The following is a 144179-nucleotide window of genomic DNA, read 5'->3' as shown; positions in this document are numbered from 1 at the left end:
GGAAAAAATAAAATCAGAAATAATTTCTCAGATAGCAACAGAGGTTATGTCCTAGTGAAAGACATGATTAATAACTCTAGAGCAGACACATAAAAAATAGAGGGGCTGAGGAATATGATGAAATTCCAGCACAGGAAACAAATGGAATCCATAAAACAGATGTAAACAGATATACAGGAGATTAAAAACTCCATTGAAAGTTTACACAGCATAATGAGCCAATATGAAGACAAAATTTCAGACATAGAAGTCAGAGTTGCAATTAGTCACCAGGAAAAGAAAGATTTCTTAAAAATAGTAAGGGACCATGAGAAGTAAATCCACCAGCTGCTAGATGATGAAAAGAAAAATAATATGACTGATCAGAGTCAAAGAAGAAACAGGAGAGAGTGTAAATCACACACACACACACACACACACACACAAATCTGTTCACAGAAGTGATGGCAGGAAACTTCTGAAGGAGGGGAAAAGAATTTGACTTAAAGATAAGTGAGGCATATAGACCTCCAACTAGCCATGATCAAAAAAAATCTACACCTAGGCATATAATAGTCAAGATTCCAGAAACCCAACAGAAGAACAAAATTCTGCAAGTAGTTAGAGAAAAGAAACAAATCACATACAAAGGAAAGCCGATAAGAATCACAGCAGATTTCTCAACACAAACCCTCAAGGCAAGAAGAGCCTGGAGTGACATACCTCAAGCCCTAAAAGCAAACAACCTCCACCTTGATTGATGTACCCTGCAAAACTGTCTTTCAAAACTGATGGAAAAGAGATAATTTCATGACAAATAGTACCTGAGGAACTTCATGAACACCAAACCAGCACTCCAAAAAATTTTAAACAACATCCTAGGAAAAGACAGTGAGGATCACAACCCCAGGAAGGTCAGCAGAATGAATCCATCAGGCATGACAAGAAATTAAATGCAAAGGGGGAGAATCCAACAAAAAGAAAAAGTCATGAAAAGGATAAGTCAATATATATCAGTTATAGCCATCAATATTAATGGCCTTGATTCACCAATCAAAAGAAATAGACTGGCAGAATGGGTCAAGAAGCAAGATCCAGCAATATGCTGCATACAAGAAACACACTTAATTCAAAATGAAACTCACAGACTGAAAGTTAAAGGGTGGAAAACAATGCTCCACACAACAGGCCTCCCCCACTCCAAAAAAAAAAGCAGGAGTAGCTATCCTATTTGCAGATATAGTGGAGTTCAAGCTAACACTAATTAAGAAGGACAAAGAAGGGCGATACATCCTTGTAAAGGGAATAATCTAAGAGGAAGAGATGACAATCATAAATATATATGCACCAAATAACAGTGCACCAACTATATTAAACAAATATTAATGGAAATGAAAAATCAAATAAGCACTGATACAATAGTAGTGGGCGATCTCAAAACTCCATAGTCACAAATAGATCAACTGGACAAAAAATAAACAACAAAATACTAGAACTGAAACAAACTCTTAAAGAAATGAACTTAACATGTTTACAGAGTGTTGTACCCCACAAAATCAGAATACACATTCTTTTCAGCTACACACTGGTTATTTTCTAAAATAGACTACATACTTGCTCATAGAACATGTTTAAGTAAATGTAAAGGAATTAAAGTTATCCCCTATGTATTATCAGACCATAGTGCAATGAAATTAGTGATCAATAGCAAAAGAAACCACCAGAATTTCATAAACACATGGAAATTGAACAACACACTCCTGAAAAACCAATTGTTCACAGAGGAAATTAAAGAAGAGATTTGATAGTTTCTACAAATAATGACAATGCCAATACAACATATCAGAATTTATGGGACACTATGAAAGCAGTCTTGAGAGGAAAATTCATAGCAGTGAATATTCATATTAGGAAAACAGAGTGAGCACAAATAAACAACCTAATGCTGAACTTCAAGGATTTAGAAAAAGAAGAACAAGATAAACCTAAAACTTGTACAAGGGAGGAAATTATAAAGATCAGAGCAGATATCAATGCATTGGAGACTAAGAGAATGATACCAAAAAATCAATAAAGCAAAAAGTTGGTTCTTTGAAGAATAAACAAAATTGACAAACCTTTAACCAACCTTATAAAAAAAAGAAAAGAAAAGGCCCAAACCCATGCAATTAGGAATTAAAAGGGTGAAATTACAACAGACCCAGCAGAAATCCAGAGCATCATTGATAGATACTTTGAGAACCTATATGCCAATAAGATGGAAAAAACAGAAGAAATGGACAGATTCCTAGATATATATGAATTACCAAAGTTGAACAAAGATGATCTAAAAATTCTAAACAACCCAATATCAATCAATGAAAATTAAAACATAAATAAAAACTTGCCAACTAAGAAAAACCTAGGTCCCAGTGGGTTCACTGCTGAATTCTACAAGACATTTAGAGAAGAATTATTCCCATTACTGTTTAAACTCTTCAGTAAAATTGGAAAGGAAGCAATACTTCCAAATTCATTCCTGGAAGGTAACATTGCCTTGATCCCAGGCAGAGAAAGACCCAATCAAAAAAGAGAACTATAGGCAAACCTCACTACCTAACACAGATGCAAAAATCGTCAAAAAGATACTGGCTAACATAATGCATAAGATCATCTAGAAGATCATATGCCCTCACCAAGTGGGATTCATGCCAGGGATGCAGAGATGGTTCAACATATGCAAGTCAATAAATTTAATACACTATATTAATAGAGCCAAGGATGAAAATCATATGATCATTTCAATAGATACAGAAAAAGCATTTGATAAAATCCAACAGTCATTCATGATGAAAACCCTACAGAAAATTGGAATAGATGGTCTTTATCTCAACCTGACAAAAGCCATCTATGAAAAATCAACAGCCAACATCACAGTAAATGGGAAGAAAGTGAAAATCTTCATGCCGAAATCAGGAACAAGATATGTATGTCCAGTATCACCACTCCTGTTGAATATAGTTTTGGAAACATTAGCCACAACAATTAGACAAGAAAAAGAAATAAAAGTATTAAAGATAAGGAAGGAAGATGTTAAATTGTCATTATTTGTAGATGACATGATATTCTATATAGAAGACCTCAAGAACGCCACCAACAGTCTTGTAGATTTAATAATGAAATTCAGTAGAGTAGCTGGATAAAAGGTCAACACACAATAATCAATAGCTTTCTTGTACACAAACAACAGGCTCACTGAGAGAGGAACTGGTGAAATGATTCCTTTCATAGTAGCATCCCCCAAAAATGAAATACCTAGGAATCAATCTAAGGAAAGAAACCAAAGACCTCTACTCTGAAAATTTCAGCACTCTGAGAAAAGAGATTGAAGAGGATATCAGAAAATGGAAAGACATCCCTTGCTTCTGGGTAGGAAGACCTAATATAGTGAAAATAGCCATATTTCCAAACTGACATATTGATTCCATGCAATCCCAATTGAAATCCTAGCAGCATACTTCACAGACCTTGAGAAAACAATCTAAAAATTCATTTAGAACAAGAAGAAACCTAAAATAGCAAAAGCAATTCTAGGCTACAAAGACAAGGTAAGGAGTGTCACAATTCCCAACCTGGAACTGCGCTACAAAGCTACTGTGATAAAAACAGCATGGTACTGGCAAAGAAACAGACCTGAAGATCAGCAGAACAGATTAGAAGATGCAGAAACAACTCCAGACAAACTTAGCCACCCCATCTTTGACAAAGGACCCCTCATTGGAGGGAAGATAGCCTCTTTAATAAATGGTGCTGGAAAAATTGGGTTTCAACTTGTCAAAGATTAAAACTAGACCTATATCTTTCACCATTCATTAAAACTAAAATTGAAATGGATCAAAATGTAAACATTAAGACAGAAACACTAATCCAGCTGCAAGAGGTGTTATGTAGAACTCTTGAAGACATTGGCTTAGGAAAAGATCTCATGAACACAACCTCAGTCACACATGAATGAGCACAAAGAATCAACAACTGGTATCTTATCTTACTGAAAATCTTCTTCAACACAAGAAACCACCAACAGAGCTAAGAGACAACCCACAATGTGGGGAATTATTTTTACCATCTGTTCCTGAGAGAAAGGTCTACTATCTAGAATATATAAAGAACTTAAACGAATCAGACCTCCAAAATTTAAAGACCCAATCCAGAGATGTGCATGTGAAATGAAAAGACATTTCTCAAAGAAGTAGAAACAGCAAATGAACATATGAAAAAATGTTTAACATCACTGGTCGTTCACCTGATGCAAATGAAAAGAACACTGAGATTCCACCTTATCCCAGAAAGAATGGCTAATATCAAGAAATCAACCAATACAAATGCTGGCATGGTTGTGGGGAAAAAATTATCCTTTTCCACTGTTGGTGGGAGTGTAGACTGGTGCAACCACTGTGGAAATCAGTATAGAGATACCTCAAAATACTAGGATTAGAGGTCCCATTTGACCTAGCTATTTCTCTCCTGAGTATCTTTCCCCCAAAATTAAAGGAATCATAACACAGTGATATATGTGCATCCATGTTTATAGCAGCACAGTTTGTAATAAGTATAACTTTGAAACAGCCCAATTGCCCATCAACTGGGGATTGGATAAAAAGATATGTGTTTTTTTTTTATAAAATAGAGTACTACTCAGCCATAAAGAATGAAAAACTAGAGACATAGTTAAATGGATGCACATTGAAGTGATACTCTCAAGTGAAATAAATAGAACACACCTGTGTAAATACCAAATAGTTTCTCTGGTGTGAGAAATTGAAAGGGTAAATAAGGACTAAATGTATAATAGATAATTTGAAATATGATGAAAATTTCATAGGGGAAGGGGCAGTTGGAGGGCTAAGGGAAAGGTAAGAAGAGAAAGGAGTAAATATGAGAAAAAATGGAAACAAATTTTTTTGTAAAGATGAAGGGGTGGAGGGGTTGAAGGGAAGACAGGGGAATGGGAAAAAAAGGAACCAAGGTATATCATATAAAGCTACAAATTCCCAATGATGAATGTCATCATATTGCACACTTAAAATGTACCAAAAAATTAATGAATAAAAAAATAAAGTTACACTGTAGGAGTGTACTTTTAGTGTCCTATGATCTGTCACATTCTGGGCCATCTAACAGTTCAAACAGAAAGATTTATATTTTTGTAAGAGAAAAGCTGGCAGACGCTTCATATAACTTATGATAAAGAAGTAGAAAATTGGAAATTATTGCTGAAGAAAAAAGGTTCAAAGAAGAAACAAATATATTTTTATAGTAAATATATGCTAATTTGTAGTCAGTTAAGAGCAAAGTGGCTGTACCAGCACAGAAAAGAACAAAATCAAGGATATGAAACAGTGCTCAGAACAATAAATGGAATTGGCATATCAAATGACATATAATTCATTCTGGTTAAGTTCAAGAAAAAAACATTTCTGCAAGTGAAACCAATGGATCATGAAAATACTTTTCTAGAGGAAAGGCTACTGTGAAGAAAATTTTAAAGATTTGATAGCTTGATGCATTTTAAGTAGGTCAATTCACTCATGAAAGATGTGTTCTTTTCTGCAACTGTGAAGATGATTTAAAGCCAAAAAGATGTCAAACATAGCACTGTGCTGGAAAGAGGAAGTAGTGGGAACACTTTCCTGCCCCTGTCCATTTTCCCATTCCCACTCATAACCCAGAACTTTCTCAAAGATTGTCTGCTTGTGATCCAATAAAGAATGATCAGATGTAAATGGCCAAACATGGCATAATCAAACTTTAAGTGAGCAGGCAGAACACCTACAAAAAGTTTGTGCATAGAACAAAAACCTGATGAACAACCTTTTGTAGAGCTGGGGAGCTTAATCTTGAAGGCTTAGGTAAAACTTTATTCTCAAGCTAATGACCATCTCAAGAAAACTGTCTGATGTGAAGGCAATTATGGAAACAAGGAAGTTGAAGTTCTCCATTATCCTATCTTTAAAATATTATTCTTTGTTTATGAAAAAGTTTTAAATTTACAGAAAATTTGCAGTGTTTATATTCATGTATATAGTTTTTCTATGTTTGTATACATCTGTCACCCCTTGGTCATTTCACCTATTATTGACATCTAGCATTAGAGTGGCACATAGATTTTATTACTGACTTCCATAATGGTTGTACTAGTTTACATTCTCACCAATAAGTTGATTTATATAGACTTGTTTATTGGATAAATTCCTCCAGAGTTACTAGTCATATGCACACCCTGAATCTGTGAGAGAAGACATTTTTATTGGAATTACTATTGAAGATTCCTTTCAATAAAACAGATTGGAAAATTCTGCAGCAGATTATTCTTTTCAGATAGAGAATGTTAAGATTTACTGATTGCTTTTATTTGGCAGAAAATCTTAGTTGGTGCTTAGCCCTCTACCTTGACTTACCAGCACATCATTATAACAACTTAGAAAGTAAGGTGCTTCCAACCAGGGAAGCTTCTTTTCATGTAGAAGACCTTGTCACCAAGTTTCTCAAATTGAATTCTTCAGAGGTAAAAAATACGCTTAGAAAACATAATTGAAAAGAGAAACAACTCAATTTTATTGAACAATTGTACATTACTTTGGAAACTGAACTGTGGTGAGAACAGATTAGTAAAATAGTGTAAATTATTCATCACTACAATTTTATTGTGATATATTATTATTAAAGGGCTTAGGTATACTGTTTTTAAATAATTTAGAAGGAGGGTTTGGATAATACCACTCCAAATTTCTCTTTTAGGCCTGAAATACCTTTTGTGCACAATAAAAAAATTTACTGTAATCTTATAATAAAAATGTAAGAGAGAAAGCCAAATAATTGAAGTGGAACATTTCAGTGTCATATAGACATTTAGTGTTTCCAAAGATCTTTAATTATGAAAGTGTAATGTAGATAAAATAAAGACATATCATAATAGAATAAGGAATAAGCTAAAGGCCAGTGGCTTGTCTTTTGTAAACTTCAAAGAAAAGATATTTCTATGAGCACGAAGAAGTTGAAAGGTGATATTCAATGTTTTTCCTTATTTTTGTGTTAAAATTCTCATTAGAGGTGGCTTTGACTATAGACAGCTGTCTATTCTGTGACAAGACTCTCTCAAAGAATTATACAATATAGCTAGGTTATTCCCTGTGATATACAAATATCTGTCATTAATTGATGAGCATATCATAATCTTTCAACATTTATTGTGTAATACTCTTTCCAAGACCATGGCATACATACTGAAGGAAGGGAGAAATATAAAGATGATTTAAATAGATCTATATTTCAAGGAATCTTAAATCTAGGAGGAAAACATTAGAAGGAAAAAATATTGAGAAAATTTCTAATTCCTTGTGGAAAATCTTATACAGACTTTTGAGTGCCACTGAAGTTTTGTTGTAGATTGATAATATTAACTTTAATGGAGCAAGGTGGTGAAATTAAATTGTTTTTTAGTTTTAATCTACAGCCAAAAAAAAAAAAAAAGGAATACATGGAGAGTATGATTCAATTCATGTAGATGGGAGATTGGCAAGACCCTGAAAGAAGAGAAAGAATCTAAAGTTCTCAGCTATTGATTGAATATACATCATTTTCCAGAAAGTGTTTGGAAGGAAATAAGTAAGATGCAACCTGTCCTCTATGAATTTGTGGTCTAACTGGAGAAACTTATAAGCAGATGATTATAATATGGAAACTGTGTCTCAGGATAGTTTGAGTATTCCTCACCTTTAATAAAGCCTTTAAATGTAGAAGCTTGAGTAAATATGTAGTCTTCATTTTAGAATGCTTCAAGGAAAAAGATAACACCAGGGGAAGAAAGATATACATGCATTTTTGTTTGCCATGACTTTAGTTTTAGTGTTGGACTTTCTCCCATGCAGACAATTGTCATGCTTTCTCTTCTTTTAAGAAGAGAAGTAAATTTCATTGTAAATTAAGGATCACTACTAAATATATTTTGTATCTAGAGTAGATGATAGTTACTTTGATGTTAGTAGAATATGGTCAGAAAAATGTTATGAATCTTAGTATGGTCATGTGCAATTGAATGATAAATTATGTACTAAGAATTGTGTTAGTGGTAAGTGATTTTGTTGTACAAATATTTTAACAGTATTCTTATATAAACCTGGATGGTAGAACTTCCCACATACCTGGAGAAATATGCTATGGGCTATTGCTCCTAGGCTATAAACATGTACAGAATGTTATTCTATGGAATATTGTAATCATTTATAACATAATGGTAAGAATTGTGTACCTAACATATCAAAGCAGAGAAAAATATAGTAAAATTACTATGCAATACGACTTTTTTTTAGCTCCAATATAATATGATGGGACTACTGTAACATATGGAATTCATCACTGCAAAAAATATTTTTATGTAGCATATGACCATATTACTAAAATAATCCTCTTAAGGCAGATAAAACAAAGGGATTTACGGCAATGAAATAATTTCTTTCAGCACTGAGTCTTCAGAAAGACTTAGTTAATGAGTAATTAAGTACTAAAGAGTTCATTTTACTTTGATGTTCATTAGAGATACACCATAAAACAGTAATCAACCAAAAATGGATTCCATCCCTTTACTATTTCATTTCAACTATATCTATTATAATAGCGTGATTAATACAATTTATATCCCGGAGAGGACATTTCTTTGGAAGTTTTAAGCAAATTTCCTTTGAGTCATTCTGATTAACCCAACTTAGAACAAATGCCTAGCTTTGATTTAACAATGCTAACATTTGTAATGGATTGACCTAATTGACTTGCACTATATGTTCACCTTTCTATTCAAAGTAGACTCCTTACAGGAATCACAAGAATCCAACATTTGGGGCTGATTGGAATAGGAAAATGGCTCCTAGGACTGTACATCAGGGAGCTTAGACAGAACTTGTTATTTATTTAAAATTTTCTAGAGGCAAATTTTTCTTCTGGTTTTGTGAGAGGTAACAACAAGGACAACAACTGTGTTTGCTGTTCTCTTTTAGACAGTAAATTTGCACCTGATTTAAACTAGATAAAGTGTTGTTTGGCATTAAATTTGTTTTTCTTTAATGTAGCCCTTGCTTTATTAAATATCTCTTGTACAGTTACATACAGAATTAAATATTTGGACCATGAGCTTCTCATGTTGCCAAAGAAATTAGATTTGGCAACAGACAGAGCCTTTTATTGGGTACTTTCTTTTCTCATGGCAGGAGATAAATGAGAGGGAGGGAAGACACAAAGGGCCATAGGGGTGGCATAAAATGTTCTCAAAACAAATCCCTGAAAAACAAAAAGAGACTATTTTGTGGTAAGCTTATTTAGCTTTTGTGAGTTCTACAATTGTGTGTTGATTTTCTTCCAGATAAATTTGGCAGTATCAAAGAAGGGTTTTTCCAAAATTCTCCCAGCTTAAGCAAAAAATAAAATGTTTTATGTAATGCACATTACTCATCTGCTCCATTTAGCGGTTAGTCAAATATTGGTAAAGACTTTATTGAACGAGGGGTTGTATAAATTTAAAAAAATATAGGTTAATTTCATAAATTTAAAAACATAGGTTAATTTCAAAACCATGAGACTTGTAAAACATAATTAGCAAATATATTTAGAAGTGTCAAAGAACCATTAAGCCATTTGCATGTTGTTTAGGAAGGAATGATTACAGTTTATGTGGAACCATGGCACCATAAAATTCTGATGTCAACTTTAGAGTTTTCAAATTAAAGAGGCAATATTAGCATATTTATTAAAGGTGAAGTAATTAAGTTTAGAAAAACATTTACCTCATGGATCCCCAAACAGAATATAATAAGGCAAAATATGTACAATATGTTGATAATGCTATTTCATTTCCAATAGTTTTGCAAACCCGATGTACTTTAATTCTGGGAGAACTTATCAAGGGATATGTGCTTTGGGTGTGTTTAGTCAAATAATACAAGATTTTAATTTAATACAATGCTTAGAGAAAGCCACAAGATAAGATCTCACTTCTCTTTTATTTTATTTTATTTCACTTTATTGTAGTACTGGGGATTAAACCTAGGGCCTTGGGCAGATGAGGCAAGCACTCTACCACTGAACTATATCTCCAGCCTCCCTTTTCTTTTTCAAATGTCTTGTTTAATTCTTTCCTGGTTTCACTCCTTGGTGTTCTTTCAATATATGATAGATATTGAGAAAATCTTTCTCCAGTCTTCTTCCATATATTCCAGACTCACAGAGACAATTCTTAAAGAGTCATAAAATATATGTACCAATCTAATTAAGCAACAAGCGTAAACATTACTTACCCTTCTAAGATTTATAAGAAATTGACAATTTGAAAATTATTTGACCTTAAATCAAGAGAAGTTAAAAAAAAATCAAGATTTTATTACTGTACTATAAATAGTATTATGTCTATCTAGGTGATAAGAATATGGGTTATTTTTATTTTCTCCCTTTTAAATGTTTAATCAATATTTTTTAATATTCTTACATTTCATGGTATTCTTTGTAGAACAGCAAACATTAAACAAAATTAATATATAACCTGGAGGTCTGTTTGTTATAAACACAGGATTCTTAGAATTTCCTTAATGGTTTGTTTGGTAAGTCAGGTGAATATTTTTTGCCTCTCACTAGGGGAAGACTGATGAAAATGATTTTGGGGTCACAGAGGAAATAGCTTTCAAGGGCCGGGGATTTAGCTCAGTGGTTTCGCTGCCTGCTGCGCAAGCGCAAGGACCCGAGTTTGATCCCCAGTACCCCCACCCCCCCAAAAGTGTGACTTGGAAATAGCTTTCAGATGCACTGTCATTCCAAATACACTAAAGACAAGCAGGATGGAGACAATAATGGCAAAAGCAGTCAATAGCGTAGATCCTTTAGAAAATCTCTTACCTATTCTAGGGTGGATCTTTTAAATGGTATCAGCATTAGTGATAATCTAACACGTCATCTTTTAAAAATATAGAGTTAATTAAGGTTGTTCTCTAAAATATTACTAGGAAGAAGCAAAATCATTAGGTTTTATTTTTGGTCTCAAATGTTCATGGTGATGAGTCAAAAACAAATTTTTTTTTTAATTTCTTGAACTCAAAGACTTATAATTTTCTTTCACATTTATTCAGCTTTAGACTTGGATTTCAATAGGATAATCACCTGTAGTGTGTGATTAACAATAGCTGTCACCTACATGTTCCTTGGAATTTTGCAGTACAGCATGTAATCAGGAAAACTGTGTTAGAGATCAGAATTAAAAACATTCCCAGAACAGTCCCTACATGGTGGATAAATATCCAAGAGTAGGAATATTGGATCACATGGTAGTTCTAATTATATTTTTTTGAGAAACCTCCCCACTGTTTTCTGTAAAGAGTCCACTAATTTACATTCCCACCAACAGTGTGCACAGGTTTCCTTTTCTCTATATCCTCACCAATACTTATCATTTTTTTGATAATAGTCATTCTCACTGGGTAGATGTGATATTTCATTGTGATTTTTAAAATTTCCTTGATGATGAGTGATATTGAATCTTTTTTCATATACATATTAGCTATTTGTCTTCTTTTGAAAATCACTTTTCAGTTCCTTGGGCTATTTTTAGATAGGGTTGTTCTCTTATATTGAGTTGCTTGAGTTTCTCATCAATTTTTCAAATTAATTCCTTGTTAGATTATAATTTGTAAATACGTTCTCCCATTATGTGTAGGTTATCTCTTCATTCCGTTGACTGTTTCCTTTTCCTTTGTAGAACTGTTTTTTAGTTTGATGTAATCCCATTCATCTGTTTTTGCTTTTTTTTGTAACAACACGGATGAACATGGACATCATAATGTTAAGTGAGATAACCCAAGCACAGGAAAACAAGTACCATATAATCTGGTTCATATGTGGAATACAAAAAGTTGATCTCATAGTTGAGAGCAGAATGATGGTTACCAGGCTAGGTAGAGTAGTGGTTAGGAAGGATAGGGAGAGGTTAATCAGTGGGTACAAAGTTTCAGTTACATAGAAATAAGAACTTCTGGTGTGATATTGACAGTAGAGTGTCTATAGATAACAGTAACGCACTATGTACTTCAAAAAGCTAGAAGAAAATATTTTGAGCATTTTCATTATGAAGAAATGGTAGGTGATTGAAGAGATATGTTTAAGCTGATTTAAACATTACAGAATGTATACATATATTCTGTATAGATACATACAGTATATACTATGTATAATATGTATAATGAAATATCACATGGTACTTTATATATGTAGACCTTAGCACTTAAAATGTGTTAAAAATTTTTGTCTTCACAAGCTGTTGTTTTTGCCATTTTCTGTACCCAACCTCACATTAACCAGGAACAAATTAGACTGCTGATTTTTATCAGGAAGATAACAATATCTAAAATTTGTGGTAGCTGGATTTGATGATAATTTAGTGATAAGAGAATTCTTGCAGATTGCTTCTTTTCTTGGTGAGTTTTTAGCTTTAAAGCATAAACTATTTACAGCAACCCCAAGATGCATTATTTGAAAGGGAGTTGTAGGCTGTGTGGAATTTTGGAGTTGGATTTCAAATCTGTTCCTACTTCATCCACACACTTGTATGACATTATTGTATTCACTGCTAGTGCATATCATTTGATAAAGGCGAAGGAGATTGGTCTGAATTGTTTTTGGTGTTAGGTATTGAGACTCTGATAAAAATTCTTTTATATCAAAATCCTGCCATGTTAACTACAGACATTTTCCCTTTCTTTGCTTCATTATGGTTTCTTATCTTATCCTAGCAGAAATGAGAGACAAAGTGCCTTTAAATGAAGGCCCTTGACTGTGAAATTCATAGTATTTGAAATCTTAGTTTAGAGATATAATGGATTCCAAGTGGTCAAATGTCAGTAAGGCTGCTCTAAGGAGCAGGGTAAGGATGGCTAACATGAAGGGCCAAATTTACAGTGCTATGGTGGGCTTTAATTTTTCTATCATTTTTATTTACTCATGTGTCATTTTTGAACTAAGTATTTCAGTAACCTTTTGCTGTTTGACCAAAAATACACAAACTCACAAATTTGAAGAAAAAAACAAACAAAAACAAACCCTGGGTAAGTTCATTCAAAAGTAATATTAGACTTTAAAACAAAGTAGGCTTTACACTACATTTTTCAAATCAGATCCCAAAATAATTGCAGTAGGAGGAATTTGAGTTAGAAAAGAGTTTTACATTCCCAAAATAAACCACTGAAAAAACTGTAGAAACTATATTTTAAGAGATACTTAAGTTTTTGATTTTATGCTGGGGTTTAAAGATAAACTTACCTCTAAGAATGTGATATCTTATCAGGACTGTTCAATGAGTTAAACTTTTTGTAAATGTTTTCAGTAAATGTTCTTTTCAGTTAGGGTCCAGATGAATCATCTGCTTTTTAACTGATACCGGGGATCGAACTCGGGTCCTTGTGCTTACGCAGCAGGCAGTGAAACCACTGAGCTAAATCTCTAGCCCTGGCTTCATATATTTTGAAAGGATATTTGTTGGAAGATAATTTTCCTCTCTTTTTATTGCTTATTTTGGAGAAGTTGCTTATATAATGGAAAGAATGAAAAGAAGCTAGTAAAATATTAATTTTGGCAAACTAAATCTATAGAAAATTACAATTTTCCAACACACTCAACATTTAAATCCTACTAATTTTTATGAACAAAAATATTTCCAGAATGTGTTGAAGGAAAATTCAAATGCCCTGGCAAGTCACACAAAAAACTAACGTCTAGAACCTTTGATTGATAAGGTGATGGAAATAATTGTATTAAATATGATCAAAGGTGTATTATTTAGTATAGCATTTAAAAATTTTATTTTAACTGATTTTTCACCATGACACTTTCATTTAAAAAAAAAATGTATATATATATATATATTTTTTTTTTTTTGTACCAGGGATTGAACACAGGACCTTGTGCTTGCGAGGGCGGCAAGGTGCCACTGAGCTAAATCCCCAGCCACCACTTAGTTATACTTTGTCTGATTATCATACAAATTTCCAGAGTGCTGAAAAATATGTGAATGTTAACCCAAGAGAGAACATGGAGAATAAACAAATAACATTTCAATTTAATAATGTATTCGTAATGAGCAAGCAAATCTTTTTTTTTGCTTGTTAGTCTCATAAATTTCAATTTTCTAAAATTTTATTTTAGGCTGAAATAAATGTGTGAATTATTATAACACCCATTTGGGCAGGTCTATTAAACAGTGATAGTATAAACTCATTACATCATTCATTTAAACTTTATGGTAGTAAGAAATATTATTGAAGAAATATTTATTTGTTGGATTAAGGATATAATTGAATTTTGATGTTTTTTTATAACTGATCATTTGAATATTTTCACTTCCTGAACCTCTTTTCACACTTTGATCAATTCTTAAAGTATTTTCTGCCTGTTACCCATCTAGATTTAGATAAAACTTTACATTTAAAAATGTTTTGTAGGGCTGGGGATTTAGCTCAGTGGGGCTGCACCTGCCTCCCAAATGCAAGGTCCTGAGTTCAATCCCTGGTACCAAAAAAAAAAAAAAAAGAAAATTAAAAGTTAAGAATGTTTTGTTTTCCTTGAGGAAATTTCATTATCAAATATTTTTCTAGTTGGTCTATATAAAAAAACAATTTTAAGAGATTGAAATGCTAATTCTTAGGTACTTATTTAAAGATTGAACCAGACTAAAATCTCTGTGATGTCTCTCTTTTCCCTTATATCTCCAAAACCTAGGAGAGAAATTTGTGTTGATTGGTTAAATGTTTTTTTGACTGACAAAAGAATAAAATTGTTCATATCATGATTAGGATGTATTCATTCATTCAAGAAATAGATGTTGCTGGGGATTTAGTTCAGTGGTTCTCAAGCAGAAGGACTCAAGTTCGATCCCCGGTACCAAAAAAAAAAAAGAAAGAAAGAAATACATGTTAAGTAAGGCCAATATGCTGATATTGGGCTAGATTTTTTGAGACTTCTTAAATTTGTTTTGATGGAAGTTTCATAAGGAATCTTTGAAAAATCTTCTCAGGGTATGATACAAAGTTAAAAATTCATCATCAGATTTTTATCTCATCACTTATACATGTGGATAAATTATTTCCTACTTGAGGTCCCCAAAGTATCCTAAGTCTTCTGGGCTTGCAAGTAAGTGACCTTTTTTATGTATCTGTAAGCCTGGAAACATGGTGAGCCAGATACAAGACCAGGTTTTCAAAAAGCGGTTTTAAGTACTAGCTCCATAAAGTCATCCCTAGTTCTCTTTTCTGGTTGAATTTGAATCAATGAGCATCATACACCAGTATGATGTTGCAGACCAAGTCTTGGTCAGTGTTTCATATGAGCTGTTAACATGGAGAACAAATGCTTAATGAACCTCTGCTAATAAGTTTATTACAATGAAAATAGAAAATTAATCAGATATTCTGAATTCTGGAGGGATCAAGCAAGGCAAAAAAAGGTAAATATTTTATTTCCATTTACAAAAGCATTAAATGTCTATGCTTATAGCTAGGGGAAGAGATTAGTGATAATAGAGAAAAGATAACAGTGTTAGAAGGTAAAAAAAAAAAAAATCCTTTGTGGTTTTCTTGTATCCTCCTAGGAAGTCTCAATTTTAGGTGCTAAAGATGTCATTTAAAGTTCATTTTGCAAGGCAAAATGTCAGAAGTTGTCAGGAGGGTGCAACACTTGATTATGATAGGATCATGAGTCACTTGGAAACATACTCGGCTAGCTATTTAATTATAGTGACAAAAGATTTAAAATAAAATACTTGGAAGTAATGTAATTATAAAAATCTTAGATATTTCAAAATTGAGAAAATTGATTTTTCTTAAATAATCAAGGACATGAAAAAATCAACATAAAGCAGATAAAATTGTTCTGATAGTACATAAAATCTTTGTTTTCTAGGTAGATTAATGAGAAGATAATGCATTTCTACAATAAAAATATTTTACAAATCAATATTCCAAGAAAAATTTTAAAGAATTTTTTGGGGAATTTTATAGATAAAACCATTAAGACATAGCACATTTTGATCAAAGCAAATAAACTTCCTTTTTACAAAACCTTCCACAATTTATTTCATCCATTCAAGTTTTATCCTACACTTTCTTTCTTCTCATTCTGGAGTAATCATTTTGTTTTAGACCAAAACCACAGCCTTTGTTCACTTAACAGAAGCAGCACATCCTGCATTCCTTGCATACAAAGTAAAACCTTTCTGCCATATTTTCCTCAACATTTAGATTGATTATAACTTTTAACCAAAATGTAGCTGTCACGATGGAGTGTTAATTGGTTGGCTTTGTGATCTGCCCTGGGATTGATGGAGCGCACTTCTGGATGTGTCACAAAAGCATGGCTTTAGGGTTTGTGTCTGATTCCTACCCCTTCCACTCAGGCACTGTTTCCCCTGTTGTGCTTCCCTGCTTTTATGAACTAAGCAGCTTTTCTACACCATGCCCTTCTGCTGTGAGGTTTCTGCCTTAGTGCCAGTCAGCCATGGCCTGAATGCCCTGAATCTGTGAGAGGAATGAAACCTCTCTGCTGTTAACTTGTGGGCGTTGGGTACTTTATCTCAGGGTCGGGAAAGCTAATGCACAAAGTAATTTTTGTTTCATGGTTAAACTTAAGAAATAATTAATTGTAATTTATCTGTCACTCACCAGCATTTTTCCAAAGACCAGCAGAGCTCATGAAAAGGGAACTCACAACTTAATCAGAAATACACATCATTTATAGCACAACAGTGTGGCAAAAGTGAACACATACATTCATGCCAATTAATGGTCTCCCTGTAGCATATAAAAATAAGAGGCATGGGGCCAGGGATTTAGCTCAGTAGTTTTGCTGCCTACTGCACAAGCTCAAGGATCCAAGTTCGATCCCCGGTACCAAAAAAAAAAAAAGGCAAAAAGGAATACACTTAAAATTTTTCTTAGTAATTAATATTTCAGAATTCTCTTAGAAATGATCTCATCATGTAATAGCTCTCTATTAATTAAATTAGTAACAGCCTAATGTTTTAAATTACCTAATAGTCTTGGAAGCAATCGAATTTACTAACCACAAAATATTATTTTTATTGAAATAAAGTTTGTCAAAATGTTGTATTTAGTTAAATTCAAGTTTACATTTTTCATCTTCTTAAACATGTAGTAGAAGCAATAATAACTCATTTGATCAATAAATTTATATAAGTTTAAGGAAAACTTCAATGAAATAAAAATACAAGCTTGTATAATGGTGAATGCTGAAGACAGCTGTTTTTTTTAAATTGACATTTTTGACTTACTCTAGTTCTCAAAGATTTACCTAAATTACCCTAACCTAAATTCTCAAACCATTAGTTTTGAATACAGTCTTTTTTTAGGACATTAAAAGTATTGGAAACTCAAATCTTTAATGTTTGTAAAATTTAGGAAAATTTAACATCTATCAGCACTTGCTGATCTTAAGCAAATCAGATTACAACTCCTTTTTTATTTTATGATCTCATTTGATAATACCATTCGGAGGTCAAAAAAATTCCATACTCACTGACACATACATGCACACACACACACACACACACACACACACACACAGAATTTATAGCTTTAATTATAAAATTTAGTCCTGGATTAAGGGTAAACAGAATTACAAAATTTTCTTGTTCATATTGAAGAGCTATCCTCTTCTTAGTGGCATAATTTTTTATGTCAAATTTATCATGTGAATTATTTAATTAATTAAGTTTATTGTTATATTTTAGATATTCATACTGATCACATTCATCATAGGGACTTTGTACCTGTACATGATATATCTTGACTCTTAGGTAATTTGAGTTCCAAATTTTTCAATAAGCAAATGAAAAAGAGTAACAAACCAGATTCTCTGTCATCTTTCACACCAAGATCTGTGTGTCATTAGTCTATTTACAGAAATCACCATAAAACCAAGGGAATCCACCAGCAGAAATCAGTAGTAGTCAAAGGGAACCCAAATCCTTAAAAGCTCCAGAGATGAGAGTCTGGAACACAAAGCAGGAGCCATGTTCACTGGTGGATAGCAGTCACCAGTCAGTGGATCACAAAGGGTGCCAACGGACCGTACTGCCTGCGAGGTACAGGAGGGTCTAAAGGTGAAGCTGGATGCTATCAGAGTCACAACTCCAAGCTGTCAAAGACACAATACCCTGGAGGATTAAGGAGATAGTTACTGCAGTAGTGAGAGCACTACAGATCCAAAGATTAGTGTCTCTCAGCAGGGTGGTTTTGAGACAATAGAAAGGACAAAAATATCGAATTCCATATTTATAGTTATGGTTATTTTGTATAGGGGAAGTCTCGATCAGCTCTCTGAACAGCCAATGGTTTTGTCTGTTGTTATCTACAATATTAGTTTTCTAGCTTTGTTTTAACTAGCTAATCGCAACAAATCAACACAAAAATGCTTAAAACAACACGGATTTGTTATCCCACAGTTCTGGAGACCAGACTTCTGAAATCTCAGGAGACTAAGTTCAGGCCTGTTCTCCTTTCTGAGGCTCTCAGATGTACTTAGTATAATTCACTTTTTCAGCTTCTGTAGTTCTTGTTAGAGGCCTAATTGATGTGAAGCCTGGAACTAAATCAACTAAATCAACTTGATGCGGAGTTTCCATGTATGAGGTCTCAATATCTTTTACCAAAGATAGAGGTTGGTACTAATAATGTATAGTTTTTAAAAATAGTTAAGAACATGACTCTCACACAAATGTAAAATAAATGTAAGTTAAAATTAACCAAGCCATTAATTAATAAGTGAACCATCAAATAAGGCTCTTACACAGATTGATGCTCTCTCCTAGATAAAACTCATTTACATTGCTATAAAAAAACACATTGCATTGCTGTAAGTTTTCTGTAATTTAACTTCTCTTTGTATAGGATAGTAATTTAGCCCGAGTCCATAAGAAATCCCATCAAATGTCCCCTCCCCTCTTTCCTCCCCCACTGGGATCAGATGATCCTCAAAATGTGTCTGCTAAACAATGCAAAATCATCTTTTTTGCTCAATCTTGAGTCTTAGATAATTTTCCTAAAAATTTAGGGTACCAGGTCAGAATTAAGTAATATGGCATAAGGGAAAGACAAAGTCAGACTCTTACCAGTGAATTTGGAGAATCTATCATGTATGATTTAGAAAGCACTGCAGGATTAGAAAATTCCTCAAAGATGATCCTACACATGCTTATTGGAATTTTTTGGTTGTTTGGATTCCAAGGGAAGTCAATTGTTAGAGCTCGTGGTATATCTGAGTTTTGATGTTTTTTTTCCTTTAAGTTATTCCTTTGACATTTGTATAAGCATCACAAACATTTTCCTTATGTTTTGAAAGGTTGTTGGGCCATAAGGTTATCAGCAGCTACCTGAGATTCTTATTAGCACTATTAAAATTTGATTTAGTTCACCTTGTTCTTTCTTATCATATTAGCAGTTTAGCCCACATGATTCCAATTCCTTCCTGTGTCAGACATCTAAACAAAAAAATATGAGCAGATATCTTTAAAAGAATGCATTTAGAAACAGTTGATATGAGGGAAAAGCCAGCCAATGTGGGGCCATCCATATCCCCACTGACTGAAATGTTTAAGCAGCTACTTTTGCTTTTATCAAAACTGAAAACAAATGCTAAGTAAACTGAAAAATACTGAGCTGCCTGTGGATATGCATGATCATTTAAATATAAACACTGTAAGTAACACTGACTTTCTCAGTCTGGTTTCTCTGTTTTAAAGGAAAGAATCCTTGGGCCTATGGACTCCAAAGTGGAGATGAAGAATGACCATCCAATTAAGAATGAGTCTCTCTCCTGGGTGGTCAGTGGTAAAGTCTCTACAGACTATTCAGGCTGTACATCACAAAATTCACTGTTCATATTTAATTATTTCAGTAATGTTTTTCATGGAGAGGCAATATGATACATAACTAATTAGAATATGTAAAATAAAAGAGAAAAAAGAAAAAGCATTACATTATCATTATCAGTCTAGTTTATATTTCTGATTAGAAACTCCTGCTAACTGAATTTTGGTTTACTTTATTCTGGAGTCTAGAAGTACTTACCATATGGTTCTCTTTTTAGTCCAACCATTTTATGTTTTTTGTTTGTTTGTTTGTTTTTTTGGTACGGGGGATCAAACTCAGGAACTTGTACTTGTGAGGCAGGCGGCAGAACCACTGAGCTAAATCCCTGGCCCACTATGTTCATTTAAGATCCTTTTTGACTTAGCCTCACAAATTTTATGATAATTTGTCTTATATTTTGTGCTAATTTCACATCATAAGTCTCTTATAGCTCCCACAATGATTAAGATATGACTGTTATGGGCATGAGATTTGAAAATAGCTTTTTTGTTTAGAAAGGAAGAATGTGATAGTGTCAAACATGGGCAATGGAACAAGGGGTATGTATCTGGTTGAATGTGTATGTATGTAGGAAACAGAGGAATGAAGGTGAAATTTAGTAGAGATTTGAGAAAAGTGTCATTCTGTGCTGAATAATTTCTATAAGCTATCTTTTTTCTGATGAAATGTAAAATAATTTAGAGAAAAGTAGTGGATCAATAGTAAAATGACTTTATAATGTCAATCATTATAGTTAATGCTTCAGCTTGAGATTTCCCGAAAATGTTAAGTATAAAAGACACAGATAAAAAAGGAATCCAATTCATTGGTTACAGATGTTCAGGGGCCCCCATTGTTGGTCTTTAGTTAAGGATTTTCAGGAACTTAACCTACTACAACTATCAGAAATTGAACTCTTGATGGAGACCTTTAAATCATTATCTTATTCTTTACTTAGCAACATTAAATACAGTTGATGTTTCACTAAATGGAAAAGAATAAGGAAAATGAAAATTTCAGTTCCATCTTCATTTTTTAGATTGCATGCCTTCTAATTTCTTCCCACTTACCCAACTTTTCAATTTCACTTTTCTTTACTGGGTCTGTCTCCTTTGCTACGTTTTAACATTGAGTCCTTGCCTTAATCTAGACACATTCTCTACTTTATCTCTTTTGCCAGCAAGCTTTTAAATACCATCTAGATTTGTCTGTTCCCAAGTTTATTTCTATTTCTGATCTCTCTTCTCATTCCTAGATATATAGATTAAACTTGGTATTTCCACTTGAAGGTCTCGAGGACATCTTGCAACCTCTTCTTTCATACTGTTACTTTTTCAGTGTTTCCCATCTCAAGAAACAGCATTTTCATATATTTGTTTTTTTGTGTTATAAAGCCAGCAGTAAGTTCTAATACTTCTTTCTCTTACTTATGACTTCTATTCATACTCTGCCAGTGCTACCTCTAAGAAACATGTCTAAAATCCAGACTGTCTCTTCTTGGTTTGTCTTTCCCAGTTGGAAAAATTAAGAGATGAAGTGATTCTTTGTAGTACATGAAGAGATGGACTCCAGCTATAAGATTAAAGATTTTCATAAGAGGCCTGAATGTACTGCGATCAACACCATGTGTCACTCAGCAGTGTGATGCAGTCTGATCAGTGTATTACTAGGATACAAGGCTGTCTCAGCACACATGCAACTCTTCCAACCCTTAAAGCAATGCCTTCTCTGGGAAAAAGAGATTCAAGTCCCTTCACAAAAGATACACCTGCAACTGACCCACCCTTCTACAAGTATATGAAAAGGACAAGAATCCACAGGCTCTCAGATGGTCTCCAAATGGAGAGCTTCCCAGTCAGGTGGGTATTGAACTGCTTGCCTTGTCTGGCCCATGCCACCAGCCTGCTCCCCGACTGTTTGTTTTGTAGGAGAGCTGCCAGAATGAACTGCTGCTTCGCATCGGACAATGTCTAATACTCATCTTTGATGTGAATCAAACCAAAGGACTTTGGTTACTACTGGGGAAGTTTATTAACTAGGACCAGTCAAGAGCCCTACACATGACAATCTTACCTTTTGCATTGCTTTGTTTTAGTGAATGAAGCTTGTGAAAATGAAGTTTCATTATAGATTTTTAATACAAAAGTAAATCAAAGTCATACCACCTTGTCAATTGCAAATTAAATTAGGAATGCCCTTTAAAGTATGTTTTACAAGTATCAACTCCTATCATTGTGTTTCTCCTTATAAATACTCTCTAAAATGCCAATGTTAAAAATCACGGTGGTTGATTTAACCAGTAACCATTTTGTGTAATAGTGTGGACTGTGCTATTAGGAGGTCACTTACAATTACACTCAGGAAAAATAATTTTACATAATAACATACATACTTAAATACTTAATCACATCCTTATTTAAACATACTTATTAATGTAGTAACTATAGCTTATAATTACATATATAGTAATAAATGTTGAGGAAGAAAATATTGAAATTATTTTCCTCATGAAATCATTCAGCAACATTGTGAGACTTAATAATAATTAAGTGTGCATGAATAGAAGAATGTAAGTTCTGTTAATGAATTTGGATATGTGTTACTCTATTCCTGTTTTACTTTGCAAGAAGTGAATTTTACAGTGTCACTGCAATAATCTATGGTGAGTATGTAATTATATTTTAAATAGACACACATATATATTATGTAGAAAAATGAAAATATAATTATAACAACTTTATAGTGCCAGCATTTATGCCAGCAATTATTCTGCATGGAAGAGAACGGCACATTGCAATACCCACTGATTTTGAGCTCATAAATATTGAGGTGATGTCCTGCGGCTTTATGAACAAGAAAGACATTACTATCTTATGTACCCTGTGATATATAATTTCAGTCTCCCGTTTAGATATTTGAAATGATTACATTACCTAATTCTTTCTACAGAGTCTATATTGTTCTCAATATATTTATTTTATGGACCACATACTTTAAACACACCATAATCTTAATGTGATGCAGTAGGTTCTCACTACAAGTTAACTTAGGAATGACTTACCCCATTCATCTTACCTAACTTACAAACTGTAGGTATTGAGGCAATAGAAATTTAAAATTAAAAGTGAAAGAAGTAAATCCTTCAGGGAAGTAGGACTGTTGCAATTTCCACCTATTCCTTCATTTGTTGGTAGGTCTTTGGCAGAATATAGTTTAAATCCCAGGATTGTGTGTGTTGACTTACCTTTGGTTCCTTCACAATTTTGGATCTCAAAAGTTTATCCACAAAACAACTGTTGACAAGAATGGATTCATGAAATTGTTCATACAGTGTCTGTGCACATTCTGATTGATTATTAAGGACAGCTTTGCTCTATGTGCTGAGTTTAGAGCCCAGCCTTCTATAAGATGGATTCCTGCATACTTCTTGAAAACAGTTTGACCATTTTTCTCTTAGAAAGTGAAGATCAAAGGGCAGTCTATCCTCACCCACACTCTTCTATGACTTGGAGGGTCAGTTTAAAGCAGAATTTCTCGCCATTCATTCTCAAATGTATCCCTTAACCTGGAAGGTAGACTCTGCTATCAGCAGGTGCTTCTTAGCTCCTGACCTTAGGGTGTGGAATGGAGGCACCCTATTCAATTATCCTGCTCTGGATATTCAGTTTCCTGCTCTAGGGCCTCTTTTTTACCTTTTTTCACTATTGACCCAAGTGGCATGTTGCCTGAGGTGTGAGTAGTAATGTTATTTTTATGCCTAGGGTTATAATAAGATACTTTAAAGTTGTAATTAGAACATTAGGCATAAAGTAATTTAAAGCAGGCAGTTAAATGTGAAGTTTTGTTCTATTTTATTCCAGGAATTCTCCCTCTCTCTCTCACCTCAAATAAATGTTAACTTTACTTGAAAGAAAAACAAATTTTTAGCTTCAACTTGTTGAATTTCTCCAGGTCCCTTCCTGAGTATCCATCCCTATTTTCTAGCAAGATTGAGTTTTCTATTATAGCCAAGTGGTGAAAAGACTTGTAGAGGTTCTGAAATCAGAGCAAATGGGTTTAATACTCATCTGCTGATCCACTGTGAGAATTACTCTCCCTGTACCCCCTCTTCTTACGTGCTCAATGGAAACTATTGCAGCAACTTCCTCACAGATGTTTTTAGAAGTCTGTCTTGGTTACTTTCTCCTCATCAATGCACAACACCTGACATTCACAAATTGAAAGATGAAAAGTTTATTTTGGTCACAGTTTGTAGAGGTTTAAGTGCATAGTCTGCTTACTGCAAGGCAGGGTGTAAGGAGGAGGAGAAGCAGTTCATGGCATGGCCATGGGAAGCAGATAGAGGGATCAAGGGATGGGGGGAGATACATCCTTCCAGGCCATGGCCCTAGTGACCCACCTCCTCTAACCAGGTTTCATCTCCCAATCACATTTATATTTATAAACTCATCAGTGGATTTCAATTCACTATCATAATCCCATGATCCAGTCACCTCCCAAATATCCATCTAGGAGCACATAAAGTTTTATGGGGACTCTAGATGTAAACCATAGCAAAGCCTTATAATACAGAATAATTAGCCACACTTACTAAAAGCCATGATTTTATAATTTTTAATACATGTATATGTGCTTACAACTATCTCCACTAGTGTCTTGACTCTGACAGGAATTATATGATACAGTACATAAAGCCCTGAGATGAATCTTGTAAAGTGTCTAAAAGGATTCTTATTGTTATATTCAATTTTTCTTCTCAAGTAGATCTAATATGTTTCTGCAATTCTACTGGAATTATTTCTAAAAATGTTATCAGTGACCACTTTGATTGCCAAATCCAATGGTATCTCTTTGTTTTCATTCCCTTAAAAATTTTGACTATATTTGATATTGTTTTGAAGAATTCACTATGGTTTCATGTTAAAAACAAATACTTGTGGAATAAAGACCATGAACAATCACTGAGATTACTGAAAATGACATAAAATGAGAAGCACATACATTCCTTAATTATTTAACAATGTAACTGTTTAAAATATGTTGGATGGAAGGAATGACAAAACAAGTACACCAGTCCCTGGCCTGCTAGAAATTATGAACAACACATGAGAAATATGCATTTAACAAAACATTAATGCAATGTTGGGCAATATTGGGTAAACAGGTAAAATGATGGAGAAATTCAAAGCATTTCGTGGACATTCAGGAAATACTTCACAACGCTTCATAGAAGAGTTGATACTTAATCCAGTTCATTAAGGATAAAAAAAGTCTATCAAATGGGTAAATTTAGTTAGTAGGAAAATAGCCAAAATAAGTATGTTGGTGCAAAGCCAGGAGGTCAGTTCAATTTAAAGGATGGGACATGTGAAAGAGCTGGAAATGAAAACTGATGGCTGGGTTGCGGCCAGAATTTGATACCCCATAGACCACTCAAAAGATTTTGAAGTTGGCCAGCAGCCTGTGCCCCACGGGAACCCGGTCCCCCAGATGGAGGCAGGCCGTGCCCCACCAGTCCACACTGTGCAGATGCCATGTGACATCTGATTCCGCACAGCAGAGGCGCCAGGGGGAGCATAAAGGCCATGGTTATGAACCCCAGAAGGTAGAGCAGAAGTGAACAACAGAGGGCCTTTTTGATGCTCCTCAATGAAAATTGAAGCCCACTGGGAAAGTGAAGAAAAACTCTTCAATAAAAGCACATTGGACCATCGTGGTTGGTAAGTTGGTGGGATCAGCACCACCCCTAGAAACCCAGACTCGCATGGGGGAAGGAAAGCTGGAACCTGCAGTAGAACCTTGCAGAATTTAATCTAGCAGGAGCTCAGGGACCTCAACGTGGACCTTATAGCCAGAAGTCAGCCTGAATCTCAGTAGACTACAGCTGGCTTGCTGAGACTAATCGACTTAGACCCACACACTGCTGCCCATGTTGCCTACCAGGACAGCAGAGACATATCCTGAGGGAGACCTTTTTTGTTTGTTTTGTCATATATATATATATATATATATATATATATATATATATATATATATACACACATACACACACACACACACACATATATATATATACATACATATATATGTTTTTTTTTCTTTCTTCTTCTTCTTCCTTTTTCTCTCTATCCCTTCTGGCTCTATATTTCTCTCCCTCTTTGTTCCTGTTCCTGTCCCATTTTGAATTTTTTCTCTCTCTCTTTCCTCTCGACTGTCACTTCTATAGGAAGGTGAATACAATTTCTAGCTACCCTATTGTTGTCAGTTTGTTCTGTACTTGTCTCTGTTCTTTCTCTCTGTCTTCTCCTCCTGTTTTCAACAGATCCCCACAATTTGCATGATCTTCCTGTGTCCTCTAGCCTCACTTCTAAACTTTCCCTCTCCTCTCTCTACATGTCCCTCCCCAACCCCTGCTAAATCCTTATCCTGAAGGGTAAATTTGCCATGTTGAAGGGTTTACTTACTACAAACATATTTGGGGCTGCCCTTAGATTTTGAGCTAGCTCAAGCAGTTAAAGGTGACAGATTAACTGCTACCACAAATTGTCATTTTCTAAGCTGTGTTTGACACTGATTGTGTCAACTGGGCTAAGGTGTTGTGATTGATCTAAACAGTTGTCCTCCCTGGTATACTGAAAATGAGATTGCCTAAGAGTCATTAGAGACTCAAAGCCTAAAATGTACAGTTATACCTGGAAGATATCTCTGAGAAGCAATCACTCCATATGGGCTCTAAACACCAGTAATAAAGATACTCAAAATAAGAAATATTGGAGTATCAGCCCAGGAATTAAAGCAAAAAACATCAGCAAGAGCAGAATTAGAAATGAGAAGTCACCTTGGCAGGACACAAACACAGACTTCCAGCTCACCAAAGGCAAATTTTGGGTTAAACATGGTGGAAAAATATGATAATCAACCAACAGGACACCCTGAACTGATAGCACAGAAAGTAACAAAACAGATGAATGAGGCTCTAGAAAAATTCAAAACAGAAATAATTTCTCAGATAACTACAGATATGGTGAGCAGAGTGAAAGACATGATTAGAGGCTCTAGAACAGAAACAGATAAAAAAAATAGATGTGGTTAAAACCATGCTGGAAGCCATGAATGCCTGGCATAAGAAAGAAATGGAAACCATAATGGCCCAACATAGGAAAGAAATGGAATCCATGAAACAGATTTAAACAGATATCCAGGAGATTAAAAACTCCATTGAAAGTATGCACAGCAGATTAAGGGAATGTGAAGATAGAATATCAGATATGGAAGACAAGATTGTGGTTAGTGACCATGAAAACAGAGATTTCTTAAAAATAGTAAGGGACCATGAGAAATCAATCCAGAAGCTGCTAGATGAAGCAAAGAAGAATAACAAAAGATTGATAGGACTCCAAGAAAAAGTAGGAGAAAGTACAAATGACATAAAAAAACTGTTCACAGAAGCAACAGCAGAAAACTTCCCAGACAGAGGTACAGAATTTGATATACAGATAAGTGAGGCATATAGAACTCCAACTAGCCATGAACAAAAAAAATGTACATCTAGACATATAATAGTCAAGATCCCAGAAACCCAACAGAAGAACAAAATCCTTCAAGCAGTTGGAGAATAGAAACAAATCACACATAAAGGAAAGCCCATCACAGCAGACTTCTCAACACAAACCCTCAAGTTAAAGACAGCCTGGAGTGAAGTATTTCAAGGACTAAAAGAAAATAACTTCCAAACTAGACTGGTGTATCCTGCAAAATTATCTTTCAAAATCAAAGGGGAAATTAGATACTTCCATGACAAAGAACACTTGAGAAATTTCATGAACTCCAAACCAGCACTCCAAGCAATTCTAAACAATATCCTAAAAAAAGACAATGAAGGTCACAGCTCCATGAGGCACAACAGAAGCCACCAGGCAAGGCAAGAAACTAAAGGGAAAGGGGAAAAAATAAGAAATAAAAGAGCCAAAAACAGTAAAACATCATGACAAGGTGAGTCAGTATTTAAAAATTACAATCATCAATGTTAATGGCCTCAATTCACAAATCAAAAAAAAAATGGCAGAATGGATTAAGAAGCAAAATCCAACAATATGCTGTATACAAGAAACATACCTAATTCAAAGACATAGATTGAAAGTAAAAGGATGGAAAACAGTTCTCCATGCTACAGGAACCCGGAAAAAAGCAGGTGTAGCAATCTTATTTGTAGACAAAATAGATTTCAAACCAAAGCTAATTAAGAGAGACAAAGATGCTCACTGCATCCTTGTGAAGGGAACAATCCAAGAGGAAGAGATGACAATCATCAATATATATGCACCAAATATGAATGCTTCCAAATACACAAAACAATTAATGGACATGAAAAACCAAATAACCACTAATATAATTGTAATGGGGGACCTGGATACCCCACTGTCACAAATAGACAGATCATCTAGACAAAAAATCAACAATGAAATATTAGAATTGAACCAAGCCTTTAAACAAATGGACTTAATAGATGTCTACAGAGTGTTCCACCCCACAAAATCAGAAAATAAATTCTTTTTGGCTTCACATGGGTCATTCTCCAAAAAAGACCACATGCTAGCTCATAGGACATGTCTAAATATGCAAAAGAATTGAAGTTACCCCCTGTATATTATCAGACCATAGTGCAATAAAATCAATAGCATAAGAAACTGCAAGACCCCCACAAACACATGGAAATTGAATAACACTCTCCTGAGTAACCAATGGGTCACAGAGAAAATTAAGGGAGAAATTAGACAGTTTTTACAAGTAAATGATAATGCCAGTAGAACATACAGGAATCTATGGGACACAATGAAAGCAGTTCTATGAGGGAAATTCATAGCAGGTAAGGCCCATATTAGGAAAACAGAGAGAACTCAAATAAAAAACCTAATGCAGAACCTCAAACTCCTAGAAAAAGAAGAGCATAACAAAACCAAAGCTCATACAAGAAAGGAAATTATAAAGATCAGAGCAGAAATCAATACAATGGAGACTAAGAACGATACAAAAAATCCATGAGACAAAGAGTTGTTTTTTTGAAAGAATAAATAAAATCAATAAACCTTTAGCCAACCTTATCAAAAAAGGAAAGAAAAGGCTCAAATCCATGCAATTAAAAATGAAAAAGGTGAAGTCACAACAGATCCAGCAGAAATCCAGAGTATCATCAATATCTACTTTGAGAAACTGACTTTACTCTAATAAAATAGAAAACTCAGAAGAAATGGACAGGTTCCTAGATAAAAAAGAATTGCCAAAGTTAAATGAAGAATATGTAGAAATTCTAAGCACTCCAATTACAATCAGTGAAATTGAAAACATAATGAAAAATTTACCAACAAAGAAAAGCCCAGGTCCTGATGGCTTCACTGCTGAATTCTACAAGACATTTAAAGAAGAACTATCGCCATTATTCTTTAAACTCTTCAATGAAATTGAAAAGAAAGGAATACTTCCAAATTCATTCCTAGAAGCAAGTGTTACTTTGATTCCAAAACCAGGGAAAGACCCAACCCAAAAAGAGAACTACAGGTCAATCTCCCTAATGAAGATAGATGCAAAAATCCTCAACAAATTACGGGCAAACAGAATACAGAGGGTCATCAAGAAGATCATATGCTCTGACCAAGTCAGATTTATCCCAAGGATACAAGGATGCTTCGACATACATAAATCAAGAAATGTAATATACTATATTAACAGAGCCAAGGACAAAAATCATATGATTATCTTAATAGATGCAGAAAAAGCATTTGACAAAATCCAACACCCATTCATGATAAAAACGCTACAGAAAATTGGAATAGAAAGTCTTTATCTCAACCAGATTAAGGCTAACTATGAAAAACCAACAACCAACATCATACTAAATGGTCAAAAACTGAAAACCATCATGGTAAAATCAGGAACAAGACAAGGATGTTCACTATCACCACTCCAATTCAGTATAGTTCTGGAAACATTAGCCACAGCAATTAGACAAGAGAAAGAAATAAAAGGAGTAAAGATAGGAAAGGAAGGTAAACTGTCATTATTTGCTGAAAATATGATACTCTACATAAAAGACCTAAGAAACTCTGCCAAAAGACTTCTAGACTTAATTGACAGATTCAGTAGAGTACCTGGATACAAGGTCAACACTCCAAAAACAATAGCCTTCTTGTACACAAATAACAGACTCACTCAGAGAGAAATTACAGAAACAATTCCTTTCACAATAGCATCCAAAAAAAATGAAATATCTAGGAATCAATCTAACAAAGGAAGCAAAAGACCTCTACACTAAAAATTACAGCACTCTGAAAAAAGTAATTAAAGAAGATATAAGAAAATGGAAAGACATCCCTTGCTCCTGGGTAGGAGGAACCAATATAGTGAAAATGGCCATACTTCCAAAACTGCTATATAGATTTAATACAATGCTGATTGAAATTCCAACAATTTATTTCACAGAACTAGAGAAAACAATCGAAAAATTCATTTGGACCAGAAGAGACGTAGAATAGCAAAAAAAATTCTAGGCAACAGAGACATAGCAGGGGGTATCACAATTCCCAACTTGAAGCTATATTACAAAGCTACAGTGATAAACACAGCATGGTACTGGCAAAGAAATAGACCTGAGGATCAGTGGAATAGACTAGAAGATGGAGATACATCTCCAGACATACTCAGCCACCTCATCTTTGATAAAGGAGCCAACCACTATGGTTGAAGGAAAGATAGACTATTTAATAAATGGTGTTGGAAAAACTGGATTTCAACCTGCCAAAGTTGAAAACTAGACCCATATCTATCACCATGCACTAAACTAAGATCAAAGTGGATTAAATATCTAAATATTAAAACAGAAACATTAAACTTGCTGGAAGATAAGTTAGGTAGAACTCTTGAAGAGATTGGCATGGGAAAAGACTTTATGAACAAAACCTCAGTACTATGGGAACTAGCACCAAAAATCAACAACTGGGATCTCATCTTATTAAAAAGCTTCTGCATAGCAAGAGAAACCATCAACAGAGCTAAGAGACAACCCACAATGTGGGAAAAAATTTTTAGCAGCTGGACTTCAGACAAAGTACTACTATCTATCTAGAATATACAAAGAACTGAAAAAAATCAGACCCCTCAAATTCAAAGACCCAGTTGAGAAATGGGCATCTGAAATGAACAGACATTTCTCAGACAAAGAAGTAAAAGCAGCAAATATACATATGAAAAAATGTTCAATATCACTTATTATTCGAGAGATGCAGATGAAAACAACACTGAGATTCCACCTCACCCCAGAAAGAATGGTTGCTATCAGAAATCAACCAATAACAAATGTTGACGGGGTTGTGGGGAGAAAGGAACCCTTCTCCATTGTTGGTGGTAGTGCAGACTGGTGCAACCACTGGAAATCAGTATGGAGAAACCTCAAAGAACTAGGACTAGAGGTCCCATTTGACCCAGCTATTCCCCTGCTGAGTATCTTCCCCAAAGAATTAAAAGAATCATACCACAGTGATATATGTGCACCCATGTTTATAGCAGCACAGTTTGTAATAGCAAAAGCTTGGAAACAGCCCAAGTGCCCATTAACTGGAAACTGGATAAAGAAGATATGGGTTTTTTTTTTTTTTTTAATAAAATGGAGTACTACTCAGCCATAAAGAACGAGAAACTAGAGACATTTATAGCTAAATGGATGCATATTCAGGCCATACTCTTAAGTGAAATAAATAAAACACACATGTGTAAATACCAAATAGTTTCTCTGGTGTGAGAAACTGAAAGTGTAAATAAATATTAAAATGAATAATTCAAAATATGAAATAGGAGGAAAAGGTCCAAAGGTGTAGGAGAAGTGGGAGGGATAGGGGAAAGAAAGAAAGGAAAGGAAAAATTATGAGAAAAGGAAAACAAGGAAACAAAGTCTTTGTAAATAGGGAAGAGTGTAGGGGGTGAAGGGAGGACAGGAAATGGGGAAAAATATGAACCAAGATATATCATGTAAAGGAACAAGTAACCAATGATACATGTAAATGTATTGTATACCTAAAATGTACCAATAAAATAATTTAAGGAAAAAAAGATTTTGAAGTTGTTGGTGTTGAATTTCTGCATTAGTAACTTATTGAAGCTTCTGAAGCAGCAGTGTGACATAAGTAGCTTTGTGTTTGAAGATATACTGCTGATGCCAAGTGGAAGATAAACTAGAGGTTAGAGAAAACAGGGTGTGTTAGTTACTTTCTCTTCTTGCTGAGACAAAATACCCAACACTCTAAATTAGCGGGGAAGCGGTTTATTCGGCTTACAATTTGTAGAAGTTTAAATTAATTGATTGGCTGGCTCCAAAGCAGGGATGGTAAACAGTCATGGCAGAGGAGAAACAACATGGTGCACACAAGGTAGTAAAGGCAAAAGGAGAACTTAACAGTCTTTCTGGTCCTTTTATCTTACTCAGACTATTTAGGGCAGGTAGCACTCACAACTTTAATCCTAGTGCCCTTGGGCCTAGCCCCACACCATGAATCAATCACACTCTCTAGATTCAGCTCCAAAATAGCCTATGACCACATGAGGCTTTGGGGGGACATCCAAACACAAACTTTAACGCAGCGTTTAGGCAGAGGGTCGAGTGAGGTCACTGTTGTTGTTAACTGTTCAATCTTTTAATGAAATGAGACTGAATTAAAACAGGGGCAGTAGCCATACAAGTGTAGCAAAATTATATCAGAGGTTGAGTTAGTAAAATTTGAAGAGGGTAAGGAAGTGAAGGTATGGGAGAAGAGGAAGATGGTTTACAATTCTCCCCCAGAGAATTAGAACTGATGGTAGGTAATGTTACTCAGCAACACTGTACTACAGATACAGTGCTACAGGTATCTGATAGAGGTAACAATTAATTTTGTCATGAAATGAATTTATATTATTCATTACCTATACACTATGTATTAGAAAATATCTATGGAGATACAATTTTGCTGTTTGCGTGTCTTCCAAAATTAAGAACATCACTGAAACGGTTTGTTATATAATATACCTTTATGTATTTTTCATAGTGCAAACAATTTGAATAAATTTCACCTTGGTAATATCTTTCTGACTTACTTTTAAGATGAGGCATCATTAATACTAAAGCACTGTCTTAATAGTTTATACTCTGCCCTTATCTTATTGGTGAATTCTATATTACAAAAAATATCGCTAGGCCAACTCTCTCTTGGATTCACCATGTATTATATCTATACCAGACCTCTTTTTTTGTTTTGTTCTTTTACTGTCAAGCTTAAATTCTACTGTCATTTTTTTCGAGGCTATTGCGCTCTGTGACAACAAAGTTCATTGAAGTGTTTCATCTTGATACCATGCCAAGTTTCACCAAAAGTAAAGGCAGGGCCGGGGATGTAGCTCAGTAATTTCGCCGCCTGCTGCGCAGGCGCAAGGACCCGAGTTTGATTCCCGGTATCAAAAAAAAAAAAAAAAAAAAAGTAAAGGCAATGTAGGGACTCAACTTCTCTTTGCTGTTGGTATGCTAGTTTTACAAGATGCCACTTAATTATAGTAATAGCTGAGGGAGTGGTTATGCTAAGAAGTAGTTATGCATATACACTATTCTGCTGCTAGTTTAGCATTTGATTTTTAGGAAACTATTTTAATTGAGCCTCAGTTTCATCATCGGTTTTAAAAAAGACTTCACTCTTCCTAAAATTTTGATTTCCTGAAGATCTGAATGTTTTGATTTCCTATTACTTTGCTTTTCAACTGCTTCTAGATGTGTGAGTTTTAAAATCTCCCAGTTAAAAGGAAACAGTAAAGCCGGGCGTGGTGGTACACACCAGTAATGCTAGCACTGATCCCAGGAGGATCGCCCTGAGTTTGAGGCCAGCCTGGGCTACATAGTGATTTCAAGACCAGCCTGAACTACACAGTGAGACCCTGTCTCAAAAAAAAAAAAAAAAGAAAGAAAGAAAAAAGAAAAGAAAAAAGTAATAGGAAATTTAAGTGAGAACTAATAATTTGATGCCTAAGATAGTTTGAGAAGTATTACTGTCATATAGTACTTTTCAATTTTCTGGTAAAAATAAGATACTCCTATGTGAAGATGAAGATTCACTACAAGCCCAGACTGCTTCATAAAGGGCAACTAGAAGCTAAGCAATAACAGCCATATCATTTTGATAGTGTCCAATTAGGCAAGAGCTGTAGAGCTCATCTGAGGGTAATTTGAAGCAGATGCCAGCATTAAGACACAGATGTGGGATATTTTTCAATAGCAATGCAATGTGTGTGGTGTAGGATAGCTGATGGCTTCATCATCATTTTTTCTTTCTATGGGATTGCAATAGTAAAATGCAGTAGCATTCAGCTGTTTTTAGGCTCTTGTATTACTCCCAGGAGCAAAATGTCCTCCACGTAGACATACCTTCAGACCTGAGGTCATTATGTTTTGATTTATTCAATCCTTGTGCCCTTTTCACAATCTGATAATTTACATCCCAGATGTGGAAGTCAGAATAAATTCTTTGAGCATAACACTGAAGAGTTTTACCACACAGAACCAGAAACAGATGGAGAACTTTGATAACTCAGGATCCTTGACTGGCAGAACAGTGCTGTCTCACTGCTATTGCTGGCAGTTTAAGTGGATCATTTCTAAGCACCAAATAGCTGGGCTTCTTAGATCTAACTCTTCATAAAAGTTTATTTTATAATTTTGTTTCACTCAGTTTTAGTAGCAAGCTTCAACTCCACTTTTTCTTTATGGCACCATTCTCTTTGGGTACCAGTATTTGGAAGTATTTAAAATCTTCCCTGTCTCCCAATCTCTGTCTTTGAGTAGTTAGGCAGAATTTATGAATGCTGTCTCTGTGACCAGAACGTTGTTGAACTTTGAATCAGGTAAAGACGCTGTAGGATAATGTTCATGGTAATACATTGAATGCAAATGTGTACAAAACAAATGAAAATTATTTTTAAAATATATAAATACATTTAAAATAGTCTGCCAAGATTGTGTTTTTATGGAAAGGTTTAGAAGTGATGGCCAAGTGGAGAAAGATTTACAGATTAGTTGCATCATAGTAAAGGTCCCCACATAGGATTTAACAATTTGTTGGAGAGTTCTGACTTCAAGGGAGAGATAAAGAGCTGAATGAGATGAAGACAGAGAGAAGGGACATGGCCTCCTCAGCCAATGCAAGTCCTTGGAAGTTCCTTGCAGGGAGAAAAGAATTTACTCTTTCATCAGTAGCAGAATAGCACATTAAAAATACAGTAGAATGGTGCAAAGCATATCTTTTGATTTAGAGAGGCTAGGGTGCAAATCTTGGTTTTTATTTTATTGCTGCAAGAATACATGCAACTTACCTAATACTTCTAAGCCTCAGTTTCCTTGTCTGTAAAACAGACACATGTCAAATAGCATGTAATGATTCAGATCTGTCATGGGAATTCAGTGTAATAATGCACTTGAAGTACTTGGCAGTACTGGCCCAGAGTAAACACTCAATATATATGCTAGCAATAATCTTTTTTGTTGTTGTCTGGCAGCCAGAGGCTGATTGTACTGAATTGGGCAGAATGACCTTTTTTCTGAGCCTTTTCAAGGTTTTCCAAATTAAATGGGCTCTGATTCATTTCATGATGTTTATTGCCTTTCCTTAAACTTTAACGTGTTCTTTCTCTATTGAGAGGGCTCCAATTACAGACAGTAGAATCAAGGTGATACCTAAAGCTGCCGGAGGCACTTTCTCTCCTGTGTGTGTGTGTGTGTGTGTGTGTGTGTGTGTGTGTGTGTGTCTGGCTGAAATGATCCATTCTGTTCATCCTCCTGGGAAGACAATTGGCTGTTTAGCGACAGAATTACAAAGTGAATTCATATACGAGTTACTATCCACCATAACCAGACTCTGTTTAAACATTATTTATTTCCAGAGGGAGAGTGGGTTTCCATTTCACACCTCAGCTGTTGATGATTTTTCCCTAGGTAAATTATCCCGTGGTATTCCTGTTAAATGTAATCTCGTTATATCTGTCAATCCTCCCAAGCTTGTCATTTGGCAGGTCAGTCATTGCTCCTGTTTACTTTTTTCTTGTTTAGAATTATATGCACATTTCATTAGTACTGGATTTAAATCACCTACTGCTTCACAGAAATGGTAGGTGTTGGCTTGAACCCACTCTAAGGCTATGTCAGTGATTGACGCAGAGAGTTCATCAAAACTTTGTTTTCATGGTTCAGGCTTTTCTATGCATTGTAAATTTTCCATATAAATCTTGTATAACAACTTTTAATATTTTTCTAAAAGCAAAATTTACATCATCCCTGATAAGAGGTAACAACTGTGACAAACACAGAATTAGGGTGCATCTTGGCTTACAGCAATGCCAGTCCCATCACGTGTGTTCCCTTCTACTACCTTCTGGCCATGGCTAGTGGGTACTGAGGCTGAATCACTGAAATAAAATTGACTTTCTTTTGAGCATCTGGAATGTAAACAGAAAGACACAGGGCCCCTTAGGACCATGGGCTGAGTCACAAGCGCAGCACCCTAAAAGTGACGAAGGTCCCAGATCTTATCCTCAGCCCTGTCTCACAAGAGCATGATTGCTTTTTTTTTTAATTGTATGTAACTATCTCTAATAACTACAAAAAAGCAAATTTAGACATTCATTCATTCATTCTTTGTTCCTTGCTCATTATGAGGCAGCATTTTGCTAGGTCCTGAAAAGACCAAATTCCTCTCCTCAAACACAAACATTTTACAGAGGGAGCAAAGCCTAGAGCAAACAATTATAATACAGCATTGTAATTACTGTATGGGATATATGAAGAATTGCTGTATAAACCCAGGGAAGGTGAAAATGATGAGTTAAATTTTGAATTGGGGTTTAAAGGATGAAAAAGAATGAGGGTTTATTTTCATAGTCTATAGTGACATATACCTAACATTACATGTTTATTCCTTGTGATCTAGCTAGTTAGCTATCATCACATATATATCACATGTAAATTCATCTCAAACCTGTATGATTGGGTGAATTTTCTTCTCCTATAATAGCAGGATTTTTACACAAACTTGTCTTGGGATATATAGAAGCTAAATGACAAACTACACAGTCCACAGTACCAATATCCATAGAACTTGTACCTTATTCCTCATTTAAGATCCCGCTGCCTGAGGGCCGGGGATTTAGCTCACTGGTTTCGCCACCTGCTGCGCAAGCGCAAGGACCCGAGTTTGATCCCCGGTACCAAAAAAAAAAAAAAAGATCCCGCTGCCTGTATTTGCAACATTGCACTTATATGGACCCTGTAGGAAAAGGGAACACACTATTTTCTCAATATAACTACCATTAAGACAAGTATAGATAGTTTTTGAACCTTTATCCTGTGCTCTTTGTCTCTTGGTTGCATGTTTAGGGTCTATTCTGCGCTTTCTTCCAGCTCTTCTTTTTGGATAACTTTTTAAGGCCCTTTACAGGAAGCAGAAGCAAAGCTTCTATATCTCTACTTTTTATATGAAAAAGAAGTTTAATTTTTTGTCTTCTGAGGCTCTGCTGAGACCTGGATTGTCCCTGGTCTTCACCTTAGGTTTTGTTCTTAGATTTTGGAATAATACATGCCACATATATGGCGATGTCTAAATTTGTATGATATTAAATTACTAGTTGAAAAATCATTTCACCTTTCAACAAGATTAATATTTTAAAAAATCATATATATATATATATAATGTAATTTAAGAACCATTTGAAGACATTATGAAGATCTGAAGGTGAAGTTGACAACATTTGTGTATGCAGTCAGTGGGAAGTCTGAAGAAATGTCTAAATCAACATCAGCTCTTTGGCTTTTGTCCTGGCCAATTAGGTGTTGCTGATGTTAGCAGAGGTTATAATGGGGGAGAGCAGGCAAGGCTTGTGGTGGAGGAAAAGAATGGACTCAAGGGCTGTGTTTCAAACCATGAGCTTGAAATGATCAGGTTTAGAACAAAGAACAGGCTCTGACATCAGATGGCAGTGGTATTCATGAAAACAGGAGAACGAATTAGAGTTGCATATTGAAAACATTATTTTATAATAAATTTAGCAGCTTTTTCCCAAATAAGCACAGCAACTTAAAAGATTAGGCCTTGTGAGCCCTGAAATAATGTTTTGTTTTTCTTACTGCCTCCCTAGACTGAACAAGTAATAACTTACCAAATAGACTAGTTTGTGGTCCTGAAATAAGTGTTTACTCTGAGGAGAGGAATACTAGAATTATAAGCAAATAAACACACTTTTTATTGGTTCCTATTTTCAATGTCTGTTGCATGACTGCGAACTTAAGACATTATTATCTAAAACTAGAAAACAACCTGTGGTTAATTTTAAGTATTGGAGGATAGCTTGCTGAGAAATAAATGGTATCATAATATGTGACAGAAATAAAAATGTTCTTTTATAAATTTATTTGATTAAAGTTATTATGTAGATAATGTCATTTCGTCTTAGAAAATTAAGAATATTAATTGGTGGGAATTATTTTCACAGCTCTATGATTAAAACATTGTTTCTCAGGCAGAGTAGAGGACAAAAAAAGCAATAAACTATCCTTATTTATAACACCATATGTTCTAAAGGGAGTTGAATTAAATTCTTACTTTTAAAAGTAATTTTGGTACAAGGATTTGTGTTTCGGTCAGTACTGGGAATGTAAGAAAGAGTTTGGGCTTGCAACTACAGTTATGTGAGATGGTCTTCAATGAATGTATAAAATACACAAGGGGCTTTTAACATGGTGATGCCTCAAATATTTAATCTTGTTGGTCATAGCCAACAGTTTTATGAAGAAAAAATCATGTGGATTAGAATTATTGAGTGAGTATGTATAGAAAATGAAAAATTTTAAATCATAAATGTGCTAAATGCTAGAGATTATGGTAGAAAATATGAGAAAAAACCTGTATACAGCATAATAAAAGTCATCTATAATTCTATCACCTAGGAAAGCCCATTATTAACATTTAAATATATTTATTTCAGACAAACTTTTCTTTCACCTATGCAGTATATGCATACAAAGTGTATTTTGTGTAATAGTACATTATACATATAATTTAAAAATTATTTTAAAATAATATATCAATGTTTTTCATACCATTAAATATACCTGGGTTATCTTGAAAAATTGAATAATGTTCTGTCATGTGGATGTCCTATGACTTCTTTAACGACATTCCTATCAACAACTTAAAGTGCTAGGTATAAATGCTAATATGTTGTGTAAGATGTCAATTTTTAGAAATGAGACTAGAGTAGAAAGAGTTGAGGTATCTACATGGAAAAGATGTGGATATGTGAATATTCAGTGCATATTTGAGAAATAATTAGTAGATCTGTTTGGGTGACAAATCTATGTAAGTGTTGTAGGAATCAGTTGGGTTGGGGCAGATCCAAGGAGACTTGAAGGGCAGGCTAAGGTGTTAAGATTTTGGAAAGGTCTTCCAGCCTGTGCATAGCAATGAGGCATAGTCAGAGCAGTGCTTCAGGACATCTCCACTGAAAGGAGAGTGTGGGAGTGGATTGGAAAGGGAAATAGTGAGGGGGAAGAGATAAGACAGCAGGTTATTTTAATAGTGAAATGCAAGATAATGAGGGCTGTAGAACCCAGGTGACGGCTGTAGGAATGGAAAAGAAAAACTTAAGTGAGAGAGAAGTTTCTAAGCACTTGCTGAAGTGTTCTTTGCTTAATGCAAATTAAATACATTTTGGGGATACTTAGTATGGATATTATTAGCTATTTTCTTACTGAGTGCTGCTAAAACTAGTAAATGCAGTGTAATGACATTGCTGAAATAAAACTGTTTTCTCCTTAATAATGCTGCAGTCTCATTATACAAATAAGCCAATGGAGAATACAATTCCAGTAGTTAGTTCGCTATGACCTGCTAAAGTTTTTCTTCCTTTCCTTCATTTTTAAATTTTTGTAACATTGTACAGGTTATTTTGATGGACCTTGGCAAATTCTTTTTGTGTTTTTTATTGTTTTGTTTTTGTTTGAAATGCTATGTCAATAATAAATCAATTGTTTGCAGTCATTTTGTTTAGCTTGATTTCCTGTTTCAGGTGAATTAAATTGCTTATCAAGAAAGCTAAAATTATTGTATGCTTTTCTGCTTGTTTTGATAAGAATATTTATCAAAAATTGTATCTCAAAACACAATTTTTTAAGAGACTTAAAGTAACATATGGGAAGAGAACTACAGCGAGGTTCAAGACTGACTTTGGAAGGATGAGTTTGCTATCAGGCAAGGCCCTTAACCTACAGGCTCTGATTTTGTACTTTTAAATTTATCTTGACCACTAGTTTAGAACCAAAGTTGTTAGTGCTTTCGTGCTCACTGTTACTACTAATGAAGAATCTTCGCCCCCCCCCATCACTACCACTTGAAGGTGGCCAGGCGCACTCTTCTTAAGGACTTTGTGTGGATTACTTTTTGCTGTTATGTTAACCTCTGGGATAGCCAAAATTATTTCTATTTTACTGATGAGGGCACTCTGACAAAGAGAGATCAAAAGCTTTTTCAAGGACAGTGGTGACTCAGGAAGTCACACTCAGATATGTCCTCCTTGCTCTGGTAAGACAATAAAAGAAGGCTGAACTTTGCTATCAAAGAGCTGGGAGGATTTAATACCTTATGGTTTTCAGAGCAGAGAAGCAAAAATTCTATTTCCAATATATTTTCTGAATGGAGAAACCTTCATCTTCTTGATCCCTGGGCTGCACCGATATATTAGTTTTTATAGCAGGATTTTGGATATTTTGATCAAATTTTGCATCTTCCTAATTCTTATTTCCTTCTAGCCATGACTAAAGATGGCTAAAAGAATCTGGGCCTCTACAAATACTAATAATTTTCACAGATTCTGAAATTAACTCTTCTGGTACCACATTAATTTAAGTTCCCTCTTAATTTGTTCCAGTACCAGAATAGACTGCATGTTCCCCAAACAGAGGTATTGTGTTTGTCTTGATTCCTATTTTTTCACTGAATAAATCCATCTGGAATGAGTAAAAGAATGACAGGGTATTAGTTCTTGAACAGGTCATTTTGTTAAAATGTTTCATGAAACCTCAACAATTTTGCTGTCAAATATGCTTCCCAACTTGTAGCTGAAATACATTCAAATTTGTAATTACTTTTTCATAGAAATAGGATTAAAATGGTGTTAGGTAAATTTATATTGCACACAATTGACAAGAAAATTAGCTCTTGATTCTCAGAGCTTTAAATACCTAAATACATCTGTAGATGTAGCTGTGGGGACAACTTTATGAGATAAAAATTTGTGCAGTAAAATTGAACATTCTTATAAAGAAATATTTTCTGTGTACAAGAAAATACTTTTATAAGTCAGGTGATATTTGAATAAGTACTTTTGAATAGTAGAATAAACAACATTTCAAAGATTAAGGAGCAAAATTTGAGTGAGAATGTAAGCAAATCTTCTGAAATCTATTTGCTTGCCCTTTTTTCTTGTCCAGGTTTTCTTGTGTTCCCTTTTTTAAACATATGTGTCATTAAAAATAACTGTTTAGTTATAATTCATCAATAATTTAACTATTTTTCCTATTTAAAGTACAATTAAAAGTCTTTATTCATATAATCCAAGGTACTGTTTTTATAAGTGTGCTCTACTTGCAGCGAATCATGGAGCCCAATTACCAAAGAAATCTTGTGAGCTTAAAGTGATGCAGAAAATTGAGCCAAATAGATCTTTAAGTCTATGAAAATCCTATTGGTTTTGTAGTAGTAGTTTAGTTCTTGAAAAACAAATCTGTCTTTACTAGGATTTCAAGTAGTTCCTCACTTGGGTCATTTCAGGTTAAAATACTGCTATTTTAGGTGTGACAAATAAAATGTTTTCTTGATACAGTTCTGTTCGATTATTGAGGAATTCGAGTCTCAGTCTTATGGGCACCTTTCATTGTCTTAAGGTGCAGCTTCTTTAGCTAAAGAAATTGAAGTTCTTTGTTTTTTTCCTGATCCTGGAGTAGCTGAGGTCAGAAAAGTGATCTTGCTTTTGCAGCACTGCCCCTGTTCCTCTGTGAACAACAGTGGGAGCCCTTGCAGGGAGACAGAGAGCACTAGTGTTCCCCAAGGGAGAAGATTAGCTGACTTGACCTGCCTTCTCTGGAGGAGACTGCTCTGATGTCTTTTGTCATACAATGTTAGCTACTTGACTTTTTGATGGCTAACAGCACCTGTATGAAAGATGACTTCTTTTCTCAGAAAAGCTAGTGTAGTAGGCTCTATCACTTATCTCAGCTGACTCAGTGAGGGACAACAGTGTATTGGATTAGCTTCAAAGTTATTTGAACTTCTAAAACATTCTTTTTCAAGGAGAGTAGATTGATCTTCCTGATTATACAAAAGCACAATCAATCATTCAAGCCTGGCTTGGTTACTCATTTTTGTTCTCCAAACTGCCTACCTATCCTTTGCATTTAATTTCACCAATGCAGAATTTAGCAGCTTAAATGCAGATTGGTTGAAAGACCAGAGATTAACAATTAAAGTAGCACTGGTAATCAACTTTGTGAGTCAGAAGAGGATGGATGTAGGTAGGGTACAACCTCACTTCTGTATGGGTTACAACCTCACTTCATTTTAGGTGAGTAAAATATGAATCGATGGTTTTAATGTACTTTGGTTGACATGCCCAAAAACTTTGAATCCACAATTTATTTTCTTATTTGCTTAATTTAAAATCATAGACACAATTGATGAATATATTTTTCTTTTACCCTTTCTCTTTAAATTTCATACCCCATCTACTTTCATTTCCAACATTATTTTTCCACTGCTTTGGTCATCTTCCCTTTCTACCTTTAGATCCACTATTTGATTTTCTGTATTCTGCCTCGTGACCTGTAGAAACTTGACTTTTATGTACGGCTTCAGTGTGTTCTTTGGATTCTAGATAGATATGGGCAACAGGAAGTACAGGAATGAGAGTAGAAAGAGGGAGGAGAGTAGAGTCAAGATATTTATTACTTCTGTCTCCCTCTCTGGTAGACCAAGGCTTGGAGTTGGTCATGTTCCTCTACTAATGGTTATAGCTTCTGTAAGGCAGATCTGGCTCTATACAGAACTCTCCAGGTACTACGAACTATAAATATTGAATTGATGGAAGCAAAAGATGAGAAAAAAATTCAATATTAGCTATGCCAGGTATACACTTCTCATGGTGTAATAGATTTAGGACAATTATAGGAGATAATTGTATTCTTGGGTGACCTCATTTCTGGGTCCAGTCTAGCCTGACAAAGTGAAGGCCAGTTTACTGTCAATTTATGCAAGAGATTATAACCCAACCTACAGAAGAGAAAGTCAGAGAAGGATGTATGAGGACAATTTCTACTCTTGCTCTTGGTCACAGTGATTGAGTAAAGACGGATTTGTAATAGATTATGCCAATAGGAGATCACCCTGGAACTATTTTCCATTGCTATCGAAAAAGTTCCCTCTTGCCATTAGGGTTGTATATTGATTTCCTAGGTCTATCACCACCACCACAAATTTATTATCTCACAATTCTGGAAGCTAGAAATAAAAAATAAGGTTTTCAGTGGGGCCATGCTTTCTCTGAAAATGCAGGGAGGAATTCTTCCTTAGCTCTTCCTAGCTGCTGGTGGCTTCCAGAAATTCCTAGTGTTCCTTGGATTGAAGCTGCATTATACAGTTTCTGTCTCTTTCTTTATGTGACCTTCTTCTCTAAATATCTCTTTCATATTTAGGGCTTACTTGAATTCAGTTCAACTTCACTTTTAACTTACCTGATTATATTTGCAAAGACACTGCTTGTAAAAGGGGGTACATTCCGGGGTTCTAAGTGGACATAAATTACTTGAGTACACTGTCTAACCTGTTGCTGATTACTATCCTTGTAAAAACCTGACCAAGAAGATGAAGCCATAGCTTTGATGACATCATTTGTGTTCCTCAATTTAGGCCTACATGATTTACGCCATCATATCTGCCAACGCATTGCCTTTTTACTAGGCAAGTGTGAGTTAGGCTTTCATCAAGTATATCTTTATGCTCCCAATGTATATATATATTTCAGCTAATAAAAGTTTTGACAATTTAGAAATTTTATCTACATAAGCATAATCAATTGTGTCAGCGAGATCGTACCTTGGTAGAGCTATTGTAGAAAAAGGCATGGAGATTCCTCAAAAACTACCAATAGAACTAGCATATGATTCAACAATTCCATGTCTGGCTACATATCCAAAGGCTGCCAAATCACGACCTCAAGAGATATCTACACACACACACATACACAAAAGAGATATCTACATTCCCATGTTCATTACACCATCAAAATAGCCAAGATATGAGAACAAGTACTCTGTCAACTGATCATTGTCAAAGAAAATGTGATATACACACAAATATATACAACCACACCCACACTCACACTGTGGAATAGTATCCAGGCCTACAGAAAAAGTAAATCCTACCATTTATGATAGTATAGATTAATTTGGAAGATATTTTGCTAAGTGAAATAAGACAGGAATAGATCTTACTTATATGTGAAATCCAAAGCAGTTGAACTGATTGATAGCCATAATGGTGATTGTTAGGTGATAAGAGGTGAGAAAAGTGCAGAGATCTTGGTCAAAGTGTACAGAATTTCAATTATAAGATGAATAAGTTCTGGGAATGTAATATGCAGCATAGTAAGTGTAGTTAATACTGATAATGCACTATGCACTTGAACACTGCTAAGAGAATAAATCTTTATTCTCATCACATATATATACATATACATGTCATAATGCCACATTTTGTAGTGTAAATATATATAATTTTTATTTGTTAGTGATACCTCAGTAAAGCTGGCAAAAAAAATGTACTTTGATTTATATTTTTGGTTCTGTCAAAGTTGTTACTATCTCAACTCAATGATTAAAATGTACATCTTTTAATTTCATGTCCATATTTGAAATTTATGGTTCTGAATTTATGTGAGATAGACCCATTTCCAAATATAAATTTAACATCCTGGACAATAAATTTGCCAAACTTCACATAAATTCATTTATTTTATGCCTTATTTTTTGTCTTGTTTTGGATAATAGCTAGTGCTTAGTTTGTCATATCACAAGTTGTAACAGAAATTATTAATTGTGAAACAAATTGACCTATAATTCATCTAAGACTTAATGAGGGAAAACTTGCCACAGGAAAAAAACTCATAAAATTAAAGCAAATGAATATAGAAATTTGAAAGTGATTGTACCTCTCTAAGCATTCAACAGATATTTGTTATTTTTACTTTCTTTCAAAATATAAAGCAAGAATAATTGCTTTCCAGAATTATTAGTTTATTATTAAATAGGCAGAATTTGAATCTAACTGAAAGCATTTGATAGCCTTTAATGTTCAACCTTGATGAAATTCAGGCTATACACAGTGATTAAATACATAGTTTGTTGTTATATGCCTTCTTATTATAAGTTACAAATTTTAATTTCCCATGATTTGGTTGGTATATATTAAGAAATAAATGTAATTTATATAGCTACTTGAAAAATAAACATATATTCAAAAGTCTAAATGTATTTTGTCAAAATAAACACTACAGTTACTGTACCTCATCTCTGTACATTGATTTCCTTTGTTTACAATGTGTGAGAAAAGTTAATTTAAATGAAATTTTAGAAAGTCAATTCTGTCCCATAAAATCTTAACTTTTCAAATCTTAACTTTTCAAAAGAGATCCCTGAGCAAGTAATAATTATGTTCCAGTCCTGGTGTTAAGTATATTTTATATACGATCTTATTCACAAAAATAAGATGATTTATTCTTTCTTTCTTTACAGATGAGACTTCTGATGCCCAGAATCAGACGGATTCAGAAAGTCACCTACCTAGAAAGGGACAGAGTTGAGATGGGAACATATGTCTTTCTGACAACAATGCCTTACGTCATAATTATTGTGCTACAGGTTTACTAAGAGATAAAATTGATATTTTAAAAAGGAGAATGTGCTGATGACATGCTGGATGATTTATAAGCAGATGACACCTGGCAGTAAGAATATTGAATTGATGTTTTTCTCACTATGGTTTTGATTTCCAAGCTCTAAGTCAAATCACTGAACTGTTGATTTGATGTGTGGATCAGCATTCAGTTAAGGAAATCAAAAATTCAAGGTATTTCTATAATTGAGTAGCAAAAGAAATAAGTAAATGTCCCAATTACAAAATGGATAAAAGATCTGAATAGAAATTTCTCCAAAGAAAGCACACAAATGACAAGGTCATATGAAAAGTCACTTAATATCGTGAATCATCAGAGAAATCCAAATTGAAACCATAATGAGATAATGAAATGGCTGTTATAAAAAAATAAAAACAAAACGTGGCTGTTGGCAAAGATGTGAAGAAAATGAAATCCTTGTACACAGTTGGTGGGAATGTAATTTTGCACACCTCTATGGGAAATGGTACAGAGAGTTTTCAAAATATTACTAATTAGAATTAATATATGACCCAGAAATTCCACTTTTTGATGTGTAAACTAAAAAATTAAATTCAGATCTTGAAGAAGTTTCTGTATTCTCTGGTTATTTTCAGCATTATTCACAATAGCCAAGCCATGGAAATAGCCCAACTATCTATTGACAGATGAATAAAGAAATACATACACACACAAATATTATCCACTTTTTTTAAAAAAAGAAAGAAATCTTATCATCTGCCAATTGTTACAATGTAGATGATCTTTTTCTATATTTATTGATACATTTTAGGTACACATTATGTTTACATTTATCATTGGGTGCTTGTACCTGAACATGATGTATCTTAGTTCTTATTTTTCCCCCATTACCTGTGCACCCTTCACCCCCTCCACCCTTCCCTATTTACATAGATTTTGTTTCCATTTTTTTTTCTTTTCTCATAATTTTTCCTTTCCCTTCTTCCCTTTCCCCTTCCCCTCCCACCACACCTACACTAAATGATCTTGAAACACAGTGTTCCAAGTTAAAAAAAAAAAGCCTAGGGAGAAGATATACTGTATGATCACATTTATATAAGAAATCTAAAATAGTCAAACTCATAGAAGCTGAGATTTGAAGTATGAATTATTTGAATTAAGTTTTGAATTATGGTTACCATGGCTGAGAGGAGGGAGAATTTGGATGGTATTGATAAAAGAGTACATCTGAGAGATTTAATGTACAACATAATGCATGTAGTTGGCAACACTATATTTTATTCTTAAAAAAGATAAGATCTTGTTAGATGCTCTTTGTTTTTCATTAAGTTTATTGGTATATTTTAGGTATACATTATGATCACATTCATCATTGGGAATCTGTACCTGTACATGATATATCTTTGTTCTTATTTTTTCCCATTCCCCTTCCCTCCCTTCAACTCCTCCTTGCCTCCCTATTTACAACAGTTTTGTTTCATTTTTTCTTTCTTTTCTCATTTTTCCTTTCCCTTCTTTCCTTCCTCCATCCCCTTCCTTAATTTCCCTTCCCCTTTGAACATTTTCTTCATATTTCACAATCTCTATTATACATTTTGTTCCTCATTTACAATATCAGTTTCTCACACCAGAGAAACTATTCAGTATTTATACATGTGTCCTGTTTATTTTACTTAAGGGTATGGCTTCAAGGTACATCCATTTTGCTACAAATGTCTGTAGCTTATCTTTATGGCTGAGTAGTAGTCTATTTTATTAAAACAAACAAACAAACATACATCTTCCTTATCCAGTCTTCAGCTGATGGGCAACTAGGCTGTTTCCAAGTTTTAGCTATTACAAACTGTGTCGCTATAAACATGGGTGTGTATTTATCACTGTGGTATGACGCTTTTAATTCTTTTGGGAATATACCCATTAGGGGAATAGCTGGGTCAAATGGGACCTCTAATCCTAGTTTTTGAGCTATCTCCACACTGATTTCCACAGTGGCTGCACCAGTCTACACTCCCACCAACAGAGGAAAAGCGTTCCTTTTCCCACACAGCCCCTCCAGCATTTGTTACTGGTTTATTTCTTGATAGCATCCATTCTTTCTGGAGTGAGGTGGAATCTCAGCATTATTTTCATTTGAATCTCTAGAATGAGAAGTGATGTTGAACATTTTTTCATATGTTTATTTGCTGCTTCTACTTCATTGTCTGAGAAATGTCTGTTCATTTCAGATGGCCAGTTTTGGATTGGGTCTTTAAATGAGGGGGTCTGATTTTTAAATTTCTTTATATATTCTAGATAGATAGTAGTCCTTTGTCTGGGGAACAGCTGATAAAATTTTTTTCTCACATTGTGGGTTGTCTTTTCACTCTGTTGGTGGTTTCTCTTGCCTTGCAAAAACTTTTTAATAAGATTAGACCCAAATGATCTTAATAGAGAAAACAAGAGGAGGGAACCCTGAGAGATGATGGTTAAATTTAGGGTAATATATATGGTGACAGTTTCAGGTATAGTGTTTTCCCAAATGCATCAAGATGTACACTTTAGAGCTGGGTGTGGTGGTCCATGACTGTAATCCGAACACTGGGGAGGCCGAGGGAGGAGGATCGCTGAGTGTTCGAGGCCAGCCTGTACTAATAGTAAGTTCAAGACCAGTTTGAACTACACAGCGAGACCCTGTCTCAAAAACTAAATAAAACAAAACAAAAAAACAAACCACACACTTTAAGTAACGATTTTTTGTCAACAATATCTCTTTTAAAAGTTTTACAGGCAAAAAGTAAATAATTATATGGTTGAAGAAAAGCAACCGAGATTCAGTATTGTTGAAGGAGGTAGATATATAGCTCCTGTGCTTCCACATTCTGTGATTCATGTGCTCCTCTGCTGTTATCCAGCTCAGCATATTCTGTATAAAATTATTGCATGTCGGTCATTTTTCAATAAAAATCATAGTAAAGAATCAGAAAAAGCAAATTCATTATGCATTTACACACTTAAATAACTCTATTTAAGCAAGGATTCTTTCATATTTATAGTCTTTCATAAATTAAAGTTCATTTGCAGCTTATTTCCTTCTGTCTTTGTTTTTCTGTCCATCACTAATCTATACTTATATATGTTAACACCTTTAATGCATTTTAAAATAATTTATAACTATTTTTTCATGTTGTGTCCAGTGGCTGGATTCATATTTAAATTAGAAACTGACTCAGTGGATGTCTAAAGAGAGGCAACTCTGAAAAAATACATTTGTTTTCTAAGTATACATATCATATATTTGGCTAATAATATTAGTTTTGGTAATAGATTAATTAAATGCTTGATTGCATATTTTACATATTTTAATCAAATATTTTCACTGCTCTATTGAAAATTTGTACAGATATGAAAATTAAATTATATTTACCATTCTCTTGCCAAATGTTTGGTGGTATTAACATGCCCCCAAATTAAAAATAAATAGCAGTATACAAAGATCAAAAAGTCAATATGTAATAGTTAAACACAGAGCGCAAGGTGGCCGGAAAGAAATACCACTTCCTAATTGCTTTTCTTTCTTTCCTTTTCTATAGTCAACCAGTAGTTTCCCTTCTCTGAGACTCCACATAAAGCATTTTTATTAGAGCCAGTGATATTCAGTCAACATAATGATGCCATCATTTTGGCCAAATACCAAAATCGATGCTCCAGCATCTGTGCTGCCTAAGACAGGGCTTTCTGTTGACTCCATAAATTAAAGATCAAGTAGCACACATGGAAGGCTGGAGAAGCTGATTCCCAGAGAAGCAATGAAGTAATGGAAGAGTATTTTTTATTTTTCCTCTCATGCTGTAGTGGAGAAAGATTCCTGAAGAAGCATCATTCATTTCTTTTGTGCCAGGTCTGCAGCTGCTTCAGTGAACACATGTGACAGTCTGCTAATAAATAAATGGTTGATCCATCCTAAGTGTATCTTATATTGTGTTTTGGTGTATTTCAGAGGATCAAGTGCTACATTTAAAATATTTAGCTTTTTCTTTATTAACATTTTTAGTCAATGTGACCCATACTGTACACCACATGATACCACAATTGTGTGAATGTTTGATGGGTCATGTAGCATTTGTGATTGTTGATTTCCTACTGTGTGCCTAGGGGTGCTTACTTTGCATTATTTAATTCAGCCTTCACCATGCCATAGGTATTTTTTAATTTGTTTTTAATTTTGAGTTTGGATAGGTAAAGCTTAAGGAATTAGGTCATTGGAACCAATGGAACAACTCCTGCTAGTAGGTAGAAGAGTGAAAATCACATGCATGTCTTTTTTTTTTTGTACCGGGGATCAAACTGAGGACCTTGTGCTTGTGAGGCAGGTACGGTGCCACTGAGCTAAATCCCCAGCCCTTATGCATGTCTTTATGGCACCGAAACTGTAGTTTTCCCTTTGTACTTCATTGAGACCTGAAGTATTGGTGTTGGTTATTTCTGTATTGATGCAAAATGTGTTTCTACTTTTCAAAGCTTAATTCACTAGGCAAAGGGAACACAAAGAGATAATTACTTGTGTTTGAAAGCTTAATACTCTATTCCTATAATTCTATATTCCTATAATGTTCGCCATAAAGTTGAACAAGATATTTTCCATTTGGAAAATTGCTAGATATCTTATTTACTTTTTCTTTAGTTTGGAAACAAGGGTATATATCTATTAAACTTTGGGTTCTTTGAGGCAGAAATGGAATTTTATTTATTGTTGCATTTTCAGAGCCTAACATAGTGACAGAAAAATGAAGGAGTTTAATAAGGTGTTGTGAGTGAAGAAATGAGTATTTAAACCTTCTCTTTGTTTAATTTAACTGGGAAGAACTGGTTTAGCAGTTGTGAAGATGAAAAGCAAGCTTGTTCTCAAATAAGGCTTACTCTCTGCTCCCTCAGCCATGTTAGATCCTCTGGACCAACTCAGATGCATCAACAGTAGCTTCCTAGAGAGCTTCTTGAGAAGAATTCTAGGTCTGAATTTATGTTTTTAAAGAAACATTGTAATGATTGATTAGTGAGCTCAGCTTCACTGAATCACTATTAAATGCAGATATAAATTTTTCAATTCCACGCACATCTGTGATAATACAAAATAACAGGACTCAGGGTATTTTAGAAATTCTATGAATATGTATTTGGTAATTTTGCAGGATATGAATTATTATTAAACATTTTCCTACTCTGAACAAGGAAATTAGTAATGCCAGAAAAATGTATTCATTATCAACATTTCTACCTGATGGCACGAGAGAGTCCACAGCAGACTGTTCCTCAGACTGACTCCTTTTAGTGTTTTAAATGTGTTCAGTCTGCATCTAGACCTTTTTCATTCCCTGAGTGATTACATCTGTTGTGTAATAATCCATCATTAGTATGCTATGGTTAGCTCACTTAATGTGTTACTTGAAAGATCCAGGGACAAGCAGCCCCATAAGCAGATTGGTTTTAATTATTAGAGAGAAGGGTATTCTAGTGCCAAGGTGTTCCTGTTGGCACCAACATCAATTTTTTTTTGGCAAAATTTTAATTTGCATTCTTAATTTTAGACCTTTATTCAGTTCAACATTTGCCATTGTCCCTGATATTTGCATGTACTCTCCTTGGGGCAAATCTTATATTCCTCATCATCTTACATCTGTTTCTCAACCTTGTCTTCTCTCTCAATATTTTTGTTCTGTTGCTCAATAGACCCAATGACTTCTGTCCATCCTTAGAAGTCATTTGTCCTTCAGAAGCCACATCTTCCCCTGTGCCACAGTACAGTGTAGAAGTGCAAGTGTAACAAAGGAAAACATTTACAACATCCCTTAGAAAGTGTTGGTGGTAATGCTATTTGTTATTTTGACTTCAAAAGAAAAGGTTTTTTCTCATCTACTATTTTCATCAACAGAGATAAAAACAAATATACTCTATGAAAGACATTAAAGAAAAATTAGAATTGCTAAGACTTGAAATGACCAAGAAATTCACATGAAGTTTTCCTGTACTGCATGTCTGTAGGAGTAAATTCAAACACTGAAATTAGTGAAAAATAATATTTTTGTCAATTACTATCATATTTAATTCTTCTATTCCTATATTTTTTCAAGTAGGTTTATTGTGGCAGAGTCTTGACATATATTTCCAAACACGTTTGGTGTAAGGAAACAGCTAGAAAAAGCAAGGCGGGGAAGGGAAAGGGAGGAAATCTGCTTTTGCAGCAAGTCTTTGCAATGGCTACATAGATACTTTCCCCATCAATATCTGAATTTATTGCATGGCATGATGCTGAGGACAGATTGTACCATGGAAGAAAGACTCCATTTGTTACTGTCAGAGTGAGCAGCTAGACATGGCTAAATTATTGGAAGGTAATTTTAACACCTTTTCCTCAAACACTTGAGCCAAGAAGATATTAATCAAAGTACTTTAGAAGGAAAGGCACTATATAAATTGTGGATTTAAGAAAAGGAAGTATTTTCTTTTTAAAACGTGGAGGTGTTATTTTGTTCTTTATGCAAATGTTAATGAGCTGTTTTATATTTTAGGTGATAAACTCACCATGTCTTTGTGGTATTTAAAATGACATCTTCATAGAAATTTTAGAGATCCTTAATTATAGGATGCTGAGTTAGTGCATGCTCTGCCAATAGAACCTTGTTTATCACAGCCATACAAATTATATGTCAGTTAAAAGAATTTCCAAACTGAAAAATAAACCTCAAGTCTCATTCTGGCAGGTGAGCTTATGTTTTAGCACTTTTCCCCCAATATTATCTTTAGCTCTTTTTAAAAATTCAGTAGTGGGAGGTGGGCAAGAAGTCAAAATCCTTTGTGTTTTAAAAGTAAAGATTTTAATTAGAGACATATAAAAAGAATATCAAGAGAAATAAAATAAAGAGGACAGAAGAAAGTGAGTTTGAAGGGGGAATATGGAGAGGGTGGATTACAGAGAGAGAAAAATATCTTTAGATAATTCTTTTCCCATAAAATAAAAACATTTTCAGTGATTGTTTCATGGAAAAAACAGCCATGGGAGAAGGAAAGGCCCCAGTGGTTAACAAGGTTGCCTCTTTCTGAGCATAAGGCTACTTGACCAAGAGGTAACCCCTATTTCCACGTACACATTTTTTTCAAAAGGTCAGTTGGGAACTAGAAGCAAACACCCAAGTTCAGGATGTTGCCTAGTCTGGGGAAAGAGGTTTCTACATTTCTCGAGGAGAATTTAACAAGAGCTACTCTTCCTTTCTCTCAGCCAGAGGAGGTACCTTATCCATCACTGCCACATCGCCTCTCCTGAGAAAATTAGAGCAACCTTCTCGGCCTATAAGAAATTCCAGGACTTTTGCATGCTCCCTAGCCACCTACTTATTGTCTTCATAATCGCAATGTGAATGGGAAACTGACCTCTCAGGCATTCCTTTCATTTTATTAGTATACATTTCCCTTAATGTTGTACCCTCCTCTTCTGCAGCTCAAAGTCTGCAGTGTTATTCTCTATCTCTGTGGTCCCTTTTTATTTCCTTCTCTATGTGGCTAGCTCATCTAAGTCACTCATGTTCTTCATAAAACCCTCTTATTCCTTTTATTATTTTTTCAAGGGTCATGCATTTCTTGTTCTTCTGTCTCCGGTCTATACTTACATCTTAGAGGTTTTATCTGAAATATTCCTCAGGCCTGTGCATTACAGGGCTTGGTCCTCAGACTGTGGTACTGTGGGAAGGTGGTAGAACCTTTTAGGGGCTGGAGGAAGTTAAGGTATTGTGGGCATACCTTTGAGGGTGGTACTGGGACTCCAGACCTTTTCTTTCCCTCTCCATTTTATTTCCTGGCTGCCCTGAAGTTAGCAGCCTCCTCTTGTACATCTCCTGCCATGATGTACAGTGTTGCAACATGCCCAAAGCTACAGGGACAGCTGACCATGGACTGAAACCTCTGAAACTGTGAGCCAGACTAAACTTTTCCTTCTTACAAGTTACTCACCTCAGTATTTTGGTCCAGTGGCAGAAAACTGATTACCAGATGAGATACACTCTAATTTATAGCCACATGTTGGTATGTGGATGTGCTTGGTGATGCCTCATATCTGGATGTCTTAACAACTGCATTCTAAGTATCTTGAGGCTCAAATTTCTGTCCACAATTTCCACTCTGTGCTGTCTGTGTCTAGATTAGGAGTTGGCTTTCAGTGAGGGAGTACAAAAATGTGTCCTGGGTTTCCACACCATAAGGGGCCTTATTCTTACCTAATATTTCCTCTATGTGACCTTGGTTAGTTTTTCTCCTATATTCCCAACTCCAGCTATTTTAAACTTGAACTGTCTCCATTTCTATTACTGCATTTATCTTGTTTTCTACAGTCAACACTTTCATATGTTTCTTAGAGAAAGAGAAGCTACAAATGAGAATTTCTCTTTCTTTCAACTCCATCAAACTTGTCTTGATCCTCACTCTTCTTAAATCTTTTTTTCCCACTTCAGAAAAAAAAAGATACAACCTGAGATCCTTGTCCCATCCTCTTCACTTTCCTTGAGGTGATGTCTCCATCAGTTTTCTCATTATTCTCTTGGATTGTGAACTTTATTACAAAATAACTTTCCTTAGAGTATAGAAATATACTTGTTTCTACATTCTTAAAAAGCAGTCTAATCATATCAGTCCTACATTCTTTGTTGCCATCTTCTAGAAAGGATGTTCACCATCTGCTGTTTGTACTTGCTCATCTCCTATCACTCTCACTTTTGTTGCATTCTGGGGTCTGCCTACACATCCATGGACATCTACATACTGCATTGACTCCACTGAAATCTCCACAGTAGTCCATCGGCAATCCTCTCCTCAAGGTCACCTTTCAGTACCTAAATCCATAAAAGATTTTCCAGGCTTGGAATGCTGATAGCAATTAACTGTTTTAACAATTCTTTTCTTGAGGTTGCTCCTTTGTTGGTCTACCTATTAAAATCCTTTGTTTTTTAAATTTTTACTCCTACCAAGCTGAATATTTTTTTACCTTAGTCTTCTTTGAATGTTCATGTTTTCTATTCTAATCCATGCATGTTGATAGTTCTATATTTGGAGCTTTCTTATACTATATTCTCTGCTTAATTTTGACTAACAGTGTTTGTCACTAACTAGAAGGTCCAAATCTCCAATATGCCTATACCTAAATCTCAGATTCATGTAGTCAATCGGTCCTATTTCACTTTGCTTGCATAGATCACAAGTATCTTACTGAGCATGTGAGCATGTCTCTAACAAAATTCATCCTGTTTCCTATCACAATGTTGTTCTTCAGCTTCAATTAGCCGCATTACCTTTTTGCACAAGCCAGAAAATGATGTTTCTGTCCTCATCACTTCACTCTTTTACACCTTGCTTCCAACTGATTTGTGCATTCTGAAAATTCATCTTCTTAATAGCTCTAGAATTTGTCTTTTGTTTTCCCTTGTCTGGTATTATTTAATGAAAATTCTTTTCATTGGGGATTACCTAATTACTTAAGAAGCTTTCTATGTCAATGGTTCTCAGTGTTGGCTATATACCATAATCAATTAAAGAGCTTTAAAAATTCCTGGTATATAGGCCAGTCCCCAAATCATTACATTAGGATCTGTGGGAATGTGAGTCAGACATTTCAGTGTCCATGGAGTTGGAAATCCTTGGTCTAAATAAGCCCTGTAACTCCCAGTTCATATTCTTTGCTCACCTTTTGAGAAGACCGGTACCTCAAGGACAAGTTGTGGAGACAAGGAAAAGATGTATGTGGAAAGCTAATAGACCAAAGATGATGGGGGCTATTGGCAATGAGGACCATCTTGCTTAGGGGTTGTTGGCATACGGCTTATGTGAAGACTAGTGGGGAGATATGTCAGATAGGCGGGCACCGCAGGTAGTTACAAACTCCAGGGTAGTTACAAATTTGGGGAGGTCTGGTCTTCTGACACAAAGGCTATATGTCACTAGAAATTCTGGTTCTATAAATCTAGAGAAAAGTTACTGATTAGAAAGACTTATGATTTTTTGCCTTTTTAGATCCTTTCCCTAGAAATAGTTAATCTCGCATTTGAGTCTTAGGATATTAGGGTACAAAAGATGTCTTTTTCCTAGAGAACATGAAAAGATTATGAAAGGCTACATTTCTTTGGAGGATAGGGCTAGAGGTGGTAGATGAAAGCAACTTTTCCCTGCAAGATAGAGGGAGATAACATTGACTGGGAAACAATTTTTAACTTATTAGGTGACTTTACTCAGAGGTACCATTTACAGCAAATCTAGAAGGAGACTAATAATGCATTCTCCAGCTGTGCCACTTCTAACATTAGTGATTAAGGCAACTAAGGACAAATGAAGCTTAAGGGTTTACATAGATCTTCTCATTAGTAACACTGCTGTTTGCAGAGTTATGACTAGAATTCTAGTGATATTTTCAAAATGTTCTGTCTTTAAAGTTGATCATATTATTCCCTTTTTAAAGACCACTTAATAGAGCCCCACAATCTTAAAGTCTAAATTTCATAGCATACCCTTAGTTATCTTTACATCTCCTTCTATAATATACTAATTTTAATATATGTTACTTGCATATAATAATTCAAAAAGTGGAAAAGAATATACCTTGGGGGAGACAAGCCTTCCTTTCTATCCACTCCTCAGTACCAGATTCTCATGTCATCTCTACAGGTAGCCAATGGTCCCAGGATCCTTCGCTATATAGTCTATGTATATTTTCTACTCTTTTTAAAAACAAGAATGACAGAGTACTATAACACTGCTTCATTTCATATTACTTTCATTTAACAATGTATTGGGGGCATACATTCTCCTCAATATATAGAGACATTTATCTAGCTCTGCATAGCTTTACATTTTTCCACCACATGCAGATAAAAATAATTTATTTAGTGGAAAACTGATTTTGGTTGTTCCAATCTTTTACTATTGCAAATATAGTTGCAGTGAAAAGCCAGGTACATGTCATTTTGTGCATAGAACAAAAAGGTATGCATATTTATATTTGGATAAGAATTGCCAAATTATCTCTCACTGAGACTATGCCAATGTATGTTTCCACCAGCAATAACTGTTTGTTATTTTTCCCAAGATATTGTATTAATCAACTTTTGATATATTCTATTGCATACTTATCTTCATAGGAACAAGAATGAATATCTTTGAAAATGTTGATGAGCATGTGCATTTTACTCAGTGTGAAGATCTATCCATTGTTTTGTCTGAGGTCTTTTCTATTTTACATTTTCCTCAAACAGTAAGTAAAAAAATTCTAAAAGGAAAATTGTTTACATGATCAAAACTACTGCAGGGCAGGGGTGGGAGGAAAGAGCCAAGTGCAAGTTTGCAAAACTAACAAAGACAGATGGATAGAAGGGAAAAAGCCTCTCTTGCTTGAAAAGCTGCTCTGTCCTGTCAATAAGCACTCAGGAATGAATGCCTCCAAAAAGAATGCACAAATTTTTATCTCAACAACAACAACAACAGAGTTAGTTTTTCATGCTTTCTTTGGCTAACTATATCCTAGCAGAAGCCAATCTGAATATTTTGAACAAGAGAGATTTTTAAAAGGGAGTACTGTTGTTTCCATCTGCATACTTAAAGTCTAGCCTGGAAGAATAATGGCTACATAGATGAATTTATTTTTCAATGAATCTATAATGAAGGGCAATTTTTATGTGTGTTTCACGGAGGTAACTATATAAATAGTTACAAAAATAAAGCATATGATTTTTTTTCAGATCAGGTCTCATTGTATAACATAGGCTGGGCTTGAACTTACTATATAAACGAGGCTGGCTTCCAATTCTTGATCCTCCTGCCTCAGCCTCCAGAGTGTTAGTTTTATATGCTACCATACCTTGCTTAAAGCACTTGTGAGGAAAATATTTTTAAATCTGTCAGTAACTTTATATTCTCAGAGAGAAATGCTTGCTTAGTGATATTTTATGAAATAAAATTAAGCCTAATTAATATTTTATCAAGTTTTAATTGTAACCTGAGATAATGTGACCTCTTCATATGTAAACTAATATGGGATAACAGAAATTCCAAGGTTGGAGTTCTCGGTATTGATTATAAACATCATTTTTTAAAGTAAGGAACCTGAAAATGAGAATAAGAGATCTTAGGGGTTGAGGTGGGCTAGTAGACAAAAGTCAAATCTAATGTATCAGACATCTCTCCTGATAGCAAGATGGTAGAGTTATTATCTGAGTCCTCATCTGAGGCCCTTACTTATTTTCTTTACATTTAACTTATTTTTTATTTAATGTAACACTATTCCTTAAATTATCAGTTTATATTTTTCATGGAAGAAAGTATACACCATTGATATTTTTGCTTATTGAAATGATCAGAAATTTTCAGCATAGTTTTAGTCTCCATAGTATATAGGGCATAACACATAGTTTTTCCTTCTTAAGGTAATTTTTTCTTTTTTGGAAGATAAAAACAACTGTTCACTGTCATCTCTCTATTTGTTATTTTATTCTTCCTGCATGTACTTTTTAAATGTCTGTAGGTTCATAAAATTCACTCATACTATACCTTAGATGTGCAGAGAAATTATATTTCCCCAGACTCCAATCTACTTGTTAGTGGGAAATTATACTTTAGTTATATTTGCTTTAAAAGTTGGTATCATTAATTATCTGAGTTAGTTTTTCATTACTGTGACCACATAAGTAATATAAAGAGGAGAGATTTATTTTGGCTCACAGTTTCAGGGCTTTCAATCCATGATCATCTGATGCTAAGACAGAAGCATCTGGGTAGAAGGGCCTGATGGAGGAAGCCTGTTATTCTCATTGCAACCAGGAAGCAGACACAGGCAAAGAGCCCAAGAGGAAAGGGCCGAGAACAAGATACTGTTCCAGAGGTCACACTCTGATCTATTTTCTTCAATTAAGGCCCATCTTCTCTCTTTCTATCACCTTCCAATGCTGCATCAAATTATAACATCATTGATGAAGTTAGAAACATCATGATAGATCGCCTTTCAAAAACTGCACCTCTAAACACATGAGCCTTTTGGAGGACATTTTCCATCCAAATCATACACTTCACACCTAAGCCCCCAAGGCTCATATCCATCTCATGTTCAAAATGCATTTAGTCCACCTCCAAGAGTCCCCCTAGTCTCAACAGTTTCTGCAGTGCTTAAAAGTTCAAATCCAAAGTCTCCTCTGAGGCTTAAGGCAAACTATTACCCATTAGCCTCCTTAAAAACCAAAAGTAAGTTACATATTTCTCACATACAATGGTAGAACAGGCATCAGTTTTCCCAATCCAAAAGGGAGGAATAGGAAAACAGCAAGGAGGAATCAGTCCCAAATAAGACTTAAATCTAGAAAGACAAACATTAAAAATTTTTGCTCCATGCCTGGCATCAGGTACATGATGCCATGATGTGAGCTCCAAAGGACTTTCCCCCATGGTTTTGCTGATTGCAGCCCACATGGCTTTCTCTTAGTCTAGCTCTGCTTGCTGCTTGTAACTTTCCTCAACAGATGTTTCCTGGTTTTGGTATCTATAACTTCCTGAGATCCTCACTGCAGCCTTGGCTTCACTCTTACTTTTCTGCATCGTCCTCTCAGGAGATCCCTGCAAGGATTCTAATTCTGTCCTCCATTGCCTGGCTTCCCAGGGCTGCCTTTGAAATCTGGGTGGAAGACTCTGTGACTCCAGAACTGTGGCATTCTACTTGCCCACACAACCAGCATTATAGGGATGACATGAAAGGCTGCCTCCAGCTGAAGCAGTGGCTGGTTCACACAGAGTCATGGCTGCAGTGGTCTTTAAGCACTTGGTTTACTGAGCATTGTGAGATGAATCTTGGGAAAGTAGCTTCCTAGGTGACCCTGTGGGAGCAGGATTTGCCGATGTTCTCTTCTCCAAGCAAAGCATTTCAAACAACTTCAAATCTCTAAACCCTTGAGCCTTGATGGGTGGGGTCTGGGCAATTCTTCAGATGCCCTGTAGCATCTAATGTATTGACCCAGTGCAATATACTTGTCTTCTTTTTAAAATTTTCTTTTCAACGTACTTGTCTTCTTTTTAATGGCAGTGATCTCTTTAGCAACACAACATTTTTGTCCCTGACTTTACATACCCTCCTTTTCTGGCCAAACTACAAGTTTTCCAAATTGCTATGCTTTGCTTTTTCCTCTTAGTTCTCACCGTACATCTGGACAAAAGCAGCTAGCAATACCTATACCACTGCCTGTGTGGTCTGCTGCCTTGAAATTTTCTTCACCAGATTGATTAGTCTGTTTGTTTTAAACTTAACCTCACACCAAGTTATAATGAATGGAAAAATGTAGATAATTTATTGTCCAGAATAACATGAGTGTCCTCTACTCCAGTTCCCAAGAGAGTCCTCATTTCCATCTGAAGCCTTATGCACACAGTCTTAGTGTCTATATTCCTATCTGCATTCTGGTCTTCTGGATCCAAATCAAAATCACCCATTAACATCTGCTTACTACGTTGGAAGATTTCTCTAGTCTGCTTCTCCAAATATTTTCACATTCATCCCAAAAACTAGTTGCAAGGGCTTCAGAACCACACTGTCTGGTATAGTCATAGTGATGAGCCCATTTCTCAGTACCAATTCTCTGTTGTATAGTTTCGACACTGTGAAGAAATGCCTATATAAATCAAGTTTAATGAGGAAATATTTATTTTGGTACATGGTTTCAGGAATTATAGTCCATAATCAGTCAATTGACTCCAAGGCAGAAGTCTCATGGTAGAAAAGGGTGTATGGAAAAAAAGTACTAATTTCATAGCAGCCAGGAAGCAGAGAGAGGGAAAGAGCCTGACTGGAAGGGTCTGGGAGCAGGATGTAGTGCTCACAATCACACTACTTGACCCACTAGTTTCACTTAGGCCCCACCTCTGGAGTTTCTATCACCTCTCAATAATGCCAAGTTATGAACCCTTCAATGGACTCCTCCACTGAGGTAGTTACAACACTAATGGTCTAATCACCTTTCAAAAGCCCTAATTCTGAACACATAAGTCTTGTGGGGGATATTTTAGATCTAAATCATAACATTAAGTAATAGACTAAGGATTAAAAAGCAAAATTATGAAATATACAGATTTCTTCACCTTCCATAGCTTATTTTATGAGATAAGGATAGGGATCATGGAATCTAGTGGTACAGGGGATGAGTCTTGGCCATGAAGCATGCTGTGAGCCCCCTTTCTCTGTTTCTTGTTTTCTTGGACAGGCTCACTTGTTTTTTTACACATTCTCACTGGCACTGCAGATTTTTCTAAGGATTGACTCTGACCCTCAGTTGGTTCTCACTGGGTGATGTTCTTTTATCCAAACTTCATTTTTTTTGTTTAGAATATTTCAGAATGTGCCTTTATTTTTTCTTTGATCCACACCAATTGTCATTGAGATGCTCCTTTTCCAGGTCCACATGATTCCTTGAGGTTCAGAAGCTGTGCTGCTTTCACTCTGCTTAGTAGGCATGGAGATATTTTCTAGGGTTGAGTGCTCTTGAAACTAGGGCTCAAATCCCTCAGATATAAAAAGTGTCCATTACTCCACACTCCAACTAGAGTTCACTGCAACAAGATGGTTGAGTCTCTGCTTTTTTGCTACTTGCAGGTCTTACAAAACTCAGTGTCCTCTCTAGGATTTGGATAAATTACTCCTTTTTCCAGAGGATTCCTTCTGTTTCTTCAAATACAACCTTCTTATCTTTTCTCACCCAGGATATCAGGAATAATCTTAGTGTCTTCTATATACAAATTGTTTCTTGATATCTCTGTCCATTAAGTAACTTGCACAAACTCTTCATTAATTCTCATCTACTCCAACTATTTTCTAGATGGTCTAGCTGTCTTCCTCTTCATAATCCAACATCCAGGCTAGAATTCTTCATGCAAAAAAACCCCAAAAAACAAAAGCTCATGATTTTTAAATTCTCATCTTCAACCCTGGCTTGTATGTAGTGTATTGGTAGGTATTGTCAGCTTTAACTCTGAAACATAAAACTATTTAACTCTCTCATCTCCATTGTTAATTACCATTGTACTTAAAGCAACCACATTTTCTTCTCTTGATTACTCTATTTATTTTCTCTTTCCTCTACACAGTATCCTATGACATAAATAAAATCATGATTCTGCCTTCAGAATCCTTCAGGCCTGTCACACAGGAAAAATAACCCGTATTTATTATCCTGATCCATTTAACCTGCTTTGGTCCTATTCATACTTTCTTTTGTGTCTTTATCTTTAGTCACTTCATCTCTTATCCATTATGATTCAAAGTCACCAAGTTTCTTTCTGTTCTTAAAACATATTACCTCATTCTTGGCAAGACCTCTGCACTAGCTACTCCCTCCTCCAGGAAGGCAACCACCTGCATTTGGTAAAAAATAATTAGTACACCCAACGTATAACTTAAGAACTAGCTTGAATGTCATCATCTTCTAGAGAATTTATTTAACCTCATGTAGCCATAGAGTCATTGGCTATGACTTTATTTTTATTCTCTGCGTAGCATTCAACATTATCTTATATGGCTCTTAATATTGATTTAATTTTCCTGTTTCTTATTTCCTTCTCCTCTTATTGAATTTGAAAACTGCCATGACTCATATCAAGTATTCAAGAATATGTTTGTGAAATGAGTAAATCAACAAACAAATGAATGTGGACTTTTATAAAACAGAGTTTTCTTCAAATAGCTTCAGCTTTGGTACATAAGACATATTTGAATTTAAGGCCTGCCTGCCTTTTGGGAGCAATAGAAGGAAAAAATGTGGTACAAGTTTAGTATTTGAATATATTTTCTATCTTTAATTTCATAACTGTATTTAAATAGATAAAAGAAAATGAAACCATGTGAATTTCACATTCCAAAATGCAAGTGGGCATAATCACGGAATACATCTGATTTTCACCTTCTTTATCTTTAAAACTTCACTAGTAAATCCTGCTTCCCAAAGCAGTTTTCAGGAAGCAAATGAAATTATACATGCAAAGGCACTTTATAAAAATGTTTAGAATGGAAGGAGCACTTTATATTCATGCCCTTGCAAGAGTGGATCATAACAGAGAAAAGACATGGATGCAAAGATATTTTATAGTTTCACATTAAAATCAGCTATTGTAGTCAGAGTTCTTCAGAGAAACAACTGATACTATATATATTGAAGCTGGTACATTAAGAAAGCTGATGGTAATTAGCTTAGTCAAGGTCCAAAGGCAGCTGATCCAGGGGCAGTTGACAGTATAAATTCCAGTCTACATCTGAATGCTCAGGTACCAGGACCCTCAATGTCAGAGGACAGAACAAAATGGATAGCTCACCTCAAATAAAAATAAAAATTGCCCTTTCTTTGTATTTTGTTTTATTTGAGTCCTCAAATGATAGAATACGTCCAATTAATGAAGGTGATATTCTTTAGTCAGTCTAATAATTCCAATGTTTTTATCTTCCAGAAATCTTCTCACAGACATGACCAGAACTGGTTTACTATCTATCTGGGTATTCTTACCCCAATCAGGTTTACACATAAAATTAACCGTCAAACTAATCTTCTGGGTTTGCCAATGACTGAAGGGTTTCTGGGAAGGTGGGCTTTTCTGCAAAGCAGGAGGATGCGGTCAGTCTGGCTTCACAGGGCTTTGCGTCAGTTAAACCACCTTAAGAAACCACATTTGATTTTGTGATCCAAAGTACAAGGATTAAAGTGGAGTGATGTGAACATGAGGGGAATGAAATGTATTGGGACATCTGAGGAGTCTGGAAACCTTGCTGAAGGAGGATGAGTGGGAGGCCCAGAGTCTGTTTCATAGGGAAAGGGGAATTACATATCAGAGTATGTCTGTGGAGAAGATTCAGATAACGAGGGCATCAGATCATTATATATGTATAAAATTTTCATATTATTCTGCATTATTCCTGAGGAGTAGAAGCCAATGGTAGTAATTAAAATTGGGAGAAGGATTGCAGCTTGAACTGTGAGAATAATTTCTAACAAGGTGTTTCCATAACGGAATGGGATACTGTCTGCTTCTCCTGCATTATTTAGTGATGACAATGTGCCAGTGCTCTACTAGATCAGAAGAGTACAAAGAATGAGAGGAATGCAGTCTCTACCTGATCACATCTCTTAAATCTCTGTTTCTTCATTAGTTTTTCTATCACTTTATCATAGAGGACAATTGTCTTCCACTCCTCACCAGCCTACCCTTGTACTTAGACCCCAAACATTCAGAGCACCGAGACATCTTTCATACAGTACCTAGTGTAATGTATTTAAAGTGCTAATCAGATGATTTCACTCTCCTGTTCAATCCTTTATCTTATGTTATTCAATTACCAGGGACTGAATATACTGAAGTGGTAAACCAAATTAAATCTCTCTTCCTTTATGCTGTGAGTATTGGGTATTGTGTCCCAGCAACACAGAGTTGATTAATATAGTTGTACAACATGTGCACAACACAATAGCCCCAAACTCAGGTTTCCTGAATCCTAGTTGCTGACACATTTCATTATGACACACTTCCAGTATTTAAAAGGGACCCTACATGTTGCAGAAAATGACTCTGAAGTAACAGAGATAACTCAAAAGGAGGGTTTTATTTGAAGTAAAATGCTCAGTCGAGGCTTTCATGTGTTAGAAATTAGTTTAGGAAATCTCCAAAGCAATGGTCTTCGGCAAACTCCAAGATCAGAAAGAGTCACTGGAAATTCTAATTCAGTGGGGCCCCCTGCATCCTTAAAAAGATCTCAGAGGTGACTCAAGTGCATGGTCAGGCTTTGGTGATCAATGTTCACAATTGCCTCCCAGCCTTAGATGCTGGGATTTTTTTACCTCAAGAGTGGTTGTTCTCCTCCCTGATTGCACATTGTAAGCACTTGGGGACTGTAAAAAAAATACTGCTGTTAAACAGGCCACATACTAAGAGATTCTGATTTAATTTGTCTGGGATGAAACTTACTTAATAGTATTTTGGTAAAGCTTTTAACTGATTTAAATGTGAAGTTAGGGCTTTAGAAGATAGTTCAATTGGTGCAACCACATGTATTAAACTTTGCTTCCAGATTAAGGCAAGGGGTAAATTGAAGCAATGCTGATTGCCTTTCTGCTTCCTAGGTATAAGCAAAATTATGAGGTATTTTACAAATATAATAAAGCACTCCATGGCAACTATATGGTAATAGTCACATACTTGAAAATTAACAAATTATCCACGGCTTCAGAGAAGCCTTAGATATCCTTACTCACCTTCCCCTAATGTCATACAAAATCACCATGTAAAAATCTCAAACAGGATACCAATAATGACACAATATTATTTATAAGTTCATAGGCTTTATTCAAAATACACTAATTATTGTACTAATTTTCTTTATATCTATATGGAATCTAATTCAGAATCTCATGTTGTATTTAGTGGTCAAATTATATTTTAAGATATATATGTTTATGAAATATATTTTATGACATATATCTGTATCATACTTGTGATATATATATGTGTGTGTTTATATCTATGGTAGATTCTTCAAACAAGTACCTTATATAAAAAATGTTTGCCATATATAATTACTAGGTTAGTAATTGTGAAATAAAGAAGCTCTGTAAGCTTTTGAGATTGTTTAATGCTAATCATATTATTTTACCTAATTGATACTGAAATTGTTTGTTTAGTAATTTTTATCAGTGAATGATATTGAAATATATAAATTGAGTACCTCAAGTGGTTTAATAACAAATCAAGCAAAAGGAAAGTACTGTAGATTCCTTTTTAAACATTTCCTAAAAAATGTTGCATGTGATTTGGGAAAAGAATGTATATATAAGAGAAGATAATGGAATGCATCAGAAATACCTTAGGGAGATAATTTTGAATCTCATTTTAAAATGTGTGATTTACATCAGTTAATGGAGAAGAAAAGGAGACTATTTTTGCAGTGCATACTAGTGTATAAAGTCATAGAAATTTACAATAGGATATGTGGATGAAAGATGGCAGGATAGAAAAGAGGATATTTCTTTCTTTTTGAAAATAAACTGGCAGAAAATCTAACTAAACCAAGAGGGCTTATGAGTGATGAATTTATTTCTGACTTTGTATGGATTTTGTATGACAAAAGCTTGCTGCCTTTCTTCTTTCCTTCCTTCCTTCCTTCCTTCCTTCCTTCCTTCCTTCCTTCCTTCCTTCTTTCCTTCTTTGGGTGCATAAGAAGTCTGTAATCATATAAATTAATTTCCTATTGGAATAAAGGGAAGGGAATTTGGAAATAATAATTCAAAGTAAAACACCAATTTTCATGTTAGTCATGTACCAAGTATAGGAAAATAAATGTCATTTTAAAAAATTCCAGCTTAAAGCACAACTTTTCTTGGTTAATTGATTTAAGAGAAATATATTAATGACTTTCTTTAGTTATTAATCACAAAATATATTCAGGGTGCTAATTTTTTGAAGGGTGTCACAGTTCCTGTTTTATTTTACCAAATGCAGAGTACCATTTTCATTTTTATTTTGTAATGCACAATTTTTTCCTTGCTTAATTGAATATTTTTCTGACAATGCTAAAAACTTAGGATTTTGTTTTTATGTCTGGAGAGTGCTGGAGAACTCTGCTTTTTTCTTCAGTGTGATGGCTCTAATGAAGTGGGATTTTAACTTAAACTTTGTGTTTCTTGGGTGAAAAAGATTAGCATACAGTTCAGGAAGGAGCTAAGAATTCTCTTCCTGAGACTTTAAATTTTTCAAATAATTAGTTGAGAAAGTATCTTTCAAGGACTAACAGGCATAATATTCAGGATCTTTGTTTTGTTTTACTTGCTTTTGAAAGCCAATAGCACAGCCAGTGCAAATGGTCAAATAATGTCAGAACGTTTTGCATTCAAAATATTAGATCAATATTTCTTCAGTTTTTAATAATAGAAAAAAATGGTACTAGAAGACACTTTGAAAAATATTTTTTTTAAATTGGTACTATTCATTAGGAGAATTTAGATGCATACAAGGTATGTTACAGTCATCTTTTTTTACACTAAAATATTACTATCTTTGATTTGGGAAGAAATATTCTCAGTTGCAAGTATTTGTTATGTGGCACTTATGGCAAAATTTCCAAGTCTGGTTTACAAGGATGTTAAAATATATAAAAACCAAACTCCTCAGTAAATCTTCTAAAACTTGTCACCTTTTAATAGACTTCTTGTCTCTTGTAGTGGCAGAACACTGCGTGGTTGTTGAGATCAAATCCACAGTATTGGTTATCTCCATGTGGGGTCGCCCTGGATGACATGTATATTGTACTTGTTTGCAGTATGATGATTACTCCATACTGTGAGTGTGTTTCCTGTAGATGTTACTGTGGCTGTCTCTTGGTGAAAGATGTTTGATTATATCTGGTATTAAACAGACAATAAATGTTTGATGAATGATTATAGGACTCCATGAACGAATGATTCCATCCTGTCTCTCATATCTAACTGACCTCTGAGGTCTTTTGATTTCATTTTGGAAATGTTTCTCTTAATCATCACAATTTCTTCATTGCCATGGCTGCAAAGCTATCCTATGTCTCCATAAGCCATATTCTAAATACTCCTATGAGGCTTATATCATTTTTTTCTCTCTCATCTATTTCCTATTAAATATTTACAATTATTATCACTTCTCGACCTTTTGGCTAAGATCAAATATATTTACAGTCATTTTTAAAGTATTCTTCCCAACAAACTGTATTTGCCATTCTTTTGCCCAAATACCTTCCCTAACCCTAGTTCTATACAGGATGAGATACACAACTTTGATATCTTTAACATTTTATCCAGGGTCATCCATAGTATGGTCACATATTTCAACTCATCCACATGATATCACACTCAAATAGAAATTATTATTAATTTCTTCCTTCCTTGTTGTGCTTTTGCTCTTAAGATGATGTGGGATATTGTCTCTACTTTCTTCTCTATGTGTCACAGATAATTTGGCCCAGATCTGTTTTCACTTTCTTGTATGATGAAGAATTTTAAAAAATTATTTCAGAAAATAGTAATTTCTCCCAATTTTGTTCTCTCACAGGATCTTGTGCATAATGTTCTTACTTCATTTGCCTTGTACTTGTCATTTGTGTTTATGTACTATTGTCATTTGTGTTTATGCATTATTTTCATTTGTGTTTCTGTATTATCTCATTATAAGAGCATAAGCTTTTTAGGCAGAGATCATGATTTACAGTTCTATGACTCTCCTACAGCTCTGAACATGCTTTCTAAGAGACCCAATATCCAGTAGATGTTTGCTGATTGGACCTAGAACATTTCTACAATATTATAGTGCTTTAATATTGTAAGCTTAATGTAGTGAGATACACCAAAAGAAAATATATGTAGTGCCTTATTTGAGAAAACCCAATTTTCAATTTATTCAACTATAAAGGGAATTATAAGTTTGAAATTTAGGTAGAATAAATGAAGAGTAAATGATATGGAAGTAGTGAGAAAAGAGGATGACTTCATGGGAAGATGAATTTTGATTGTGCTTTTGAAGAATGTACCACATAAAATTTAGCAAGCAGGGACCTATAGGAGAAACAGCCTCTACTTCAAGCCATAGATGTTTAAATTACTCATCTGGAGGTTCTGTTTCCTAATCTGTAAAATGAATATAGCTTTTACCTTATCTTCTTTACTTCTGCTTCTTTCCATAAGTAAAATTTTATTAGAACATAGACAAATCCATGTATTTATGTTTCATCTATGCCTGCTTTCACAATAACAAGAAAGGTGGGTAGTTGCAAGTGAGGCCTCTATTCTAGGAAGCATACAATATTTACTACATGGTCTTTTAAAGTTTGCAGAGATAGAGTATAAAAAGAGATAACTAGGAGTGAAATCTAACTATTAAGGAGCAAGTTTTTATGATTAATATGAAATCTGTTTAACTGATATAATGTAATCAATGTGAATATAAATATAAACCTTGAGTACATCAAATGGTGATTGATACCTTTCTATCACAATAATAAAAGATAAAGATAATTAATTTAAGAGGAAAGTTAATTTGGCTCACTATTTTATAGTTTTCAGTCCGTGATTGGGCAGACTTATTGCTTTTAATCCCCTGCTGGGGCGCTGGACAGCAATAGGAGGTAGCATGTAGGGGAGCAAACTGATTCCATCATGTCTAGGGGGCAGTAAGAAGAAGGAAAGAGTTAGAGACCATAATCCCCTTTGCGGACACACCCGGGATGACTTAAGGACCTCCAGCTAGTTCTCATCCGCTGGAGGTTCCAGCACCACCTGAGGACCAAGACTACCACACATGGCCTTTGTTGTACATTCAAGATCCAAACTGTAACACAGAATAACACATGCAAGATTTGTTTCTTTTAAAGACTCTTCTTTATGTAATATTCATGCAATTCTCATACTTTTAAGGTAAAAAGAATTATTTTGGTTGTAAACATGAAATATTGCATATAATTTATGAAAGTCCTACAAAAACCGCCCTTCTCCAAAAAAGAAAAAAAAAAACTTTTACCAAGAATTTTACATTGAGACGTTCTGCTTTATAAACTTAGTGAATGAAGAGGTGAAATACCATTCCAAATGTACTGTTCACTGATTATTGTGGCCTTTTCTCACAGTGACATAAGCAGAGACATTCAGTGTTTCATTTCTCTCTCTTTTTCTGCTGTAGATAGACTCTACTGGTCAATTGAACTGAAAGTGATGATGTGATAGTGTTCAAAATAATGTTTCTTCTCTGTTAACATGGAAAATCTCTGCGTGTCTGATACTTTATCAGAATTTCCTGTTAAATGCTTTTCAGGACTTGCTCTATTGTTTGTTTCAGAATTTTCTTTAACAGAAAAATAAATTAAAATTATATACATACCAAAATCCTTTTTACTGTCCTGTCTAGCCCTTCCTATATCCCTTAAAGTTGATCCATATTGCTTCTGCATATTTATGACACCATATACTATTATTTTATGATTTTTAAATTTTACATTAATGGGATTATACTAAGCTCACATGTTTGCAGCTGGATTTTAAAATGAACACTATTTTCAATATCTGCCTTTATTAATATGTTCAAATATGATTGATTCATCTTCACCAGCATCAGAATAGCAAATGAAATTCTAGGAATTATTTTGATCTCTAGAAATATTAAATATTTTATTTTGATTAACTTTACATAGGTAAACCATTCTTTCACTAATCTACTGCATTTATTCATTCTTCTACTAAAAAGGAGTTAGATTGCTTCATTTATTTGCTCCTATGCAAATTGGCACAAAGGGTATCTTTTTATATCACTTCTTTGTGCATCACTAAGAGTTTCCTTAAAGAAGAATTTTGTGAGGAGTATGTGCTCTCTAAAATGAGTAGATGTTCCTGAATTACTCTTTGAAGTTGTTTTTCAGCCAGTATTGCATAAAAGTTTCTTTCCCTACAGTCTTGTTAAAAATTTTGTATTTCCCTCATTGTCAATAAAATAGCTTTTAAAGTATTGACTATTTCTTCTTATGTGAATTACCATTTTATAACTTTTTGTTCATTTTATTTGTTGTATTTTTCCAAGAAATAAAAGGAAATTTTCAAAAAGTCTGTATACTAATTTATTGTCAGTTATTTATTTTTATGGATATTTGTGGAAATGGATACATTTGACCATGTTAGAACCACATAAACACCACAGTTATCCAACATGAGAACAATACATTCTTCCTAGTCTATTGATTATGCAATAAATTTTTATAGACAATTAGTATTCTCAAGCATGAGATGAGAAGCACTCGGTTGCAATCTCTGAGTGAAGGGAAATCATGTATAAGTCCTATATTCATATCAGCTCTCTGTCTGGGAGATTTCTTAATTCTAGTACAGAAAGGAAAAATTCAAAGAAGGCTGAATTTTCCTTTTGAAGGCAGGGATCAGAAACCTGACAACTAAAGTAGGTGTAATCTGCTATGCCAGTTATTGAAATGTGGTTACCATCTTGAATTTTCTACAAAGTGACTGTGGCACAACATAAAACTAAGTCTCTACATGTTTAAGGGGTCACTAACTAGTTGCCTAGGGGGAAAATAAACATTCTGCAGGGAAAGAAAACAGAATTAAGTCTATATAATGTTTCAATTATTTCCAAAATATAATTTAAATAATACTAGTATTCAAAGAAATAAGAAATTTTGACTTATTGCCAAGGAAAAATAATAACAGGGAATAGAAACAAACTCAAAGGTGATTTTAGACATAGCAGATAAATTTTTAAACAATATTATAAACACAAAGACAGTGAAATTAATTTTAATAAAAGAAAACCAGATGTAAGTATGGATTCTTACCTTATGAAGAATAATAAATACATACAATTTTATCTTCCAGTTATGTTTACAAGAATGAGGTTCTTTTGGAGAATTTGTGCATTGCAGTTATAAATGTAAAATGCTACTTACTACTTTGGAAAAGTTTTCCAATTTCCAATAAAGTTAAACATGTGCCTACCTACTCTAGGACCCAGTAATTCAATTCCTGCACACTGGAAAATGAGTACAATTGCTTTATTTCTAAAAGTTACAAACTGGAAAAAAATTTAATGTTATCCATTGGCAAATGGAGAAACACATTATAGTCTGTCTATTCATGTAATGAAAAAATTAGTTATGTGCTTTAATAGTATGTAACATGGAAAATAATTTTCTAAGGGGATGAAGGAACTTTCTGGGATGATGGGAATTTTTTATACCGTGATTGAAGTGGTAATTACAAGAATATATGTTTGTTAGCATTTATTAAATATAGAGTGCAAACTTAAGGTATATGTACTTTGTAAATTATAATACATTAAAATGATTAAAATAAGGGACGGGGATTTAGGTCAGTGGTTCCGTCACCTGCCTCACAAGTGTGCAAGGACCCGAGTTTGATCCCTGGTATATATATAAAAAAGAAAATTGTACTTTCTCCACTAAAATGATTAAAATAAAGAAAACTATAAACTTATTTTCATAAACTAAAAGTATCGCATCTATGAAAAATAAGCCAATGTAAGGGAACATATATTTGAAAATTAATTAGAAAGTTATTTGTGAAAGTTTGTCCATATCATAGAGGTGGAGAGAGATAGAAAGAGAATGAATAGGCTGTTTGAAAAATAAAATTACAAAATCTCCTTGTTTCAAAACTGTTGACTCTCTGTTACATTTAATGAATTGAAATAATTTTTTATATTTTAAAAGACTGAGATAAATAGTAATAAAACTTGAAAGTCAACTCAATGTATAAATCGACTTCTTAGTATTGGTCATAGAGAAAGAACAGAGGAGAGAGGGAAATATTTAAAGAGATAACTCAAAATGATTCCTGCTATTATCATGACCAACAAGTACCTTTTATCAACCCTCCCTTGTGGATAAGTACAAAGCCTGGATAAAATGCTTTTTTTAAAAAAAGAAGTAAAATAATAAAACCTGCTTGAAAGCAGCAGAGAACTAACAAGATAGGGAAAATTTCTCTGTCAGCTAAATATAGGAAGGAACTCATATTCATTAGATTCATCTTGGCAAAAACAAGCAATATATCATTCTACTCAAATATATATTCTTAATACTGAGCCACATGTTTCATGAATAAAATGATGATTTGTTAGTAAGCCTCTGACTTGAGACAGAATATTATTGAGATGAATTTAGAGACATGATTTATACAAGTTTATATCTGGGATTTATTTTTGTAAGAAACAGAAAAATGTGGTATATGAACATATAAACTCATAAGAAAGCTCTCTGCTCTACTTCAAAGCTTTGTGGTGACACATGGTAGAACCAAATATTTCTGAATACCACATATATGTACATATATTTGTAGTAGCGTGTTTAAAAAACATTGTTAAGGTACAATGGTGGGGTCAACTTTGTATTAAGGATACATTTCCTAAGTCTGAGAAATAAATTTCGATCAGTACTAGAAAAAGAATATTTCTTTTTAAAGTAAATAGCATTTTTACTGAAAGTGACTATCTCTGTCTCCAAGCCAAAGCAATTTGAAACAGTCTGTTTGATAAGTGTCTTCAGTGGAAGAACCTAATTTCCTGGTTATGTTGGCTTTCAATGAATCAAAAAAAAGTTTCAAGGAAAGGATGATACATTTCTAAAATGCAATAAAAGTAACAAAGAAAAGTTGGATCAATTACTGTAGGGAATCTTAGCAAATGTTCCAAAGGGAATGTCTTTATAATTAAAATTTCAACACAGATGTAATATACATGTTTTCTAATTTATCCTTCTCCTTTCAAGGACATATATTCTAGTATTCAAATTATTATGAATTTATACAATGAGGGTAATCCATTGTATTAACATGTGGTAAATATTCAAAGTTTTCTTTCAAGGTGTAATTTTTTTCATATGCACAAGAAGTCAGTTCTGTCTTCTTTTTTGTATCTATGCCAAGGTAGAAATTCAGAAATGTAAAACAATCAAACAACTTCACTCAGTCTTTCCATCTGTCTGTTTACCTAGCTCTCTACTATTTATTTTGATATGAATGGCACTTAATAAATAGTATTGTCCATTAAAGAAAAAGGATGATATTTATCACAGTGAAAATAGGCTGCAGCTAGGTCTTTTATGTGGGAAACCATAGTTTAAACAGGTGTGCTGATTAATATACCCTTATAATGAATACAATTTATTTGCTAATCTTGTCTTTTTAAAATATTTCCCAGAAAAAAGAAGATTAAGTTTCATTGATATGTTGCTGATTTATTTATATTCTCCAGTTCATCCCTGCACCCACTCAAAATCATGGCTATTTATTGTGTACTATTTATTGACAACTTAGTTTTTAATGACACTTGGAAATTAAACTATTGAAATTGTACAATATGTACCATAAAATCTATTCACTTAATAAGGATTGGTAATAATCCCAGTTATTAGTATGAACACTCTATTGGAAATGTAAAGGTGTGTTTCATGTTCTAATAATGCATTATCTTTCTTCATTTTAAAACTTGTCTTTTGTTTTCTATTTCACAGACTTTCATCTCTATTTTAATAAGCATGTAGCAATATACAGCATCTTCTGCATGCTAGATTATTTTTGAAATTATAAATTCATTTGTTGTGAGGTTCAATTGTATGGTCAACTTGACTGTGTCGTGGGGTTCCCAGATTAAACACAATTTCTGGGTTTGTCTGTAAGTGTGTCTGTCTGAAATTAGCAATTGAATGGATGGATTCAGCAGAGTAGATTGTCCTCCCCAACTTCAGTGGACATTGTGCAAACCACTGAGTAAAGCAAAAAAAAAAAAAAGAAGGAATCTACTCCTTTTGTTTTCTGCCTCTCTTCCTGAACTGGAACATGGCTTTTCTCTAGCTCTTCGATTAGGATGCTCATCTGTCCCTCCTGTTTCTCGTGCTTTTAGCCTTAGCCCTATACTACAAGATTTCCTGGGTCTGCAGTTTGTAGAAGTCAGGTCATGGGACTTCTCAGTCTCCATTGGTCCTATGAGCCAATCTTTATAATAATTATATCTTTCTCCCTCTCTTTCTGTAGGGGTGTGTATACACACATTTTATACAGAATGTATATGTATATACTGGTAAAATAAATAGTTCCTGAAATAGTTAATAACCTAAAGAGCAAAGTGGAAATGCTCAAGTTACTGCAGCTATTAGCTCAGTTCAAATTTGGAAAAATGAGGAAATATTAAAACTTTCTCTTCCACGAAGGTCATTAGTGTGTAGTCCATAAGAACAGTACTTTACTGTAAGACTTTATAACTGACATTCATTTCTTTAATAATAGAAATTTTTAAAAGTACCAGCTCTACAAAGTGAATTTATTTAGATGAATAAATTTTGCAATTTAGGCATTGAGATGTAATGAGGCATGATTATAAAATGGAGAATATTTTAAAATTTCTACTTAAAATTCATTTAGCTGCTTGAAATGATAAGATTCCTGCTTTGATAGATATTAAATTACTGTCTTTAGGCTGGAAACACACCTTCTATATGCTTTAATATTCTAAGGCTGGGACTCTTCAAATTATATTCCTCCTTTGCCAGAGACAGTTTAATGTCAATGGTGTATACTGGAGGGAAGATAGCATTTGACAGAGTGGAAAAAAATGGTACCAATTTGTTTTTTTCTCTTGTATCATCCTAGGAAATGGCCTTCCTATGAACAATGGCAATTGGTTCTAGTTTTTATTTTTTTCCTCTTCTTTGCAGTTTCGATCTATCATACTTTTCATAGGTGCTATTAGTAGCTAGTACTGAGTTGGTGAGAAACTTGAGTCCCAGGTCTAGGCATTTATTCCTACACTTCTTGGTTCTGATTACTCCAGACTCCTGTATTACTCCTGTCCTCCAGACGGAACCTGCTTCTTGAAATTCTTATTTATGTGCTGACTCAAGGTTTACTTTCTCTTTTTTAGCTTTTTACAATCTGCTTAAAAATTATTATTTTCACTTTATATCATATAGTATATATATTTTAAATTATCTGTCATCTATAATGATACCCCTGTTCAAATTACTACCATGGTTTATGTTACTCTGATTGTATACTGGTCAACAGAGCTGCCATTCTAGCTGAGTAAAAAAGTGGACTGGAATAGTAATATTTATTGTGTTTATGTTTTGACTTCAAGCTTTAAATTAAGTTGTAGAAAGCTGGAAAGAATTGCTTTCACCATTGCATCATCATCATCAACAACAACGATGATGACGACGACTCTCTGTGGGATGGTAGAATAGAATTTTTTAGTTCATCTTCATACTCTTCATGAAAATGTATTTTGTACAGAGAAAAATATATTTATGAGTGTTCCAGAATCCAAATGAGGGTTACATCACCCGGATGGAGCACAGAAATGAGAAAAATACATTAAAATGGTTCAGAAGAAAAGTTTTATTGTACTCATGTCATCCCACAGGACAGTGCTAAGAGGACTTTCATCAGTGACTAAGTTCTCTCATGAAGGAATGAGAAAATGAAGTTTTGTGTAACTTCTCCAGAATTTTGGGGAACTATTTGAGAGCCCCACACTCAGAACATTGAGAGAATTATTGGCGCTAGACTGCCTTAGGCTAGCTGAGGAAAAGGAAAGAATTGGGACACAAATTCTCCATCATCAGTGTGCGGGTGTTAACAACAAATGTGGTCTGCCTACCAACAGATTATGGGACAAGTCTGCTGCCTTAAGAATTTCCAAAATGGATTCTCCTCCTTAAGGGCTCCACTGCTGAGGTTACCCCCTATGGAGTCCACACACTTGACTTCCTAGAATCTGTGGCTAAGATGATTATTCTTCCAGAGCCTGTCAGTAAAGTCTGGAGGAGGTGACTGCTTCTTCAGATGTGCTACAAGAACTATGAAGAATCAGGAAAACATGATACCACCATAGGAATGAAATGAAGTTCCAGTAATGACCACTTAAGAAATGAAGATTAATGAACTACCTCAAAAAAATGTTCAAACTAAACATATTAAAAAGATTAGAGAGATGTAAGAGCACACAAGGAGTTAAATAAACAAAATCAAAAGAACTCTCAACAGTCTTAGAATTCACAAATGCTTGAACTCATCTGAGAGTTGAGGTCACAAGACAATAAATTTGTAATCTAAAATAGATAAGTGCCTCAAGGGGGCAAGGGGGCATGGCATGACTGCCCTTGCTTACTTGAGGTATATCTTATGAACTGGTAAGGAAGATTCAGCCGATATGTTTAACACATACCAAAGGATATCTGTAGAGTAAAAAGACAATACAGACACTCTGGAGGCCAGAGATACAGAAGGAATTTGCACAGTCTCCCAATACATTACGCACAGAAACTGTCAGTCATCAGAAAAGGTTGAGAGTGGTGTGAAAGGCTATGACTCTCAAGGACCAGGGCTTTGGAAGGGATGGCAGCCACTCCTAGAAAAACTCAAAGCTCATGTTTATTATTCCTTCCTAGAAACAAAAGTCTTAAGCCATTGGGAGAAAAAGAATAGATACTTTGCCGTTGGTGAAAATTCACTGCAGCAAAGCCGTTGCAGCTAGTGAAAATAATATACATTAAAAAGTCCTTTGCAAAACAGAAACAGAGAGGGAGAGAGAGTGGGAGAGAGAGAGGGAGAGGGAGAGGGAGGGAGGGAGAGAAAGAGAGAGAGGGAGAACAAAATGAAATAGAAAATCAAGAAAGAAGGGAAGGAAAGGAAACAAGAAAGGGCAGAAGCACCTGACTCTTTTGTTGACTGCTGTTGTATCACCTCCACTTTCTTCACTTTGTACTTCTGATCCTCCTCCCCCCGGTGGATGGGGACACCTTGCTCTGGCGACCTCTCTAACTACTGGCCACTCTCTTCCACTGCATTTTAACCTGATATAAACAATAAAAATGAAACATCTAGTAACAAAGATGAAGATAGCCTGCAATGGCCTCATCAATAAATTTAACACGGGGCTAAAACAATCAATGAACTTGAAGTTAGGCTAAAGTAAGTTAATCAAACTGAAATAACTCCCCCCTCTTGAAAACAGCATCAAAAAGCTGTGGAGTAATATTAAACATAAAAGACATTTTAATTCCAGAAAGAAAATAGGGCAAAAGTGTTTACTAAAGAATTAAAAGTGAAGAATTATCCAAAATTAATGAAACACACTGAACCACAAATCCAAGAAGCTCAGGCAATTCAAAGAGAATAAACAATAAAATAACAAAATCACAATCATGAAGATATTTTCTATTCAAATTGCTGCTAAGCAAATAAAAAATGAAATTGTTGAAGACTACCAGAAATAAAAAATACAAAAGAAACAGAGATAAGCACTGCAGCAGGCTGTAGCACAATGGAATAAGCTATAATGCTGAAAGAAAAAAACATCAACCTAGAATGCTATTCCCTGCAAACAAGATCTTTCAGAAATGAAGAATACATGGATTTTTTTCAGATAAACACAAAGAGAAAATGCTTTGCTAGCGGGCATGCATTACAAAATAAAATGTTAAAGGAGTTTTTGCTGGCAGGAGAAATATGATAGAAACTTGTTTCTACACAAATGAGTGAAGAGTGGTGAAACAGAATACATAAATTTAGATGCAAAATTCATGCTTTTTAAATTTTTCCAGTTTTATTGAAGTATAACTGACAAAATTATATACTTGAGGTGTGTAGTGTGATTTTTTTATACACATATACATTGTGAAATGATTACTATAATCAAGCTAAAGCACACATCCATTATCTCACATAGTTACTCCTTATTGTGGAGGTAACACTTGAGATATACTTTCATGGCCAATTTCAAGTATTTAATGCAATATATATTAACTATAGTCATCATAATGTACACTAAACCTTCAGAATTTATTCATCTTTATAACTAATACTTTGGGGTGGGAATTAAAAATGGTACATACACTTTGGAAAACAGTTGGAAAGTTCCCTATAAAGATAAATAGACACCTACTTATTAACCAAGCAAACTCACTCCTAAGTATTTAGTCATTAAGTAAAATTTAATTTTGATTCTAAAACATGTACGTAACAGTTTCTGTAATAAAATAACTAATTTTATTAGTTATAGCCAAAGAAAGATGACCCAAAATTCCTTAATAATAGAAAATATAAACAAACAGTGGAATATTTATGTAATGGAACACTACTACTCAGAATCAAAAAGGAATGGGTATGTAATAATGTGAATGAAACCAAAAGCCATCATACTTAGTGAAAGAAAAGTGAGTAAAGAGGCTGCCTTGCCTGTAATTCTGTTTTCATTATATTCTCACAAAAGCAAAATGAAGGAAGATAAAACAGATAACTGTTTGTTGGATGCTTGGGTTGGGGAAGAGTTGACTACAATGGGGCACAAAAGAAATGGAGGATAATGCAATGCTTGTTTTGATTTTGAAGGTGGCTACAGGACTGTTTATATTTATCAAAATTAATGTTATGTAAATTTTACCTTAAATGGATAAAATAATTTGCATGCTTTTTATAAAACAGATTTATTGACTTACATGTTCATAAATGTACTTGATTTTAGACACATGCATCCACCCATGAAAGCATCATCATGATCAAGGTAACAGACATGTCTCTACTGTTGAAAATTACCTGTGTCCCCTTATTTTGTTTTGTTTTGTGGTAAGAATATTTAAAACAAATATTCTTGACAGATATTTAAATATGTAATGCAGTATATCACTGAACCCCATTTTCTTTTCTCTATAAGCCCTGGTAACTGGCACTCTATCCTCTGCTTCTTTAAGTTTGCCTATTTTAGATATATAATATATGTGGAATCAAGCAGTATTTGTCTTTCTGTGACTGGTTTCTTTCATTAGCAAAGTACCCTCAAGGCTCATCTGTATTACATATTAAATTGGCTGAATTATTTTTATTTTTTCAGGTTGAATAATATTCCTATATATCATAATCTATTTATTCATCTATTGATTAGCATTTGAGTTTTCTCTATAATTTGAATATACACTACAGGTGGATAGGTATCTAGCTAAAATCTTGACTTCAATTCTCTTGAGTACATACCCCTCTGCATCTCCAGGCTTTACTTCACAGACTCACTCCGCCTCAGATTGAAAATATTTTAAAAGTTGTGTCTGTACATTTATTTTTTAATTGTTATTCCCTAACTAATGCACTACACAACTATTTACATAGTGTCCTAGTGCATGACAAATTGTGAGTAGTGAGAGATTACCAGATGTATACTGAAGAATGTGTGTAGGTTATTTGATAATAAATACTATGCTATTTTATATAAAGGAATTGAGCATCCATGGATTTGGGTATCCAAAGAGGGTCCTGGGACCAATCCACTTTGCATACCAAGGGATGAAAGTAAGCCTAGAAGTGGAGTTGCTGGGTCTTGCTGCATCATCCATTCCACTTTTAATTTTTTGAGGAAATGCCACACTATTTTCTAGTGACCACACCATTTTACATTCCCATCAACAGTGTAAATGGGCTCCCATTTCTTCATGTTTTTACCAGCACTTGTTATCTTTTGTCCTTTGATAATAGCCATTCTTACAGGTAGCAAGTGGTATCTCATTGTGATTTTGATTTCATTTCCCTGATAAGTAGTGTCTTTTCCTATATCCTTTGGTTACATATTTCTTCTTTGGAGAAATGTCTAGTCAGGTCCTTTGTCCGAGTTTTAATTGGGCTATTTTCTCCTGAGTTATGACAATGCCTTTAGACCTTTTCAATGTTAACCCCATATCAGATATATAGCTTGAAAATATTTTCTCCATCCCACGTTTTTCCTTTGGATTCTGTTGATTATTTCTTTTGCTGTGCAGAAACTTTAATTTGATGTAATCCCCACTAATCTAATTTTGTTATTGGTCCCTGTACTTTTGGGTGTCCTATCCAAGAAATCATTGCCAAGATCAAGGCCACAGTATGTTTTCTTCTAGCAGTTTTACAGTTTATTGTCATATGCTTATTTCTTTAATTCAGTTTGAGCTCATTTTTGAAGCATATCCAGGATGAATGAACTTAAAAATGTTCCAAAATTCTTAGGCTTTCAGTAGGCTTCAAAGTGGCTTCTGTCATACCTCACAGAGAGAGCTGAAAGATATAGCTTAGTTAAAATGACTGAAGCAGCCAAGGGGAAGGGAAAGTTCCTAGGACATTTCTGCTATGAGAGTTTTGAACAGGGTACAGAATTCATACTCTTTGTATAATACTCTCATTTCAACGTGCCTCCTTAAGAGTTTAATTGATACCAAATTTAAATGAAAATTTCATAATCACAGTACCTAACTTTAAGATCTTTAAAGCTCTTGGAAGATATTTTACCCTTAATTTATTCCATACATAACTATACCCACTAGAGAATTATCAATGTCAAATACTTCTAGAATTTTTCACGCAAGTTTTGCAGTTTTGATTACATAGGAAAATGAAAATCATATTATGGATTTTATTTGACCAAAAAGGTCAGAATTCAAAACAAATATTTAAAAAAAATTCAGTTGGACTAAGACTTTAACTTTATCATGTTGCTATTTCTTACAATCTTACCAGAAAAAATAGATCAAATTGATATTTAAAGACAAATCTATTTTCTAGAGAATATTTTCACTCACTCTGAAATTACTGTTTGGCATTTATATCTGACAGATCTATTTATCAATTATATTGTGATATCTAGTAAAAATGACTAAGGTTGTGAAATTCTTTATCACAAGCGACAATTGTAAAATATATGTATGTATATATGTTGTCATTAAGCTATATTAATAAGTATTCTTTAAAAAAATAAATGAAATAAAATCATGTGCAATTTGTCAGTTGTGTAGTAAGGAAATGGTTACTGGATTAACACACAAGTGGGCAAGTGTCTTCAATGTCTTTTCCTAGAAGAGAACTTCCTAAGCACATTGGTTAGCCAATTAACTTCTTTTTTAAATAGCTTGTTTAATATCTTTTTGCACAATAATTCTCCAGTGGAGGGACACTGAGTCTTATGTTCAGCATGAGGGGCTGGTAATGATAGGTGATTATTTTTGCTCAACTCTCAGCTTTCAACATGTATGCTCTGCAAGTGGGGATCTCTCTACATACTTTTTCCTCTTCTAGGAGTATCAGACTACTGTCACTTAATATTCTGTGTTAGTCTGGTGACAATGGCAGAATGAGGACTTGTGGTTCTGGTTTGTCCTACGTCTTAGAAGACACTGAGAACCTCGATCTCAGGTTTTGAACTTATCTAAGCTTTTCTCCATCATTCTTATTGTTAATTGTTTTTATTATTACTTTTTTAAATATTACTTCCATGTGAATGTGGCATGGCTAAAAACAGTGATGAAGCAGACAAGGTATAAAACTGATGAAGAAAACAGAGCTCTGCTATTCATGACAAGGAGACTTTGTTTTATATATAAGAATATGAAAATAAGAGACACATTAACAGTAGTAAGATGTTTGGTATAATATACTGAATTTAAGTGGTGACTAGCAATCTCACCTACCTATGAAGCATTAACATTTGGTTTTCTCATAAAATATTTTAACAATAACATAAACAGAACAAGATGTTTGAGGCAGAGACAACTGATTGCCATGTGTATAAGCTTTTTATTTCTACAAGCAAAAAATCCTAAGAAAAATATCTTAGTCGGAAAGGAATTTTGTTCATGAATAAATGTGGTACTCAGAAAATCATAGCATTGAAAATATATATTTATATAGTTTCTTTGAAGAAGAAATGTTGAATATTTGAAAACACAGGTTTTCTGGAGCATGAGAAGATAGGGGAAACTGATAAACTAATATATGTTTCAGAAAGTCATTTGATCACATTAGAGTGAAGACACGTATTCTCTTAACTGAGCATTCCCATTGTTTGTTTTAATATCTGGGCCTTGGCAGTGGGTTTTTTGTTATTCAAATTTCTTGTCTTTACCAAGAATTAAATGCATACTTATCTTACTTCCAGGAGTTGAGCCAAAAATCTTACAATACTCTTATGATAAATATTGGCTTCTTCTTAGCCCTTATGTGTATGTGTCCATTAATTATTGCTTTGTAAAACCATCACCTCCTCTAGAAATTATTGATTTGGAATAAAACCTGTATCAGTTATTTATCAAGATATTATATTCCGGGATGCAGGATGGATCCTCTATGTGACACTGACTAAGATCAGTCAATCACCTGCATCTATCTAGGAACTGTAGTGAAAGCCTAATGAGAACTTATTGATATACTTTGTAGCTTATTTCCTCTCCACATGGCTTTCTTCTTCATCTGGTCTCTCCTCATTCAATAGTATAGCAGTGTTCTTCCTGGTATGTGCAAAGAAAAAAATACAACTTGTGAGTCCCCCTCTTAAACAGTAGGCCTGGAAGTAGCACAATACCACTTCTGCTATGTTCTATTGATCAGGTCAATCTATGAGTCCAATCCAATTCAAGTGGAATAGAAATAGCTTCCATTTTATAACGGTAGAACAATGTGTGTGTCATGGAGGGAAGAAATTAATAGTGACCATCTTTGAAAGACTGTATACTAGAAAGCAAAAATATAATGGTGACGAAAATAAAATCAGCTCCTTCCACTAGTGCAAGGGACTTTAGAAGAACCTCAGTTATTATTGTTGAATTCTGTTCAAGAAACATTCTAGTGTCATCCTAATTGAAAAATGATAAACAAAGGAATCAGTGATTATCAAGATCAGTTATTGAGAGCCCCAACCATGAGTCTTGATCTCCTGTAAAGCAAAATAAAGCAAGCTAACAAGAGCAAGACAAGAGAGAACTTAGAGAGAAAGCTGGGACTTAGTTGGTCCGAGTTGCTCTGGGCAGCAGAGAAGAAAGGCCCCAGAGCATTCAGTATTTATTCATTACAAGCGTGGGAAGCAGGAGAGCAGGGTGTTCTTTGGGACACCATGTGATAGTGGGTATTTCAGGCAGGGCTGTAAAAGGCAGGCACTGCATATCTTGTTAAGGAGAATAAATGGGTAATTCAGAGGGAAAGAATTTGGTTGGACTCAAACTCACCTTGGCTAGAAATTAACTCAATAGGGCCCTGCTATTTCATGGACCATGACTCAAGTCTTAGTAGCAGCCACTAGCCAAGCAGCTATACTCGTCCAACTCTGCTATGTGACATGTCCATTTGAGTCATATAAAGCTTCAGTCAGACCCCAATATAATACGGGTTAATTATGGAGAGGCAAGAAGCTTGTGACATTTATAGACTGGGCAGGGATGTCTGCCTCAAGTGAGATTCAGCTGTGGTAGAAAAACATACCTTGTACTCTTATATATAATTTTTTGGGCCGTTTGGTAGTCTGAAAGTGCTCGGCAGCTTATTTGTAAGCAATTGGTAGCCTACCTACCAGGCAGTTTCTCTTCTTCTGTTAGGACTGATATAAAAGGTTTTATGATTTTTATATGGGTTTTTATATTTAGTTCACAGACTGCAGATTTAATGCTTTAATTTGGTTATTGTCTTCTTAATTTCTATGTATCCTATGCATATTTTACCACTCACAACATATGCAAAAGTGTGAAGAGAAACAATACACTAATGCTGACTTGTGCAATATGTTTAGGCCTGCCTATGTATGTGTCATTGTTGATCATAATCAAGATATATGTACTTTTTTCTTACTTTTTCCAAAACAGATGCTAACCAGTTGCTCTCAGATGGATATAAACCATGGTGATAATGTTGCTACATAATGTGGCAGATGTTTCAGGAAGAATTCTTGAAATTAGAGATTCACTTAAATTGGTGTGTGCAGTGATGATGGGACATGCAATAGGACTAGAAAATTAAAATATATGGAAATATAATCATGACTTTTTGAATTCAAAAATATAAATCTAATTTTTCTCATAAGAAAATTATTCCCTAAATCTGTGTAGTTCCTTTTGGTGACTGCTTAGGCTATGACTCTGTAAATCTCTAGATTATACTAGGAATAATCCTAGAGTTCTTTTGTTTCATTTGATTTCATTAGTTTTTTTCTTAAGGTTTACATCATCAAAATTTGATCATATTGGTCCAAATCATACCTGCACTAGAAAAGATAATTGGCAAAACAATGTGCTAGCTGGTGAGTTTTGACATTTTAATGGGACTTAAAATTGTGCCCACCTAAAAATTGAGTACATGACACACTATATATATATATATATATATATATATATATATATATATATATATTTTTTTTTTTTTTTATGGTACCAGGGATCAAACTCAGGACCTTACACTTGTGAGGCAGATGTGGTGCCACCAAGCTAAATCCAGGTGTTATATTTTTTTCTTTTGTGAAGAACTCATTTTGGTATTTAGCAATGCCTTGCATCTAATATACTCAGTAAAAGCTTATGAAATGAATGTTTAAGAAGGAGAATGCTAGCTTTTTTTAGTATATAGTATTATATTTTAAAGTGAAGCTTTAGCATCTCTAATATCTCTAGGAGAAGAGATACATAAATTCATTAGAAAATAATCATCTCAAGTAAGAAAATTTTTTTCCATTCACCATCAAAGTAAATCTCTTGATTACTATTAGAATAATAATTGAAAAACTATTTTTTATAACTGAGTAACCAAATGTTGTTAATTATTGACTCATCACTTGACAGGAGTTTGAGGGGTGAGGAAAGGGAAGGATAGTGAAGAAAAGGATGTTAGAAATTGTTGCGAAGTTATCTCAAACCTGTAAATCTGTAAATTCTACGAACATTTGAAACAAATGAACTATTAATTGCTATGACAATAGAGTATTATCACTACTAGTTTGCACATCAAATGATACATGCTAACTTAACTTTCAAACTATTGGTGTATGTTTTTACAGTTATTATACTGTTTTTTGAAGCTTTGACATTGGATATAAATTCAAGGTCATGATGGTTAAGCCTTGTTGTCAATTTGTCTGGATTGAGAGTTGCCTAGAAGACTGGTAAAGCACACTGCTCTATGTGTCTGTGAGGGCTTCCAAAGAGGAGAGGCATGCTGGTCAGCAAACTGAGGAAGGAGACCAACCCTGAATGTAGGTGGCATATGTAATAGGTTTAATGTACTGAAAGGAGCAAAGAATGGAAGGGGTATGTGCACATGCACAAGCTGAACTCTGCCATTTTCCCTCAATACCAGACTCCATATTCTTCAGCCTTTCAATGTGACCTTGGAGCAGTCAGTCCCCAAGGGACTCCTAGATCTTTATTTTAAAGTGGAGCTGCATCACTGGGTTCTGAATAGAGACTCAGCAGCTACTGGTTTCCCCAACTATCCAGCTGAGGGTCATTGTAACAGCTGCTGGCCAGCTGCTGATCATGTGAGGTGATATAATGAATTCTTTCTTCTAATTATACATACAGTTTATTAGGTCTTTTTATCCACAGAACTTGGAATAATACAGAATAATGTATATGCTACTGCTTGTTACTTCTAAAATTTGACATGGAAAAGAGATAATTTCATTTTCTAGCTAACATCTAGTTGATTACATGTATTTTTCAAAACACTGTTTTCCCTCTAAAATTGGAGGAGGTGGGATAATAAGGTTTATCGCATTTTATCTACACATGGTAAAAGAAAGAAATTGATTAATCTATGAAAATATATTTGTTGCTGGATTGTTTTATTGAAATGACATTTCAGAGTTCAGATTTTTTATCTTACTCCTATCTTTACCCACAAATATGCAAATGAAAAGAATATAAAACTATTTTTCTTACTGTTTTCCAGCATCTAAATTCAAATGGTTACTTTAAGTCCATCCACATTTCTTTACAGATGGCTTAATCTTTCACGAAATATACGTGGAAATGCTTCATCTTATATAGTAGAGTTTGACTTATTCAAAATTAATTTATATTTCAAAAACTATACACAAGCTAGTGTTTGGATTTGTTATAGAAAATTGCTTTTTAAAAAGTAAACAGTGGACATAATTTAAACCATCAGATCAGGTTTGAAAACAATTTTACATTCAGGAGGTATACAGTTAAAAGGACTCCTATTATACTGTCTCATTCCTGAAAATAATAGTTTGCTCTATCAGTCAGATGGCACTGAATTTATAACCAACATTGGGGAAGATGCAAATGATAGGGGAAGACATTGCTGTGGATAGGCCCCTGCAATCTGGGTACAAAAAGGGCATTAAAACAACAATCACAAATCAGAACATTTCTGCTCCTCACTTCATTGTCCTTTAAAGTGCCCCCAGCCCCAGCATATCTCCAGTATAAAGCTGGTCTTCTCTGGATCAATACAATGTCCAAAATTTTCCTACCCTATTGACCTTGGAAGATACCTATGCAGCCTGAAAGTTCCCTCTGCTGGTTGGTAGGAGCCATTGCTTTCTGTATATGGTTACTGATGCTCAGTGTAGCATATGTTAATTTATAGACCATATTTCTCTAACTGATCCTCCTATTTTTTAAGTCAATAATAATGCCTAGTGGGGAGACTTTTCTGTCTCACTGCTAAGCCACTGGCACTGCCACTGCTGCCACTTTGTCTTATAGCCCTCTTGCCTGGGACATTAAACTTACGTCCATATGGGTTCTTGGGTCAGGGAATACATAGTTATGTGTTCAACATCTTTGGTCTGTTTTTACACAAAGCTGTTTTACTTTATACCTACTATCGCATTTCAACTTTGTTTTCTGGTTGGTTTAAGTGGGCTTCTTGATCACTTATGAAGATTGAACACTGAAAAATCCAATGTTCAGTCACATGAAAAAAATAAAGAGTATTTAATTATAATCAGAAATATAAGACACACATTTTAACTAATGCAGTACTGATAATATTTTATGTTGGGGAGAGAGTGATTTACTATATCAAGTAATTAATCTTTTGGCTCCAAACCATTTTATACCCTGGAGAGGGTAAAAAGTCAGAAGGCTTTCTCTGGAGACATAAATATGAATAAATATTTTGCTAATATATATATATATATTCAGATCTATTCTATAGTACATTTGCTAAGAAATGCAAAAGAGCATTAGTCAGGATTCTCCAGAGAAACAAAACACACACACACATATATACATACACACACACACATATATGATAATCTCATATGCACATATATGCATATATACATATAAATTTGTATGATATGTGTGTGCAACAGTGACAGAGAGAGACAGAGCAAGAAAGAGAAAATAGAGATAGAGACAGAGACAGAGAGAGAGAGAGAAATTTAATGATTTAATGTAAGGCACTGGTTTGCATGATTATGGAGGCTAGGTCCCAGTAGTTGGCAAGCATGGGACCAAGGAGAGCCAGTGGTTAGCTCTACTCCAAGTCAGCCAAACTAAGAACCAGGAAAGCCAATGACATGAATCCAGTGTGAAGGCAGGAGAGGACCCATGTCTCCCATCAATTGGCCTGACAGGTGATGTTCCATCTTACTCTGCCTTTCTGTCCTATTTAAATCTTAAATTAATTAGATAGAGCTGATCCACATTCAGGAAGGTGGTTTGCTTTACTAAGTATATCAATTCAAATGTTAATATTGTCTGGAAATACCTTATAGACATACAGTACTCAGAATCAAATTTGACCAAACTTCTGGACATCCCATGTCTATTCAGGCTGATATTTAAAAGTAACCATCATGGCAGAAATCTCTGTCCATCTGTCTTAAGATCAGACACAATTTGCTAAACATAAGCAAGTGCCCTAGGCAGGTATGCCTATAATTCTATCTTTTTAGGAGACTGGGGCAGTAGGATTGCAAGTTTCAGCCCAACCAGGGCAACTTATCAAATTAATGGTATTCTAAAATAAAAAATAATAAAAATTAAAACAAACAAACAAAAAAGAAGGTCTGAGAATATACCTCAGTGTACAGGCCTTGGGTTCAATTCCTAGTATCAGGGTATAGGGTAGGGGTTGAAAAAAGAAAAGAAAACAGCCTGAAATTGTTTTCACAAAAGGCACTACAGAATTCACTTCTGCAGGAAGATTACTTTTCTACTTGAGACTACAAGCAACTACAAGCAACTACCTTGGTCCTTTTAATTAGACAAGAATAATATCTGGTTCTTACTCTGAAATAAAAAAGTTAAACACTTTTGAAATTTTGCTCCTCATCAGAAAATTGGCCCTTCTGCAAGGATGTTGATTAGGTGAAAACTTCTCTTTGTATGCAAAACAATGAATTGAATCAGTAAGTGGGCCTTGAAAATACTATGCAATGTGAAAGAAACCACACATAAAAACCTATGCACTATGATTCCATTTGTGAAATCAGGTATTAAATACTCATAACAGGCAAATCCATAGCCAAAGCAAAAATATGAATTATAGTTAAGGGGTAAAAGAAATGAGACTGCCTTTTGGTGTTATAAAAATGTCCTGGAACTAGATAATTGTGACAGTGACTCATGTGAATAATATAAATGTCACTGAACCTTATACTTGCAAAGTTCAAATATTAAAAGTAATGTAAGATTGATAGCAAATAACATCTGTGTAAATAGAGTAAAATCGAAACAAATAATTGATTCACAAATCATGGAAACTATGATTTTACTGAACTGAGCATCATAAAAATATTTGGACAAATAATGACAAAATGTGTTATGAATTAAAAGACTTAACCTCCTAAGAATAATTTTTCTCCATATATTAGTATGTAAAGTTGATGCATCTCTTTGGAGATTATTCTTAATTGTTTAGAATCATTTCAACTATTGACTCATGGTTATATTACAAGTCTATTAATAATCATATAAATATATGAGTGATTAAAATATATGGTGAAAATTAAAATTAAACAATTTGTTACAGTAAGAGACCCATTGCCATTAATCTCCCTCAAAATAAGACCCCTTTCTTTAATCACATGTACCCCATATTTATTCCACTTTCTAAAGCAGTTCTGGAAGTTCTCCTTTATGAGTGTCTTTAGGAAGTGAGGTCAGCCATCCAACAGAAAGACAGGCTCATAAAAACATTACAGTGTGTCTTCATCCATTTTGTTCACCAGATATGCACTGTGCACTTCTAGTTTTTCCCCAAAGTTAAAATAGTCACAGAAGATAAACATTTTTAATTTCTTCAGGACATCGAGTTAACCATGGCTTAGCAACTAAAGATACTCCCAAGCAAAGACTTCCAGAACTGTTTCAGAATATAGCAAAAATAATAAGATAAGTGTGTTTTAAGCAAGAGGGCATATTCTTAGGGAGATTAATGGCAATGCATATTTTATTATATGATTTTTTAAAATGTAAATATTCACTATATTGTTTGATTGCATCTCATATATCAGTGTTAAAACGTATGATGAAACCTCTGTTATCCTCAGGAGTATCGAACCAACCAGTGTTTATGGACAAATATATTGGTGAGCTGTAATAGAAAGCATAGAAATAAATTACAATAAATGTGATGATTTAGAATTTAATATAATCATACATTTGTATCAGCATATACATGCATTAACTACATATTTATCACATGAGAAAAGTACTATTTCAATTCTATGGAGGGAATATAATTACATAATACGTAACTTCATCTAAAAGAAAATGCAACTTCCTTCTAGCTGCATATATTAGTTTGCCATAACAGAGTGTTACAGACTGGATAAAGATTAGAAATTTAATCCCACATTTATGAAGACCAAAAGTCAATAATTGAGATGTTTACAAGTTGGTTTCTTCTGAGGGGTTCAAGAAGAAACAATTCCAGAGTTCTCTCCAACCTTGTGGTAATTGGCAGCCATCTTTGGCACACCTTGGTTGATAGATATTTCACCCTGGTCTGTGTCTCCATGCTTACATGGTATTCCTGCCTTGTGCATATTCATTGCTCTGCATGCCATTCTTTTACAAAGACAGAAGTCATATTGGATTTGGAATTAAGCCTACTAAAATGTTAGCTTTTATTAACTTAACCAATTACATTTGCAAGAACATCATTTCAAAATAGGGTCACATCCTGAGGAACTGGGTTAGGTCTCGAACATATGTTTTGGGGACACAATTCAAATATAATTTAAACACTGGATATATAAGATTTTCTGATGTACTAACTTCAAGTGATCGAATAGAAAACAGACAAGTATTTTGTCTGTAAATGAAAACTGTTAGAAGAGCAAATCCACATTAGCAATGAAAAAAGCTTACCTTTCTAAGTTATTAGGAAAAGGATCATTAAAGTAAAAGTTTTGGTATTTAAATTATTTGATTGGTAAAATGAAAAAAAAATACTTGAGAATTTTGATTGGCAGGTACATGAAGAAAGAGATATTTCCAGTATGGTGTAAAAAGATTTATACATTATTTTAAAAGTCATCTAATGGTTTCCCTCATAATTTCAGGTCTACGTTCTTTTAACAATGGCACCCTTGGGAATCTATTCCTAGAAATGAAAACACTGTCACATATCAATGTATAAACCTATACACCTGAATGTTTATGTCTGTGTACTGTTCATAATGGCAAAACAAAAAGCAAATAAAATGGTATTTTGTAGTAAAAGTCTGAATATCTTGTAATCTGCTCATATCATGCTATATTGAGACCATTACAGTGAATGATGTAGATCAGTAATAACTGGTTTGGATACACAGTTCAGAGAAAAAAAAGCAAGATGCAGAGAGCTAAAATATACAAAAATTACATTTTTATAAAATGTATTTTATAAACATTATTTTTAAAAGTATAATATATTTATATGCACATTTATACATTATACATATATATTGAATTAAACATTTATACATTATACATAGATATTATATATTGAATTAAACTTGTAATTCCTTTGAATAATACAGAATAAGTGATAAACTAAAACATACCAAGTTGTGACTATTGAATGCCTAAGGTGGCCAGAAGATACATAAGACAAGGCTGAGAATGGGAGAGAGATAAAAGGATGGAATGAGAAAAGAAATAGAAAACAAAATCAAATTTATTATTATAGATAGAACTTTAAACAAGTGGATAACTGAAAACTATTAATTCAATCACAAATTCTAGCCTTGAACCTAGAATCAGACATGCAAGTAAAATTGTTTCTAAAATTATACAATAACTTTTTTCTTCGTCACAGACCCTAAGAACTTTTTTAACCAAGCCTTTAGGGAAAAAATTTTAAAAACTGAAAATTTCTATGAAGATATCTTGTATATATTTTATTTTAAATTGCTGGGCTGGATCTTGCTGTAGGCCCAACACCACTCACCTTGGTGTCCTAAGGCTAGAGCTACGTTTCCCAGAAACCTTCTGCCAATAAAGAGATTAGAATTTGTGATTGAAGGAACTTGTATGAGAGTTGATGCCATAAAGACTAGAGCCATCATTCTCAGCAGGATGATTGTGCATCAGATCCAGGGTCTTTGCCAGTCATTGTGGGCTTCCATAACGACCACTTCCATTTGGACTACAGATGTCATGGGCACCTGTGTACACAGTCCTTTGAACTGAGCCCCATCACCTATATTTAGTGCTTCTAGCTAAGATCTTCACTATTTATTTTTGCCTTCATGTCAACTCTCTTGGTCTCTAGTGCTTCTTACTCTGATTTTACTGAGTCTCTCTGTAGGTGTATGAGCCTCAAGTCTATCTGATATCCTTTTTTAGCTAAATGAAGAAAAGTGGCTTCTCTGTTCTTGACAGTGTCTTGGCTTATAAAGTTATGTAAGAATAGTGTGATAAAATACACAATTCTCATAAGGAAAGAAGATGAAATTCAAATAAAAATCATAATACAAGCATCAGCCTATAATGATAAAAGCAGCCATCACAGAGTGAGGCAGTAAGGGTTTTATTAAAACCAGATAAATTCCATTCCACTATGCATTATCATGATATTCATAATTCTAAACTATGTTAGTGGTAAAATGCTTCTCCCTGTAAGAAGGCCTCTCCCTGTCTACTCCCTTCTTGGTTCATTACTGGAGTAAAAATAAATAATGGATCAAAGAACATAAATTCAAATGATCCTAAAAGATTTGTTTCATTTATTCTACTCTTTTATCTTAGTTCATTGAAAGGAAAGTTTTGTGTTATCTGTTTGTTTCTTGTTTGTAAGAATCCTTTTGGTTTATGTCTTGTACTGTGAGAAACTACTCTGAAGCTAATAATGTACAGTATATTAACTATCATGAATCTCTTATTATTTTGTTATGAAATTTTTATTTTTTCATAAAATAAAGGAGCTCCTTGGCAAATAGAATTTGATTATATGTTATTTAAATAAGTTATAGCATCGATGTGAAACATAGGTCAATTAGAAGTTGTAACTAAAAATTTTCAGCTACTGGGACTTAAAAGTTCTAGAAATAAAAACTGTCTGCCCGGGGTTCCTAAAAATTGAACATTTTTTTGGTCACTAGTTTGAATTTAATAAGGAGGTAATTTTATAGAACTCACAGGATTTTTAGCAAATGAACTTTCATTTTGAGTGGCATATTGTCCTGATTGTGAGCAGAATGATGAGGTCATTTTAACATAATGTCAATATAATTTTATTTGTCTTACTTTCCTTATTTCATGTGCAATAGAAACCTACTGTTTATATCTATCTGTACAAGTAAATGAAATATAGAGAAAACACTGAGTACTTTCTCATTTTAATGTAAAAAAAGCAGTCTTGTTTTTATTTTGGCTAGCAAAAATTATTCACCTCATGTGAGTAGCCCTCAAAATTTTGAGAGTAAAGATATAGAAATTAAGCAATATAGCTTTATTTTAAGAAATGTTTCTCTGCTAGCTTTTGAAGGGAATACTATATGTTAGAACTTAGATTTAGGTTTGCTAACTACAAATTCTGTACACTATCTATTACAATGAATTGCTAAACATTTTTTCCAACATTTCTGTTGTTTTATTTTATGTGGTGTTAATAATTGAACCCAGGCTCTCCTACCTGGCAGATAAGCTCTCTACCACCAAGCTACATCTCCAGCCCCAAAGTTGTTAAATATTATCCTAACAAGTTCTGAGGGGAAAAGGATAATATTACTAATTTACAACTAAAAAGGTAGCCATTTGCAAACTAATTTGAAAATTTAACCAGGTATATTTTGAGGGGAAAAATATTACAATACTTGATTATATTCATCTCCTATTTTAAATTCTTTTAAGTTAATGGCTCATCTGGTTTATTTGGCAAGAGTGATGAAGTCTTTTGAGCCAAGCAGCGTTTTGCTGCTGGTTCCAATGAAGAAAAAGTATGACTGCAAAGATTAAAATGTTTCTATATCATTGAATACTAAAAATGCTGAGGACTTCCTTAAGGCATAACACATTTCAGGGTCTAAATAGAATCTGATATGCTCCTAAGAAGGTTTCGCAGCAGGGTTCCATTGTCTAGAATTTCAATTACATTGCTTACTTTGATCTTAACATAGTCACTTTCCTTTTTCCTTCCTTCTCACTCATGTTTTCTGAGACATATACTCTACCCTTAATGAGTATTCTGGAAAAAAAAAACAAACCCCAAAAAACAGCTACTCTAGTGTCAATTTCACTTCTGTTTATAAAACTTTCTGTTTATTTAGCTTTTCTTTGCTATTGATTAGCATTCTGTTTGTGGCAAGTGGAAGAAACTTTAAATAGCAAGGTGGATTGGTCATAAAAATACAAGAATTAATAGAAATAACACTTAGATGGGAACTGCAGAGACACTGCAAATGAAAGCAGCCTGATAGTCTCTCCCTCCAGTTTCCTATTTTCTGAGTCTTTACTCTCTAATGACTGTTTTTTTCCTTGTCTTTAGGAAATAACAATGACTCTGAAGATATTGTATGAAATCATATGAAAATGCCATTTTTAAGGTCAAAACCAGTGAGTTGTTGACAATAACACAGAGTTCAACCAAGTATAATATCTAATACAAAAACCATTTCCTGAATAATGATGAAAGACCAGTGCTTCAGATTCCTCAGCAGTAAATGGGCCTAATAATAAGAAATTTTGCTTGGTCAAGACTTAATCTATTTATGGCATTGTGCGGAGGATATGAGAAGTTCTTGGGCCCTCGGACAGCCTTGGGAAGACAGATTGTCCTGATGTCTGTGGCAGGCCCAGATAGAGAAGTTAAAGATAACTTCGGAAGGCTATTTGTCAATACCACAGTGTTCGTTCTGCTGTGGTCCCTTGAGACTCTCAAATATTTGCTTGGCATAAGAATAGATAAGAGTAGCTAACTTTTTAGAAGCTTTAAGTAGCCAGGATGCTTTAGATAAGATGCATTAAGATTAAAGGAGCATAGATGCTTTATGTACTCACAGATATAACCGGTGGTTAGTTGACTAGCATTGTAAATTGTTAATGCTCGATGTATCCTACAGAAAAATGTATAAAAGAAGAATATTACCAATAAACCTCACCTTAACTCCACACAGAGTTCTGGTCCCCTGTGCTTCTTCATTTTATAAGTTTTGTCGGATACTGTCTTCATGTTCCAGTCTCCCACCGAGGAGACCCCCAACAGCATTGTTTTTATTTTCTACAGCTATTTGTTCTGTTTCCCTCCTTCCTTCCTTCCTCCCTCTCTCCTTTCTTTTTCTCTTCCTTCCTTTCTTCCTCTCTTATCTTTCTCCACACTTGTTTCATCTTACTTTTTTACTTTTAGCTTTAGTTAAGATTCTTGAAGGTCTATGGATTTGAAGATTTGTTTTCATCGACTATCACTTGTGCTAGTCATCAGCAGTGGTGGAGAAGCAATCACAGGGGCGAGGTAAGTACCAAGTGCCAAGCATGGTTACATAGATAGTGGATTATGGAAATGAGCAATTCTCATCTTATAAGAAATGTGTTTTATGTAATATATAATTTTAATTATACAGGTTATATGGTGTTAAAAATGTATAGAGCTGCTTCTGCTTCTAGGAAGGCATTTTCTACTACTACTAAACAATGTGTATTTTCTACTAGTACTAAACACAAGTAATTATTTTATATGTTCATATTTTTAAATGTACAAAATTGTACCTACCTATGTATGTGTCTATATGGACATACAATTGTATATTCATATATACATTAAACAAATGCAGGAGACTTTGAAAGGTAGGGAGAAGAAAGAAGTTTGGCTGGAGATAGGAGTACTCAAGGGAGCATGGTGGCAAGATCCCTGGACTTTCTTTTAGCCCACTAATATAACCCAGACTGGACATGCAGGAAGCAGACAAACTGAGAAGGTCAAAAAGTGAACACAGAAACAGCAAAGTTTTTCTTTTTAATGAAAGGTCTAGGAAAGGAGGAAATAAAAAGGCACAACATTTTAGACAAAAAGCACTCTATTATAACCATATACCCTAGAAAAAGCTTCTGCAACACTCCACCTCCAATAGCAAAGTCAAGTATATATCCTCTGCCAGAGTGTAAAAATGGAGCCAAACTGCTCCACTAAATGATGGTGGAGAAATCCGAGTAAAAACTGGAACATGTACTTCCATGAGATGGTAAGGAGCCTCCTTTCCTCCACCGGTGTAGCGACCACATGAAGAGCCTAAAATTCCATGCTCACCTTACACTAATAGGTGACCCTCCTTCTCCTCACTAGGGTATTGTCAGGCAAACCTAATAGAAAGTCATAACTTTTACTGTCATTCAATGGTAATAATGCTAGCACCCTCATGATGTCAATGGAGGGCATGTGGGGAGCAGCAAATGAGGAACTCTCTAGGTAAGAAAGTATGAATAGATTTCTGGTGAGTTGCCTGATCTCCCATTCATGACCAGTATCAGAAGCCACCCCCTTCTCTAGTACCAATGGAGGCTCGTTGCTGAATTTGAACTTGATTCATAATGGATTAAAGAGGAGAATCTCTGCTGCTGTGGTCATATATTGCCTTCTCCTCTTTCCAAGGTCCTTGAGCTCTTCTATCTTAAGGATGCATGTGATGGAATTTAGTAAACTCTCCATCTCAAAATCCATAACTTAACCACTTTCCAAAGCACTTTTCTTACCATATGAGATCACACTATGAGTGTTGGTGGTCTCTCTAGAAGGAGACCTGAGACCCTGGAAAGCACCAACTTTTAAAGAAAGAAAAGGAGACAGCCTGGGGGACGAACAGCAGTTTAATTCCTTTGGCACTATTCGACAATCACAAAGGAAAGAAGCGAGGCTTTTATACATGTAGGAAAGCAGCTTAGTTATTCTGGCTATCATCTTTCTGATTTTAACCTCTGGTGACAAATGACTTAAAGTGACTCATAAAGGCTACAGGCGAATTCACAAGTCCCCTGTTTCCGTTCACCGTTCACCAATCCCATACATCAAAAAGCACACTGCAGCCCTCTTCTTATCAGATAGTATCAAGAGAGCAGGACTATTTCAGCCAAAATCAAGCCCACCGGCCCACCACAAACATCACAGATGTGCACAGTGAGTCCTATCTCTCTTACCACCCATAGAGTCATTGGGTCGCGGTCCTCTGATCCCAGGAAATGATAAATAAGAAAGCTAGGAAAACCTGTTTTTCTCCCGTGAGACTTTTACAAGGTCTCTCAAAGTTTTCTGGCATTCTTTTAACAAACAAACTTGTGAAGTTTCCCAGAAACGACTTAATTGTCTCAGTTAACAAACTTCGTGTGATCAATTTTTACAACTAGATAGCTGAATTCTACAATTTCCCACTTATGAGTATAAATTTAGGGTTAGAATATGTATATCTTTTGGACCCTTTATTAACCTGCCGTAGATGTCAACACAGAAGTAAAATAGGACACAGATGTTAGAATTTTCTGACAAAGATTTTAAAACACTTATGATAAATTTATTTTAGCAACCCTTTAACATGTTTGGAACAAGTGAAAAATGGGAAGTCTCAGAAAAGAATTAAAATATTTCAGCAAAGGAAAAGAAGGCACAGAGCCAAATGGACATTGTAAAACTGAAAAGTATAGTAACTGAAAGAGAAAAAGAAACTCAGATCAAGAGGAAAATAAAGATAGAAGAAAAGATCAGTGAATTTGAAGTTAAAGCAATATCAGTTATCCAATTTAACTAACTGAGGAAAATGGATAAAGAGAATAAATTGTTAGACTCAGGAATATGTGGCATTAAAAAGAAAAGAAAAAAATGAGTGAACAAAAGGAAAAAATTACAATTTTCATTATATTATGTTCCAGAAAGAGAAAAAAAATGAGGCTAAGAAAATAAGAAATTATTTAAATTTGGAAACATTATAAATTTACAGATGAAAGAAGCTGATTATAAACCAAAGAGCATAAACTCACAGAAATTTACACTGATACATCAGGGTCAAGCTTCTGGAAAAAAAGTACAAGAAGAATCTTAAAGCAGACAAGAAGACCACTGTACATAATCATGCAGAAAAAACAATTCAAATAACAGTGGGTTTTTAATAAGAAACAGTGATGGCCAGATGGAAGTCATATCATTTGTTTTTGTTATTGTTTTATTTTGGTTTGTTTTTACTTTTATTTACTGTTATTTCATGATAAAATTATTCCTAGATTATTAACTTTAGTTTACCCAGCCTCTTCTGTAATATATTTCTTCTGTACAATGTCTTCTTTCAATTAGAGAATAATAAACTTTTCTTTTCCAATAAGATGATGCCAAAAAGAGAGCCCATGTATAGTTTAATGTAACTGCGTTCTGCAAGTATCATAATATCTTATATGCTATGTTCAACTGGATATCTCGACTAGCCATAGTTTCTTCATCTAAACCATTAACTCCAGCCTTAATCTGTGGATTTTTAAGCATGTGCAGTAAAAATTCAGCACTCTTTTAAGTTCCTGACTCTGTGTGGAGCCAGTGCTGGGCCTAGTCATACATTAGAACTCCAGGATTGTGATGATGGAATGGTGTGCATTTCTCTTGTAAAGGGGCATTTTTCAAATGCCCAGTTTATTGGATATACAATCTGGATGGCCTAGAAGTTTCATGGATGTTCTTGAAGTGAATGCAAATGTTTGACTCTCTTGATTTGTGTGATCATATGAAATTTTGGGGGGTCAAATGAGTAGTACACCACTTTTAAAGATGACCTTGAGTTGCTTAAAAGAGGTGTGTGCTGTTTTAGGGGGCAGGGAACTATCCATCCACAGTTCTATATTCAGTAAAATTATCTTTAGTAATGGAGAACAAATCAAGGCAATCCCAGATGAACGAGAGCTTAGAAAATTTATCATCAGCGCAGTGCTAACAAAAGTCTGCTGAACAAAAAGCAAATGAAAGTAGTGGGAATCATGAGATCAAAAAAGAAAAAAGAACATGGAAGGAGCAAAAGTAGGGTCCATATTGAAAACTTTTTTTTCTCTTGAGTTTTCTATGTTTGATTGTTTTAGTAAAAATATAACTACACTAGAGAAACTATTCGGTATTTACATATGTGTGTCTTATTTATTTCACTTAAGAGTATGCCTCAATATGGATACATTTAGCTATAAATGTCTCTAGTTTGTCATTCTTTATGGCTTAGTAGTACCCCATTTTATAAAAACAAACCACATCTTTTTTATCCAGTTTCCAGTTGATGGCCACTTGGGCTGTTTCCAAGCTTTAGCTATTACAAACTGTGCTGCTATAAACATAGTTGCAAATATATCACTGTGGTATGATTCTTTTAATTGCTTTGGGAAGAAACTGAAAGTATAAATAAGGATTAAAATGATTAAAATGAATAATTGAAAATTTGAAATAGGAAGAAAAGGTCCGAAAGGGTAGAGAAAGTGGGAGGTGAATGGGAAAGGATGGGACGGAAAGGAAAAATTATGAGAAAAGGAGAAAATGAAAACAAAGTCTTTGTAAATAGGGAAGGGTGGAGGGGGGAAAGGGAGCACAGGGAATGGGGAAAAAATAAGAACCAAGATACATCATGTAGAGGTACAAGCATCCAATGGTAAATGTAAACGTATACTTAAAATGTACCAATAAAAGAATTTAAGCCAAAAAAAAATACCATTGTATAATGTAGTTTTAGGATACTTAGAAGAAATAGTTACTGTAATTAAACTGGAGAGGGTAAAGGGAAATAAAAGGGAGTAAAGGTTTTATAGCAACAGTGAACACATGTAGACTTTGACAAATTTTACACTACAGTAGAAAGAATAATGGTCTCCAAAGATGTTTATGTTCTAATACCCATAATTTGTGAATGTTTTAGGTTATATGACAAAGTAAGCAGATATGGCAGATGGAATTAATATTGATAGTTCACTAACATTAAAACAGAGAAATTATCTTGGGTATATTTCAGGTGGACCAAAATAATAACAAAGCAAATGACAAATCAATAACTAAGGAAAGCATCTCCCCTCAAAAAAACCAACAACAACAACAAAAAAAGAGAGAGGCAGCAAGGAAGATCAGGCTGATATGACACCAAGGGACACATCCATCTGAGATTGCTAGCTTTGAAGATGGAGTAAAGGATTCTCAAGCAAGGAATGCAGGTGGGGTTTAGAAACCAGGGAGAATAGGAAGTGGAATCTCCTGTGCTGGCTACAGAAGAGCATAGAGTCCTACCAACCTCTCAATTTTAGCCCAGTATGGTATATGTCAAACTTCTGACCTTCTAACCTGTAAGATCATAAGTTAGCATTTTTTCAAGCTCATAAACATGTGGTAGTTGGCTACTGCATCAGAAGACTAACACCATTACTTGCCTAGAAGTTCTATATTTAGTAAAAGAGATACTTCAGTCAAACACACTTTCAAAAACAAAGACACATCAGAAATAGTGCAAACCAGAGGACAAAGGACAACTCCTAACAGTGGTAAAAGAAAACTAAAGACCTTTAATTTATTTTTTTTACCCAGTAAAAGTTCACTTCAAAGGAAAAAGCAAAATAAACATACTTACATATAAATAGAAGCTGAGAAAATTTGTGTTTAGGATTTGCATGACAAAAAATGCTGAAAGAGTTTTCAGGCTTAAGGAAAATGTTGCCAGATCTATAGGAAGGAATAAAAAACACCAGAAGTGGTACTCATGGGGATCAATATATACAAAGTTTCTGGGGTTTTTTTGGTACCAGTGATTGAACATGGGATCTTGCGCTTGTGAAGCAGGCCAGGGAACTACTGAGCTAAATCCCTGGCCCTAAAAAACTTTTTAAAACTTCTTTAAAAGGCAACTGACTACTTAAATAAAAATAACATGTTGAATTTATGACATATGCAGATATGAAATATTTTATAACACTAATACAAGGATCTGAGAATAAGAAAGTGAAATTTTACTATTGTAAGCATCTTACATTGTATTTAGGTAAAGAACTAAAAGATTGATTAAACAGACTGTGTACAGATATTATGAAATATGGACAGATATTGTGAACATCAAACCATGTTATTATGCCAAGCCTTTAGGTATTGGGGCTTAGTGAGAGATCTTTAAGGCACTGGAGGCAAAGGGATAATCGAACCCCAGCTCCTTCTTTTCTTCCCTTTCATATTCCTAGCCATGAGGTGAGCAGGGTTGCTCCACCATGTGCTTTTGCTGTGATAGGTTACTTTGCCATAGGTACAAAGCAACTTGGACAATCAATCATGGGCTGAAACCGTTACACCAGTGATCCCAAGTGAATCGTTTCCCTGTATAAGACGATCATCTCACCTATTTGTTGTAGTAATATAAACTAACACAAATAGGAAGATCAACACTTTTAGGTACTCTAACCCTAACCCTTTTGTATACCTGGGATACTGAAATCACTCTGTGGTGATGTCTAAAATTCTGAAAGGTTAAAACATCAAATGTTGGCAAGAATTAGAAACAACTCCAATTCCAGTACGTAGATGGTAAGAGTGTAAGATCGTACTACCACTTTGGAAAAATATCTGGCAGATTCTTATAGAATTAAATGCATGGTAAAATGCATACACACAGCTGTTTCAAACTAGAAACAACCCAAATGTCTGCAATAGGAAACTGACTTGAAAAATTAAAGTATATTTATACAATGGAGAATTACACATCAATTTTTTAAAAAGCAAACTACTGATTTATGGAACAACTTCCATTAATTTCAAAAACATAATTTATGTGGAAGGAACAAGGACAGAAATCATACTATTTTAATTTATGTGATGTTCAGGGCAGGTAAAACTGATCTTAGGTGACAAAAATCAAGTCTATCATTGACTATGAGAAGTGTGAGTGAAAGGGGACAGGAAAGGACATTCTGAGTAATAGAAATGTTTTAGAACCATAGAATATAGGCAATAAGTAGTTCTTGACAGTGACATAATATTATGCTGTATTATAGTTTATACCCGATTTGACTTTAAACAGGACATTTGATCATTGGACTTACATTTTTTCAATTAGAAAGATCTAGAAACCCAGACATTTTTAACTTTTTCAAATCCCATCTTTAGCCATCTCATTAACCTTCAGTAACATAGAAATAATTTCACCCTCAAAAACATCTTAAACTTTTTGGCCTAAAGCCTTTGCACATATTGTGTCTGTTAAAAATATTTTGCCCTGATTTCTGTATGTTGCAATTGACTTCTTTTCATAATTTCTGATTAAAAGAATGATCCCCAATTAGGTCTATGTGATGAACTCACCTATGTAGGTCTCTCTCTCTCTCTCTCTCTCTCTCTCTCTCTCTCTCTCACACACACACATTTCATTAGTAAAATGTTCTTTTTCTCTATCACTAGATTTAGTGAGACATTCATTTTTCTGTTTTTTTTTTTATTGTTGACACAATTATATACTCAATTATTCCTTCTTCCCCTCATAACACTGGTTTTCACAGGATGGGATTTAGGTTTATGTGTGTGTTGATCTACCCACTCATTGCCCCTTACGATTTCTGTCTATGGAGTAATGGCTCCAAGCTGAACCATCACAGCAGTGTGAATGGAGAATTCAGTTTCAGTCAGTTGGATCATACCCTTTGTCTACCATCTAACACTTTTCCCTATTTATTTGTTTAGCTTTTCTCACAATATTTTGGTGATATGAACAATTTTATCTGAACTCATTGAGTTTACTAAGGTTTTTTTTTTTAAATTTGTTTTTCTTTGCTACTAATAAATCCTTGAATCTTTTTTAAAAAAAATCAAACATCTGTATTTTAATAAAATGACTCTGGATTCCAATAGAAACTACTTTTTCTGCCTCTTCCTTGATTGAGTATAGAGTGTTGTTTACATCATGTTCATTCCTTCATTAAGCAAGTATTTATGGCCTTATTCCATGCAGAGCAGAATCTCCTGCTTTGCAAAGTGCTAGTTTGTGACTACGGGACAAGGTTGTTACAGTTCACAAAGTCCTTCTCCGTGCATATCTTATTTGAGCAGCACATTATCCAGATACATGCTTTCAGCTTTGAGACTTTTAACAAGCCATTCAAGCACTTGCTACCCTCTTTCATTAAAACATAAGCTCTTAGTTCTTTACAGTCTCCAGTGCAATATTTTAGTCTTAGGATCAGCACAATCCAAACTTGTAGCCGTCACTACACACACATATTTTGAATGCATTACTAAATGAATGAATATTGGGGTAAAAAAATTCCTTTCCATTTTCCAATTCTAACTTCTAATTCTATTTTTGTTCTCTTTAAATTTCCCAAACATAAGTGAAGAAGAGAAATTAAACATACTTCTTAATAATTTGCTTTTTACCACCCAAACCAGGATAATCCTCTCCTTTACCTATCAGGTTTATCAGTATTCATCAACTCTTTTTTTCCATTTATATTATCAAATATATACTTTTTCAGTATTGAGTTAGTAAGAATTAAACTGAGACTCTGCCCTTCAATAACTAAAACACCTGGAGGGAATAACCTTTCCTCAAAATTCATTTCCATTATTTACAATTAAGGTATTAAACTCTCCATTTCATGACTATTCTGAGGATTAAATAAAAGAGCTAGAGTGAAGAAACCTAACAGTATTTAACATGTGGTGGTGCACTCACTATTTTAGGGTTTTACTTTTTAATTTACCTTCTGTTTGACAAATGATGGTTTTATGGCTCTTTACATGTCTTTCCTGAAGTTTATTTTTCATTCCTATGTAAATAATCTTTAAGTATTACTTTTCTCTATCCCTTCTATATTTTCTTTTATGTTTCTTTCCTTGTAGACACCAGGTTATGTCATTCCTTATATTAGATAGCTTTAAAGTTAATTACATTTCTGGCTTCTTCTTTTTCTGGGTAATTTCATTATCCTGGTGATGCTAAATTGGAAAAATGTTGTTTCCTTCATTATTTTTGGTGTATGTCATACATTTGCATAGATTTTTTGGAGGAAATGGGTATAGTGGAAAAATTAAAGAATGCAAGTGCTAGTCACAGAACTATTTTAAGAGTTCTAATAAATCAGAATGAATTATATATTAAAAATAGAGCCTTCTCCTGTGTTATCTTTAGTGAGCAACTTCCTAACAAGCTTACCGACTCTGTCACAAGCTTCTTATTGTTATTCTATATATTCTACACATTTGATCTGCAAACATTAGTTAGTTAGAAGAGCATCTCTTTATGAATTAAGTTCTTTACTTTCCTAACAATCTATTTGGCTATAAATGGACTCTTCCAATATTTATGAATAACACCAGACTAAATTTTCTAATGTGTGACTCATTAGGCATTTTTACAGTTTTAAACAAAGCATAGTATTATCTTTTATTGATAAAATGGATCATAGAAGAGGTTCTAAAACTTGCTACATTTCTTCATACTTATATAGGTTGTTATTTTTATTATTTAGAAAAAGATGTAGGCTTTAAGAACAGCACAAAATAATACTTCTGTTTTATACATTGGAAAATCAAGGGAGGTTTGGAAATGCAGGAATTGTCTTTTATTCTGACAAGTTGCAGTGATTTATAAGATCATGAATGGTAGATTATTTTACAAACATGTTCTCTAATTGGAAAACAAAAGCTAATTTTCACCACTGTAGGGATGACATGTTTTAACAATGCTTTGTAATTCCTATTAATATTACTAGAAGTTGTAATCAGGGAAACAAAGCTTCATATGTATATATGTACATACATAATATCAAATATGTTCATAATTAAACAGATATTTCAAGGGAAACAGATGAAATGCATTTTTGATCCAAAAATGTAATCTTTATATAAAATGTATTATTTCTTTAGAGTCTGTCTAATGTTGAGATTCTGCAATACTTGATTTACAAACTAAAAATCTCTTTTAAATGATTCTTTAGCTACATACAAGGAATAGTAAGTTATTTTATTCCCTCATGGCGATGGCCATTTGAATATATTTTCTATTAAAACTGTTGACATTTTCAACACATATTTGAATAATGTAAGTTATTTTCATTTTTCTTTTACCAGTTGTGTATGTCTCAGAAACAAGGAATTTATAAAGCTGACTCAAAAAATAGTATAAACTGGTAAGTGATGAGAATGATTTTAGATATAAAAGGGAGTCAATTTGAGTGTATTTTTGCTAAAATTTTAAATTTGTGGATGTTAATCATAATCAGTTAAGAGGAATAAAATCATTTGTTTATAAGTCAATGTATTGTAGTAGAGTGCTGTTAAATTCCCGTAATATTTAATTTTTAAAGCATATTTCAAAAAACTACTGCATTGAACTATTTAGAGTCATGTAAAATCTGTTTTATTATAAGTGATTCATGATAAATAAAACATTCTAAATATAATTGGAAAAGAGCGAGGTGTTACATTTTAATTAGAAAGTAATCTTGACTATTGTAGGCAAAACAATTTTTGGAATGTCATTCAGTTCAGAATATACTGGTGTGCTGAAAGTGAGTCAGTGATTTGGTTGTTAAGATAACTCTCCAGATTGGGCAAAAAAGAACTCAATGATGTAAAATATAGAAAATGATTTCTTTCTATATCTTAGAAATTATTTATTATATGCTAGAAATAAGCTTTGGCAATTAGAAATTGAGCTTACAGATCAAACTCTTATTTCTAGTAATTAGGACTTAGAATAAAATGGCATATCTTGAATTTTAATGCATATCTTTAATGATTTTCATTTTAGAGTAATAGTATCAGATTTTACTATTTAAGTCCAGAAGAGCTTATGTATCCATATAAGCTTTGTTTGTTTTATTTTATGTGAAAGCATAAATGAAAGAATAAAATTTTCTTTAAAGACAAGTTCCTGCCCTCCATCATTCAATTAATTAAAAGAAAAATGTTGAAATTTAGTTTGTGTCTGTGTGTGAATATGTGTGTTTTTAACAATTAGGCCTTTATTTTTAATGCCACAGTAATATAAAATAGATAAAAATATTACAATGTAGTCTTGAGTTTTCTCCACCAGCATTAAGAAATAAATGTTACCACCATCAGCTTGGCTATGTTCTTTTTAGTTCTACTATATATAATGTGCATATTGAACAGTATTGTGTTCTGTTATATTTTAGCTTTGTAAATCATACTATTTTCTGAGACTTGCTTTTTGCTTAATATTCTATTTCTGTGATATATATGTGTTCATTACTGTATAATAGCAGTCAACTTTTTTTAATTTTGAAAATTTTATGCACATTAAAAGAATATATTTTGGTTTTACTTTAATTTCTCCCACTTCTGCTTAATCTGAGTCTGTATTCATTTATGCTTTTTATTGGCCATTTGCTTTCTTCCTCTAAGAAAAGCTTAGCCTTGTTTTAGCCTATTTAGTTAATGGATTATTTGTCTTCTTTTTTGACTTCAATATACTTTATATATTCCAGACCACAACCACTATTTTGTTATATTATTTTTTACACTTTTTCATAAATGAAAGTTTCAATTTAAATGTGATCCTGAGATAATTAGTCAATCATAGCACTAGGTACATGAAAATATGGAAATTGAATTTTACTCTTAGTAGTCTGTGCAGATGTTATGACAAATTCCTAATTAATTTCTGTGGCTGTCTGTATTTATTTGACACATAAAATATATTAGAGATTATAATCATTCAAAATGAAGTCCCTTGGTCAAACTTTACCATTAAGTAAAGTCTATTATATTTGTTACCTATTTTTATAGTTGCTCTTCAGCAGGTTAAGAAAATATTCTTCTATTTTTAACTATCTTAGAACATTTGTGAGTCATGAATATAAGATTTTGTCAAATGCTTTATTTCTTTTTATAGAGATGATCATATCATTTTCTTTTTAGTCTATATACAGAGAATTACACGGATTAATTCTCAAATGTTAAATCAGTCTATTTTCTTGAGTTATATCTGATTTGCTCATGATATATTATTGTTTTTATACATTATATTGGTTTGCTACAATTTTGTGCAGATATTTTAGATTCTTGCTTATGTCAAATATCATGTTATAGTTCTATTTACTTTTAATACTTTTACCTGCTTTGGGTATATGGGTAATAATGCTAACTTAATAGAATTACTTGAGAACTATTTCCTTTTCAATTTTCTGGGAGAAATTGTATCTTTTCTTCCACAACTCATTGGTAGAATTGTCCACTAATTCATCAGGGCTTAGAGCTTTTATTGTAGGACATTGTTAAGCTAAAAATATAGTTTATTTTATAGTTATTCAGCTATATTAGTTATATTTTTATTCTTGAGTGATCTTTGGTAGTTTGTAGCTTTCAAGGAATTTTCTCCTTTCATATAGCTGCCTGATTTGTTAACATAAGATTGTTTATATTCCCATATTATTGTTTTAATATCTATAGAATTTGTAGAGTTGCTGCTTTTCTGATTTTTCTGATATTTATATTCTGTTCTATCTAAATGAGAAGAAATTATCTAATAATTCCTGTTAATTTGTAATGTTTCCAAAATAAGCTGGATAGCTTATAAGGGTCAAGGTTCAAATAGGTTCTGCTAGGATCTTGATAGGGGAGTGTGAAGACAGAACAAGAAATATTACAGTTTAAAGCAAAGATCAAATGAAAAAGAATTTTTGCCCCAGAAATTTTGTTAACCAGTGAAATTTGTTCCCAGGCAAAGCAGAGATACTCATATGAGAAGAGCGGAAGGAAAACAACCACCTAGCCAGTATGTACATTCTTTTTCTAAATATAAATGTTCTTTTCTTAATAATCTTTAATCAAGAAATGCTGATGGAATTTGAGAGGTGTGTGTTTGGTGTAAATAATTTTATGGTATAAAACTATAAAATGAAAATTAATTTTTTGGTTCTAGTCACCATTATTTTTCCTCATTTAGGTTCCATGTTACTAATAGCATGTCTGTTTACTTTTATATATGTAAGGGTAATATTTCTATATGAAACAAATTGCAAATGAACTTTTATCTAAGTTTATGTGAGAATGTGAAGAACAAATTGCAAGATGGTAAAATGGTCGGCATTAGGATCAACACGATCATTTGACTGAATGAAGAGCCTTAGGGAATTTCAAGCCTTCAGTGAACTGCAATGTTTTGCTCCCTTGTCATCAGTTATTTACAGACAAGCCATAGCATAATTGTCATATGTGTATTATTAACATGACCTGTAATTATACTATGAAGATGAATTTAATTAGAATGTTGTTGTTGAATAAATATTTTACTCTTTGGCCCAATCTTATGAGCTACTGCTCAGATTTGTATATGTGCCCTGTAGTATTGTTACAAAAAGGACTTTAAAAAGAGTACTTTGAAAATAAAAAGTGATTATAATAACATAGAGCATGTTTCCTTCCCAATATATTCTTAATTTTAATAGCTGTCATTGCTAAATACATGGAAAGGAAGGGTGACAGGATAAAAAGGGAAGTAGGATTAGGAACTTTTGCCCCATTTGTCACATCAGTACAGTACAAGGTTATATATTTTGATATAAATAATACTGGGTTATATACTTGTAACATCTAGCATTATACTCCATTATATACACAATGAAGACACTTCTGCACTTTATCTATTGCTTCTCAATCATCCGCAATATTTCTTACCTCCACCTATATTTTATCAAATGTTTACACCTAAAGAATCTTTTAGAATAATTTCTTTCTTGATCTTTGTTTCTCAATTACATCCTTTTAAAATATCTCCTAACATCAAAATTTATAGATGTTCCCATATCATTTCCTCTCTTCTATCATCTTAAGTTATTTGTCTTTGAATAGAGCAAATCCAAGGAGGGCTTTAATAATCTCCATAATCCAATGCAACAATGCTTCTTAAATTCATCTCCAAACTCTTTCATCTTTTCAAGCCTTCTCTGATTTTTCTGATATTTGTATTTTGTTCCACTCAAATGAGGAGAAATTGTCTAACAATATCTCTGAATTTGTACCATTCTTTCAGTTGGCCTGTGGTTTTTGTATACTGAAAATCTAATCATTGTGTAGGATTATACTTACATATGTCTTTACTTGAGAACTTTAAATTTAATTTCAAATTCATGTTAACCATTTTAAGTGTAAAATTCAGTGGCATTAATTATATTTTCAATGTTCTACAATGATTACCACTATCGATTTCAAAGATATTTCATTATTTTTAACAGAGATACTGTCATCATATTACTAACCCTGTTTCCTCCTAACCTGAATTTGTCAACTTAAATCTACTTTTCTGTCCCTAGAAATTGGTCTATTCTATATTTTTATAGAAATATAATCATAGAATATGTTTCCTTCCTGTCTAACTGATTTAAAAGCATAATGTTTTCAAAATTAATCTATGTTGTATCAGAATTTCATTCTTTTTTATGGCTGAATAATATACCTATATCATATTTTGCTTATGTAATTATTTATTGATGGACTCTAAGTTGTTTACATGTTTAGATTATTGTGAATGATGCTGTTGTGAAGATAAGTACAAGTATTTACTTGAGACACTACCTTCAGTTCTTTTGTGTGTACACATAGGAGTGGACTTGCAATGTCACAGAGTAATTTTATTAGGTTTCTGAGGAGTGGACAAGCTGTCTTCCACAGCAGTCACACCATTAAACATTCCTCCCAGATTCAAGGCTCTCACTGCGCTGTGTGAGCCGTGGGGAAAGGGCAAATACAAATGAAAGCTTTGTTATTTTCAAGTGTCCTCTTTCTTCATAGCAGTGTTTCTTGGTTTCTGTTACTGATTTATTGTTTTTCAGAGTTCTAAAAAATTTGGTTACGATGGTGCCTGTTCATTTTTTGATATCACTGTGGGTGAATAAAAGCTTGAAGCTGTCTGTTTTTCCAATTTCCTGACATCGTTCTCAAACTCTTTCTTTCATTTGGGACATTTCAAATCTCTTTTCTTCATCCAGGGTGAATTAGTACATTGCCCCATTTCCTTGCTATATGTTTTATACAGCTACACAGTATGCATTGAGATTTTTAGTTGTGCATTGAATTTCCTTGTGACTGTGGAACTCCTTGGGTAGAAGTACTGTATTTTATTCTTTCTCTCTTATAATTAAAGTTTTTTTGGTTTTTTTTTTTTTTTTTAGCTCAAATGGTTCTACTCTTACTGAGGAAAATCTGAACTAACCTGAAATATTTGGAAACTAATTAGAACAGTTCTTTTTAGCTATAAGATACAATCCAAATACACAGTAAATGTTTAAATTTTTTAAAATTTACATTAGAAGACACAAAGAAGTTTTCCCCTCGCAATACTTCCCATCACTGCAAACACACCAGTTGTTCTTGCCACTTTCTGAAGCAATTCTGGAAGTCCTCCTTCATGTTTTTGTGCTGCCATGCCTGCCCTGATGTTCTTAATTGATTCAAAATGTTACCTTTCACAGTCATTTTGACGTTAAGAAAAGGACAGAAAATGCAAGGTGCCAGATCTGGTGAATAAGGTGGATGAGTATACACTGTAATGCTTTTGCTGGATAGAAATTACTATAGACATCTTGAATTGATTCAGGACCTTGAGGCAGGTATAACAGAAAAGAGACAAAAAAGGACTTCCAGAACTGCTTCAGAAAGGGGCAAAAATGATGGGACAAGTGAGTGTGTTTGAGGTGAGGGGGAGTATATTGAGAACTAATGCAATGTGTTTTTTACTACAATAATTTTTAAGTTAATTTAAGCATTCATCATTATCTTTTATCACACTTTGTAGTGTAGAAGTCCAAGGGGGATTAATAAGTTATGAACTTAAGGAAGTCATATTTTGGGTATAGCTGAGATTCTTTACAAATATCTCATAAGGAGAGAGAGCTCCTCTGTCTCTTATAGCAAGAGAGGCGACTTTGCTATTAGGAAAACTGCCTCTACTTTTACCTGAGTTCCTGATATCTGACATTCTGCTTTGTTTTGTTTTTAAATCAAGATTAAGATATCATTGTAGAAATATCTTGGTTACATGTCATTAAAAATATTTGAGAAGAATAAGAACTATATTACATTTTTCTATAAGGTGAAAATACTGTTTTTTGCACATGGTCTTATTTGAGATGTGGAAAAATATGCAACTTATGGAAGACAGTCTATAATTTGTAACTTATTCTTGAAAGCTCCTAGTAGCTGCATCATAAGTACTTATAACTGTGTCCTCCTAATTCTCAAAGATTCTGTCCTTTGGCTAAGGTAGTAGATATTATTTTCACTTGCTGCTCATGTCCACAAATTTGCTTTTATCTTAAAAATGGTCAATAACCATTTCTATGATTTCTTATAAAATTAGCCTGGGGAACAAGTAAAAGTTTCAGGAAATTATAAATCATTGGTTTAATTCTACTAGGTTATGTAGTTTCCCTATAGTGTGTCGAAGACATAGACTTCAAAATTGATTTGACAAACAAGCAAGAACACTTTAAACTATATTGTTAGGAGATTTCTTTTTGCAGCCCTGAAGAGTAACTACAATAACATTTCCTTGCAGAAGAATTTGTTGGTTACCATCATGTCCATATTTCTTACTCAGTGTGTAATATATTCTTTATCATTCTCTTAAGAAAAGATGAGATAATGTAACTATCTTCAGCTAGAGTTTACTCATTCACAAATTGGAGTGGTTGGATATGTTATTTCTTTGATTCTACTTACCTTTCATATACTATAATGGCAATTTTAATTTGTTAGCCTCATTGAGATTATTTGTAATGTCAAATTTCACAGCAGACTTTTAATGAGATAGTTTATACAGATATGTTCTGTTTAGCTATATTAAGAAGGTGGCTGTTTGCTAACTGGGCTGGCATGAATTTGTAAACCCAGGAACCTCCATCCCTCCCTACTTACAAAGACTTTGTTGCAATTTTTTCATTTTCTCATATTAATTCCATTCCCTTCTTTCCTTTCCCCTACCCCTCCCACTTCCCCTTCCCCTTTGCCCCTTTTGTTCCTATTTCACATTATCTATTATACCTTTTAGTCCTTATTTACACTTTCAGTTTCTCACACTGGAGAAACTATTCAGTATTTATACATGTGTGTTCTGTTTATTTCACTTAAGAGTATCACCTCAATGTACATCCATTTAGCAATAAATGTCTCTAATTTCTCATTTTTGATGTCTGAGTAGTACTCGATTTTATAAAAAAAACCCCACATTTCTTGATCCAGTCTCCAGTTGATGGGCATTTAGGCTGTTTCCAAGTTTTAGCTATTACAAACTGTGCTGCTATGAACATGGGTGCACATATATCACTATGGTATGATTCTTTTAATTCTTTGAGGAAGATACCCAGCAGGGGAATAGCTGGGTCAAATGGGACTTCCAGTCCTAGTTCCTTGAGGTATCTACATACTGATTTCCACAGTGGTTGTACCAGTGGACACTCCCACTGGGAGTGGAGCAGGGTTTCTCTTTCCCCACAGCCCTGCCAGCATTTGTTGTTGGTTGATTTGATGATAGCAGCCATTCTTTCTGGAGTGAGGTGGAATCTCAGCATTGTTTTCATTTGCATCTCTCGAATGACCAGTGATGTTGAACATTTTTTCATATGTTTATTTGCCATGTCTACTTTGTGTGAGAAATGTCTGTTCATTTCAGATGCCCAGTTTGGATTGGGTCTTTAAATTTGGGCGGTCTGATTTTTTGTTCTTTATAGATTTGAGATAGTATACCTTTGTCTGAGGGACTGCTGGTGAAAATTTTTTCCCACATTGTGGGTTGTCTCTTCATACTGCTGGTGGTTCCTCTTGTGTGCAGAAGCTTTATAGTAAAAAGAGGTCCCACTTGTTGATTTTTTGTGCTAGTTCATGGGCAACTGAGGTTTTGTTCATAAAGTCTTTTCCTACCCCAATATCTTCAAGAGTTCTACCTAACCTCTGTTCCAGCCAGTTCAGCGTTTCTGTTTTTATATTTAGATCTTTAATGCATTTCGATTTTAGTTTAGTGTATTGTGAGAGATATAGGTCCAGTTTTAGTCTTTGGCAAGTTGAAACCCAATTTCTCCAGCACCGTTTATTAAAGAGGCTATCTCTCCTCCAGTGAGGGTGTTTGGCAACTTTGTCAAAGATGAGGTGGTTGAGTGTGTCTGGAGCTGTGTCTGCATCTTCTAATCTGTTCCACTGGTCTTCCCGTCTGGTTCTTTGCCAGTACCATGCTACTTTTATTACAGTAGCTTTGTAGTATAAGTTTCAAGTTCGGGGTTGTAATACCCCCTGCCTTGTCTCTGTTATGTAGAATTGCTTTTGCTATTCTGGGTCGCTTTTTGTTCCAAATAAATTTTTAGATTGTTTTGTCAAGGTCTATGAAGTATGCTACTGGGATTTCAATTGGGGTGGCATTGAATCTATATAGCAATTTTGGAAGTATAGCCATTTTCACTATGTTATCTTTCCTACCCAGGAGCAAGGGATGTCTCCATTTTCTGATATCCCCTTCAATATCTTTTTTCAAAGTGCTATAATTTTCAGAGAAGAGGTCTTTGATTTCTTTTGTTAGGTTGATTCCTAGGTATATCAGTATTTTCAATGCTATTGTGAAAGGAATTGTTTGCCCTATTTCTCTCTCCATGAGTCTGTTGTTCGTGTAGAGGAAAGCTATTGATTTTTGTGTGTTGATCTTGTAACCAGCTACTTGACTGAATTTGGTTATTAAGTCTAGAAGACTTTTGGTGGAGTTCTTGGGGTTTTCTATGTACAGTATCATGTCATCTGCAAATAATGACAATTTGACTTCTTCATTTCCTATCTTTATTCCATTTCTTTCTTTCTCTTCTCTAATTGCCATGGCTAATGTTTCCAAAACTATATTGAATAGGAGGGGTGATAGTGGAAATCCTTGTTTTTTCCTAATTTTAGTGTGAAGAATTTCAGTTTTCAGTTTTTGACCATTTAGTATGATATTGGCTATTGGTTTTTCATAGATGGCTTTTATCAGATTGAGGTGGAGACCATCTAATCCTATTTTTTGTAGGATTTTTGTCATAAATGCATGTTGGATTTTGTCAAATGCTTTTTTTTGCATCTATTGAGATGATCATATGGTTTTTGTCCCTGGCTCTATTGATATAGTGCATTACATTGATTGATTTGCATATGTTGAACCATCCCTGCATCCCTGGGAGGAATCCCATTTGGTCAGGGTGTATGATATTCTTCATGATCTTCTGCATTCTGTTTGCCAGTATCTTATTAAGGATTTATGCATCTATGTTCATTAGTGAGATTGGCCTATAGTTCTCTTTTTTAGTTGGGTCTTTCTCTGGTTTGGGGATCAAGATGATGTTTGCTTCCAGGAATAATTTCAGGAGTATTGCTTCCATTTCAATTTTGTTGAAGAGTTTAAATAGTAGTGGCAGTAGTTCCTCTCTAAATATCATGTAGAGTTCAGCAGTGAAGCCATCAGGACCTGGGCTTTTCTTGTTTAGTAAGTTTTTAATTACATTTTCAATTTCATTGATTTTTTTTTTTTTTTTTTTTTTTTTTTTTGGTACCGGGGATTGAACTCGGGTCCTTGCTCTTGCACAGCAGCAGACGAAACCACTGAGCTAAATCCCTGGCCCTGCAATTTCATTGATTGTTATTGGGTTGTTTATAATTTTTAGGTCTTCTTCATTCAACTTTGGTAATTCATAAGTGTCTAGGCATCTGTCCATTTCTTCTGTGTTTTCCATCTTATTGGTGTATAGGTTCTGGAAGTAAGTATTGATGATCCTCTGGATTTCTGCTGGGTCCATTGTAATTTCACCCTTTTCATTCCTAATTGCGTGGGTTTGGGCCTTTTCTTTCCTTTTTCTGACAAGTTTGGCTAAGGGTTTGTCAATTTTGTTTATTCTTTCAAAGAACCAACTCTTGGCTTCATTAATTTTTTTGTATTGTTCACTTAGTCTCCATGGAATTGATTTCTGCTCCGATCTTAACAATTTCCTCCCCTGTATGAGCTTTGGGTTTGTCCTGCTCTTCTTGTTCTAGAAGCTTGAGGTTCAGAATCAGGTTGTTTAATTGGGCTCACTCTGTTTTCCTAATACAATTTTTCACTGCTATAAATTTCCCTCGTAAGACTGTTTTCATTGTGTCCCATAGATTCCGATAAGTTGTACTGTCTTTGTCATTTATTTGAAGGAACTGTCTGATTTCTTCTTTATTTTCCTCCTTGACCCATTGGTTATTCAGAAGTGTGTTGTTCGATTTCCATGTGTTTATGAATTTTTCCAGTTTCTTTTGCTGTTGATCTCTAATTTCACCACATCATGGTCTGATAATATACAGGGGATAAACTTCAATTCCTTTGCACTTACCTAAATATGTTCTGTGAGTGAGTATGTGCTCTATTTTGGATAACGACCCAAGTGCAGCTGAAAAGAATGTGTATTCTGATTCTGTGGAGTGAAACACTCTGTAAACATCTGTTAAGTTCATATGTTCTGGAGTTTGATTGAGTTCTAGTATTTCATTTCTTGTTTTTTGTCTAGTTAATCTATCTATTTGTGACAACAGGGTATTGAGATTCCCCCGCTACTATTGTATTAGTGCTTATATGGTTTTTCATGTCCATTAGTATTTGTTTTATATAGTTGAGTGCACTTGTGTTTGGTGCATAGATATTTATGATTGTCATCTCTTCCTCTCAGATTGTTCCCTTTACAAGGATATAGTGTCCTTCTTTGTTTCTCTTTTTTTTCCCATTAATTTTATTGGTACATTTTAGGTATAAAATACAGTTACATTCATCATTGGGATCTTGTACCATTACATGAGTCTCTTGGTTCTTATTTTTTTCCCCTTCCCTTGCCCTCCCTTCACCCCCTCCACCCTTCCCTATTTGCAAAGACCTTGTTTCCATTTTCTTCCTCTTCTCATATTTTTTCCTTTCCCTTTTTCCTCTTCCCCTACCCCTCCCCCTCCCAATTCCCCTGCTCTTTTAGACCTTTTCTTCCTGTTACACAATATCAATTATACATTTTTAAAATTACAATATTAAGATCTAGGAGACATTACCACGGATTTTACAGAATTTAAAAGGATATAGAAAGCATATTACAAAAATCTTTTTTGAAATAAATTTGACAACTTCTAAGAAGTAACTTAGAAAACAAATTAATGAAACTAACTCTGGAAGAAATATAAAATTTGAATAGCACCTATTAAAGAAAGTATATTCCTAGCTTGAAAACCTACCTATATGACAACAGCAGGCTCATAAACATTTTAACTGATAAATTATATCAAACATTTAAAGCAGAAAAAAGAAGGAACACTTCTCCCCTCATTTTAGGAACTCAAGATTGTGCTAATCCTAAAACTGGATAAAGATAATAGAAGAAAAAAATATGAACATAGATAGAAATTTGTTTAACAAAACAAACTCTTAGAAGTCAGATCTGGCAGTATGTAGAAAGTGTTTTTATTATAGGGATGGCAGTGTTGGTTCAGCTTTGGAAGATCCACCCCCAAAAGTAATCATTTTAACAGAGGAAAGGAGAAAGCCATATTATCCTGTCACTAGCTGGAGAAAGAGTATTGGACTAAATTCTACAGCTGTTCATGGTAAAAGCTATCAGGAGTCTAGAAGTAGAACAGAACCTTCTCAACAGATCGAAGACATATACTCCATACTTCCAACAAAAACTCCTTCTATGAATGGAGATGATACAATGCTTTCTCTCTAAAGTGGGGAACAAGGGCATATATGCCTACTCTTCATCTGTCCATTAGACTTTGAAACATAGGTCTAAACCAAAATAGTCTGGCAATAAAATGACATAACTAGGAAAGGATTGGCATGGCAGAAGCAAAATCTTTATATGTAGATGAAACGATCATCTACAGAGAAAATACTAAGAAATCTCTAGGAGCCCTTAGAACTTGTATTTGAATTTAGCAGGATTAGAAAACACAAGGTATATATAAAAATTCAGGTCTGTGTATACTTGCTATAAATGAAGAACTGGATATTGAAATTTAAAAGTTATGTGTGAGTACAAAGGACCCAGAATAGCCAAAAACAAAAACAGAAACAGTGTTGGAAGACATTTAGCACCCAATTTTAAGACTTCTTCTAAAGCTACAGTAATCAAGGCAGTGTTGGTATAAGGAAAGACATATAGATCATTTGAATAAAACAGGGAATCTAGAAATAGAACCACACATATATGGTCCACTGCGTTTTGAAAGATTATCTTCTTTGTTTCTCTTAATCAGTGTGGATTTGAAATCCACTTGGTCTGCAAAGAGGATAGCTTCTCCTGCTTTTTTTTTGGTTCCTGTCACATGGAGTATTGTTTTCCACCCTTTAACTTTCAGTCTATGAGTTTCTTTTTGAATTAAGTGTGTTTCTTGTATGCAGTATATTGTAGGATCTTGCTTCTTGATCCATTCTACCATTCTATTTCTTTTGATTGATGAGTTGAGACCATTGATATTGATGGTTATAACTGATATGTACTGACTTATCATTGTCATGACTTTTTCTTTTTGTTTAATCCTCCCCCTTTGCTTTTAATTTCTTGTCATGCGTGGTGGATTCATTCTGCTGGGCTTCCTGGGGTTGTGATCCTCATTGTCTTTTCCTAGGATTTTGTCTAAAATTTTTTGGAGTGCTGATTTTGTATTCATGCAGTTCCTAAGGAGCTCTTTGTCATGAAAGTATCTTATTTCCCCATCAATTTTGAAAGATAGTTCTGCAGGTTACATCAATCTGGGTTGGAGGTTCTTTTCCTTTAGGGCTTGAAACACATCACTCCAACCTCTTCTTGCCTTGAGGTTTTGCACTGAGAAGTCTGCTGTGATTCTGATGGGCTTTCCTTTGTCCATGATTTGTTTCTTTTCTCTAACTACTTGTAGAATTTTGTTCTTTTGTTGGGTTTCTGGAATCTTAACAATTATATGCCTATGTGTAGATTTTTTTTGATCAAGGCTAGTTGGATTCCTATATGCCTCGCTTATCTGTATGTCAAGTTCTTTTCCCCTGCTTGGGAAGTTTTCTGCTATCTCTTCTGTAAACAGTTTTTGTAATGTCATCTGCACTCTCTCCTGTTTCTTCATTGACTCCAATCAGTCTTACATTATTTTCCTTTGTGTCCTCTCACAGCTGCTGGATTGATTTCTTGTGGCCCCTTACAATTTTAAAGCAATTTTTCTTTTCCTGGTCACTAATTGGAATCTTATCTTCTATATCTGAAATTCTGTTTTTAAATTTGCTCGTTCTGCTGCATAGACTTTCAATGGAGTTTTTAATCTCCTGGAAATCTGTTTGCATCTGTTTTATGGATTCAATTTGTTTCCTATGTTGGCACTCCATCATGTTCCTTAACTCCTTTATTTTTTTTATCTGTATCCTCTCTAGATTTATTAATCGTTTGTACTATGGGCACAATCTTTGCTGTTATGTGAGAAATTATTTCTGATTTCATTTTTTCCAGATCCTCTTTTGTTGCTAGTTCACGGAGTCCAGGTGGTTGAGTATTAGAGTGTTCCATCTTGTTTCCCTTTGGGGTTTCTGTAGGTGATCTGGAAATCTGGTTCTGTGGCTTGTTTACCTGTCTTCCCATTTTGACATTGCGGGGGAGGGGGGGTGTTCCTGGTGCCCGCGTGGCTCACCTTCTGTCTGCTGGGATCTGCAGCATGCCTACTTGGAAGCCTCCTCTACACTGGGAGCTACATCATGCCTACTCGGAAGCCTCCTCCTGCCTGGGAGCCATGGAGCACCAATCTGGTTCAATTAACTTTAAAGTAGAAGTGATGAACATATAGGTAGGATCCATGTATGTTTTATTTGGCTTTAAATACCTGGAGATTCTATATAAGTATCTGGAATTTAAAATATAGTAACTCTGAGTTTATATATAGTAAAAATCAGCTGTAGGTGAAAACTGTCTTCTTTTGCGGGGAAGTCTTATTCACTAGTTCCCAGAGTCTACATCATTTCCGATGAGACTTACAGTTGCTCTATTCTGTCTACTGTAGAATTCTTAGCATGCAATCCTTATTTTAAAATCATGAACTTAGTTTGGAGGAATAAGATGAACAGTTTGCAGTATCTATTTCCTATACCTGTGTAAGACTGAAAAGATATTTCAGACTTTTTAAATATTTATAAATTCTGCTTGGTGCAACACTATGTTAGTATTGAAGGGTAAATATCTAAGTATACAAATGTTTTCTATTGCCAGTTATGTGTGTGTGCATGTGTGTGTGTCTGTATGTGTAAATTGTCCAGGTAAAAAGTTGAAAAATGAAAAAGAATAAAATTCTAACATTGTAAGAAGTTATCTGCTAGGGATATAGCTTAGTGGCACAGCACCTACCTGGTAAGCACGAGATCCTGAATTTGGTCCCTGGTACCCCCCAAAATGAAGTTTTCTACCCAGATCTCATGATGGGCTTTTCAAGACAAGAATTCAGTATTTACTCACAAATTCCTGTATTAAATCAATATACAAAGAATTATATAGCAAAGATACTCCTATATTAAAATATTATGAGATTATTATGTAACTGAAATTTTCTTTTCTCTAATTTATCTATTTAAACAATTATAAAATTATATAGAGTAATCAAGATCCTGGTGGTTTGCTAGCTTTGAAAAGATAAACTATTTCTGTAATAACTTTCCAATTGTGTTATTGAAGTTAAAGACATTTTAGTTCCTCTTATTCTTTCAAATTTTCTTTTGATTGAAGTTGTGCCATTTTCCTTTTACAAATATATATGGAGTATGCTCTGAATATGAGATGAAAATACTAGGCTTTAGATTCTTTTCCCATATTCCCAGGAAGAATATAAAGTATCTTGTATGATTGTCCCTGTTTAGACCAAATCATTTTAAGTAACTCAAGCTATATAATCAATTGTTAAAGAACTTAAGTTTTATTTAAAACTTGAAAGTTGATATTGATAATGAAGAGAAATATTGTTAATAATTATGCAATTCACATATTATACTTAAGTAACTTTTATATAAATATATTCTAAATATTAAAGAAGCTTTCATATCTTCAGTGTATGCAAGCTCATCCTTCTAAGCATATTAAAAATGGCAAAAAAAAGTTCTAATGAATATTTTTTTCAACTATAATGCTGAGAATAGCAATTTTAACTCCCTTGTCAATATAGCCTCAATACCTGGGACCTAATATTTGCTTAAATATATTACACTTATTAATACAAAAGTAACTGGTCTTTAAAACAATATGCTCTTTTCCTTTTTAGAAGTCTTATTTTTATAGCTGGTAATTTTCTTTTTAAACCAATTTAATATATTTTCTTTTCAAATAGAAAACTGAGAAAATAAAACCAATTTACATGCCAAAGAATACATATACCAAATATACTGAGTATATGCATATACCAAGTATATTGAGTATTCTTATGAGTCAATTAGAAAGACAGAAGTGAGTAATAAGCATGACAAAACAAGTCACAAAAGAAGATGCATACATATCTCATGCTTCACTAGAGTGACCTTCTAGTTAGGGATTTATGCAGCTCTTTAATAAGATTTTATCTATCCTGCCTCTGGGAAAGTAAGTTGTTAAAATATAGAAGTCTGAACTGAAATGACAAAATGTTATGACTGCTCTCCTGGAACTTATGGTGTTTCAGTTCTCCTTACTCATTTAAAAGTACCCAAATCTGGTTTCTGAGAATAGTGACTTATGGGGATTTTCTGAATGATAGGCAATCCAGTTTATTGACACTTTCTTTTTCCTTTCATTAAACAATGAATTCATATTATTCAACTAATAGTTATTACTAAATATTTGTTAAAATTAAAAATTTATTAATTTCATATTAAATATCATACTCTAAAATAGATAAATTGTTTTTTTAAATTTTAGGACAATTCACACAGCACTAATATTAAGTTCACGGCTTTGTTAATATACATGTTTAATGAATATAAATTAAAATCTACGTTTAAAACAAATTGAGGCAACAGGTAAGGCTTCACTGGAAATGTATCATCTGAAGGAGAAGATCAGGAATAAATGATAAATAAAGGTTTTAAGGAAAAACAATAGTACTTATCAACAAAGACCTCAAAGTGAACAGCCATATCATGTGTTTGTTAGAGTTAAAATATGTCTGTGATGTTTCCTTTTTATTTTGCTATAATTATAATTCATATATTTAATCAGATCCTTTTTTGTCCAAACACACCATTAATTAACTTTGAGAAAGCATTATGAATTACCAGTTCTGGCTGTGATGAATCAGGCTGTATATGATCAGTACTACCTCTATTCTTAAGAGGTAGAGAGAAGACATAATTTTAATAACAACAAAAAACAGAAACACTGCTGGTTTGGTGGCATCAGAGTATTACCAAGACAGCCAGATATTTAGGGACCAGATACCAGAGAAAAGAAATATACACCCTGGTTAAGGTTGCTAGATTTAATAAATAAAAATACTGGATACTCAGTTAAATTTGAGTTTCAGATGAAAGATGCAAAATTAAGTATATCTATACCCCCAAAGTTGCATGCATGCTGAGTTTATTACAAACCCCATGGTCTGAATCCCTTAGGACATTTACCAATTTATTACAAAAGTCAAAAGGCTGAAAACCTGGAACTTTAGATTATATAATGATATCATAAACCTAGAGTATAAAATATTTGGGGGTGGCCAAGGAAGCCAAAGCTTAATGAGTCATGATTGAACAAAATCGATATGGAGATGTCCTAATATTTGACACTGGTAGTTTTTCTTTCTATATATTTGCTAATTTAGCAAGGTTGTGAAAGGTCTATGAAGCCAAACAGAAGGAGAATGAAAAGCAGAAAATAGCTTCTACATTCTCAGAAAGCTTAAAAAGGCAAACTTTGGAGGATATTGTGAAGGCTAAAGTAGAATATTAACTTGATTGGCTTGGGAGCTGCCAAGGGAATTAGTCAAGCACAATTCTGGATGTGTCTGGGTGGGTCATGGACAGTGACCTTGGTGTCTCTATCTAGTCCCTCATCTCTTCCTCTCTAGTGCTGTTCCCCTTTGTTTCCTGGACAGCCTTTTTACTCTGTCATGCCCTTCCACCATGATGTACCTGCCTTGGAAGCAGTCAGACATGGACTCTTCCTTTAGTCTGTGAGTGTCAGGTACATATTGTGTTTCAGAGACAGAAAAGCTCACTAATGCAGTCAGAAATGCCGAAGTCTCCAAAATACTTAAATTGGAAATCACAGAGATCTACACAGAAGAAATGGAGGCCAGGGATTTAGCTCAATGGTTCTGCCACCTGCTTTGCAAGCACAAGGTCCCAAGTTTGATCCCCAGTACCATTAAAAAAAACACACACACACAAGAAATGGAGTAAATGAGTTAGTCCGAGGGTAACACTCTAAATGTAGCTTCAAACCACTGTAGTCACTGATTGAATTGAAAGGATCCGTCACTCTTCTGCTTATAGGAAAATAAGGTCTACTCTTATAAGAAGATAAGGAAAACCATGGTATTGTTAAAAATCTGCACAATTTTTTCATTAAGATTATTGGTACATTTTAGGTATACAATACAGTTACATTCATCGTTGGGATCTTGTACCTTTACATGACGTATCTTGGTTCTTATTTTCTTCCCCATTTCCCTGTCCTCCCTTTCAATCCTTCCACTCTTCCCTATTTACAAAGACTTTGTTTCCATTTTTTCCTTTTTTCATATTTTTTCTTTTCCCTTCTTTCCTTTCCTATACCCTTCCCACTTCTCCTACTCCTTTAGACCTTTTCTTACTATTTCACATTATCAATTATACCATTTGAACCTTATTAAATTTTAAGATTTGGTTGAAAAATTACCAGTCATACCGAGTAAAATAAAGCATCAAGAGAAAAAAAGATAGAGCTTAGAGTTCCTATCTGGATATTGAAGTAATTGATATCAAAACTAAAATAATCATCAATATTTTCAAAGATATATTTGATATTTTCTTAGAGAACTGAATTTCATATATGGAATAAAATGAAAGTTCTAGAACAGAACAATAAACAAATGAAATTAAGAATTCAGTAGTTGGTTTATTGAGCTAGAACGTTATGCAGATTGAAAGAAGGAGGGTAAAATATTGGGGTATACCCCAAAAATGAGGAATAAATCTAAAATAATGTGGAAGGCCACTTTACAGAAATAAGAAACTGTTTATTTTTAAAGATAGTTCACATAAATGGAAATGAATACCATATTTATAGATTGATCTACTTGATAAGGTAAAAAAGGATTCTCCTCAAAGTTCACTATCAGTTTAATGCAACTCCTTCTAAAAAGTCCAACATTATTTGTATTTGAATATAAATGTTGGGATTCTAACTGTACAATTTATATGGAAATGCAAAAGGTCAAAATTAAAATAATCTCGAAGAAGAAAAAAATACAGAAGACTTCTGCAACCACATATCAAGAAATATAATAATGTTCAGTAATCTATTTATCTCATATTTCTTATAATTCTCTTATAATTGTAGAGGCCAAAGGTAACTTGAATTAATTTCATGAAGTCTCAATAAATTTTGTATTAAAATATTTATACAAGTTTTTCTTTTTCTGATGTAGACATTTTTTGGCGGAATCCATATATAAAGACCAGATGTATGGACTTTTCAAATATGGTACATATGTACAATGGACCATTATTCTGTCTTAAGTAGGAATGAAATATATTACATGGACAAACCTGAAGACATTATGCAAAATAAAATAAGGCAAACACAAAAGAAAAAACACTATATGATTCCAATTGTGGGATGTAACTAGGCTAGTCATCTTCATAGAGACAGATAATAAGACATTTATTTCCAGGGAATTCAAAGAGTGTGTAGTGAGGAGTTATTTTTCCCATGAATACTAAATTCCAGTTTAAAAGGATGAAACAGTTCTGCAGATGGATAGATAGTTGTACAATATTTTGAATGCATTTAATATCACACAATAATATAGTTAAGTCACTGAGGAAAGAAGTTTGGACCATCATGTGGGTTGCTATGAATACTATTCTTTGATGTGGAATATTGGACACTGCTTTGGTGACAAGTTACAACTCCTGTGGTTCTTTTCAGGTGAAACTGATGCCAGGTGTGACCCATGGTCATCTTGTGAGTGGATTTTGATCCAGACCTAAAAGGATTCCCTAGTCTGAATTGTGCCCTTCTCCTATATTGTTTTTAAGTTTATTTTAAATGCATGTATATGACCACATATAACATTTGAAATTGTAAATATCATGACTCTATTATGCTCAAGTTTCTATGCCATATTTATTTTATATTTTAGTTATTAACGTGTATTTATTGAACAATGGCACACCCAGTTTCATAAAACAACTAATATTGGATATAAAAGACCAGATAAACAAATAATTTTAATGATGGACCTCAATACCTCACTATCACAAACATACAAAAAAATCAACAAAAAAGTATCAGAGTAGCACCTTATCTTCAAAAAATGCACTTAATATATATCTACAGAGTGTGCCCCCCCCCCCCCCCCGGAGCAACAGACTACACATCATATTCTTCACCACAGCACATGGAACTTTCTCCAAAATAGGCCACATAATAACCAATAATGCAAATTTAAGTAAGTGAAAAATAATTGAAATTATACTGTGCATATTATTAGAACATAGTGCAATGAATCTAGATGTCAATGATAAAAGACAGAAATTATGCAAATGTGTGGAAACCAGACAATATGCTCTTAAGTAAACAATGGGTCACAGAAGAAATCAAAGAGGTAATAAGACAGTTTCTAGACCTAAGTGATAATGCTAGGATAACATACCAGAACTTATTGGACATAGTGAAAATGATCATAAGTGGCAAGTTTATAGCTATGAATGTCCACACTACAAAGACAGAGCAAGCTCAAATAAATAGCATAACTATGTAGCTTAAGGTCTTAGAAAAACAAATACAACACAAACCTAAAGCTACTATAAGGAAAAAAAAATTAATGATTAGAGCAGAAATTAATGAAATTGAAACCAGAAAAAATAAAATTAATAAAGAGTTGGTTCTTTAAAAAAATGATCAAAATAGACAAACTCTTAGCCAATCATGTAAAAAAATGCAATTAGAAATGAAAAAAGATGAAATCACAATGGCAACTGCTGAAATCAAGAGAATTATTAGAAACTACTTTGAAACATGTATTTCAATAAATTGAAGAACTTAGAAGAAATGAATAGATTCTTAGGTCCATGTAAAATGTCTTTTGTACATCTGTAATCATCTGTGGAATCTGTCTCCACACTCTCTCTCCTATAGTTCCTGACATAACTTTAAATGTAAAATGACTTCACCCAAATGCAGATTTTATTATTCAATCTAAAATATTAATATATAAAATATAAGACAGGTGGAAAATAAATTACAATAACTTTGTTTCAGGTTTGTGACAATATTAAAATGTGTACAGGGCTGGGGATGTAGCTCAGTGGTGCCGCACCTGCCTGGCAAGACCAAGGTCCTGAGTTTGATCTCTGGTACTGGAAAAAATGTGTACATATTAAACTCAAAGACCATAAGCAGCATGTTGTTAGTTTCTTCGATCAATTAAGACAGTAATAGTAGGTGTTTACTTTATATGAAGAGTTTTAGTTTTTATTATTTCTTTTAGACAAGCTTCACCAAATGTTTCTTCAGATTGTGGGAATTTATTTTTAGCAAAAATTTTATTGATCATCCAATAAATGACAGGATCTTTTGAAGCTGGTATGAAATTATGCCTGCTTTCTATGGTAGGGGGATTGGTTAGCAAAAAGATTTACATCAAATTCTATTGATTCAACAGTGGTTTGCATATATCATTTTATTACTTAGATTAGTTTAGGTTAAAAACCAGCAGGGCACACTTATAAAAGGTTCGAAAATATAGTAAGCTACAACTCTCAGTTTATAAATTGTGTAGTCAAACTAGTCCAACTATATTGATCTTCCAAGTATCAAAATGGCCATTCAGTCAACCATAAAGAAAAGTTGGTCATTTTAAGAAGCCAAGCATTGAGGTTTGGGAAGCACTGGTGTTGGACAGAGATCTTTGTCAAATACTTGAAAAGAGAATGTGAGTTTTGTGATGTTTTAAGTTACTCATTCAATAGGATTTTCTTAGTGAAGTTACATGCAATACTGTATAGTGAGGTGATTGTAAAGATGAATTGATCATAATCCTCATCACTGAGTGGTTTGCTATCAAAGGATACACATGTAGAAAAAAGCAAGAGGTTTTCAGAGTACAACTGAATTTATTCTTTTTGATCTTTTGAGAGTAGGTTCTATTTGAGCTGATTAAATGAAGGCTCAGAAAAAAATTGCAGATAGACTCAAAGCATCATTTCCACACATCTCTGAAAAGCTCATATAGCTGTAACTAGGAAGAAAGTATTTTACAAAAGCCAAAACTTTTAATTAATGTTAAGATTTTTGTAGACAGAGTAGCTCCTTCAAGTATTAGGTATTAATTTTTCACCAAATATTTCATTGATCACCTAATATGTGACAGGAACTATTGTAGTACTAGTGATATAGCTAGGACATAATAAATACCCTCATCCCATAAAACTTACTTTTTAGACACATAATCAGCCAAAAGTAAAATACAATGTGATATAGTCTCAGATTCTAATAAATGAGCAAGAGGAGTAAGGGTAGAGACTACAGCCTACTTTAACTAGGACTATCACAGAATCCCTTCCAAAGAGGAGGCATTTGTAAGCCATGTGCATCTCTATAATCCCAGCACTTCCAAAGCCTGAGGCAGGAGAATTATTGTGAGTTCCAGGCCAGTTTGGGCTACCTACTGAGTTCAAAGCCAGTCTGAATCAAAAAACCAAACCAAACCAAAACAAACAAGGAGGAGTAATTTGTGAATAAACTTGAATGATGTTATAGTTAAAAGAAGTTTGAGGAAATAAAGTATTCCAAGTGATGTGAATAATATCTTTAAAGGTGTATGTATACTTCCTTCCTTAAGACTTCTGTGCTCTTTTGAACTTTCAATTTTGGATTCATTTAACCTTAGCATTTTAGTTACTTTCTTTTACAAGTTTTCACATAGGGTTTTTTTGTTTTTTTCTATTGAACTGGCAGCTCTTATACAAACAAAGGCATTTCTCTTTCACACTAATTACCCTGTCTCTTAATCACTGACTAATTACCTCTATTTGAAACAGAATTTTTTGGTGTTGCTTAAGGCAGGAGTGCTGTCTGAATTTTTTAGAGTATAACATGGCAAGAAGAATTCAAGAAATATCTACCTTTCTTTTGCTCAAACATCAGATATTTGAAAAATTTTGATTTTATTGTTTATTTTTTAATTTTATTATTATTGCACCTAGTAAAATAATTACATAAATTAATTTAGCTTAGTTTAAAGCACGGAAATCTAATGTTCTCTTTAAAATTAATGGTGATCATATGTGATTTTCACAATTTAGAAAATCAATGAGCTGGTGATCCAAATCTATGTCATTAGAAAATGAAGAAAAAATAGGAATTGGATTGGACACTTGAAAGATTTTTTTTTAATTTATAAAAAACACATTGCTTATATCTAATCATAGTTTTTCATTCCCAAGGTAAAAAATATGAATCTTTTCACAGATACTTAGCCAACAAATAATATTTAGTATAAAGGATTGGTTTTCTAACAGAATAAGCAAAACTTATAGCCATAGCGCTAATCATAAAACTATGGAACATGCAAAACCCATGAATGGAAAACTATGTGGAATAATCTAATGAAATCATATTTCTAATAATGAATTCATCTCTCTTTTGGCCAACATACTAGTCCCAGAAACATTTTTGTATTTGTAATAGCATCTAGGCTATATAAAGTCTGAACTGACAGGCTGATCTAAAATGTTAACACTACCTCTAATTTCTTTTTGTTTCAGCAGACGAGCTAGTAGTTCTACCCTAGAAACTAGGAAGCTGGTTGGATAAGATGGAAAGTTCAGCAGAATTTAAAACAGCTTACTCCCTTAATCCCCCAGTTTCTCATATGATGTTACCTGAACTTTGTTCACATTTGCTATTAATTTATGAAAGTTTAGCTTTGATGGAAATGGAAGCCCCACATAAGAGCACTGTTTACTGAAGCCATTGGAATTTAGATAAATGGTCTCAAGCAGGGAGAACATTATGGCAGACTGGGGCAAGTCCATAATCACTCAAAATAAATGAGGAAGCTATGCTCAACTATATCTTGACCACTCTAGTGAGAACATGATTTAATATACTCATAACCAAGTTGCAGTCACCTTTATCTTTGTGAAGGAGATTTTTGGCATAAAGGGTGATATTTTATCATCAAAGTCTCTGCTTGTTAAAAATATTCTTGGTAGGAAATAATAGAAATATCTGACAAACATAAAAGCATATCAGCCTTTCACAATAAGAGGTATAGAGAGAGTTACAAAGATCTAGACCAGCATAGTGGCTCACTGATGTGTTTGGGAATCCAGAATAATTCCATCATTTTTCATCCACTCTAAGAGTATTGCATCTTGTTTTCATGCTTTTGGCTTCAAGACAGCAAGAAGACTGTTCCACCCCTTGGATCTTAATTGTGTTTCAGGCAAAGAGAAAGATGGGGAGAAGAGCTGAGGATTGTTTCTAAAGTCTTTTCAGAAAATTCAACCCAGTGACTTGAGATTGGATGTCTATATGCTCTGAACTAGATCATATGATCAGAGGGAGGCTTTTAGCTATAAGGCATTATTCAGACTCCAGTTTTAGTTGCATGCCTTCCTGCTCCAAAGGAAAATATATTAGTAAGGAAAAAATGGGGAGGATTGTGAGTAGGTATTGAGTAGTATGTGATACATTTTAAAGGAGTTTTGTAATCCTATAGATCTCTTGCAAATCCAGCCCTAAGAGTCTAAATAAAAGGTATTTTCTCACTGAGTAAAGAAGAAATATACACATGGGTGTTGATGGCAAGCAGTGATCCTGGGGTTCCAGAGCTACATTCAGGACAAGCACTGCCCTGTTAGGGTGTCACAATGACAATAATCAGCGTGTTATGTTTTTATCACTGTGGCAAAATATCTAAGACAATCAAACAGCAAAAAGGTTTATTTTGGCTCACATTTTCACAAGTTTTAGTCTATGGTAAACTGGCTCCATTGCTTTTAGTCATTAGTGCAAAGGAGAGGAAGTTGCTCACTCATGGTGGTTGGAAAGCAGAAAAAGGAAAAGGAAAGACTACAGCTCCTATTTCCCCTTCAAGGACATGCCTGCAATGACCTAGGTTCCTCCCACTAATCCCCACCTCATAAAGGCTGTACCGTCTTCCATTGTGCCACAGACTTACTCTTATTCCCTCTCAAGTGCTTCCAGAGAGAAATAAACTAACTTAGGATTCAGAGGTTGTGGAAACATGGAATGAACATTCTTGGGACTTTTCACAATTCACTCATTAATGTGTTTAGGAATCCAGGATTTTCTAAAAAGTTCTGAGAATAACCTATGAAGAAGATTCTAGAAAAACACTTGTCTTCCTGCTAGTTGAGTGTAAGAAGTATTTATGTTTTTATGTCTGAGGTATTATTTGAAATATGGAATAGTGGAACTCATTAACAGATAGTCTTTGGCATTTTATTTCATATATGCCTTTATTGATTTTTTTAATTGGTGTTTTATTACTTTGTTATCTTTCACCATTAATTTTTCCTTCACATCAAAGATATTGAAAGTTTTACATACAAAGCCTATATATGAGATAAATAGAAGAATGGTTTTAATATAATTCAATAAAGGTAGACTCAAATACATTACAGTTAATATTAGCTAATATTCATTGTTGATAAGAATTAATACATTTTTCCAAGTATTAGGGTAAACATTATACAAGTATTTTCACTTGATCTTTGGGACAACTCTTAGAAGTATAAATTGGCATTAACATTACTTTTCAGAGGATAAAACTTAGGTTTTAAGAGACTAAATTATGTGCTATAATTATGCACCTGGCAAGATATAGACTTGGTGTTTGTAGTCAGGTAATCTGGCCACAGTGCATGGCCTTCTGCTATGGATGGTTAGCAGTAATATTCTTAGACTTTTTTTCCATTGGTATGACCAGTGCCCTATTTCCAGAACTAGGTAGCACAAGGGGTTTCATTCTTTCTCTTTTCAGGTTTCTATGCCACTCATATAGGGTCTCCATAAACACAGCAATTTGTTTTCTCCTCAACAGCTCAACATTGTTGCTTAAAATTTTTCTTAATTTATTTAAGACAACATTGAGTCATTCCATTTTTTGTGTTTTATACCCAAAATGATGGATCACAAAAGATATGACTAGATTAAAATATTTCATTGAATTTTAAAATCAGTATTTTATATGATAGATACACTGCAAATCTTTTATTTTTTGGCGTATACTACTATTGCTATTGAATTACTTGAGCTTTCTTCTTATTATTTAAAAAATATGACCTCAGCAAATGTAAGGAAAGCTTTAAGTTTGACCCCCAATATAACTTTGTTACTGCCATGTTAGTCTTAGCATATTTTTATATGGAAGAGATCAGCATTTCATGAGTAACAATGTGATGCAAAAAATAATAAATATTTTACTATTAGCTTTCTATATTTCCTTTGCCTGAAATTTGTATTGTTCCATACATTTAAGTCACACTTATAGACACGATTTTGTGATAGGAATAAATCATGCATGTGATGTAAGAGAAGCACTAAGCCCTGGGGGTGAGTGAGCAAGTGTGGTGAGGGAAATTGCTTTAGCTTTTAAATGCTGAGCTTTTAATGGTTGTGTCACTTTCAACAAAACTCTTAACCTCTTTGAGTCTTCAATTGGGTCATTTGTAAAGCAGGAATAAAAACAGTAACTAATTAAATTAATGATTTGATGAAGAACATTTGGAGGGTTGTTAAGTACAAAAAATTATGTTAAATTTATATCTGTTGTCTCTAGAAAACTCAAGTTTTGCCTTCGTAATAAAGGTTAAATTTCCTGCCTGATGAAGATTTTATGAGGTAATTTCTTTATCAGGAGGAAATGATAGTTTTGCTGCTCCCTACTGACCTGCATTTTAACATGTATCACATGTTTCTCTTATCCACCAAATTCCTTGGCTTGGATAGTACTTATGATCTAGTTTTCAAAATATTGCATTTTAGTAAGAGTGAAATGTGTTGGATCAAGACAAGAAAGGTTTTTCTAAGAAAACTGAGGCAAAGGAGTATTAGCATCTAAACTTCGATAGACAGATGTTGTTCACCTAATTTAAATGTCTATCTTGGAGAAATTATTCAGGTTAATAATTTTTGAGATAGTAAAATGATTATTTGGGACTGATTGAACCCACATTTAGCCATCTATATTGCATATCTATATTGCATAGAGCCTGTGGTTACAAGCATCAAGAATTGATAGAACTTAAGCTAAAGGAAAAAATATATTAGGGAGCATAAGTTATTATACAAATATAATATTTTCTTGCAGGACTAAAATTTGACATGCATGACACTGATCTTGAATAGGGAATACAATGAGTAAGCAGGCTGTTTACGAGAATATAAGGAATTATTTTTTGATACACTCATTTTATCTTCTTTTGCATAACTGTATCTGCTTCATTTTTTTCCTTCAGCAGACTGGTTTTCTCTGGATCTGAAGTCTCATAACAGAAGGTAGATAAATACCAGTAGTTCTCAAGTCAAGTTTTTATATGGCACAAATAGTGTAATTCTCTTGCCTTAATACTAAATTCACAGAGCAATCACTCTTACTAACATAGCTTGGTCAGAATCGCAACAACTGGGTCAAGACAGAGTAACAATGCCAAATAGACAAAAAATTAAGACAGTTCTTTTTTAAGTTCAACAAATAATATAAAACTGATCTGGTCCACATATGCAATACATTGTAAAAATTTGCAAGTAGATTTTGATACAAGGATCCAATAGTTTTACTCATGCTATACTAGTAGAAAATCTTAACTTAAAGGAGCCAAGAAAAAATTAAAAATCAGTTTGAATCTTCATCTGATGTTATCCAGGTTCTACTTTTCTCCTCTTCACCTTAAATTCATCTTATATTTTCTTTTAAAATTTTTCTTCATATTATATGTAGAAAATTTATATTTTATATATGTGATTCTTCAAAGTTATTTTAAATACTGAATCTTTATCAGTGGTAATGCTGTGGAAGTGCTGCTCTGACAGAATAGACAAAAACATTTATTATTAGTTATCTACCCATCAAAGTTACAGCCTTCCCCAATTCTTTAATCTTATTCTAAGCACATTACTTTTTGTCTGTTTGCATAACCTATTCTTTCTGTCTATATCATAAGTCCTAACATTCTTTGATAGCTATTCTTGGGTTGGGCCTTTATTTGTACCAAATGGCAAGTATCAAAATTATTTTGGTAGGAAAAAAACAGCTGCTTTTTAGTGTCACTATTAGGATGTAGGAAAGGAGGTGTCATATGTAAAGTAGCTAACTGAAGACCTTAATAAAGGAAATATTTATACAAATAAAATACCACCAGGGATGGTAAAACTCCTGATGGAAGAGAGAGTCATTATTACCTCCAGATAGGAAGTGGAAATAGAAATGCAAGTGAGTGGAACCTGAAAACCTCTATGAAGAGGATCACTCAAGTCCTGTGATCTGGTGGAACGGGAACCAGGGGATTAAGGACAGTCTCATTACCATTTTAAAGTATGCACCGTTGTTAGCTGCTGCTACTGAAGCATGTGGAACACAGAGAGCAGATGCATCAGTTGCTGCAGTTCACACAGGTGAGCGTTTTGGGTACAAAAAAGACTAGAGAAGGGTAAAGAGAATTAGAAGGAGCAAATAACATATATCCAGCCCAAGGTCCAAACTTGACACCAACTGTTCTCTTCTTCCTTTCCCTTTTTCCCTCCATAACATATAAATTGGCAGTAACATAAGTTATGTTATAAGTAACCTACACAGATATAGCCTCATCTGGTAAATTATATATATATATATATATATTTATTATATAGGGTAAATTTTACCTGATGATGGTGATGTTTAGAATGTATCTTCACACCTGAATGTAGAAACACACATTTTAAGCATATTTTATATTCATGGTTTAGGATAATCTTTTAGCTTTAGGGTGTACAAATAGTGTCACTGAACTCACACTGAATGTTCTTTAATTGACATGATGATGTTAACTCTGTGTCTAAACTATAGACTCTGTGATGAACTCTCCTTGGTCCAAAACTTTGCTTAGCCAACATTCTTTGCCGAGACAATAGAAGGGCCATTGATGATTCTCTTGTTTCTTCTTGTTGAGAAGATTAAATTTCTTTATAGAGTTTAAGCTAAAAACAGACCTACATTATGTAGCACCAGGGTGCTGTGTGTAATGAAGAAGGGCAAGGCCATTACTATTTAATCAATTCAAACTCACAATGTTTCTATGTAACATTATTAAACATCCATCCCCTGCTCTCTCCAAGTTACTCTATTAAGCAGCCCAGAGGAGGCCCTACTTAATCATTGTTATGCTGAACACTGTTGAAGCTATGCAAGCATTTTCAGTGGAGAATGTCGCCTGCTAAATTCAGATTGACAAGGAGATGTTGTTTGTCACTCGAGTTTATAATTGGATTATGACCTCCAGTTATAGACATATAACAATTTGAGAATCATTTCAGAGTGCCCAGTTGGAGATGAATGCCTTGGAATTTACAGGAATTAGAAATGGTATTTTCCACTCTCTAATCATGTGCTATATTGTTATTAATTTGTGATCACTCAGTTTCTACTATGAGGAGAAACTTTGCTGTATGCTGGTCTTGTTTTCTATTTAAAAAAATGAGCACACCATTCATAAGATCACAGTACATTTTTTCATGGGCTGCTGGCTATATAAATTATTTCAGGTTGTTTTCCATGGCAGGTCTATTAGTGAATTAATCACATAAAAATAAAAGAAGCAACCTGAAACATTTTTCATGAATATGTAAGATAAAACAGAGTTCAGAAAATACAGAGATTTCCCATGTGACTTGTGACCTCACACATATCATGTCTTCCCTGTCATCAACATCACACATCAGAATAGTACATTTGTTACAATTGAAGAACCTACGCTGACATGTCACTACCACACAAAATCTGGTTTATGTAAGTATTCATTCTCATTACTGCATATTCTAGGAGTTGGGGCAATTATATAATAACGTGATATCATGAGTATTTTGCAAAATAATTTTACTGTCTTAAACATTTTTGTTCCTCCAATTCATACACCACATCCAGGGAATGAAAGATTAAAGATCTCCTAGAAATATTTAATCATTTTACTGTCCACATAATTTTGTCTTTTCCAATGTGATATATAGTTGGAATCATACATTGTTTAGTCTTTTAATGTTGACATATTTTACTTAGTAAAATACTTTTAAACTTTTTTCATGCCTACTAGTAGCTTGATAACTCATTACTTTTAAACACTAAACAATTTTTCCATCATATGCATATTGTATTAGCTAATTGCTCATCACTGGGACAAAATACAGTGCATGACACCTACAATTTAAAGGAGGAGAAGTTTATTTTGGCTTACATTTTCAGTTGGTTCCATTCACAGTCTGCTAGCTCCAAGGCAGAAATGGCATGGTGAAGGGTCATGGCACAAGAAATCTGCTCACTCATGGAAGCCAAGAGTCAGAGAGAAAAGTGAGAAGCCAGAGACAAGAATATACTCTTCCAGGGCTGGGGATTTAGCTCAGTGGTGGTGCCCCCTGCCTCACAAGTGCAAGGTCCCGAGTTCGACCCGTGGCATCATAAAGGGGGGGGGGGGGACTAGGGGATAAAAAGAATTAGACCAAACTATGACCAAAAACCAGCAGGACAAACAAATCCTAGGGCTCCATGTCCAACACCTGGGGCAGGTTTTGGTGAAATGTATCCTCCAATGAGCTTGGGTAGCCTCATTTCTATCATATTTCTTTTTTTTTTAAAAATTTATTTTATTGGTACATTTTAGGTATACAATACAATGACATTCATCATTGGAAATTTGCACTTTTACATAATCTCTTGGTTCTTATTTTTCCCCCTTCCCCTGCCCTCCCTTCAACTCCTCCATCCCTCCCTATTTACAAAGACTTTATTTCCATTTTTTCATTTTCTCATATTAATTCCATTCCCTTCTAACCCAAACCTCATACAAGGGAGGAAATTATAAAGATCAGAGCGGAAATCTGTGATATTTCTGATTGCACCCTACATGCCCTTGCTGTTTGTAGGGCTGTGTTTACTGCCTGTGGCTTTCCTCAGCAGACAATCCATGTTCTTGACATCTCCAACTTCCTGTAGTCTCCACTGCAGTTTTGGATTTGCTGTTACACCTTCACATATTACTTTCTCAGGGTCACAATTCTTGGCCTCCCAAGCCTTCCTCTGAAATCTGGGTGCAAGCCTCTCTGTTATCATAACTCTTGCATTCTGCATGCCTGAGAAACTATCACCATGTGGATGAAATCATGTCAGCACTGCTTTAGCAGTAGCCTGGCTCCAATGAGCATGGTTACAGAGGCCTTTAATTACTTGGGCAGTAGTACTTGGGGAAATGACTCTTATGGAATCAACTTCCTAGGTGGTCCTTTTAGAGCAGCATGCCCAGGTACTTCTGAAATGAAAGGTTTGCATTTTTATACCTTTGAGCTTGTGAAATCTTGGAGTATAATCAGTTGTCAAGATAACTTCAAGGCATCGTTCCCACTGTCATGATGCAAAGTATTTAGCTTCATTTTAATACCGATCTTTACAGCAACCTTACCCTCCTTTGTCTCAATTTTTCACATTCTTTCTTTCTGGCAAACCTTCACATTGTTCTTCTCTGCTTTTTGCTCTTGATCTGCACTGTAAATCTGTCTAAGAACAACCAGAAGTACCCATGCTACATCCTAAACATGCCTTGAAGTTTTTTCAGCAATATCCATTAGCCCAGCTTAATTTCAGACTCACACAAAGTCCTAGGACATAGGAAAAATGTAGATTTCTTTCCAGGATATATCACACATGATCTCTAGTCCAGTTCCAATAGAATCCATATTTCCACCTGAAGTTTCATGAGCATAGTCTTTACTGTCAGCATCCTATCTGAATTTTGGTCTTCTGAGCTCTAACTAGCATCACCCATCAATCTCTGCTTACAGCAATCAATCACTTCTCTAAAACACATCACCAAAGCTTCCAAACTCCTCTTACAAGCCAGTTCTGGAAGGTAAAGTCACAGCACCAGCCAAATTCTCTACTTCTACTTATCTATGAGTTGTTGAAAAGGATGTGTTTTGACTTGCTAATACTACATATAATATTATCCAGATCTTATTTTTATTGATATAAAATTTAATACAGTTGTGATCAGAGAATATACTCTGCATGAACTGAATGTACAGTTTGCCTGGGTGAATGTTCGTGAACATTATAATTCTATAGTTATTTTTATGTAGTAATCCATAGTAAACAATTAAACATAGCTAATTTTAGTGTTGTTTAATGCTTCTTTGTTTTTACTGATATTTTTCCTCTTCTTTATATCAATTATCAAAAGATACATGATATAATATACAGCTACAAATATAGAGTGTTCTACTTCTTTTTGCTTGTGACCATTTTTGCTTTGTATACTTTGAAGTTCTGTTAGTAAATATACATTGAATCTTATCATGTACTCTAGATTATTTAATCCTTCTACTATTATAGTCTCCCTTGTATGTCTGTATCTATATCTTTTAGACTATTTTATGTTCTATTAATGTCAATAAGTCCACATTACTCCATTTAATCTTTCAGTTGCATGTTTTCTGTTTAAGCTTTTCAACCTGGTAGTGTCAAAATTCAAAGTGACTTTATTTTTAAGACATATTTCTAAACTAATGCAATACTAAGATTTCAATTGGAATGTTCATTCCATTTAATTTGGTATAACAATTGACATATGATTTTAAATCTCTTAACTTGGTATTGGGTGTGCATGTATACTCCTTGTTTTTTTTTTCCTTTATTTTTATTCTTCTTGAGTGTAATGCATATTACTAACATTATTTTCTCCTCTGTATTACATTTAAAATATCTCTCTGTATAATTTTCCACTAGTCGCTTGTATCTTTAAGTTAATCTAATACCAAATATTGATAAATAACTATTTTAGAACTTTATAGTTGCATAGTTTTATTTCCTTTCTTGTCCTTATTTCTTTTTATAACTACAGACATAATATTGGATTACAACAACCTATCCATATATTTTTCTTCTATAAATTTGTACTTTAGCATAATAGTAGCCAGCTGTGCTTCCCAGTAGCTATGCCTGGGGGATACAGGAAGCAATGTTTTGTTTACCCACTTGGTATGAGGAATGGCAAGGTGTGTGTACATGTGCAAATGTGTCAAACCATAATTTATATCCACATAATGCTACCTATAACAGGTTTTGCATATGTTTATCTGAGCATTACAGGGGGGTTAAATATACCACACCACTCTTCTGTCATGAAAATATGTATTTTATCATAATGGAATATGGGTGTGATTCACAGTAGCTGCACCTGGGGAAAGTAAAAATCCATCTGTGCATTCACTCACTTAGCAGATGAATGCCAAGGTATGTACAGGAGCTCCAAAGCAGCAACTACTGAGTTATACCCATGAAATGCTCATTGCTAAATATCTGTGTATTTAGGATTTGATTTTTTTGGGCTGGGGATTTAGTTCAGCGGTTCTGTCACCTGCCTTGCAAGCGCAAGGACCCTAGTTCGATTCCCGGTACCAAAAAAAAAAAAAAAAAAGGACTTTTTTTTTAAGTTTTCTTTTGATTTTTCTGATAAAAGTAGCCAAATTCAGTACAATGGCACGTGAAAAATCAGATTTGTACGTTTTGGAGGAGGTCAAAAGTGGATCATCATGGGGGCCGGGGATGTACCTCAGTGGCACCATGCCTGCTTGGTAAGTGTAAGGTCCTGAATTTGATCCCCAGTCCTGGAAAACAAAACAAAACAAAACCCAAAAGTGAATCATCAGATTATTCATACATGGGTGATGAAAATGATGATGTGAGCCAAAATTTCTGTGACAATAAAACTGAGCAAGAATCAACTCATTACAGACACAGGAAATGCAGACATTCTTGATTCACATGATGACAAAAACAACAAGGTAAGTGCATATTTGACTACTTGAAATATTGCAAAATGGCCATGAAAACAAATGGAACAATCCAATGTTAGAAGTAGGTCCGAACACAAATATAGTGAGGGGCTTGGTAGAGGTGAAAAGTATTGAACAGATGCCAGTACTGCCATTCAATATTGGAATTGTAGCAAACAAAATGCTACCACATGCTGTGAAATACACAAAGGCTGAAATACAAGTGAAAGGTTTTGTATGCATGAATGCCCATATTCAAAAATGCATTTATTATGACACCTCACTAGCTGAACTGAAAAGCATTCATGGATCTTCTATACTTAGCAGAGATTTCTCATGGTAATCACAGGAATGTAAAACACTTATGGAAAACTGATGGATCAAAATCTGACATAAAAATTTATGCTTTTATAGATGTGAAGACTTATGCTTTCAATTTAGAAATTTCTCCTGGGACTTAGCCATCAGGTCCTTATTCACATAGTAATAAACTGAATGATGTTGTGAAGAGACTTGTTGCTCCCATCTCCCAAACTAATTGGAATGTGACATTTGACAATTGGTTTATCTGTTCCAATTAATGCTATATTTGCTAACAGAGCACAAGTTGACCAGTGTAGGACCTGTACATAGGAACAAAGTAGAAATTCCATATGAAACTTTGCATTTCAAAACAGAGAAGTGTATAGTACAATTTTTGGATTTCAGAAAGATTTACATTGGCCTCATAAAAGGCAAAGAAAAATAAATTGGTATTGCTGACATCGACATTGCACCATGATGGAAATATTGATAAGGAAACCGCTACAAAATGGAAGCCTGAGATGAAAACTTTCTACAACAAAACCAAAGATGGAGTAGATGTTGTTGATGCATTATTCAGCAACTATGATCCCACTTGAAACACAAAGTGTCAGCCAATTGTATTTTACTGGATCCTAAACATGTGTAGCATAAAATGTTTGATAGTTTTCAAAGAAAATGGTAAGTGTAAAATACCACAGAAAATTTTTCTTAGAGGATTGGCACTGGAATTCATAAAACATCATTTACAGCAGAGGAAAAACAAATGTTTCTGCCCAGGGAACTACACCTCCCCCTCCTCCCCCCGAATTGCGAAACACACTGGTGAGCTGACAGGTGAACAGGCAGGCACAATATCACAAAGTTCTATGATGATGAAAAAACCAAGAAAATGTCAACTGTGCCCTACAAGCAAGGAGAGGAAAACAAAACATACATGCTATCGGTGTAAGTGATACTTGTGTATGGGGCACGCAGTTTTTATGTGTGAAGACTGCCTTGCAAAAATTATTTGTGTGGTAGAGTTTTTTCATATTTGCATTGTAATTTATATGGGTTTTTATTTCTGATGTTATCTTTCAGGTTTTGTAAGCAAGTAAACAGCTGAGGTAGAAATATTGATGTCTATTCTAAGAACTCATTACATATTTGACGTTTTATTTTATTGATATTTTATTTTCCTGCTAAGTACACATTATACAATATAGTAGGAAGCTCTTCACACAACAGGAAGAGATGTGACGAGAATGACCTGCCACATAGGAAAGGAAAGCTAAGTATATGTGCTGTCAATGTAAGCAAGATGTGTGCATGGAACATACAGTTGTCATGTGCAAGGAGTGTCTTGAGTGTGACAATTGAAGCAAAGATTTTTTTTGTTGTAGAGTTCTATTGGTATTTTCGTTGTAGTTCACATAGGAATTTATTTCTTTTGTTATTTTTTAGACTTTGTACACCAAAAAACAATTGATCTTGACAATTTTGATGCCTTTTATAAACATTCAATAAATTTTAGAAATTCAATACTTAGTTTTTTATTTTTTCCTGTTAAGTACCCATTATTTAACATAATAACATTCATAAAGCTAAAGTTAATAATTCATTAATAGAGATATTCTAAATAATAAAGTGAATATTATACACCCATGTTTCTGCACCTTTATGAAATGCATAATTTTTTTTTCAGACTGAATTTATTTATTATTTTTTTTTGGAGTACAAATGTATCAAAGATGCATTTTCTGATCTTTTGTAATTCTGAGATTTTCTTTATTTTGGTTTCATTTTTTAAAAATATTTTCAATAGGTGTAAAATTTTACAATGAAGTTGCATTTCCTCTAGCTCTTTGAAAATTTATTTCTTTGGTCTTGTTGCCTTGCCTCCATTACTTTAGATAAAACGTCATTACTTATATCATATTCCCTTGGAGATGATGTGCCATTTTTCTGTGAGCACTTTTAATATCTGTAGTTGCTTGTTGTGTTTTGATGTTTTAACTATGAACTTCATAGGTGTGCTCTTTTTTTATTTAAATTTCCCTGATTAAAGTTTGCAGATATTCTTGAACTTGAGGGTTAATATCATTCATCAATTCTATAACTTGTAAGTAATGATCTCTTCACATAGTTCTGCCATACTCTCTTTATTCTTTTGATTTGAATATAATAGATCATTTTAATTTTTACTACAAAGATCAAACTTGTATCTGATGCAACAAAATCACGTGATAATGGAGATTTAAATAAATCATATGAAACACATTCCTTTTTTTTTTTTTTTGGTACCGGGGATCGAACTTGGGTCCTTGCACTTGCTCATCAGGCGGCGAAACCACTGAGCTAAATCCCTGGCCCCACATTCCTTTTTTATAAGTGATATTGCTAGAACAGAAGCTAAAACAAATTTTAAAATGATCTGTAATTTGGCAGGTTTTTTTTTTTTTTTTTTTGATTCAATCTATTTCAGCACTGACTTAAATGTTTCAGAGTGGAACCAGGACTTCCTGATACATGACTTCTAATCATGGCTGTGATTTCAGAGCCTGAAATCATGGCTTCTTGGGCTTCACACAGAAACTGCCAGGGTTTGGAACTGTGGGGTGTCTCTCTGTACATTGTAATTCACTTGCCAGGGTTTTCATTTGCTGGGATGTTCTCTTTACTCTCTCATTTTATTCCTAACTTTTCTATCCCAGACTTCTATTTAGCTGCCACTCCCTCTGCATTGAGTAGGTAGTGGCCTTTTAGTTTGTAAAAGCCCAAATGCCTAATGTAGGTTTATGTTAGCCCACTTTCCTTGACCTCTGTCTTTTGTAGCTGAAAGCTTGAAATTTTTCAAGGAGTTTCTTGCTTATTTCTTATCGGCTTTGCACCTCTCAAAGTTGAATGCTGAGAACATCTTTAATGGATGCACTTTAACTCTCCTATCCCGCAACATTTTACTGTTGAAGGGCACTTGTGCTTGAAAGCTTCACATCCCTCAGAAGGAGTGTGTTTCTCAGTTCTCCATTTAACTTTTAAAACAATTTTATTGACACATACTTGACATACACCGAAATGCACATATTTAAAATATGAAAGTTAAAAAGTTTTGACCTACACGTTTAATACATCACCGTGACCACACCACAATCACAATAATGAATATTCCTATCACATCAACAATTTCTTTATGATCCTTGGTATTTTCTATCTCATATCTTTTCTTCATCCATTACCCCTGTGTTAACATAAATATTGATCTACATTTTACCAGTATAGATTAGCTAATGATTGAATTTGAATTATATTCTGTATTTGATATTAGATAGGGCTTGAAGTTTATACTTCTGTATAAAGAAATCTAGTTCTTTTTCTCATCATTTAGAGAATACTTTATTAGTTTCTGTAATCAAATCCAAGTAGGTAAGGCCTTACATATTTAATATAGTGCATCCAAAAAAAACAATCTTTTCTCCTCTACACTTATTACAGTATAAATTGGCTGTATATGTGAGGATTTATAGTTGGGGTCTGTCCTTTGTTTTATTTATTTATTTCTCTATCTTTATAAGAATACTACACTGATTTGATCACTCTAGCTTTGTCTTGAAGCGGAGTTGTCTTCAAACTCTGATTTGCCTTTTTCTCAAATCTGTTTTGACTATCCTTTTGTTTTTCTTTTTTGGATTTCCATAAGAATTTTAGAATTATTTTCTCAATTTCTGAAAAAAATCCTGCTGGAATATTGAATAGAATTTCATTGTTGACATTCTATCATTAGGTGAAGAATTAACATCTATACAATATTGAGCAATCTGATCTATGAATATAGTTTTATTTTTTAGGTCTTCTTTATTTTTCTTGAAAACATTCTATAATTTTCACAGTGCAGATCTTACATGTTTTCTCAGATTTTTTTGTATTTATGTACCTTTAATGAAAATGATATTTCCCACATTTTATATGCAGTGTTTCATTGTCAGTATATACATGTGTAATTATTTCTTGTATGTTTACCTTGTGTTCACCCACTCACTGTTAAATTCACTTATTATACTTTGTAAATTCTTAATTTTTCTGAGCATGATAGTGTTGAATGACAATAAATTTAATTTTTTTCCCTTTACTTTTAAGCTCAGATATTATATCAGGTGTTGTTTTGTTTTTACTTAGTTCTTAGATTTGAATTTCTGTGTCACACTGAATAGAAGGGGAGACAATGGAGACTTTTATAAGAGAAAATATTCAGACATTTGTGATTAAGATATTAGCTATAAGTTTTTCATAATTTTTGTATCATCTATAGGAATTGCCCTTACTCATTGTTTACTTATATTTTTATCATGAATTAACATTAGATTTTGTCACATGGTTTTTCTTCATATACCGAGTTGACCATATAATTTTTCCTCTTTTTTAATGTTATAAATTATTATGTGAATTGATTTAAAAATGTTCAACTAGCTTTTTTTTTTCCCATGGAAAACCTTACTTTATAATTAGTTTATTTTTAAAGACTTTTGAATTGCATTTCTTAGTGTTTTATTGCAAAATTTTACATCTAATCAGGAACCAAAGATGTGTTTTTTAATTTTTATGAGTTTATTACTACATGTTTGCAATACATAATGACTATTTTTACTGTGAGTATTTGGAACATGTAAGTAACACATCTTAATTCTTTTTCTTATCCCCGTCTTCTCCCCCTCTTCCTCTTCTCTTCATCTCCTGGTCTCCTTATTTATGAAAGATTTATCTCCTTGTTTCATTTTATTTATCTTTTATTTCACTCTATTTATATTTTATATTTCTCAAATGTAGGAAATAATATGATATTGAAGCTTGCGTGTCTGATTAATTTCACCTAACATTATATTTTCAAGGTGCATTCATTTTTTCTTACAAATGATGCAAATGTATGGTTCTTTTTTCTGCTAATGCTTTTGGCTGAGTTTGACATGGAGTTGTTATATAAGACGAGGAAGGGAATACATTTCATACTTCAGTAGTCTGTACTTATTTGTATAGGATGGTATTGATGCCTTCTTTAATATTTGGTGGAAGTTGCTGGTAAAAATATTTGTTCTGAAGTTTCTAGATTTCAAAGGTTTTCACTTACAAATGTTTACTTCTTTTCAAGTTATTTATTTCTTCAGATGTGTTTAAGGTTTTTTCCTATATATATATATTCTAAGAAATTTCATTATTATGTGCGTTGTGTGATTTTCTTATGTTTCTTAAACTTTGCATTCAATGAGCTAATTGAATATTTGATTTTATAATTTTCATCAAATTTGAGAAAAATTAGCTATTGTTAAAAAATTATTTCTCTTTGCTTTTATTTCTCTATTTAGAACTCCAGTTTCTCATATATTATGCTGTTTTTAAAAGTTTTCCACTGTACATTAAAGAGTCATTAACTTTTACAGATTTTTCTCTATTATTTCCACATAATATTTTGCTATGTCATGTGACACCAAGGAAATTTGATAGATGGTATTATTAGTCACCAATATGAAGATACAGAACTTGAAAAGTAGGTTACTAATTGCTCTTTAAAAGATAATTTTTGAGTCTCGCAGAACATGCCAAATTAGCCCGCTGCAGACAGACTGGTCTGTGGACGCCGTAGCAACGCCGCAAGTCCCGTGGAATGTGCTGAATCAGCCTGTGCCCCGGCAGCAATCCACTGGACCCCCCCCAGAGGACACTGGACCACTACACCACTGTACTGGGTAAGTTGGAGTCATATCCACCTCCCATCAGGACCGGGACTATCTTCAGGGGAAGGGCAGCTGGAACCTGCAATACAACTCTGCAGAGTTCAACCCTACAGGAGGACAGGGACCTCAGCTTGGGATTTGCAGCTGGAAATCTGCCTGAATCTCATGGGTCTGCAACTAGCTTGCTGAGACTCATTGACTTATGCACATTGCAAACCACGTTGTCTATTGTGACAGCAGAGACATACGCTGAAAGAGGCCCTTCATCTTCATGGTTATTTTTTATTCCCAAAATTA

Source organism: Heterocephalus glaber, unplaced genomic scaffold (genome assembly GCF_053883595.1).
Source record: "Heterocephalus glaber isolate CG9 unplaced genomic scaffold, H.glaber_assembly_v1.0 deba00001497, whole genome shotgun sequence".
In the NCBI taxonomy this organism is placed as follows: domain Eukaryota; kingdom Metazoa; phylum Chordata; class Mammalia; order Rodentia; family Bathyergidae; genus Heterocephalus; species Heterocephalus glaber.
Note: the sequence above shows the minus strand (reverse complement) of the source record.